This window comes from Giraffa tippelskirchi, chromosome 6, assembly GCF_054371585.1.
Source record: "Giraffa tippelskirchi isolate mGirTip1 chromosome 6, T2T-mGirTip1v1.2.pri, whole genome shotgun sequence".
Lineage (NCBI taxonomy): Eukaryota > Metazoa > Chordata > Mammalia > Artiodactyla > Giraffidae > Giraffa > Giraffa tippelskirchi.
The window spans coordinates 101,046,768-101,190,946 of NC_137280.1; the positions used below are offsets into that span (position 1 = coordinate 101,046,768).

The 144,179-nt window shown below is 38.5% G+C and overlaps 1 protein-coding gene across 1 annotated transcript; it reads right to left on the reverse strand.

Moving 5' to 3' along the window:
• Positions 1-2,460: 2,460 nt before the first annotated feature.
• SLC27A6 (solute carrier family 27 member 6) lies at positions 2,461-83,644 on the reverse strand. Its single transcript, XM_081501843.1, has 10 exons — positions 82,281-83,644; positions 71,659-71,862; positions 60,936-61,094; positions 59,500-59,624; positions 35,955-36,149; positions 17,449-17,539; positions 14,194-14,392; positions 13,099-13,196; positions 11,831-11,961; positions 2,461-3,037 (listed from the first exon to the last, which is right to left on the reverse strand). The coding sequence occupies exons 1-10, from the start codon at positions 82,804-82,806 to the stop codon at positions 2,861-2,863; spliced, it is 1,905 nt and encodes a 634-aa protein (XP_081357969.1). The 5' UTR covers positions 82,807-83,644; the 3' UTR covers positions 2,461-2,860.
• Positions 83,645-144,179: the final 60,535 nt, after the last annotated feature.

Below are 144,179 nucleotides of genomic sequence, written 5' to 3' on the forward strand. Positions count from 1 at the left end.
GCTTCAGGTGTCTGCCCTCTGCTGGATGAGGCTGTCTGAGAGGTTTGTGCAGGCTTCCTGGTGGGAGGGACTGGTTCCTGCCCCGTGGTGGGTGAAGTTGGGTCTTGTCCCACTGGTGGGCAGGGCTGTGTCAGGGAGCTTATTTACTGAGTAGCTGAGTGCTGATGAAGACTTTAAGCAGCCTGTTTGCTGATGGGTAGGGCTGCGTTCTCTCTCTATTGGTATTTAACCTGACGAGTCCCAACACGAGCCTGCTGTGCGGTGTTACATCTTGATAAGAAAATGGTGATCTTCAAAAGGATTCAAACCAATGAGTACTCTCCAGAATTATTGCTGCCACTGTCCTTGTCCCAGCAGTGAACTGCACCTCTCCCCATGCCACCCTCCAACCCGCACCTTCTCAGGAGACCCTCCAATACTAGCAGCTAGGTCTGGTCCAGTTTCTTACGAGGTCGCTGCTTTTTCCCCTGGGCTTTGGTGTGCATGAGACTTTGTATGCATCTTCCAAGAGTGTTTTGTCTCCCGCAGTCTGTGGAATTCCTGAGCTCCAACCGCACTGGCCACCAGAGCCAGATTCTCTGCGGGTCCTCCTCCCATTAACAGACTGCTCCCTGCCCCCCACCACCCCCAGTATAGGAAGCCTGATGTGGGGATCAGAACTTTTAATCTTGTGGGAAAACTTCTGTGTTATAATTATTTTCCAGTTTGTGGGTTGCTCATACGGCATGTATGGGATTTGATTTTATCATGATTACACCCCTCCTACCATTCTGTTGTGGCTTATTCTTTGTCTTTGGATGGAGGGCATCTTTTTTGGTAGATTCCACTTTTTTTGTTGATGGTTATTCAGCAGTTAGTTGTATTTTGGTGTTTCTACAAGAAGAGGTGAGCTCATGTTCTTCTACTCCACCATCTTGTCTCTCAATCTAGTCTCCAAAGATTTTAAGGGGGAAAAAAAAAAAAGATTTTAAGGAGCTATGAATTAGTAAAAAAAAAAAAAAGTTCATTCAAATTTATAGCATTTTAATCTACATAAAAAATACAAACATAAAAGCAAAACAGTTTTTTAATGGGAAAGATAAATAACAGTCAGATAACCAATACAAAAATTAAATAAAAATTTCATTTACTTAATAAATTTTTAATAAAGACAATAATCCATTTTCATTTACATAGTAAGAGCATGGATGCCCTTAGATTTATTTAACTTTCTATTTCTATTCATTTAAAATTTTTCTCTGAAAATTATGGATTTTTTCAAAGCTGACATTATTTTCTCTTTCATTTTTCTTCATTAGAAAGTGTGACCTTTTGTTTATATGCTACTTATGATTAATCTTCACATTTAAAAAATATTTTACCTTTATAATATACATTTTTCTAACAATGACAAAAAGGAACTATCTGCAACCTCTCTTCTAGCCAAAATAAATATTTTAGCATGGGAAGCAACAGGAGGCAAAGCCAACTTTCCTTCTGGTTGTACAGAGAATTAGGTTTATGGGCAAAGGAGTTGCCTGCTGGGCCTGCTCTTTTTTCTTCTTCTTTTTTAACTTCCAATTTTGTATTGGAGTTTAGCTGATTAACAATGTTGCGAGAGTTTCAGGTGGACAGCAAAGGGACTCAGCCATACATATACAAGTATTCATTCTCCCCCAACACTCCTCCCATACAAGCTGCCACATAACACTGAGCAGAGGTCCCTGTGCTATACAGTACTTTTAAGACCAGCTCCACCACCCACTCCTGAGGAAGTTAGCTTACTTTGATAAGAGAGTCTTTCACCTGCTTTTGGCTTCAGCAAAACACTGGAGCTTGGTGCTTCCAGATGGAGATAAGTACCACTGTGATTATTACACAATTCTTGTGATACATTTCCTGGTTAACTATTCAGAAAACCTGTTCACATTCAAAGCCTTTATGCATCTGATCTTGGTGTTAACACATGGGTCCTACTCTAGTCTATTATTTCCCTGTATTGTTAGTGGTTTCTATAGCTCTGTTGAGGGCTTACCTCGTAGCTCAGTCAGTAAAGAATTTGCCTGCAATGCAGGAGTCCGCCTGGATTGCAGGAGACCTGGGTTTCCGGAAGATCCCCTGGTGAAGGAAATGGCAACCCACTCCAGTATTCTTGCCTGGAAAATCCCATGGACTGAGGAGCCTGGTGGTCTCAGTTCATGGGGTCGCAAGATTCGGACATAACTTGGTGACTAAACCACCACCAGCATAGCTCTGTTGGATTTTAGCATCAATTTGATCCCATTTATATATCTTCCCAAAATTCCTAAATGCTTGGGGCTTACCAGTTTTCCTGCTTTATTGTTTCATATTTTTACATTTCTTCTAGCATCTTCATGTGAATTTAGGAAAAGGGATATAGGAGTGCATGCATTTAGTCAGTTACCTTCCTTTGAATGAAAATTTACAATTAAAAACATCAAAACAAAACCTCAAAACTCATATTAATAAGGATAGTTTTATTGAGTTGTAAGACAGGGCACATAAAAATCAAATATTTGAGTAAAATTCAACCCTTCACTCAAAACTAGAAATTTTAAATATTATTATGTCATTTTTAGCATGTGTCTAAATCGTTAACCACTTGTTATTTAAAAACTTTAAGGCAGACATTTACTTATGCACTGGATCCCCAAATAGGTAAAAAGAGTAATCAACTAAAGTTTGTTATCAATTGAGACAAATTAAAATTATTATTTAATTAAGGAAAATTTGTTTCATATTAAGGAAATACAGTACATGCTTAATTAATGTCAGTTCCCACTCCCCTTTTCATATTAAACAATCACTCTCCTCTCATTCCTCCTAAACAGTGTATGAAAATCCCATATATAAAAACATCTTAAAGTTTAATCTTCCCTAATATTATCTGATCATAAATTTCTTTGGTCAAGGGAATATATGATTTTTTAAAGTTATCCATGAAGTAAAGTGGTTCAGAAATTTTCAATGGACTAAATCCTTCTTCCACCAACTGAAACTTCTGTAGTTTGAATGTTCCTGTTGCTTCCATCTTTTCCTATAAAGCAATGACCTGGATTAATGGAATCATTTAACATTACCTATAATATACAAATAAAATATTCAACAATACAGACCATAATATTTAATTATAACATTTTTATATCCAGTAAGCATCTCTATATTTTTACTACAAATAATTTAACATTAAAAATTTTTAGATTTTTAAATTCCAAGTGCCCTTTAGAACACTTAAATCTTTACCTTGATTTTCCTGTAAACTTCATTCAATATATAAGAAATATGATTATAGTTAATAACTGATTACAAATATGTCTAAAACATATAGATTTATTTCTCCAGCCCAAAGTCTATACAATATCATGTACAAAGAATGCTACTAGACTGTAAGGGGATAAAAGTTACAAAAGACAGCAATCTATTCCACAAGGCAGAATACTGCAAGAACCAGAGAGGATAAGGAATGATCTAAAACTTGGGTTCCCAAACTATACACTGAGGTGCTTCATGGTACCTCAGTGAATTGCCAGGGTCTCCATGGGATATTTAAAAATTTCATGGTAAATCTAGTGACATCTGATGTCACATGAGAAAACTACTGGCTCAAGGTACTGAACAGTTCAGTTTCAATATTAGTTTGTGATACATTCTTTTCCATGATGTCATGTCTCTGGGAAACAGGGTTTTCAGTGGTTGCTACCATAAAAAGCAAGCATAACCAAAAATCAATGTGGCGTATGGGATTAGTCTGGTCCTGTTCAATACAATGTAACTCCAAAATTTGAGGAGCTGTGTAATACCTAACATAACATCTCCTTAACACGTGTGATTATTTAAATACGAAATAAAAGCATTTTCTTTCCACTTATATGCATTATCTTTACAAATAGTAACTAATTTATTAGACCTAAATATTTATTTTACTTTGTCTTAACTACTGAATAAATGAATGCTTAGATATTTGTTTTGACCCAAGTGAAGTCGCTCAGTCGTGTCTGACTCTTTGCGACCCTATAGACTGTAGCCCACCAGGCTCCTCCGTCCATGGGGTCTTCCAGGCAAGAATACTGGAGTGGGTTGCCATTTCCTTCTCCAGGGGATCTTCCCAACCCAGGGATCGAACTTGGCTCTTCCACATTGCAGACAGACCCCACAGGGAAGCAGTAGGTTTTGACCCAAGAGTGCCATGAAATAATTACTAAGACACTAAATATGCTATGGATCTAGAAAGCTTACGAATCTTTGCTTTAAGGAATTTAAAGGATCTGTGTGGTAGTTTGAGACATAAAGAAGCAACCTTGTTTTAAGTCAGATGACATGTAGGGTCCATATAACTCACAGGTTCTATGAGTAGTTTGGCCATTTTTATACATCCTTATGAGCTAATTCAACTAAATCTACTTCTCTTTGAACCTTCTCTAATCTCATCCCCTATCCCACACTGTCATCAGAGAATTAGATGTAACTGTGTAGAAGCATATATTATTTTTTCTCTTTTAGAAAAATAGAAGTTCACTACATAAAATTTGATGTTCTGCCTTTTTTAAAAAAATAACAAAAACATATACTAGGTATTTTTCTCCAGATTAGGTAATTTTCATAAAAACATCACAACTTAATGGTTTCATAAGAGTTCCTCTAATTATAATATGCTAATTAACCTTACACTCATTCTTGAACTTATAGAGAACAGAAAAAAAAATTTACTACTATGAAGAATAACATTTTATACATAACATTTGTGCATCTTTAGTTATGTCCTAAGAGTAAATTTTTGGAACTGAAATTACAAAATCAAAATATATGCAGATTCTAAGAGTGTGATCACACATTTACCAACTTGTTTTCTAGAGTGATGATGGCAATTTGTGCTTCCATGAGCAGACTGATAGGACTGGTTTAACTGCATCTTGGCCATATTGAGTAATATCACATTTAAAAATTTTGTGTAAATTTATTGGCAAAAAGAATCCCTTTAAAATATGTGCTAAACAATTTTTAATAAGATAGTCATCCTACAGATTTTGTCAGAACTAACTTATACCTTTCCATTACGTAGATCATATCATTTATTAATTTATTTATTAAATTATTTATTATTAAATAATTGTGCTGCCAACTATCATGCACTATGCACGACATTATAGCAAATACTGTAATAAACATAACACTCATGGATCATGTTTTTTAGGTGTTTAATGATTCCATGAATCAAGGCAAATTGGAAATGGTCAAACAGGAGATGGCAAGAGTGAACATCGACATTCTAGGAATCAGCGAACTAAGATGGACTGGAATGGATGAATTTTAACTCAGATGACCATTATATCTACTACCGTGGGCAGGAATCCTTTAGAAGAAATGGAGTAGCCATCATGGTCAACAAAAGAGTCCAAAATGCAATACTTGGATGAAATCTCAAAAATGACAGAATGAACTCTGTTTGTTTCCAAGGCAAACCATTCAATATCATGGTAATCCAAGTTATGCCCCGACCAGTAACACCAAAGAAGCTGAAGTTCAACGGTTCTATGAAGATCTATAAGACCTTTTAGAACTAACATCCAAAAAAGGTGTCCTTTTCATTATAGGAGACTGGAATGCAAAAGTAGGAAGTCAGGAAAAACCTGGCGTAACAGGCAAATTTGGCCTTGGAGTACAGAATGAAGCAGGGCAAGGCTAACAGATTTCTACCAAGAGATGGCACTGGTCATAGCAAACGCCCTCTCCCATCAACACAAGAGAAGACTCTACACGTGGACATCACTAGATGGTCAACACCGAAATCAGATTGATTATATTCTTTGGAGTCAAAGACGGAGAAGCTCTATACAGTCAGCAAAAACAAGACTGAGAGCGGATTGTGGCTCAGATCATGAACTCCTTATTGCCAAATTCAGACTGAAATTGAAGAAAGTAGGGAAAACCACTAGACCATTCACGTATGACCCAAATCAAATCCCTTATGATTATACAGTGGAAGTGACAAATAGATTTAAGGGACTAGATCTGATAGATCGAGTGCCTCATGAACTATGGACAGAATTCGTGACACTGTACAGGAGACAGGGATCAAGACCATCCCCATGGAAAAGAAATGCAAAAAAGCAAAATGGCTGTCTGAAGAGGGCTTACAAATAACTGGGAAAAGAAGAGAAGCAAAAAGCAAAGGAGAAAAGGAAAGATATTCCCATCTGAATGCAGAGTTCCAAAGAATAGCAAGGAGAGATAAGAAAGCCTTCCTCAGTGATCAGTGCAAAGAAATAGAGGAAAACAACAGATTGGGAAAGACTAGAGATCTCGTCAAGAAAATTAGAGATACCAAGGGAACATTTCATGCAAAGATGGGCTCGAAAAAGGACAGAAATGGTAGGGACCTAACAGAAGCAGAAGATATTAAGAAGAAGTGGCAAGAATACACAGAAGAACTGTCCAAAAAAGATCTTCATGACCCAGATAATCACAATGGTGTGACCACTCACCTAGAGCCAGACATCCTGGAATGTGAAGTCAAGTGGGCCCTAGAAAGCATCACTACGAACAAAGCTAGTGGAAGTGATGGAATTCCAGTTGAGCTATTTCAAATCCTGAAAGATGATGCAGTGAAAGTGCTGTACTCAATATGCCAGCAAATCTAGAAAACTCAGTAGTGGCCACAGGACTGGAAAAGGTCAGTTTTCATTCCAATCCCAAAGAAAGGTAATGCCAAAGTATGCTTGAACTACCGCACAATTGCACTCATCTCACACGCTAGTAAAGTAATGCTCAAAATTCTCCAAGCCAGGATACAGCAATACGTGAACCGTGAACTTCCAGATGTTCAAGCTGGTTTTAGAAAAGGCAGAGGAACCAGAGATCAAATTGCCAACATCCACTGGATCACCGAAAAAGCAAGAGAGTTCCAGAAAAACATCTATTTCTGCTTTATTGACTATGCCAAAGCCTTTGACTGTGTGGATCACAATAAAGTGTGGAAAATTCTGAAAGAGATGAGAATACCAGACCACCTGACCTGTCTCTTGAGAAACCTGTATGCAGTTCAGGAAGCAACAGATAGAACTGGACATGGAACAACAGACTGGTTCCAAATAGGAAAAGGAGTATGTCAAGGCTATATATTATCATCCTGCTTATTTAACTTATATGCATAGTACATCATGAGAAACGCTGGGCTGGAGGAAGCACAAGCTGGAATCAAGATTGCCAGGAGAAATATCAATAACCTCAGATATGCAGATGACACCACCCTTATGGCAAAAAGTGAAGAGGAACTAAAGAACCTCTTGATGAAAGTGAAAGAGGAGAGTGAAGAAGTTGGCTTAAAGTTCAACGTTCAGAAAAATAAGATTATGGCATCTGGTTCCATCACTTCATGGCAGATAGATGGGGAAACAGTGGAAACAGTGTCAGACTTTATTTTTCTGGGCTCCAAAATCAGTACAGATGGTGATTGCAGCCATGAAATTAAAAGACACTTACACCTTGGAAGGAGAGTTATGACCAACCTAGACAGCATATTTAAAAGCAGGGACATTACTTTGCCAACAAAGGTCCGTCTAGTTAAGGCTATGGTTTTTCCAGTAGTCATGTATGGATGTGAGAGTTGGACGGTGAAGAAAGCTGAGGGCCAAAAAATTGATGCTTTTGAACTGTGGTGCTGGAGAAGACCCTTGAGAGTCCCTTGGACTGCAAGGAGATCCAACCAGTCCATCCTAAAGGAGATCAGTCCAGGGTGTTCATTGGGAGGACTGATGTTGAAGCTGAAACTCCAATACTTAGGCCACCTTATGGGAAGAGTTGACTCGTTGGAAAAGACCCTGATGCTGGGAAGGATTAGGGGCAGGAGGAGAAGGGGATGACAGAGGATGAGATGGCTGGATGGCATCACCGACTCGATGGACACGGGTTTGGGTGGACTCCAATTGTTGGCGATCATAGGGATGCCTGGCATACTGAAATTCAGGAGGTTGCAAAGAGTCAGACATGACTGAGCGACTGAACTGAACTGAACTGAACTGAATGATTCTAAAATATCTTCTAAATTTGTACAAGACTGATTTAATCTTTGGAGGAGTCCTGTGCCCAAAATGTTTTTTCTGATTAATGATCATGAATTTTAAGTTGCCCTTCGAGGTACATGTTTAATATATTATTTGATCCATCAACTTTCTCCTCCATTAAAATATATTCTTCTGGGGCAAGATGGGAGGGACAGAAGAGAGCTGGGTGGGTTATAAAAGGGTAAAAAGAGGGAGCATTGTGGTAGTGGAATTGTTCACATCTTGACTATGGTAATTGATACAAGCCACTTCATGGCAGATAGATGGGGAAACAGTGAAAACAGTGGCTGACTTTATTTTTTGGGGCTCCCAAATCACTGCAGATGGTGACTGCAGCCATGAAATTAAAAGATGCTTACTCCTTGGAAGGAAAGTTATGACCAACCTAGATAGCACATTAAAAAGCAGAGACATTACTTTGCCAACAAAGGTCCGTCTAGTCAAGGCTATGGTTTTTCCAGTGGTCATGAATGGATGTGGGAGTTGGACTATAAAGAAAGCTGAGCACCAAAGAATTGAGGCTTTTGAACAGTGGTGTTGGAGAAGACTCTTGAGAGTCCCTTGGACTTCAAGGAGATCCAACCAGTCCATCCTAAAGGAGATCAGTCCTGGGTGTTCATTGGAAGGACTGAAGCTGAAGCTGAAACTCCAATACTTTGCCCACCTGATACGAAGAGCTGATTCATTGGAAAAGACCCTGATGCTGGGAAAGATTGAGGGCAGGAGGAGAAGGGGATGACAGAGGATGAGAAGATTGGATGGCATCACCGACTCGATGGACATGGGTTTGGGTAGACTCAGGGAGCTGGTGAGGGACAGGGAGGCCTGGCATGCCATGGTTCATGGGGTCACAAAGAGTCGGACACGACTGAGCCACTGAACTGATACAGGTTGTAAAAACGTATGGAACAATACACACATACACACAAATGAGTATAAGTAAAAACAGAGGAAATTTTAATGAGTGGACTGTATCATTGTCAATATTAAATAATCATTGTGAAAAATGGTACCATTTGAGGAAGCTAAGTAAAAGGCACAGATGCTTTTTCTGCATTGATTTTTACAAATGCATGTGAAGCTACAATTATTTCAAAAATTTCAATTAAAAATGTGTTAGTTGGTTTTCATAATTACCAAAGAATTCCATGGACTGTAAAGTCTATGGGGTTGCAGAGTCGGACATGACTGAGCGACTTGCACTTGGCACTACATTTCTCATTTCAGAGCATTGCTATAAAAATAATCTGAGATAATATATGTAAAAGCTCTTAAAATATGATGTAAATGGATATGTATTTGTGACAGTTTAGATGATGCATCTCATTGGCCAAGCAGTGGCTTGGCCACAGCGATTACTCAGCGAATATATAAAAAAGAATATTAAGTCAGCTGTTTCTCTGTTAGGGATCTAACAGTGATACGACACATATACCCAGAAAATTTCTACATGATTATGTTAAAATAAGAAATAGTTGAGCTATTTCAAATCCTAAAAGATGATGCTATGAAAGTGCTATACTCAATATGCCAGCAAATCTGGAAAACTCAGCAGTGGCCACAGGACTGGAAAAGGTCAGTTTCCATTCCAATCCCAAAGAAAGGGAATGCTGAAGAATGCTCAAACTACCGAACAGTTGCCTTCATTTCACATGCTAGCAAAGTAATGCTCAAAATTCTCCAGGCCAGGCTTCAACAGTACATGAACCATGAACTTCCAGATGTTCAAGCTGGATTTAGAAAAGGCAGAGAAACCAGAGATCAAATTGCCAACCTCTCCTGGATCATCAAAAAAGTGAGAGTTCCAGAAATACATCTACTTTTACATTACTGACTATGCCAAAGTCTTTGAATGTGTGGATCACAATAAACTGTGGAAAATTCTTAAAGAGATGGAAATACCTGACCACCTGACCCTCCTCCTGAGAAATCTGTATGCAGGTCAAGAAGCAACAGTTAGAACCAGACACGGAACAACAGACTGGTTCCAAATCGGGAAAGGAGTATGTCAAGGCTGTATATTGTCACGCTGCTTATTTAACTTATATACACAGTACATCATGTGAAATGCTGGGCTGGAAGAAGCACAAGCTGGAATCAAGATTGCCGGGAGAAATATCAATAACCTCAGATATGCAGATGATACCACCCTTATGGCAGAAAGTGAAGAAGAACTGAAGAGCCTCTTGATGAAAGTCAAAGAGGAGAACGAAAAAGTTGGCTTAAAACTCAACATTCAGAAAACTAATATCATGGCATCTGGTCCCATCACTTCATGGCAAATAGATGGGGAAACAATGGAAACTGTGACAGACTTTATTTTGGGGGGGCTCCAAAATCAGTGCAGATGGTGCTTGCAGCCACGAAGTTAAAAGATGCTTGCTCTTTGAGAGAAAAGCTCTGAACAACCTAGACAGCTTATTAAAAAGCTGAGACATTACTTTACCAACAAAGGTCCATCTAGTCAAAGCTATGGTTTTTCCAGTAGTCATGTATGGATGTGAGAGTTGGACTATAAAAAAAGCTAAGCGCAAAGAATTGATGCTTTTGAACTGTGGTTGTGGAGAAGACTCTTGAGAATCTCTGTAAGGAGATCCAACAAGTCCATCCTAAAGGAAACCAGTCCTGAATATTCATTGGGAGGACTGATGCTGAAGCTGAAACTCCAATACTTTGGCCACCTGATGCAAAGAACCGACTCATTGGAAAAGACCCTGATGCTGGGAAAGATTGAAGGTGGGAGGAGAGGGGGACGACAGAGGATGAGATGGTTGGATGGCATCACCGACTCAATGGACATGGTTTGAGTAGGCTCCGGGAGTTGGTGATGGACAGAGAAGCCTGTCATGCTGCAGTCCATGGGGTTGCAAAGAGTCGGATATGACTGCGTGACCAAACTGTTATTACGAGATGTTGAGGAGTAGTTTTGGGAAATCATTTTTGAGGCACAGTATTATATGAATAAATGAGCATGCAAAGTTACCTAGTAGCTGAGTAAATTTGCTTTCTTTTTACTGGACTTTTCTCCAGCAACCTAACAAGAGAGGGCCCACCTCGCAAAGGACTTCCCTATATCTCAGATGGTAAAGAATCTGCCTGCAATGCAGGAGACCTGGGTTTGATCACTGGGTCAGGAAGATTCCTTGGAGAAGGAAACGGCAACCCTCTCCAGTATTCTTGCCTGGAGAATCCCATGGACAGAGGAGCCTGGTAGGCTACAGTCCATGGGGTCACCAAGAGCAGGACACGAGTAAGCGGCTAACACACACATGCCTCTCAAAACAAATGAGTTCAGAATTCCCCCAAGATATAAAGTCGCTGAGGGAGACTGGACAGAATGAGGATAAAAATTAAAAGCAAAATTGCTTAAAGCCAATTGCCTTGAGGGTCTACGCACATTCTGCAGATGCTCTGTGGCGGCCTGGTGGGATCTAATTTTAGGTATACAGCATTAAATATCTTCACAAAGCACAAAGGCACATGTAAGATGTCGGTTTGTCTTGCCACCATCATGGGGACCATCATTTATCCAGACTGAAGAGGAGAAGGGCAACAAATAGGACAAGGGCAAAGACTCTAGCATTTTATTGTGCTCTTGCCTGTAATTAGGCTTCAAATATGGCATAGATTAGTATCCTAATGCTTTTCATTGTTCTCGAAATTTTCTAATAAAGACAAAATGAACATATTGTCCAAGTAGTAAGTATTATTTTGTAATTAAACTATCTTATAAATTCCTGGTCTTAAATTTTAGGGGTAGGTAAAGTTACCTGAATTCTTAAAAATTGTGGACAGGCATAAGCTGGTAAAAATGTAACAACTTGTTCATAAACTTTTTCCAAGTCTAAAGACTTGTTTGGTTTTAAAGTAATAGAAGCCATTCCTGCTTTTCCTTCATAACCTGAAAAAAAAGTTTGTAATAGAGTTAGTTTTACAAGCAGTAGGTGAATTTTTTAAAAACTCCTGTTCATTATACACTGTTACAAATGTAGACATTACATCTATTGCAGTAATAACAATGCAACAGTAGCATGAATGAGTGGGTCTTTCCTTGAGCTTACGATTTACCCTCTAGAAATGCTTTAGCAAAGAGAAAGTGCAGAATCTATGTTTAATTACCTACCCTACAAAAATTAAATACATGGAATAGAAAATACCATAAATCACCCATAATTTGCATGCCATTGCTATTAATATGAAATATTAACAGGAAACATTTTAAGGACAAATATATTTTAAAAAATGTCATGTTAAGTATCAATGAAAAAAATAAGAAACTAGAGACTGATATTTCCATGGCTAAATCCACAGATCACTTATTGCTTAACATCCCATCTTTTTTCCCAGGGGTTCAGAATCTCTTGTACCATTTCCCCAGGATCCAGAGACTGTCTATTAAACAGACGTTTTCTTTGCTGCCCTATCCAAACATCCCCACCATCACTATCCCTTGCACATGTAAACATCAGTTGGAAAATACTGTTGTTTGTTAAAAAAAAAACCCACAAAAACGTGGTGAAGGGGAATAGCTATAATGTGACTTCAAGTTGGTTACTTCTCTTTGCCATTTTCGCCAACATGAGACAATACTCATATACATATTTATAAAGATGAGGCCAACAGATTTTAAAATAATTTCTGAAAAAGATTCAACTTAACTACAAGTCAATGTTATTAAACATTTAAATTAGAACATGTTCCTGTTTAGTGGTACGTATAAACTCTAGTCATTTTTCTCATCATCAAGAGAAAAATAATAGGCCACTGAAAAGCTCTAACTATTTCTAGCACTAAATAACTTGTCCATAGTTTTCAGAAGATCTTAAAAATACACACATACATTAAAATGCGATTGGTACCATTCCCCAGGTGTGACCGTGAAGTTTGCTAGCTTGGGGTTACGACATCACTTTGCCAAGCCAAAACTAAGACATCTTAATATGTGAAAAATGAAATGTTCAATTAGTAAGATTGTTGCAAATGAAAGAAAAGTTTCATTTCATTCTAAGACTCCTTCCCAAACCTGAAATCTATTTACCTGGCACAATCACACCATAGACATTTGCTTCCTGTATGAAATCCAGCATTCCGATGATATCGCCAACCTCTGTGGTTGCTACATTTTCCCCTTTCCACCTAAACAAAAAACAAGTTCCAGTTAGTACACCTATATGTTAAGAAAGAAGTACCCAGTTTTAAGTTTTAGTGCCCTGTATTTGGTTCTGTGTAGGCATCTAATAACCAAAAATAATGGCAGTTTTCAAAATGATAGACATTTCTAAGGAAGAACTTTGTAAGTCAACAAAATCAGTGTCTGTTTTTCAGTTAAAATTACTTTATCTGTGTCTTATTGGTATAAATTGCTTACTGTAAAATGTTTTTTAAAGTGTCATAAAAATAACTACAAATCTCTCTGCTTTGTAATATATTGATAATAACAGTTAAGTACAAAGCATTCTCTATCTATAATGATAGAAAACCTGGAAAGAAAGCTATAGCTGTCTTTCAGTTTATTGAGCCTCTTTAATTTCTAGGGATTAAACTCTTTTGTTCTTTTAATGCATATGAATGAATATTTTTTAAAAATGATTTTACATAAGGTGCCCTTCTAACATGACACAAAGAAGGTGAGGAAAAAGGATGTTTCTGGACTGTCTATAGTCTGGTCCTCCACTGTTCTATAGTCATTGATTAGAAAGCAAAATAAATTCATAAGCCTAAAATAAAGAATTAAAAAACATATAAGAAAGGTAAATTTTGCTGTTTCTTTATTTTTGCCATGAGGTCAAGAATTAGACAGTATTTGACTAAATTGTTTTTCTGTTTTAACCCTACAATTTAAACTTCATATCAATCTGCCTGTATCATATTCTTTAAAAAAAAAAAAAAGAAGTCACTGATTTGATCTAAGTGACTCATTAAGATAATTATAAACATGACATCAAAACGTAACTTATGTTTGAATCTAGAAACAGATGGGCAGTGAATTTTTAAATGGGGAGACCTTACTGAGATAAAAGCACTCTGTGCCCCGAAGGTAGAGAGCAGCTGGTATATAATGTTTCCACAGAGCCTCCCTCAGAGCAGTGTTCACAATCTAAAAACAAGCTTTGCAACCAATGCTATTCCATACCTGAAAGTGTCTCCAATCCGGTCCCAAAAATAAAGGAAATTCTCCTGGTCTTGGACCATTAAATCTCCTGTGTTAAAGTAAACATCTCCCTTCTTAAAAACATCACAAAGCAATTTCTTTTCTGTCTGCTTCTTATTCCCAGCATAGCCAAAGAAGGGATTCTTTTCATTCACTTGAGAAATGAGAAGTCCAGGTTCCCCTGAGAGAGAGACATTTTCAGTGATTTGATTAAAACTATTATTACACACACTATGTGTGCACCTTGTTACATCTGACCAATACATCCAGTGTAGCTTAACCTTCTTTCCTCTGAACTTATTTTTATTACATTTGACATCAATTACTCTGGGTGCCTAAGTCTAGCACACCCTTTTACAGACTACCAAAGTATAAATAACTTTGGAAAAGCTAACAAAAAGGAAATTGAATGTAACAAAAGTAATTTTAAACTTATTTTACATCCTGAGTAGATACACTGATGGCTATGTTTTTGGATTACATAGATTCTAACACCAATAATGGCCATTATATAAATAACAACTAAAATGATAATTTTAAATAAGATTATGATGGTGGCAATATTTATTTATTGGGCACTTACTATGGAGCAAGCCCCATGAGAAATGCAACTGTCATTACTTTTTCAGAGAGATTCTTTGAAGTTGATCAATATATTCCCTTTTTCACAGGGAAGGTGCTAGGGCCCAAAAGAGTGAAGTATACTAGTAAAGTTCAACAGATAGAAAGGAAAGGGCCTAGAACTCAAATTCAAGTCTCTATGATCTTTCTGTATAATATTAGATTTGATTTAATTAATATGTTATTACAAGTTTAAGAAAATGTTTATTCCTTTAGAAATCCTCAACAGACGGGAGACAAGCCATGAATTTTTTTGGTTTTACTTCTATTTAGACACATTATCTAAAATAATTTTTAATCAGGTATATTCAAATTAATTAAGATATTGCTCAGCAGTCAGCAAGGTTAAAAACTATTTCTAATAGTAGAAGACAAAGGGGACCAGCAATAACTTCCCCAGAAGATTTCAAGGCCAATGACTTATTTTGGCCACTGTGAAGACAGTTAACATCTATGTGATGAGTCTGATGAGGCTATATTCCAGCAAACTCTAAAGTAGTTTCTGTTATTTTAACACTCTTTCCAACTCTTACTGCTCCCATTCCTTCTGGACATTGCAGGTCCCCAGGGCACACAAGCCATTTGCCAAAACTCACCTGCCCTGCTTCAGCACAGACCCCTCACTGTCTCTGTCATCACCAACACCATCATCATCATCATCACTGCCATTGTCACACTTTAGGAGCACTTTCTGGGCACCAGTCACTATTCTGAGCACTTTACACATGTATTCCATCTCAGTCTCATCAGAAACCTATTGAGTCAGGCCCTCTTATTATCTTAATTTTACAGGTGAAGAAACTGAGGGGAAAAAATAGCTCAGTTGGTAAAGAATCCGCCTGCAATGCAGGAGACCCCGGTTTGATTCCTGGGTTGGGAAGATCCACTGGGTAAGGGATAGGCTACCCACTCCAGTATCCTTGGGCTTCCCTGGTGGCTCAGCTGGTAAAGAATCCACCTGCAATACAGGAGACCTGAGTTCTATCCCTGGGTTGGGAAGATCCCCTGGAGAAGGGAAAGGCTACCCACTCCGGTATTCTGACCTGGAAATTCCACAGACTGTAAAGTCCATGCAGTCGCAAAGAGTCAGACACGACTGAGCAACTTTTACTTTCACTTTCATCTGACTCCAAAGGTTCTCCTACCTTGCTTATTCCATCAATCTACATTCCCTATATACATTTCAGAATTTTCTAAGCCTCTTATATTTTCCTTAAATTTTATATTCTTTTTCTTCTTCAGGACACAGGTGATAGTTCTTTACCTGACAAATTAATTATTGCAAATGCTTAAAAAGGTTAGAGTGTATTCTTATCTTTCCCTCTTAGGAATAATTTATGAAAGACACAATGATTTTGTTTTGGAGGGGCCACATTGTGTGGCATGTGGGATCTTGGTTCCCCAACTAGGGAGCGATCAAACCCATGCCTCACTGCAGTGAAAGCACAGAGAAAGAACACAATGCTTTAATGGGAAAAAAACTGAGCAATCCGCTTCGAGAATTGCAAAATTATAAAGGAGATATTTGGGGACAATCTGCTTCTGAAAAACCCTGAGATTGCATAAGCAGTTTGGGGATCCAAGTTCCAATATCACATATTATGATAAATAAAACACACTAGAAAAGTGGGGATAAACAAAGGTCTTTTCCATCTCCTTAGAAATGACTTTTCCCTTAGACACTGTCTACAGAGTTGAATTAGAAAAAAACATTTGATAAATGCTCTTAGGCTTGAAATTCAGAGGATTGCAGTGTTTGCTTTTTAATAGATAAGGCTCATCTTTTTGTCCAATTTTTCAGGTAGTGTGGGGCGGAGGGGAGGCGGGGAGCAGGTATATGAACTTCCTCTCCATATTTGAAGTCATCTTCTGAAATGCAGTTGAAACATTATGAGACACTAAAAGGTAACTTTGGCCTGATTTTCTCAGACTGGATCTCAAACCAATTTTAAGGGCCCATCTCTACATTTAATTTTCTTCCTTGATTATATCCAGCTGCTAGTTAATTGGGGCACTTGCTTTGATTAAAAATTTTCTAACCCAAAACTATTAAGAAAGACTAGCTTGGAGGAGGAGCTGGACAATGAAGAGAAAAGGAGGGAGGTAACAAGCTACATGCCAGGCCTTCCACGGGGCTCTGCAAACATCATCTCATTCAGCTGTCAACAGCAACCTAATGAAAAAATATTGTCACTGCTACCCTACATATAAAGAAAATGAGACTTTGATGGGTTAAGTGATTTCCCAAAGTTGGACAGTTTCTAAGTGTGAGAGCCCAGATTTAAATCCAAGTCTGCCTCACTTTCCTCTGTACATAGAATCATAACCTGCCATTCATTTTTATATCTTGATGACATAGGACATTAGACATATGCCACTGTAGGAGTGGTGGATTAAGAAAACTTTAAGCCCAACAGTGATCACTTGAAAATTTTTGTAATTACCATCTGAGTGACCCACATGGGGCCTCTATCTTTTAACAATTAAACCATTCTACTTGCACTAAAAATCCAAATACATACCAGAAATAACCACTCTTTCTTTTCTAAATTCAGTAACTAAAGAGAAATTCAGAAAATTTACCTGAAGAGGCATCTTCAAATACAATAATCTTACCTTTTTTCACATCACTGCACCAGCCCTGCTCATCTCTAATGGGTTCATCTTTCTGAAAATCATACTTTATCAAGTGAAAAGTGAAAAAAAGCTGCAAAAACAAAATTAAACAACAAAAAAAATTTAGTAATTTATTTGTGCAGTAACATCCACTGGTAGGAGATTTAAAGCTCAGTCAGTTGAAACACTGTTTGTTTCAATTGACTGAACTTTAAACCCTGATTCTGGGAAAGATTGAAAGCAGAAGAAAGAGATGACAGAGGATGAGATGGTTCAGTGGCATCACCGACTCAGTGGACATGAGTTTGAGCAAGCTCCAGGAGATAGTGAAAGACAGGGAAGCCTGGCGTGCTGCAGTCCATGGGGTGGCAAAGAGTAGGTCATTACTGAGCGACTGAACAAGAACAATTGAAATACAGAATTAGAATGTGGATTTACTAAAAACAAGTAAGCTTTCCTGGTAAAAAAATTAAATGAATATTCAAAATCAAAACTGAAGTTGTTAGCAACCAGCACTTCTGTACTGGCATTCACTTTCACTTCTTTTATGTTGCATATTACCTTGGAAAACTTTTACTAGTTTAATCTTGAATGAATACAAGGAAGCAATCCATGCACTAAATCACATACTTTGCTAACTACAGTTAAGAGGACCACTTTCTTGCCGTCTCTTTTTTGCAATCTTTTAAAACATCCTTTGAAATGGAAATTTTAATAGAACTAAAATGTAAACTGGGAAGATCCCTTGGAGAAGGAAATGGCAACTCACTCTAGTATTCTCGCCTGGGAAATCCCATGGACAGAGGAGCCTGGCAGGCTATAGTCCATAGGGTTGCAAAAAGAGCCGGACACAACTTAGTGACTAAACAACAACAAAATAGATACTATGTGAATACAAAGATTTTGCTGTATATTTTAACTTATCACCCTCTGAGAAGGGATTAGATGCCTTAAAAGTACTGTTTTTGTCACTTACCTAGACTTTTTCCCCAGTCTTTCACCTTAATGTCTTTAAACTAACCCTCAGCACTTCTGCACACTATTGTGTAAGATGGGAATTTTTTGGAACACACTTATCACACCAGGAAACAAGCTAGTTGGACATCTCTCCTTGACTCTCCATATTTCCTTCTCCTCTGCTCCTGTAACATTCATATTACCATATCATACAGATTCACAGAGCCTCAAAATCTTACCCTGGGAGAGAACTGCAGGTTGGTTCAATCCAACTCATTCATGTCATACATAAGAAAATTGAGGTTTTCCCAATCAATTAAAAAAGCAATCTTAGTAAGCTGAACCAGCACACAGTAAACTAAAACGACGGAAACAAAGTAAAAAAAAAAAAAAAAAAATTAGGAAGGACAAATAAAAGAGAGCAAGAGAGAAGGAGGAGGAGCATGAGGAAGAGGAAAGAAACAAACAAACACAGAACAAAGGAGAAAAGATGGATAAGATCAATGAGATAAATGTATTAATACTATTTGCTATCAAAGACTAAACACCACTATCTCTGGATAATCAACATGTGATCACAATCACAATTCAAATGAGCTAAGGAATTTCCATTAAATATAAATGAGAGCAACTAATAATAACTGAGTACTTACTGTTTTCCAGTCACCGTGCTGAGAGCTTTTAGTTTAATCATTAAACACACTATGAGGTAGAAGTTAATATTATCCTATTTTAAGATGGGGACCAATGAAAGGGACAGCAAAGCAAAATATATTGTTACTCTAGACATAAAGATTCTTGTTACAATGCAAGCTTGCATCTTATTGGTTTTCATCTTTAATTGGCATAACAAGAGACTGCTGCTAAGTCACTTCAGTCGTGTCCAACTCTGTGCGACCCCATAGACGGCAGCCCATCAGGCTCCGCTGTCCCTGGGATTCTCTAGGCAAGAATACTAGAGTGGGTTGCCATTTCCTTCTCCAGTGCATGAAAGGGAAAAGTGAAAGTGAAGTCGCTCAGTCGTGTCCGACTCTTAGCGACCCCATGGACTGTAGCCTACCAGGCTCCTCCGTCCATGGGATTTTCCAGGCAAGAGTACTGGAGTGGGGTGCCATTGCCTTCTCCGACAAGAGACTGGCCACTTCCTAATAACTGGTAAGAAGAAAGATTCCAGAAACTCCAGAACTGCATTTGTCATTTTGGCCAAACAAGAACAGAACTCTGTTTACTACCCATCTTTCTCTCTCCTGTTTTACCTGTTTTAGCATGCTTTATATCTTGAAAAATTTGCCCAGCAACTGGTAATATCAGCTTTAATTTTATTTCTTTGAGACTAATTTGGCAACCATATGCATGGGTAAGATTCATTCTGCATCAAATCACTGTCAGTGTACCCCTTATTGGATACAGGGGACTTGATGGTCAGAAATCAAGTAATTTTAAAATACAAATGAAATTTAAACATATCATAGCATCTTTTAGAAGTAGCCTGGATCAGAGTATTAAGTCTCAGCTATAAGGATTTCTATTTCTTTTTTCTTTACCTTCAAGAGGTCTCACAAGGTTACAAAAATGGTTGTGTTATAACAACACAAATAAAAAGTAGATGCCACATTTTAATATCTCCTGAATGTGTACATACAGGTGTAGGTATAGGAAGAGGTATGCATGTCTAGAACACAGCTGCAGGGGATCTCATTTGTAACTGTCTAGGCAAATGGGTCCCCAGAACTGTGTGGCTGTGCACACTGGCCCTTAGAGTTCCCATACCTGTATGCTTCTGCATATTCAAATTTGTAAATTCAGCAGTTGGAAAGGGAACACAAAAATTATTTCCTCTATTAATACATGAGTATACTTTGAATCCAGAGAAAGTGACTTGTCAAAGTCAAAAAGTCATGTAGTGGCAGAGTTAGAATTAAGTCCCTAGGTACAGTGATTCTAATTTGGGATGTTTGGCCTCAACATTATACCACATTGCCTAAACCTGTACATTACAAGCTCATTTATCCCACACACACAAATATAAGCTTCTCATCTGTTATAAATATATATTTATATATAGTAACATGTATATTATACAGAGTTGGACCATTATGAATACATATTTCTAGGTGCAACAGCACAGTTCTGATTGGTTCACAGAGCTTTATTTTAAAAAATAATCATTTGTGAGGGAGGGTCCCAAGACGGCAGAGGAATAGGATGGGGAGTTCACTTTTTCCCCCACAAATTCATCAAAAGATCATTTGAATGCTGAGCAACTTCCACAAAACAACTTCTGAATGCTGGCAGAGGACACCAGGTGCCCAGAAAGGCAGCTCATTCTCTTCGAAAGGAGGAAGGACAAAATATAAAGGACAAAAGAGAGACAAAAGAGTTAGGGACGGAGACCCGACCTGGGGAGGGAGTCGTGAAGGAGAAGTTTCCAAACAGTAGGCAACCCTCTCACAAGCGGGTCTGTGGGGAGTTTTGGAATCTCAGAGGGCAACATAACTGGGAGGGAAAAAAAGCCCACAGACTAGGTGCCTAACTGCAACTCCCAGCAGAGAAGTGGCCCAGACGCTTGCATCCACCACCAGCGAGCAGGGGCTGGACAAGGAGGCATGGGCTGCATAATCGGTGCTTAGGGTAAGGACTGGGCCTGGATGCCCTGCGGACAATCTGAGGGAGCTAATGTGAGACAGCAGCCCAAACTGTGGGACTGCCAGGGGTGGGGGGGGGGAAAGAGAGAGAGAGAACTTGACCTGAAAAAGGCTCTAACTCACAGCCTGGCCTGCTCACAAACAAAGGACTGAGCACCAAAGGACAGCAAGCCGGCTGCGTATAGGCCCCTCCCCACCACCAGAGGCAGAGAGGCAGGCGAGTGGCAGTCAGAGCCTGAAGGCAAGGGGCTGCTCCAATCTCAGCTCCAGAGACCAGAGACCAGCATCCTCCACCAAACTGTGAGCAGGCTCTCAGTTGCTAACCATGTCTTCCTGGGATCCTGTATGGTTGATATCTGCCAGGAGGGTCACAGCCTGAGATCAGCTCCCCAGAGGAGATACACGGCACACCTGAGATGATGCTCTCGCAGCACACCTGGGAAACCAAGCAGCCAGGACTGGGGAGGTGATTAAGATGCACGGCCTACCTGGGATAGTGTGCTCACTAAGCACCTGGTTGCCTGAGCTGCTCAGACTTGGGAAGGGCACAAAATGCACGCCCAACTGTTTGTGCCCTTGTGGAGTACCTGAGAACCTGAACCTCAGCAGCTTTGACCTGGGAAGTGCGTGAAATGCAGGGCCCGCTGTGGACAGTGCCCTGCAGAGCAACCTGGAGCCGGATCAGTGTAGACCTGGAAAGCATACGCCACTGTGAGCTGGGGCAAACCCAGTGTGGTCCATACACTGTGAGCACTCCCCACACACGCCAGTGATATTTGTTTGCAGTGTTCCTCCCTCCCCACAACACAGCTGAACAAGTGAGCCTAAATAAGTGACCACCCTTGCCCCCTCAGACACTGGAAACTAGGCACCAAAGAGATTTGCAAACAGAGGAAGCCAAAATAAACAAAGAAGAGGGAACCGCTCTGGAAGTGACAGGTGCAACAGATTAAAACCCTGCAGTTAACATTGACTAAGCATTGGAGGGGGCCTATAGACATTGAGAACAAGTACAAGCTGGAACAAGGAACTATCTGAAACTGAACTGACCCCACACTGCCCACAACAGCTCCAAAGAATTCCTAGATATATTTTTACTATTACCACTTTTTAAATTCTACTCCAGCTCAATTCCAGAAAAATAAATGACCTAATCAAAAAATGGGCCAAAGAACTAAACAGACAGCTCTCCAAAGAAGACAAACAGATGGCTAATGAACATATGAAAAGATGCTCAACATCACTCATTATCAGAGAAATGCAAATCAAAACCACAATGAGGTACCATCTCATGCTGGTCAGAATGGCTGCTATCCAAAAATCTACAAACAATAAATGCTGGAGAGGGTGTGGAGAAAAGGGAATCCTCTTACACTGTTGGTGGGAATACAAACTAGTACAGTCACTATGGAGAACAGTGTGGAGATTCCTTAAAAAACTGGAAATAGAACTGCCATATGACCCAGCAATCCCACTGCTGGCCATACACACCGAGGAAACCAGAATTAAAAGAGTCATGTGTACCCCAATGTTCATCACAGCACTGTTTATAATAGCCAGGACATGGAAGCAACCTAGATGTCCATCAGCAGATGAATGCATAAGAAAGCTGTGGTACATACACACAATGGAATATTACTCAGCCATTAAAAAGAATACATTTGAATCAGTTCTAATGAGGTGGATGAAACTGGAGCCTATTATACAGAGTGAAGTAAGCCAGAAAGAAAAACATCAATTCAGTATACTAACACATATATATGGAATTTAGAAAGATGGTAACGATAACCCTATATGTGAGACAAAAAAGAGACACAGATGTATAGAACAGTCTTTTGGACTCTGTGGGAGAAGGCAAGGGTGGGATGATCTGAGAGAATAGCATTGAAACATGTATATTATCATATGTGAAACAGATCGCCAGTTCAGGTTCAATGCATGAGACAGGCTGCTCAGGGCTGGTGCACTGGGATGACCCAGAGGGATGGGATGGGGAGGGAGATGGGAAGGGGCTTCAAGATGGGGAATACATGTAAACCCATGGCTGATTCATATCAATGTATGGCAAAAACCACTACAATATTGTAAAGTAATTAGCCTCCAACTAAAATAAATAAATTTAAAAAATAGAAAAAAAGATTAAGTTCTTTATTTCTTCTTTAATTTTCATTTTTATAACCTATTACCTTGCAAAAAAAGACCCTATTTTTAAAGCAAATTTCATATATATATATATTTTTATAATTTTTGTGATTGATTTTGTTTTGTATTTTTAATAGTGTATTCTTGTGAGTCTAAACTCTACTCTAGATTTTTAATCTTTGCTTTTTGGTATTTGTTATCAATTTTGTACCATTAGGAATCTAATCTTCAGTATCCATTTTCACTTAGGGGTGTGACTACTGGCTTGATTGCTCTCTCACCTTTTGACTCTCCCTTTTCTCCCCCAGATCACCTCTATCTCCTCCCTCCCCCTTCTCTTCTCTACTTAACTCTGTGAATCTCTCGGTGTTCTGGGCTGTGGAGAACACTTAGGAAACTGATTACTGGTTAGATTGGTCTCTCCCCTTTTGACTCCCCCCTCTTCTCCTCCTGGTCACCTCTATCTCCTTCCTTCCTCTTCTCTTCTCTATGTAATTCTGTGAATCTCTCTGGGTGTTCCAGACTGTGGAGAGCACACAGGGAATTGATTATTGGCTAGATTGCTCTCTTCCCTTTTGACTCCCCCTCTTCTCCTCCTGGTCCTCCGTGATTCTCTGGGTGTCCTTCACTGTGGAGAATAGAATTGTTTCACCATTAATCTAGATGTTTTATCATCTGTGTTGTATGGGTGGAGAAGTCTTGAGGCTACTGTAAAAATAAGACTGAAACCCAGAGGCAGGAGGCTTAACCTCAAAACTTGAGAACATCAGAGAACTCTTGATTCCAGGGAATATTAATAGACAAGAGCTCATCCAAAAGCCTCCATACCTACACTGAAACTAAGCTCCACCCAAGAGCCAACAAGTTCCAGAGCAAGACATACCATGCTAATTCTCCAGCAAAGCAGGAAAGACAGGCTTTCCCAAGCCATACCAAACCCAGACACCCAAAAACTCACTACTGGACACTTCATTGCACTCCAGAGAGAAGAAATCCAGCTCCACCCACCAGAACACAGATGCAAGCTCCCCTAACCAGGAAACCTTGACAAGTCACTAGTCCAACCCCACGCACAAGGAGCAGGCTCTACAATAAAGAGGAGCCACAAACTTCCAGCCTACACAAAGGGCACCCCAAACACAGCAATCTAAACAAAATTAAAAGGCAGAGAAATATTCAGCAGGTAAAGGAACATGATAAGTGCCCACCAAACCAAACAAAAGAAGAGGAGATAGGGAGTCTACCTGAAAAAGAATTCAGAATAATGATAGTAAAGATGATCCAAAATCTTGAAAACAAAATGGAGTTACAGATAAATAGATTAGAGACAAGGATTGAGAAGATGCAAGAAATGTTTAACAAGGACCTAGAAGAAATAACGAAGAGTCAATCAATAATGAATAATGCAATAACTGGGATCAAAAGCACTCTGGAGGGAACCAATAGTAGAATAACTGAGGCAGAAGATAGGATAAGTGAGGTGGAAGGTAGAATGGTGGAAATAAATGAAGCAGAGAGGAAAAAAGAATGAAAAGAAATAAGGACAACCTCAAAGACCTCTGGGACAACGTTAAACACCCCAACATTCAAACCATAGGAGTCCCAGAAGAAGAAGATTAAAAAGAAATGGCATGAGAAAATACTTGATTTGATAATAGTTGAAAACTTCCCTAAAATTTTTTTTTCGACTATTATCTCATCAAGTATTTTCTCTAAAATAGGGGCTTCGCTCAAAGATCAGTTGGTAAAGAATCCGCCTGCAATGCAGGAGACCCTGGTTCAATTCCTGGGTCAGGAAGATCCACTGGAGAAGGGATAGGCTACCCACTCCAGTATTCTTGGGCATCTCTTGTGGCTCAGCTGGTAAAGAATCTGCCTGCAATGCAGGAGACCTGGGTTTGATCCCTGGATTGGGAAGATCCCCTGGAGAAGGGAAAGGCTACCAACTCCAGTATTCTGGTCTGGAGAATTCCATGGACTATACAGTCCACGGGGTCATGAAGAGTTGGACACGACTGAGTGACTTTCACTTTCACATCATTTCACTTTCACTTTCCCTAAAATGAGGAAGGAAATAGCCACCCAAGTCCAAGAAACCCAGAGAGTCACAAACAGGATAAGCCCAAGGCAAAACACCCCAAGAAACATATTAATAAAACTAATGAAGATCAAACACAAAGAGCAAATATTAAAAGCAGCAAGGGAAAAGCAACAAACAGCACACAAACGGATCCCCATAAGGATAATAGCTGATCTTTCAACAGAAAGTCTTCAGGCCAGAAGGGAATGTCAGGACATACTTAAAGTGATGAAAGAGAAAAACCTACAACCCAGATTACTACACCCAGCAAGGATCTCATTCAAATATGAAGGAGAAATCAAAAGCTTTACAGACAAGCAAAAGCTGAGAAAATTCAGCACTACCAAACCAGCTCTTCAACAAATGCTAAAGGATCTTCTCTAAACAAGAAACACAGAAAAGGTTTATAAACTCAAACCCAAACAACAAAGTAAATGGCAATGGGATCATACTTATCAATAATTACATTAAATGTAAATGGGTTGAATGCCCCAACCAAAAGACAAAGACTGGCTGAATGGATACAAAAACAAGACCCCTATATATGCTGTCTACAAGAGACCCACCTCAAACCAAGGGACACATACAGACTGATAGTGAAGGGCTGGAAAAAGATATTTCATGCATATTTCATGCAAATGGAGACCAAAAGAAAATAGGAGTAGCAATACTCATATCAGATAAAATAGACTTTGAAATAAAGGCCATGAAAAGAGGCAAAGAAGGACACTACATAATGATCAAAGGATCAATCCAAGAAGAAAATATAACAATTATATATGCACCCAACATAGGAGCACCTCAATATGTAAGGCAAATGCTGACAAGTATGAAAGGGGAAATTAACAGTAACACAATAATAATGGGAGACTTTAATACACCACTCACACATATGAATAGATCAACCAAATAGAAAATTAGCAAGGAAACACAAACTTTAAATGATACAATGGACCAGTTAGACCTAATTGACATCTATAGGACATTTCACCCCAAAACAATGAATTTCACCTTTTTCTCAAGTGCACACAGAACATTCTCCAGGATAGATCACATCCTGGGCCATAAATCTAACCTTATTAAATTCAAAAAAATTGAAATCATTTCAATCATCTTTTCTGATCACAATGCAGTCAGATTACATGTCAGCTACAAGAAAAAACCATTAAAAATACAAACATATGGAGGCTAAATAACATGCTTCTGAATAATCAACAAATCATGGAAGAAATCAAAAAGGAAATCAAAATATGCATAGAAACAAATGAAAATGAAAACATAACAACCAAAACCTATGGAATTCAGTAAAAGCAGTGCTAAGGGGAAGGTTCATAGCATTACAAGCTTACCTCAAGAAACAACGGAAAAATCAAATAAATAACCTAACTTTACACCTAAAGCAACTAGAAAAAGAAGAAATGAAGAGCCCCAGGGTTAGTAGAAGGAGAAAAATCATAAAAATTAGGGCAGAAATAAATGAAAAAGAAACAAAGGAGACCATAACAAAAATCAACAAAACTAAAAGCTGGTTCTTTGAGAAGATAAATAAAATAGACAAACCATTAGCCAGACTCATCAAGAAAAAAAGTGAGAAGAATCAAATCAACAAAATTAGAGATGAAAATGGAGACATCACAACAGACAATGTAGAAATACAAAGGATCAGAAAAGACTACTATCAGCAACTATATGCCAATAAAATGGACAGCTTGGAAGAAATGGACAAATTCTTAGAAAAGTATAACCTTCCAAAACTGAACCAGGAAGAAATAGAAAATCTTAACAGACCCATCACAAGCACAGAAATAGAAACTGTAATCAAAAATCACCCAACAAACAAAAGCTCAGGACCAGATGGCTTCACAGGTGAATTCTATCAAAAACTTAGAGAAGAGCTAATACCTATGCTATTCAAATTCTTCCAGAAAATTGCAGAGGAAGGTAAACTCCCAAACTCATTCAATGAGGCCATCATCACTCGAATACCAAAACCAGACAAAGATGCCACAAGAAAAAGAAAACTACAGGTCAATATCACTGATGAACATAGATGCAAAAATTCTCAACAAAATTCTAGCAAACAGAATCCAACTACATATTACAAAAATCATACATCATGATCAATTGCGCTTTATCTCAGGGATTCAAGGATTCTTCAATATTCACAAATCAATGCGATACACTACATTAACAAATTGAAGGATAAAAACCATGTGATTATCTCAATAGATGCAGAGAAAGCCTTTGACAAAATTCAACACCCATTTATGATATTAAAAAACTCTCCAGAAAGTAGGCATAGAAGGAACATACTTCAACATAATAAAAGCCATATATGATAAACCCACAGCAAACATTATCCTCAATGGCAAAAATTTGAAAGCATTTCCCCTAAAATCAGGAACAAGACAAGGGTGCCCACTCTCACCACTACTATTCAACATAGTTTTGGAAGTCTTAGCCACAGCAATCAGAGAAGTAAAAGAAATAAAAAGGAATTCATATTGGAAAAGAAGAAGTAAAACTCTCACTGTTTGCAGATGACATGATCCTCTACATAGAAGACCCTAAAGACACCACCAGAAAATTACTAAAGCTAATCAATTACTATAGTAAATTTGCAGGATATAAAATTAATACACAGAAATCCCTTGCATTCCTATACACTAACAATGAGAAAACAGAAAGAGAAATTAATGAAACAATCCCATTCACCAATGCAATAAAAAGAATAAAATACTTAGGAATAAATCTACCTAAAAACCAAAAGACATATATATAAAACTATAAACCACTGATGAAAGAAATCAAAGATATCACAAATAGGTGGAGAAATATATCATGTTCATGGATCGGAAGAATCAATATAGTGAAAATGAGTATACTACCCAAAGCAATCGATAGATTCAATGCAATCCCTATCAAGCTATCAATGGCATTTTTCACAGAACTAGAATAAATAATTTCACAATTTGTATGGAAATACAAAAAAACCTAGAATAGCCAAAGCAGTCTTGAGAAAGAAGAATGGAACTGGAGGAATCAACCTGCCTGACTTCAGACTATACTACAAGGCTACAGTCATCAAGACAGTATGGTACTGGCACAAAGACAGAAATATACATCAGTGGAACAAAATAGAAAGCCCAGAGATAAATCCATGCACTTATAGACAGCTTATCTTGGACAAAGGAGGCAAAATTATACAATGGAGAAAAGACAATCTCTGTAACAAGTGGTGCTGGGAAAACTGGTCAACTGCCTGTAAAAGAATGAAACTAGAACACTTTCTAACACCATACACAGAAATAAACTCAAAATGGATTAAAGATCTAAACGTAAGATCAGAAACTATAAAACTCCTAGAGGAAAACATAGGCAAAACACTCTCCGACATAAATCACAGCAGGATCCTCTATGACCTACCTCCCAGAGTGATGGAAATAAAAGCAATAATAAACAAATGGGACCTAATTAAACTTAAAAGCTTTTGCACAATGAAGGAAACTATAAGCAAGGTGAAAAGACAGCCTTCAGAGTGGGAGAAAATAATAGTAAACGAAGCAACTGACAAAGAATTAATCTCAAAAATATACAAGCAGCTCATGCAGCTCAATACCAGAAAAATAAACGGCCCAATCAAAAATGGACCAAAGAACTAAACAGACATTTCTCCAAAGAAGACATACAGATGGCTAACAAACACATGAAAAGATGCTCAGCATCACTTATTATTAGAGAAATGCAAATCAAAACCACAGTGAGGTACCATCTTACACCGTTACCATCTCAGAATGGCTGCTTTCAAAGTCTACAAACAGTAAGTGCTGGAGAGGGTGTGGAGAAAAGGGAACCCTCTTACACTGTTGGCGGGAATGCAAACTAGTACAGCCATGATGGAGAATAGTGTGGAGATTCCTTAAAAAACTGAAAACAGAACTGCCATAAGACCCAGCAATCCCACTGCTGGGCATACACACTGAGGAAACTAGAATTGAAAGAAACTCATGTACCCCAATGTTCATCACAGCCCTGCTTACAATAGCTAGGACATGGAAGCAATCTAGATGTCCATCGGCAGATGAATGGATAAGAAAGTTGTGGTACATACACAATGGACTATTACTCAGCTATTAAAAAGAACACATTCGAATCAGTTCTAATGAGGTGGATGAAACGGAAGCCTATTATACAGAGTGAAGTAAGTCAGAAAGAAAAACACCAATACAGTATATTAACGCATATATATGGAATTTAGAAAGACAGCAACGATAACCCTATATGCGAGACAGCAAAAGAGACACAGATATAAAGAACAGACTTTTGGACTTGTGGGAGAAGGCAAGGGTGGGATGATTTGAGAAAACATCCCTGTAACATGTATATTACCATATGTGAAATAGATGACCAGTCCAAGTTCGATGCATGAAACAGGGCACTCAAAGCCAGTGCACTGAGAAAACCCAGAGGGATGGGATAATCTCTTAAGCCCTTGCAATATCATGATGGATAGTACTATTTTTAGATGGTTGGATGGCATCACCGACTCAATGGACATCGGTTTGGGTGGACTCCAGGAGTTGGTGATGGACAGGGAGGCCTGGCGTGCTGCGGTTCATGGGGTCTCAGAGTCGGACATGACTGAGCGACTGAAGTGAACTGAACTGAAGGGCCTTGGGCAGCCAGATAGAACTACACTGTTGAGAGCACGCCTCTGAACCAGGTCAATAATGTTACGTAGGACAGAGGTTTGTAGTCACACATCTTGGCCTCCTGAAGGATGAGAGATGGAGGCTGACCACAGAGGCAGCCAACTAGATTTAAACAATTGAGCACCCCCACTCCCCAAAAAAACTCTGGACATCAAGACTGGATAAGCTTCCTGACCTGGAAATACATGTAACTATTATATCAACTTTTGATGAGTTTTCTGTATCCTTAAAGTGAATTATCAAAAATTTTTAAAGGTAGTCTTAGGGACCCCCAATTGCAACTGAAGTCAGTTGTGAAGATGGTCCTGTGTGAATTTTTTTCTAACTTTACAGTTGGCTAAATTTCCTAGTCTCTAAAAGATGCTTGAAAGTGAAAGTGTTAGTTGCTCAGTCCTGTCTGACTCTGCAACCCTATGGACTGCAGCCCTCCAGGCTCCTTCCCCCGTGGGATTCTCCAGGCAAGAATACTGGAGTGGGTTGCCATGCCCTTCTCCAGGGGATCTTCCCAACCCAGGGATAGAACTTGGGTCTTCTGCATTGCAGGCAGATTCTTTACTGTCTGAGCCACCAGGGAAGCTCAAAAGATGTTTATTTTAAGACAATAAAAATGTTTATACAAATGTGAAGGAAAGAAGCCTTTTTACCAAATCTCATACCTCACTTTTTGTATCTATGGATTTACCACCATGAAAGATGAGATAATTAGCACTTACATCTTCTTCTTTCTTCCCACCCAATTCCCATTTTTGTTAGTTATAAATATTTCTATGTTGTCAGGATTTACATTTCCATTCCATCTACAAACATAATTCAGAGTTTTAAATCTTCTACATTTAAATGGATTCAATCAAAACTTTTAACAGAAGTTGGTTCCTTCATTTCTTTTTTTTTTTTTAAATAAATTTATTTATTTTAGTTGGGGGCTAATTACTTTACAATATTGTAGTAGTTTTTGCCATACATTGACATGAATCAGCTCTGGGTTTACATGTGTTCCCCTTCCTGGACCCCCCTCCCACCTCCCTCCCCATCCCATCCCTCTGGGTCATCCCATTGCCCCGGCCCTGAGCATTTGTCTCATGCATCGAACATGGAATGGTGTTCTGTTTCACATATGATAATATACATGTTTCAATGCTATTCTCCCAGAACGTCCCACCCTCACCTTCTCCCTCAGAGTCCATAAGACTGTTCTATGCATCTGTGTCTCTTATTCTGTCTCACATATAGGGTTATCGTTACCATCTTTCAAATTCCATATATATGCATTAGTATACTGTATTGGTGTTTTTCTTTCTGGCTTACTTCACTCTGTATTATGGGCTCCAGTTTCATTCATCTCAATAGAACCGATTCAAATGTACTTTTTTTAATGGCTGAGTAATATTCCATTGTGTATATGTACCACAGCTTCCTTATCCATTCGTGTGTTGATGGACATCTAGGTTGCTTCCATGTCCTGGCTATTGTAAACAGTGCTGCGATGAACATTGGGGTACACGTGTCTCTTTCAATTCTAGTTTCCTCCGTGTGTATGCCCAGCAGTGGGATTGCTGGGTCATATGGCAGTTCTATTCCCAGGTTTTAAGGAATCTCCACACCGTTCTCCATAGTGGCTGTACTAGTTTGCATTCCCACCAACAGTGTAAGAGGGTTCCCTTTTCTCCACACCCTCTGCAGCATTTACTGCTTGTAGACTTTTGGATAGCAGCCATTCTGGCTGGTGTGAAATGGTACCTCATTGTGGTTTTGATTTGCATTTCTCTAATAATAAGTGATGCTGAGCATCTTTTCATGTGTTTGTTAGCCATCTGTATGTCTTCTTTGGAGAAGTGTCTGTTTAGTTCTTTGGCCCATTTTTTGATTGGGTCATTTATTTTTCTGGAATTCAGCTGCAGGAGTTGCTTGTATATTTTTGAGATTAATTGTTTGTCTGTTGCTTCATTTGCTATTATTTTCTCCCATTCTGAGGGCTGTCTTTTCACCTTGCTTATAGTTTCCTTTGTTGTGCAAAAGCTTTTAATTTTAATTAGGTCCCATTTGTTTATTTTACCGTGTTCATGGATTGGAAGAATTAATATAGTGAAAATGAGTATACTACCCAAAGCAATCTATAGATTCAACGCAATCCCTATCAAGCTACCAATGGTATTTTTCACAGAACTAGAACAAATCATTTCACAATTTGTATGGAAATATAAGAAACCTCAAATAGCCAAAGCAGTCTTGAGAAAGAAGAATGGAACTGGAGGAATCAACCTGCCTGACTTCAGGCTCTACTACAAAGCCACAGTCATCAAGACAGTATGGTACTGGCACAAAGATAGAAATATAGATCAATGGATCAAAATAGAAAGCCCAGAGATAAACCCACGCACCTATGGACACCTTATCTTCGACAAAGGAGGCAAGAATATACAATAGAGAAAAGACAATCTCTGTAACAAGTGGTGCTGGGAAAACTGGTCAACCACTTGTAAAAGAATGAAACTAGAACACTTCCTAACACCATACACAAAAATAAACTCAAAATGGATTAAAGATCTAAATGTAAGACCAGAAACTATAAAACTCCTAGAGGCAAACATAGGCAAAACACTCTCCGACATAAATCACAGCAGGATCCTCCATGACCCACCTCCCAGAATATTGGTTTCTTCATTTCTAAAGACTGCTTTATCTTCATGTTCACCAGAATTTTTCATTCAGTGTATATAAAGCAGTAGTATATTCCTGTAAGTACATAGGAATTACATTCTCTGATTTTTTAAAAGTTTGAGGACGCCACTTTGTTGCATTTGAACTTCCAGGACAACTTTGTTAAACTAGCATTCTTAGCTGAAAACATTACTTTCCCTTTTGAGGGGAACTGGGTGTGATGTTTTTGTTTTGAACGATGCCTGAGCCATTTCCCATCTTGACCCTCTACTTTGTACATCTTTTGCTTTTTCTGCCTTAGCATCTGCTTCAAAAGTGAAGTTGCTCAGTCGTGTCCAACTCTTTGCAACCCCATGGACTGTAGCCTACCAGGTTCCTCCATCCATGGGATTTTCCAGGCAAGAATACTGGAGTGAGTTGCCATTTCCTTCTCCAGGAGATCTTCCCGACACAGGGATTGAACCCGGGTCTCCCGCATTGGAGGCAGATGCTTTACCGTCTGAGCCACCAGGGAAGTATATAGCATCTGCTTATGGTTCTTCAATTTATATTCAGTAATTTCACCAGAAAATATTTTCTGATAATCATTCTGTACCATATATTCCACCCCTGAAATATGTGCTCTTTTTGCTAAACATTCAAATCTTTATTTTCAGGAAGTTTTCTTATATTAGGTTTCAAGTAGTTTTTTTCACTTTTGAGTTTTTTTTTCTGTAGGAACACAAATTAAGCACATGTCAGATCACTGTCTATGTTTTCATCTTTTTCATTTATTTTATATTATTATTTGCTTATTCTTTATATTGTTTGTGTGACTCCTTAATTCCATCCATCTTGCTCCCTAGTAGTGTTTACAGTCTTATTTATTTTTAAGTCCTTCAATGTGATGTTTAGCTCTGTAACATTTTCATTTTTCCCTTATATTTTTCTCCTTTGGGTTCAGCGTGGCTACCTTTCAACTGCTTTTGTTGATTTATGCCTTTCCTGCACTTTCCTTTGGGCTCTTATTTTTAAACAGAATATTATTATAAGTTTTTGATCCATGGGAAATTATTTTTCTGGCTATTTGGGGGGACTTATTTTGATATTCATCCATATTTTTTTTTAGCAGTTTTTTATTTAGATTCATTTTCTTCCTTCTTTGTTTTATTTCTTTCGATTTCATGTTTTTTCCTTCCCAGTTGTAATTACTGGGCATAGAAAAGGAGAAGGCAGTCTACAACTTTTACGCGGATGTCTCTCAACTGAGCTGTCACCAAATTTTTTATATTATTTGCTTTGGAGGCATTTATGGGACACACCTCCCTTCATGCATTTAAACAAATAGGAAACACAGCACACAAGAAGAAGATTTGGGTCACAGGAACTTTGTGCTGCTGCCTCATCTTTTTCTTTTGGTTATAACATCCTACCTCTGTTTAGAGGCTGACTCCTTTCTGAGAGAGTAACTGTAAGCCTCCAATAGGTTTAAACTTTTGAGAGACACACTTATCAAATTTCCTCACATAATTATGAAACAATTATCGGTCTAATTTTTGTCTGATTGCCTGCTATGTAACGAAACAACATGAAAATGAAATGATAAAAGACTAGAATTCATATGACATTAGGTACTTTTTTTTCTTCCATTTCCAAACTGAAAAAAAAAAATCAGAAGTTTTTCCAAATAAACTGGAGACAGTCATAACTTTCTGTATTATGGACATTATAACAGTCTGACAGAGAATTTAATATATTAGAAAATTACAATGAAGTCAAGTTTCATTGTATTCCTACTACATAACTACTTAGGAATGACTCAGCTTCACCAAAAATGTTTAATATTAATAGCAAACTTTTAATGGAACCAGTGCAATCCACTGAGAAAACTAACCATAAAGAATGCAGTACTTGATAATATCAGCACTTATTATTCCACCAATTATTTTTGTTCACAATTCACATGAATTTCTAAAATGTCAACAAGACCTTCATAATCCCTAAGAACATATATATAAAAACAGTTTGTACCTTCTTTAAGTTTCAAATATCAGAGCAATTAACACCAGGTTTGACTCTATTTCTTTATTTTTAAAAATTATACTTTTATCTCTTTTGATACTCACTAAATGCTTCTTTTCTACTTCTTTAAATTATGCTGTTTACCATTTCCTTCCTTTTATTTTCTTTGAGTTTGTTTTAGCAGTTTTTAAAAATTAAATTATAGAAATGGATATTTAGCTCACTAATTTTCAGTTAGTCTTCTCTGAGTACACAAGTCTTGCAATGTAACATTTTCATTATCATTCCTCTTAAAGTATTTTCTATTTTTATTTTTCTATTATAATTTTTTCTTCGAATCATAGATATTTAGAGACGCTTCATTTTCAAATATTTAGGAAAAGATCTAGCTGTTATTTTAAATATTTCTATCTTAGTTAAGCTGTTATCAGAGAACATAATCCATATATATTCAATCCCATGAAATTTGCTGGAATTCACTAAGTGGTCCTGTAATCTTTGTGAATGTTTTGTAAATGGTTAAAAATAATGGATATTCAGCAGTTTTTAAATGCAGTGTCCTATATATGTTCATCAGTGCAAGTAGTTTCTTTATTGTTTTATACATTATATCTTCAAAAAAAAAATTTTTCATGTTCTATCAAAGAGATAAAATATTCTACTGTGATTCTGAATTTGCTTATTTCCCCTTGAAGATTTGCTTATTTCAAATTTTCACTTTTATTCTTTAAAAATATTATTCTTGAATATAAATTCTATTTGATAATTATTTTCTCCAAGCAAGTTGAAGGTATCTGTCCGTTATATTTTGTCTTCCATGGTTGCTATTGAGAAATCAGCTGTATTTTACTCCTAAGAAGGTAATTTCTTGGCTACTTTTAAAATGTTAGTAATATCTTGGCATAGTTTTTAAGGAAACTATATATTAGAAACCTACATATAATTTTTGAGTAATATAAAAATGAATGACAGTAGAAATTGTGGATGGAAAACACAGAAAATGAAAAGAATCAAATTAATATATATCAGGACCTATGCTTGCTGTTTATACATTTTATCATTAAATTTGAAAGCTGAACAAAAGAACTAACTATCATTATCCCCATATTACAGAGGGAAAAGATGGGAGATAGGCAAGATTTTCATAATCTATGGCACCACAGTCTACCTAGAGGCCACTATGTTATTTATAGGAGTTCTTAATTTTTTTAAAAAAAGTGATAATATTTACTATAAGTTATAGTATAAAGTCTAGAAGAGAGATTAGCAGATCTTAATATATCTCTTTTTTAAAGAAAATATTGTACTTACTTTGTGGAAGAAATTCGCTCTCCCGACTGATCCAATTTTCCCAGTGTGATTCATGAAGCTAATGTTTCCTTCAGTAGCTCCATAAAACTCACACATCTTAATATTTCCAAATCTGCTTAAGAATTCTCTCCATACATCACTGCGTGCTCCATTTCCAATTGCCAAACGCACCCGATGATCCTTTTCTCCTTCCCTCTGTTAGAAGAAAATATTGTCCTCTCAATTTATTAATTCCAATTCCCAATTCTTTCTTTCATTGCTATTACTTAAATGGCAACCATCCAGAAGTAAGTTGTATACGGAAAGGAGTAAAAAAATTCATGTAAGTCCGTGGCATAACTGTGTCCAGTAGCTAATGAGCTAACACTGGTCCAGAGTAATAAAGCTTTTATTTTCCTATATCTGGGAAAATCTCCTCCTAAATTTGAGATGCTGAAGTCTTATTTTCCCTGATAAATATTTTCTTCCTTACCAGAATGGAGGTTCCTCAAAAATTTAAAGACAGAACTACCATGTGATCCAATATAATGCACCCCATGAAGATGGGAAAAAAAATGGAAACAGTGACAGACTTTATTTTCTTGGGTTTCAAAATCACTGCGGACAGTGACTGCAGCCATGAAATTAAAAGATGCTTGCTCCTTGGAAGAAAAGCTGTGACAAACCTGGATAGCGTTTTAAAAAGCAGAGACAAACCCACTTTGCTGACAAAGGTCTATATATTCAAAGCTATGGTTTTTCCAGTAGTCATGTACAGATGTGAGAGGTGGAACATAAAGAAGGCTGAGCATCGAAGAATTGATGCTTTTGAACTGTGGTGCTGAAGAAGACTCTTGAGAGTCCCTTGGACAGGAAGGAGATCAAACCAGTCAGTCCTAAAGGAAATCAACTCTGAACATTCATTGGAAAGACTGATTCTGAATCTGAAGCTCCAATACTTTGGCCACCTGATAAGAAGAGCCAACTCATTGGAAAAGACACTGATGCTGGGAAAGATTGAAGGCAAGAGGACAAGGGGGAGACAGAGGATGAGATGGTTGGATGGCATCACTGACTCAACGGACACAATTCGAGGAGAGAGTGAAGGACAAGAAAGCCTGGCATGCTGCAGTCCACAGGGCTGCAAAGAGTCAGACATGAATGAGCTACTGAACAGCAATAACAAATATTCACTGTGGCATTATTTACAAAAGCCAAGACATGGAAGACCCTAATGCCCATCAACAGATGGATGAAGAAAATGTGATATAGATACACGTGAATATTATTCCATCAAAGAGAAGAATGAAATCTTACCAACATAGATGGACTTTCAGGGCATTATGCTAAGTGAAATCAGTCAGACAAAGAAAGATAAATACTGCATGACCTCACATATATGTGGCATCTGACAAAAAAACAAACAAACAGCAGCAAAAACAAAAACCCAAAACCCTAAACAGAAAACATATTGGTGGTTGCCAGGGGCAGGGTAAGGAGTGGGCAAAAATGGGTTTAGGGGGTCAAAATGTACAAATCTCTAGTCATAAAATAAGCAAGTCCTGGGGATGCACAACACAGCATGGTGACTATAATTAACAATACTGAATTGCATATTTGAAAGTTGCTAAGAGAGTAGAAAGTGAAGTCGCTCAGTCGTGTCCGACTCGTTGCGATCCCATGGACTGCAGCCTACCAGGTTCCTCCGTCCATGGGATTTTCCAAGCAAGCATTCTGGAGTGGGATCTCCTTCTCCAGGAGATCTTCCTGACCCAGGGATTGAACCCGGATATCCTGCATTGTAGGCAGACACTTTACCATGTGAGCCACCAGAGTTGACTGTCTTAAACAACCAGGGATTTAGGACAAGGACCCACCATGCAGTAGAAAATCCAAACATAACTTCTAGCTGGTCCTTAGTATCATCAGTTCCACATTCCTAGATTCAACAACAGCAGATCATGTAATACTGTGATATTTACTACTGAAAAAAATCTGTGAATAAGTGGACCTTTGCAGTTCAAATCCATGCTATTCAAGGGTCACTGTAAATCTTAAAAGTTCTTATCACAAGGAAAAGAAAATTTGAAACTATGAATGGTTTTGAATATTAATTAGACTTACATTGGTGATCAATTTGCAATACATACAATAGACTGAATCATTATATTGCATACCTAAAACTAATCAGTTCAGTTCAGTCACTCAGTCGTGTCTGACTCTTTGCAACCCCATGAAATGCAGCACGCCAGGCCTCTCTGTCCATCACCAAATGCCGGAGTCTACCCAAACCCATGTCCATCGAGTCAGTGATGTCATCCAACCATCTCATCCTCTGTCGTCTCCTTCTCCTCCTGCCCCCAATCCTACCCAGCATCAGGGTCTTTTCCAGTGAGTCAACTCTTCGCATGAGGTGGCCAAAGTATTGGAGTTTCAGCTTCAACATCAGTCCTTCCAATGAACACCCAGGATTGATCTCCTCTAGGATGGATTGACTGGATCTCCTTGCAGTCCAAGGGACTCTCAAGAGTCTTCTCCAACACCACAGTTCAAAAGCATCAAATCTGCGCTGCTCAGCTTTCTTCACCGTCCAACTCTCACATCCATACATGACCACTGGAAAAACCATAGCGTTGACTAGACGGACCTTTGTTGGCAAAGTAATGTCTCTGCTTTTTAATATGCTATCTAGGTTGGTCATAACCTGCCTTCCAAGGAGTAAGCGTCTTTTAATTTCATGGTTGCAGTCACCATCTGCAGTGATTTTGGACCCCAGAAAAATAAAGTCAGCCACTGTTTCCACTGTTCCCCATTTATTTGCCATGAAGTGATGGGACCAGATGCCATTATCTTAGTTTTCTGAATGTTGAGCTTTAAGCCAACTTTTTCACCCTCCTCTTTCACTTTCATCAAGAGGCTCTTTAGTTCTTCTTCACTTTCTGCCATAAGGGTGGTGTCATCTGCATATCTGAGGTTATTGATATTTCTCCCGGCAATCTTGATTCCAGCTTGTGTTTCTTCCAGCCCAGTGTTTCTCATGATGTACTGTACATATAAGTTAAGTAAGCATGGTGACAATATACAGCCTTGACGTACTCCTTTCCCTATTTGGCACCAGTCTGTTGTTCCATGTCCAGTTCTAACTGTTGCTTCCTGACCTGCATACAGGTTTCTCAAGAGGCAGGTCAGGTGGTCTGTTATTCTCTTCTCTTTCAGAATTTTCCACAGTATACCTCAATTAAGAAGTTACAGTAAGGATATAATATCAGCTTAGTCATGGTAAAACCATGATTCCCTCTGATGTACCATCATCCTTACAAAAGTAATATAAAATAACAAGAAATAATAATAAGTCAGCAATAATAATAAGATAGAGAACACTGTCCCTGACACAATTAAAAATGGCCTGATGAACATTCTTTATCTCAGTTCCTTCTCAGTCTTAAAGGAGATTTTAATCTATTAACTTTAAAGAACACAGAGAATGGGAAAGGTAATTTCTCAACCTGAGAAGTGAAGAGATAAGGGGCATGTGACTAAGCAGAGTGGATAATTTTGAACTCTAAGCCTGCATTTGGGAACACAATACACACTCCAGAGTGTGTCAACAAAGCATCAAAACAAAAAAACAAAAGAACATGAGGAAGGCAGAAATCTTGGTTGCAAACTTGTTTAGGAAGCAGCTGCACTCCTAGACACCCTAATACAGACAATGTATATGGGAGTCTGCCCTCTGCACATTGGTCAAATACTTGAGACTTCCTCTCTGGAGAAGCCCAACCGGACACCATTTCAGGTGTAGGAATCTATTGAAAACAGTAGATTCAATGCAAGCCTGAATATTAAGTGGTGAGATCTAAGAGCCAAACTAATCTGCAGAGGTAGAAATCAGAATATTGTTTACATTTAGTAGGACAATGACTGATTTTTGGTGATACCTAGGGGAATATCTTCAAGAAGAAAGTGAATAAAAATGATAAAAAATACTTGAAGTGTAATTAAATCATGTTCAGAAATTTCAGCTATAATGGAAAGTTTTGAGATGAATTAGTAACAGGCATTTAGAAAACAAAATTTTAAAAGTCAATTAGTATCAGGAATAAAAAGCTTAAAATTATTATTATATTTTAATTACATTGTGTGTTAGCTATGAATAAACTACATATGACCTTTTAAAATGAAAACAACTAATCATCAATATATTTTTAAACAAAATATTTTAAAACATTAATATAATTAGATTGGTGCCACATAGGGAGAAGAAAAATCTGTGTGCATGAGTGACTATGTGAGTAGGAAGGGCAGCAGATGACAGCTAAAACTGAAAAATCCAGAAATAGTAACACACATGTTTTATTAAGAAATATAGAAGTAGGGGCTTCCCTGGTGGCTCAGTGGTAAAGAATCCTCCTGCCAATGCAGGGAACATGGGCTAGATCCCTGATTCAGAAAGATCCCACATGCCACAGAGCAACTGAGCCCCTGTGCTACAGTTATTGAGCCTGTGCTCTAGCGCCTGGGAGCCGCAACTACTGAGCCCATGTGCTGCAACTGCTGAAGTCTGGGTGCCCTAGAGCCCATGTTCCACAAGAGAAGCCGCTGCAATGAGAACCCATGTACCACAACTAGAGTGTAGCCCCTGCTCGCCACAACTAGAGAAAAGCCTGTGCAGCAATGGAGACCCAGCACAGCCAAAAATAAATACATTAATAAAATTATTTTTTTAAAAAAGAAATATGGAAGTAAATAATAATCAAAACATCTTAAAATAATTAAATATATTTACCTCTAGAGATCATGTATTGACAGCATTGGGTACCGTTTCTCTTGAGAGTACTATCTGATTTTTTTTAAAATTGTAAAAGTACTAGTTTAGTAAAATAAAAATCTAATTAAAAAAATAAAATAAGAGCCAAGGGTTGTGGATACATCAGAATCTGACTTGCTGACTTCCTTAGGCCTTTAAACTCTTAAGGCAAACTCTTAAGGTAAATATTCCACTGATAGAGAAACAAAACAAAATGAATAAATAAAAACGTCACTCAATCACAGTAGCTTCTTCCAAGACAGAGGATTCTTCTCTACCACTAAATACAACTAGGAGCAATTCTGTCCTGATTCCTCCTCCCATGGGCATGTCCAATACTGCCCACCTGGCATGGAACCAGCTCAGGGATTTTTCACTGCCATCTTCGTATATAAAATAGTAGTCCTGCAAATCTTAGGATTTATTCTGCTTTAACAGAGAACGATCTTTCGTACGGCATGACTCCTGGATGATTTTCAGGTAAGAGACGAGTTTTAGCAAGTATCATTAATTATAAAATGAACTGGCACACTCTGGAAAACCAGTAAGAAGGTTGTTTGCAAACTCAATTACATAGATTTTAACCTGTGTGGTCTATAGCTATATAAGCTTACTATTAATAAATAAGAACATTCATTCAGAGTCATTCAATGATATAGAAAATAAAATCACTAAAACTAGGAAAAGGCTTTTGTCTAGAAATATTAAATTCATGTATTTAACTCTTCAGATATGTATTTATTTAAAGTGTTTAAATATTTATTCTATTTTTTTTTCCTTTAAAAGAAAACCCAGAAGATCATGCTTTGAGGGGTATGAAGAAAGGTCAACAGATTCATTATTTAGTGTTGTGGGAAAAAAGAGAATGAATATTTCTTCTGTTGTTGGTATGCATATACTCCTAAGAGTAAAATATAAATGGCATAATTAATATAAGGTATATAAATTACAGTTATTTTACAGTTTATTGAGATACAATCTAAAGTTTCGATGACATTATTCAGATTTTTGTTTATCTGATTAAAATCATGAGCAGGGAAATATATAAATGAAAATAATATGATTCTTTTATTTATAATAATGATATAAAAATATATGAAGCTCTGGAGCAAGACCAAACTATATAATTATATTTAGCATACACCCACACAAAATCACATATATACACATACATGGAGAGGTGAGGGGAGAAGGGAAACAGAAGCTTTTAAAAGACTAGTTTACACAGGAGTGGAAACTTTACTTGAAAGATATATAATACCCAGGGAGATGTTATTATAAATGCCATCAAGATGTTATCAAGGGTAACCTGGGGCTAAATCCAGCCTACTTCCTCTTTTAGTCAATAAAGTTTTATTAGGACAGAATCATACCCATTTATTTGAATTGTCTACCCTGCTTTTGCAATACAGATGCAGAACTAAGTAGTTGTGCCAGATAGCATAATCCACAAATCCTAAAATAATTACTAATCCGGTGCTTTACGGAAAAAGCTTATTGACCTCTGCCCTAAATTATACACAAAGTGAGAAAAGCAACAACTTAATATTAACACATAGCAAACACCACCTGGTAAACTGGACAACACACTGGTGCTACAAATTAGTTCATTAAGTTTTTCATCCAGATTCATTTTATGTTTTCTTCCTAAAAGAAGGGCTTTATCTTATTGGAAATAAAGGGGAGTTGGTTTTATTTGTAAAGCAGGTGAAGAGTTTCTTATGTATACAAGCACATTGGTTGGTGGGCAAAAAGATGAGCCTTAAAAAAAAATCCTACCCACCTAGTGATGTTGGGAAGCTCTCTTGGTGACCCTGCAAGATGACTGGAAGCCAAGGGAAGGTATCAAGCAGAGCCTGAGGTAATAACAACAGTAAGCTGGCACCACTGGCATGATAGACTGAGAGTTTTGCAAGAGATAGCAGCTGAAATGGTCCAAATAAAAGATGGTAAGAGGAGGAACCCATTATAGGGTCAGAGAAACGGTAAAGGAGGCTCAGCAGAAAGACAAATGTGCGGAAAAAAAAATTATCAAGATTGGTAAAGGGAGACTTCAAGCATACCCTGGTATATATGAAAATTGAGATTCTTGAGAGTCTCTTGTACTGCAAGGAGATCAAATCAGTCAATCCTAAAAGAAATCAGCCCTGAATATTCACTGGAAGGACTGATGCTGAAGCAGAAGCTCCAATACTTTGGCCACCTGATGCTAAGAACTGACTTGTTGGAAAAGACCCTGATGCTGGGAAAGATTGAAGGCAAGAGGAGAAGGGGATGACAGAGGATGAGATGGTTGGATGGCATCATCAACTCGATGGACATGAGTTTGAGCAAGCTCTGGGAGTTGGTGATGGACAGGGAAGCCTGGCGTGCTGCAGTCCATAAGGGTCGCAAAGGGTCGGACACAACTGAGCGACTGAACTGAACTGATATGGAAATTGAGAGCAGGGTCTGAGGTTGTGAATTACACTTAATCTCACATGTGTCCTTTTTGAAGATGATTTGTGAAATCAGTGGTAAATCATCTAAAATTCAACCAAATCGTCCTAATGCATGTGTGCCAAGTCACTTCAGTTGTGTCTGACTCTTTTTTGCAACCCCATGACTGTAGCCCGCCAGGCTCCTCTGTCCATGGGATTCTCCAGGCAAGAATACAGGAATGGGTTACCATGCCCTCCTCCAAGGGATCTTCCCGACCCAGGGACTGAACTCTTGTCTTTCACGTCTCCTGCATTGGCAGGCAGGTTCTTTACCACTAGCGTCACCTGGGAAGTCTCAATCTTCCTAATGCCCATCTATAATTTAAAGAAGTTCCTCTCTGTCTGAAAGTCTCTTAAAGACTTCTTTTAGGAAAAATTCCGATTGCTTTCATTTCTTCCTGAGTTATGAGGTTACTACCTAAATGTCACTGGATATCTAGGCTGTGTTGGGAACAGTATGAGGAGAGCTTGCATAAATATAAGCACAATTAAATGAACAAATGAACACATAGCACCTACATAGGCACATACACAAAAGAAAGACATAGAATGGCAGAGTCAAAGAGACAGATGGAAAGAGGAAAGGCAGAGAGTCAAAGAGAGAGAGAGAATATGAAAAAAAAAGAAACGGAGTGAAATAGAGCAACACAGAAACATAGACACAGTGACATATGCAGAGGCAGATAGAGACCCATCTGCATGTGAGAGAAACACAGAGACACTCAGTGAGTTGAAGATACACACACACGCGCGCGTGCATGCAGGGATATAAAATGAGACACAGTCACATAGCACAGAGATCCAGAACACAAACAGAGTGAGAGATAGTGACAAAGACGCATGCACACAGAGGGATGTTTTCTCTCTCACACATACACATGCATACACACACAAAGCCAAAAAAAAAAAAGATATAAACTAGACACGGATATACTGGAGACAGAGAGAAGCACACACACAGAGATGCACAGCTGCACACACAGGCATCAGTGTGGAGGCACACAGAACGAGACACATGCAAATAAAGAGACTTAACGATCAGAAACCAAGACAGAGAGAGTCCAAGAAAGAGGGCAAAGCAGAAATCTGGACAGTGTGGGATGGGAACGAAAGACAAGCCTGCAGTCATGTCAGAAGAAGCAAGGGAGTATGTCTGTACCCCGTGACCAGGTTATTATGTTATCTCCTTTTAATCACCATGACAACTCTATGAAATAAGAAGCATTATCCCCATTTTGCACGTTGGGATAATGAAGTTCAGGTTCAAAGTCAAACATCAAATAAACAGAGATAGAATGTGAACTCATCAAAGCCTGAGTGCTCTGTGGGCAGAGAGGGAAGGAAGGAAGGAGGAATGGACAGCAGGAAAGAAAGAAGGGGAGCAGGGAGAAAACCAGCTCAAAACCCCTCAACAGCTCCTGCTCTATTTTCCCAAGCCTTTCCCCTTGATTTTAGTAATAGAAAACAATTGAAACCTGGGTGTCTGGGCTTCCCTGGTGGCTTAGTGGTAAAGAACCTGCCTGCCAATGCAGGAGACACGAGTTTGATCCCTGATCTGCGAAGATCCCACATGACGTGGAGAAAATATGCCTGTGTGCCACAACTATGGAGACTGTGCTCTAGAGCCTGGGAGCCCAAACTGCTGAAGCCTGCAACAGCCTGTGCTCTGCAACAAGAGAAGCCACTGCAATGAGAAGCCCTCATACCACAGCTAGAGACGAGACCTCACTCTCCACAACTAGAGAAAAGCCCTTGCAGCAACAAGACCAAGCACAGCCAAAAATAAATAAATACATAAAACTATTTAGTAGCAATAAAAAAAGGAAAATTCTAATTTAACAGTAAGGGCTCATGGGTTTTACACACTGGTGCACACACAGAGTAAACCACTTCATTATATACATAACAGACACATTTTATTGTCAACCCTTTAAAATCCCATTTGAAATTTGAGAGAACTTGCTCAATGGATCAGAGCTTTCAATGCCGACATTCCAGGGTCACAGTTTCCAGTAGACAGTTTCTCTCTGGCTTGCAGTGCCACGCATCACAATGATGTGCCCATAGCAGTGGAGGAGTCAAAGTAATTTGTACCAAGGCTCTTGTTTCTTCAAAATATCATCTGGGAGCTGTTTTCCAGGAGTGTCTGTTGAGCTTCTGTATTTGAGGGAGTGGCTGAACTGCAGTTACCTCCTACCCAGTCACAGATTTAGTCCTGTGCTGGAATAAGCGGGTCTCTAACAATGCCTCTTAGAAACAAAGCCTCCTTCTTCCAAACCATGTGTTCAGTCCTACTCAGTGAATCTACAACACACCCAGGCTGAATAGTCTCTTTGTATCCCTGTGAAAAGTGAAACTCTGGAGGCTCTGTTTTCATATAGGTAATTTTGTGTATCAACCCTGATTTCTCAGGAAACAAAGACTGTTGATAGATGGAGAGACCCCCACCCCCCCAAAAAAAACCCAACTCACAGCGAAAACAAAGGGGCAGATCTTTCTGCCTTTTAGCCCTGGACAAGCAGTGACTTAAGGCACAAAACAAAAGTATGGTGTAATTCGTAAAGGATCATCAAAAACATACAACATGTGTTAGGGATTACGATTCTTCCATCTTGATTCTATTTAACAGAAGACCTTTTTTCTCTAAAACCCACTGTAATCACAAATGTACAAGTATCACACCCCACGCATCCCTGTAATAAGAATGACTATAACATTCCAACAGTTTGCTTCTTTCATGCACACTCTACTACTACACACTGGAAAAATACAGACAGCAAGCCCTGTGGGTGTCACAGAACAGGGACAAAGAAACTTAAATTCAAACAGGGTATGAGAGAATTCTGTTATCAAGAAAACAGGCACAAAAGAGCAGATTTTACATTAAGCAGGAAAGGAATGGTGGAGGGGAGAGGCCAGAGGACTCTTTCAAGAAAGGACCTAAGAGGATTTGAAAGCAGAGTCCCCTATTGCTAAGACAGTATAGGCTCAGCTGCCCCTAAAAGTCATGGTCAAGCTGCCTTTCCAGTTTGGGTATGAGCACGTCATGATTTCAGAGATAACAGTCATCAGTTCAACAAACCAATCTAAGTCATAAATAACAGTAAGAAAAGACCTCTGTGACTGCAAGTGTTACCACAAAAAGCTGAAACACATTATTGTTCTGTCCCTAAGTCCTACTCTTTGCGACTCCATGGACTGCAGCATGCCAGGCTTCCCTGTCCTTCACTATCTCCTGGAGTTTGCTTAAACTCATGTCCATGGAGTTGGTGATGCCATCCAATTATCTCATCCTCTGTCACCCCCTTCTCCTTCTGCCCCTTGATCTTTCCCAGCATCAGAGTCTTTTCCAATAAATTAGCTCTTTGCATCAAGGGAGCTTCAGCTTTAGCATCAGTCCTTCCAGTCACACCATGACACCTCATGGGCTTATTCCCACTCATTTTCTAGAAAATAATAAGTAATCAAGATTACCATTTGTAGACCACTCCACACAGGTGCTTTCTATCCTGGCAGCACTGGGAGAACTGAAAATGGGAGGAAAGCAATGCTTCAGACCAGCGGCACTGCAAAGTGGCCTTGTAGAGAAAGACCAGCTCCAGGAGTTGACAAGTCTCACCTATAACCCAAATGACTGGGTTCACTCACCTAAAAGGGAGGATGATCTTCCCTGGAGATCCAGAAAAAGTTCACCTGAGCCACAACTGCCATGAGTCCCTAGCGAATGTTCTGAAAAATGCAGGATAATTTCTGCTGAGCGCTGAGTGCAGCAATGGCCTCAGGCTCTTTAGGCAATAATGCCGACTTTGATTTTTCTGAACTCTCCCTGGACTCTGTCCTCCCCAGGAACCCTGACTTTCTCATTGCAATTGAGCTTCCCTTTCAGGCCTGGGCTAGCCAAAGACTGTGCTGATCATGGACACTTGTGTGTCCCAGCAACTGGTCTTCTCATATTTGTTACTTTATTTTTAAAAATAATACAACAAATTTTTATTGAGCACTAAGATGTCAGGCACCATTTTGAGTACTGAGGATATAACTATAGGTAAAAATGATAAACCTCCTGTTTTCCTGGAACTTATATAATAGGGTGGGGAGACAACCACCATTAAATGATAACAAATAAAAATTATCTATGAAATATATAATGGGGTGATAAGCTTTATGAGGAAAATAAGGCAGTGAAAGAGAACTAGGAGACTGTAGTGAAGAGCCTGACTCCATTCTCTATGTTTGACTGTGGAGAGCTTTCAAACCACCCCCATCCCCCTTCCTCTTCTGCCCTATATCTGGGCAAACTATTGAGAATGGCCAGGGCTCCTTCCTTTGGCAGCAACAGGAAGTTCAAAGCACATGAGCAACCCTACGTGCACAAGGTCCCTCACCCTAGTGCCAGCCTCTTAGCACAATAAAAGCTGAACTGGTCTCTTTTCTCTGCTGTCTCAGGCCAGTTTTTGACCCGCATGGGCCCCTGTCCTCCTCTCCCCAGAAAGTCACATTATGTGAGTAATAAATCCATTCACATTCTCTTAGCGCATGTGTGACATCATCAGTCTCAACACTAGAACCCGATTTTGGGTGTGGGGTCCATGTGAGTTGGGGAGGTGACTGTACCAGACATAAATATGGGTTGTGGCCAGAGAAGCCCTCTCTGAGCAGGAGGAGGCGGGGATCTGAGTAGCCAGGGAGTGAGACATGCAAATATCTAGGGGAACATTCAATGGGAGGAACTGAGAGTCCTGGTGCATTGAAGAAAAAGCTAGGAGGCCATTGAGGCTGGGGTAGATGAAACAAGCAGAGTGTATGTCGGGGTGGGAGTGGGGGGATCCTAACAGGGCGAGCAGATCCCACAGAGCTGTATGGCCCCATGCTAAGGGGATCTGGATTTTCCTCCAGGTAAACTATTAGAGGGATTTGAATAGTGAAGTAACATAATCTGATTTACATTTTAACAGAATCATTCCAACTGCTACGTAAGAATTGAAGTTAGAAGGGCAAAATGGAGCTCAGAAGAGGCCATTTCTGGGATTTGGGCAGAGAAGTTGTGCCAATGCAGATGAGAGCAGCAGGGCAGTAAGACAAGGTTTGAGTCTGGATATATTTAAACGTTGAAACTGCAGGATGTGCTCATGGAGGTGTGAGAAAAAGAGAAGCTGCAAGGAAGATTAATGACAGGGCTGCAGATACACATTTGAGAGTTAAGTTGTAGATGATATTTGCAACTGGGAACATGTCCAGAGAGAGAGAAGGGAAAGGCTTGACTGAGAGTTCTGGACATGCTAACATTTAGAGGTCAGGAAGACTGAGGAAGATCCCAGCAATAGAGCCAATTTAAAACTATAAACTGGCATTCCTGAACTTGGTTTATATGAGTCTAATATAGAGATAGGGGCTGATAGATGCATTGCGAACCTGTCAGGCTGGAGACTAGAACAACTTTGGCACATTTGTCACAATAACGAAAACATCTCATGAGGCCTCTTTGGAGAAGGCTGTCTCCTCTTCCAGGAGACCCATCATTATGGCCCATCTGTCTCCATTTGTACTTCAATACCTCTCTCATTAATTCTTATGTCAGCTTTGGATGTAATTGTTGTTATATTCATCCTGTAGATGAAAAAACTTGTGTGGAGGCTGCTCAGAGAAGCCGAACAATTCGTCCATGATCACAGAGCTTATAAGATAGGGAAGACAGGCTTGAATGGGAAGCTCCCCAATTCCAAGGTGCAAAGAAATTAAATGATTTGCCTGATGCCACATGATGAATTAATGGAAAAGATGGACTTAGAACTCTCTTTTTTATTTAAATTCATTGTCTTTCTTTCATTGGGAACAAAATCATCTGCTGGAAAATTCAGGCTGCTAATAATTTGCTAAAGAATCTTGTATTTTCTGGTAAGCCTTACTAGAAAGGCGGAGATCCACCATTTCTGACCTTGACTTCATATGTCCATAGCATGGACATTAGAAACAGACTATTAAAGGAAGAGGCAATGTGGAAAATAGCAAATAAATAGTAAAATAAATAATCTTGAATACAAATTTTAAAATGTTAAATCAATATGGAAGATAGGAAAACCTGACTAATACACCATGTTTATAGTAACAGCAGGATATAACGCAAGAGGAAACAGGTATAATATTTTCAGGGTTTCTGATTTTGTATTTTTATTTCTAATGTTTTTGTGTGACAAGTGCAATATAAACCTGTTAACATTTTAACATTAGTAAAGCTTTATTTTAAAATAATCATGATCTAAATTGATTTTTGCAATCAATGTTGCATAGCTTTTATTAGTCAAAGGCCAAATATTTTTTAACACTACAAAATTACTCTAATTTTACAATGACATTCATGGAAAACATTACCACATTCTGCTTAAAAAGAATATCCTTCCATTTGTGTTTGGCTTATCACTTCACATTTTTTCACATATATCTCATAACTGGATGATTAGAATCAATGGCCAAATTAGGAGAGGTAGGTACTGTTATCTATTTTATATTGGGTTAGCCAAAAAGTTCATTCAGGTTTTTCCATCAGATATTACAGAAAAACATGAATTAACTTTTGACTACACTAAAGCCTTTGACTGTGTGGATCACAACAAACTGTGGGAAAGTCTTAAAGAGATGGGGATACCAGACGACCTTACTTGCCTCCTGCAAAACCTGTATGCAGGTCAAGAAGCAACACTTAGAAACCGGACATGGAACAACAGACTAACTGCAAATTGGGAAAGCAGTAAGTCAAGGCTGTATATTGCCATCCTGCTTATTTAACTTATATGCAGAGTACATCATGTAATGGCGGGTTGGATGAAGCACAAGCTGGAATCAAGATTGCGGGAGAAATATCAATAATCTCAGATATGCAGATGACACCACCCTTATGGCAGAAAGTGAAGAAGGACTAAAGAGCCTCTTGATGAAAGTGAAAGAGGAGAGTGAAAAAACTGGCTTAAAACCCAACATTCAAAAAACGAAAATCATGGCATCTGGTCCCATCACTTCATGGTAAATAGGTGCGGAAACAATGGAAAGAGTGACAGACTTTACTTTCTTGGGTTCCAAAATCACTGCACATGGTGACTGAAGCCATGAAATTAAAAGACACTTGCCTGTTGGAAAAAGAGCTATGACAAACCTAGACAGCATATTAAAATGCAGAGATATTACTTTGTCAACAAAGGTCTGTTGGCAAAAGTCAAAGCTGTGGTTTTTTTCAAGTAGTCATGTATGGATGTGGACCATAAAGAAGGCTGAGCAGTGAAAAATTGATGCGTTTGAATTGTGGTGCTGGAGAAGTCTCTTAGGAGTCCCTTGGACAGCAAGGAGATCAACATAGTCAATCCCAAAGGATATCAACCCTGAATATTCATTGGAAGGACTGATGCTGAAGCTGAAGCTCCAATACTTTGGCCACCTGGTGAGAAGAGCTGACTCACTGGAAAAAACCCTGATGCTGGGAAAGATTGAAGGCAGGAAGAGAAGGGGACAAAAGAGGATGAGATGGTTGGATGGCATCACTGACTCAATGGACATGAGTCTGAGAAAACTCAGGGAGATTGTGAAGGACAGGGAAGCCTGGTGTGCTGCAGTCCATGGGGTCGCAAAGAGTCAGACATTACTGAGCGACTGAACAACAACAACAAATATAAAGACAGGACCTGTGGCTCCAAGAGAAGAGACCAGTAGAGAGTCACACAATAAGAGCTTGAACTGAGCCTGTGTCTTTTGATTCCACAGCCAACACACTACCTGATGGCTTTCCATATAAAGCAAATTTGTGGGGAAATCTAGTAAAAAAGGATATATGTATTCTAGCAGAAATGATAGCAGGAAAGGTATAAGCAGATAGACAGAAAAAGATATGTATACTTTATATGTACCACTACCCATGAACTATGAATCATTAAATATTAAAAATGCATTTATAAAAAGCCCTTAATATATATACAGTTCTAAAACTTTCCAAAAGATTAATTCCCTTCTAATTCTACCAACACTTAGGTTGCTAATAACTATTTTTTAAATATTAGTCCCTCATATTTCTATATTTGTAGTTTCTCAACAGAAAAGAAAGTTTGGGTTCCTTGCCAACTTTTCTAAAGCTTTCATATTTAGTATGAGAATAGTAAACACATCTCTGGTTTATTAAAGAAAAACTGGGTTTTAAAAGAGAGCTGATTTTCTCAACCGTGTAAAAATATGTTTCAACTATCTGAGGAAAAGAAAAAATTTAAAAAGTAGTAAATATTTTTAAACAACTAGGTCTTGGAGATAAAATCAATTATTCTGAGTGCTGTCAAGAAGACAATGGCAATGAAACTAAATCAGAACATCTTGATAACAACTAAAATTCACATTAATTTTAAAGTGTCATTCTTTGGAAGTTACTACATGGGATAGGAAAAGTCTCCAAAGCTTAATGCTTTTAGAAACTACATCTTTCACAAGATGTGAAATGGGGAAAACCTAATGGTAAAACACTTGAAGTCATACAGAGACTAAGAAAATGAAAACACGATAAAAGAACAAATGCTTTAAAAATATTCATTTTTCAATTGGAAAAGAATAAATGGTAATACCCTGAATCAGGGACAAGGTAATGCCAATGAAAGCCTGTAACTGTTTTCAGACCCATTAAAAACATAACTGGTAAAACAAATATACAAGTTCAAGAGATTTAGGTTAAGTCAGCATCATTTAGTCACTGAGTGGTAAAGAATCTGCCCTCTAATGCATGAGAGGGAGGTTCGAACCCTGGGTTGGGAATATCCCCTGGAGAAGAAAATGGCAACCCACCTATATATTCTTGCCTGGAGAACCCCTTGGGCAGAGAAGCCTGGCGTACTATAGTCCATAGGGTTGCAAAAAAAGTAGGAAAGGACTTTGGGACTAAACAAGAAGAACTGGAATTTTATTCTCTAGTACTATTGAATTGTCTTTATCCTTACATCTTATCCAAATATGACAAAGTGAAAGTATTAGTTGCTCAGTCGTGTTTGACTCTTTGCGACACTATGGACTGTAGCATGCCAGGCTTCTCTGTCCATGGAAAGAAACCTCTTAAAGCTTGAAAGAAATGATGGATTCTCTTTGGAGAAAGTAAAGCAGGTTCCCTTTCATAATGAAGTCTTAAAAAATCTCACATCATCAATGTCAACATTTTCATTTTGTTACCTTCAAAAACCACAGCAAACACTTAGGGGTTCACTGCAGGACTGTCTAAACATTACTAATGAAAGTTTAGTATAATCCATATGGAATTGAATGAAGAATATTTAATATTTAATGCAAAATATTCAATAAATATTTATCAAATATTCAGGTGTTTAAAATGTCTCTCTTCATGATGAGAGTTGAGCATAAACTATTTTGTCAAAGTTTTAATATTGTCAAAGTTTAATATTCAACATTAATATTCACTATAATATTCAGAATCATATTTTCTAGTTCCCAATAAATTTCTTAAATTTTAAGAAAATAATATAAAGGAAACAGGATATAATTAATAGAAAATATATATACAAATGTACATATACCAGAGAATATAAGCTATGCTTTGCTACTGCTGCTGCTGCTGCTAAGTCGCTTCAGTCGTGTCCTGACTCTGTGCGACCCCATAGATGGCAGCCCACCAGGCTCCTCCGTTCCTGGGATTCTCCAGGCAAGAACACTGGAGTGGGTTGCCATTTCCTTCTCCAATGCATGAAAGTGAAAAGTGGAAGTGAAGTCACTCAGTTGTGTCCGACTCTTTGCGACCTCATGGACTGCAGCCCACCAGGCTCCTCCATCCATGGGATTTTCTAGGCAAGAGTACTGGAGTGGGGTGCCATTGCCTTCTCCGAAGCTATGCTTTGAGAATGTCAAAATGTGGGTGTTCCACATTGAGAGCTAAGACAAACTATATAGTGTAAATGATAAACTACAATGTTAACTTGAAGAAGAGCCATCATACATATGCATTATAACATAGGGCTTTGTTAATTAGGCCCCATTCCCTGTCCATTTTGGGCTCCAGATTCTTTCATTCAACTGCCTATTTTACTACTTAAACTGGATATCTAACACACCAAACTTAACATGTCCAAAAGATACTTCATTTTCACTTCTCCAATCTCAGTTTTCCTTATCTCGACAAATAGTTCACAATTTGCCTAGACATTTGAACTGCAATCCTGGGACTGACTCTTCCTTGATTCTATCCATTTCTTCACTCTTCTCTCCCTATTCCTGAACTAATAGGAATCTTATTATCTTGTTATCTTTCCTTCAAAATTGATTCCCAAATTGGTATATTTTCCAGTTTACCTTCATCTTTTCGCAAATACCCTGAAGGGTACAAAATCCAGATTTCACCTCCAGGATCTACTGAGCCTCGTAAGATCTGGTCCATGGACGGCCCAGCCACAGTTCCCATCTCATCAAATACTCAGTGGTGTGTCCTCTGTGGGCTACATTGTTTTCAGTTTATTCCATCATGACTGCAGTCCCCTAGCTTTGCCATGGCGGTATCCCCCTCACACCATCATGATGATTCCTCAGCTCACAGGTTACCATGTCAGTGAAGCCTTCCCTGACTGCTCAATATAATCAGCAATGCCTCACTCCTACCACTCATTGGTCTCCATCACCTCAAAAGGTTTCATTTCCTCGTAATATTAATCATTATCTGTAATCACTTTTGTAATACTGGAGTGGGTTGCCATTTCCTCCTCCAAGGGGTCTTCCTGACCCAGGGATTGAACCTAAGTGTCTCCTGTGTCTCTTGCATTGGCAGGCAGATTCTTTACACTGTGCCACCTGAGAAGCCCTAATATTAAGAAAATACAGAGCTAGATCTAATGATAAAATGTGTGATGGCCTTTAGTAATGTAGAAAATATGTAAGATTGGAAGATGGGGAAAGAGCTGGTTTTCTAGTCTCAGGGGAAGAGGCTAATTCCCCTAACACTCCATGACTAAGAGGAGCGAGTACCTCAGCTAATTTTTTTAGATTTTCTTTAAGGACAGTGCTGCTGCCAGCAGTTTGAGGCACATCCAAATGTTTATGCTGAAGGAAATTTTGTAACTGAAGTTTTTAAAAAGAGAAAAATGATGGAGTTGAGTCGGGGCAGGGGGGTTGGATAAGTGCTTCCAGCTAGGGACAGCCAACTCTAGGAGGTTTTTATACAACTACATACAAACACTCAACTCAGACTGTGGCTTCTGCCTTCAGTAAATGTCCAGAATATATTACTTACCCTGAGATTGACAACAACTCTAGATATAGAGAATATGTGGTTTTGCTTTCTTTTAAATATTTCTATTAAATATCTATGGGGCTTCAAACCATGTCTCATGAGACATGCAATTTACTTTCTTTGAGGGTGTGTGGACTGTGTCACTTGTTAACTCTATGGCCCTACTTGAACCCACTGCTATGTTGGCTGCACAGCACACACTGCCACTTCCTTTCAGGGGAAGTTCATTGAAAGGAATGAACACTGGACAGCAAGAGAACAAGATCCCCTTGAAGGGATAAGATGTCATAACAAAATGACTTTCTTCTCTTCCCAATCTTTACAGCCAAGAACTGTTTGTACTCTTTCTGTGAGAAATCAACAAAGAAGATTAGGTAATACAATGTATCTCTGTTCAAAAAAAAATCATTACGTTTTCCTTTTGGCAAATACGTTTATTTCCCTCTCTCCTCATCAACTTGTCTTTAGGTAAGTGCTTAGAGATTATTTCACAAACACGTCTTTCCTCAAAGAACTTTAAGAATTAAAATAATTAACTAAAAGCAACCAGGAGTTCTGCTTTCAATTCAGTTCTCTCAAATTTTCTGCAGCTACAGTATTTCCCCCAAATCAGTGCAGTACAAGTTTAGAGAAGAGAAAAGAATATTTCACCTCACTTAAAAACGTCAAAAGAAAACACCTTGAAAAAAGGCTTATAGCAAATACAACAAACTGTTAATTCCTTTATTATATGAAACAGGAGCTCAAATGAGTAAGATAAAACATAGACGGTTCTGAAGGACAACCTGAAAATCAAATCAGTGTCCTAGAAAGAATCTGATAAAACTTCCACTGGACTTGAATGTTCAAAGGATGTTAAATTCTGAATCCAGAGCCATAAAGTGTTCTAACTACTGAAAAAAACAAAAACAAAAACATGTGCCAAAGAGATAAATAAGTAAAAGAGGTATTTAAAAGGGAAATACAGTTAAAAAAACTTCCCCATCTTGCCAGTAATCTTAACAAATAAATTAAAAATATGTTAGCTTCTAGGAAATAAAATTAGAACTTTTTTCCTCATGTGTTTTTAAAAGAAACAACATTCTTTGTTCAAACAATATTACTGCAAAGCCCAAGCAAGTTGTGTTTCAGCCACTACATCTGAAAGAGTGAGCCAGGGAGATGGGTCTTTTCTCCCTGTTCTCCATCTTACAAGGGACTTTTGAAGAAACTCACAAAGCATAACTTATTTTAAGTGCTACCCACATAAATAAAATGTAAGTGTTACTAACAACAACAATGACAAAAACAACTAGTGTCTAGTTTTCCATGAAGGACACTAGAAGACCATTATTTTTAATACCACTCAGTATCAATAAGAGACTGTGCACTAGGCATACTACCAACTGTCAATGAGATTCTAAATCACATCTACCACTCTGAACAGCAATCGGGAAACATGCCATAAAAATCACCAACATGTCCATGCTCTTTGACTACCTTCACTTCTGAGGCCCTACATTGACTATATTCCATGAAGATACTAAATACAGCATCATTTAAGATGGTAAAACTTACAGAAAAAAATTAATGAGCATATCCAACCATTTAATAAAGACTTACAGAGCAAATGATCTTGCAAAAGTTCATGTTGCTAATAAAGGATGAGAGGAAATAGTAATGGCTGGGGCCAAGGTCTAGAGAGGCCATGAAGAAGTTTGTTAGGTAGTGCTTATGATGTCCTGCACTGAAAAAGCCTTTCATTTTACTGGAGGGCATTAATTCCTCAAATAGTTCAGGTATCACATCGTCAATAAATACAATAAAATCTGTAAGAAGAAATAAATCAGTCTGTAGCACTATAATTATTCTCCTGGGAATCTTCAGGTAAGACCACAATTTTGAAATTGGCAAACTCTCCTAGAGAAGAATAAAAGTTAAAAAGCTGAAACACTTTTATGAGACTCCTTGTCTAAGCTATTAATGTGGGAAATCCATAGGGATTTGAGGCACTCTTGACCAAACAAAAGGGTAGGATGGCCTCTCCTAAAAGGAGGCAGGTCAGGAGTCAGATGGGAGGTCTCACGATGGTAAACTCCAAGCTTAAATTGACAAGCATTTTGTAAATAAGATTCTCCAGTTTCAGATTCTTCTCTGTGTTATCTCTCCTGTGTAATTCCGTATCTTTAACACAGTCTTATTTAAATGTCTTAACTGGACATGGAACAACAGACTGGTGCCAAATAGGAAAAGGAGTATGTCAAGGCTGTATATTGTCACCCTGCTTATTTAACTTATATGCAGAGTACATCATGAGAAACGCTGGGCTGGAAGAAGCACAAGCTGGAATCAAGATTGCCGGAAGAAATATCAATAACCTCAGATATGCAGATGACACCACCCTTATGGCAGAAAGTGAAGGAGAATTAAAAGAGCCTCTTGATGAAAGTGAAAGAGGAGAGTGAAAAAGTTGGCTTAAAGCTCAACATTCAGAAAACTAAGATCATGGCATCTGGTCCCATCACTTCATGGCAAATAGATGGGGAAACAGTGGAAACAGTGTCAGACTTTATTTTTTGGGGCTCCAGAATCACTGCTGATCGTGATTGCAGCCATGAAATTAAAAGACACTTACTCCTTGGAAGGAAGGTTATGGCCAACCTAGATAGCATATTAAAAAGCAGAGACATTACTTTGCCAATAAAAGTCCGTCTAGTCAAGGCTATGGTTTTTCCAGTGGTCATGTATGGATGTGAGAGTTGGACGGTGAAGAAAGCTGAGCGGTGCAGAATTGATGCTTTTGAACTGTGGTGTTGGAGAAGACTCTTGAGTGTCCCTTGGACTGCAAGGAGATCCAATCAATCCATCCTAAAGGAGATCAGTCCTGGGTGTTCATTGGAAGGACTGATGTTGAAGCTGAAACTCCAATACTTTGGCCACCTCATGCGAAGAGTTGACTCATTGAAAAAGACCCTAACGCTGGGTAGGATTGGGGGCAGGAAGAGAAGGGGATGACAGAGGATGAGATGGTTGGATGGCATCGCTGACTCGATGGACATGGGTTTGGGTAGACTCCGGGAGTTGGCGATGGACAGAGAGGCCTGGCGTGCTGAGATTCAAGAGGTCACAAAGAGTCAGACACGATTGAGCGACTGAACTGAACTGAACTGAACTGAACTGATGAAAGTGAAAGAGGAGAGTGAAAAAGTTGGCTTAAAGCTCAACATTCAGAAAACTAAGATCATGGCTTCTGGTCCCATCACTTCGTGGGAAATAGATGGGGAAACAGTGGCTGACTTTATTTTTGGGGGCTCCAAAATCACTGCAGATGGTGACTGCAGCCAGGAAATTAAAAGACACTTACTCCTTGGAAGGAAAGTTATGACCAACCTAGACAGCATATTAAAAAGCAGAGACATTACTTTGCCAACAAAGGTCCATCTAGTCAAGGATATGGTTTTTCCAGTAGTCATGTATGGATATGAGAGTTGGACTGTGAAGAAAGCTGAGTGCCAAAGAATTGATGCTTTTGAACTGTGGTGTTGGAGAAGACTCTTAAGAGTCCCTTGGACTGCAAGGAGATCCAAGCAGTCCACCCTAAAGGGGATCAGTCCTGGGTGTTCATTGGAAGGATGGATGTTGAACCTGAAACTCTAATACTTTGGCTACCTCATGCGAAGAATTGACTCACTGGAAAAGACCCTGATGCTGGGAAGGATTGGGGGCGGGAGGAGAAGGTGACTACAGAGGATGAGATGGCTGGATGACATCACTGACTCGATGGACATGGGTTTGGGTAAACTCCGGGAGTTGGTGATGGACAAGGAGGCCTGGTGTGCTGCACTTCATGGGGTCGCAATGAGTCGGACACGACTGAGCGACTGAACTGAACTGAACTGAACTGAGTCAAGCCTCAGCTGTGCTGTGCATAAAGAAGGATTGCTGCTGCTGCTCCTGTTAAGTCGCTTCAGTCGTGTCCGACTCTGTGCGACCCCATAGGCAGCAGCCCACCAGGCTCCGCCGTCCCTGGGATTCTCCAGGCAAGAATACTGGATTACATGTCCATATTTTAGCTGCCAGAGAAGGCATTCCAATACACCATCCATGCCTTAAGCCAGAGTGAAGATGGGAAAAGGTAATGAGTGAGAGATGTCTTAGAAAACGTGTTTCTCTCAAAGGTCAAGGGCAGGTCATCAGTCAGGCTCTGCTGCTCCACCTTGCATAGGGAGGCATCCTCTATTAGCACCTTTCAGGGGGCTGGTATAATTTGATTACAGACAGAGTCCCTTCTTTGTAGCCTCAAGTATGTTTAGACCATCAGATAGTTGAAAAATAAGCATCTTGAAATACAAATGAGACCAGGAAAAGGACGATAACTTCTGAGGGCAAAAGAGCAAACCAACTAATATAAAGACAGCCTTCAGGCTTATGCAACTGTCCCTACCTGTCTGTTTTCAGAAGGGGTGATTTATCAAAAGGTCGTGAAAATGACCATCTTAGCGGGAAGATAAGTGCAAAGTGCAAAGCAACATTTCTTTTTAAGTTTACAGCAAAACCAGACAAAAAAAATATTCTAATGTAATCACTTGTTCAAAAGAAAAAAACAATAGAAAAATAAGTATAATCAATGTCATTAGTTTTTGTGTTTTTTTTAAAAGACCAACATTTTAAAAGATGATCTAATTCAACCCTTGGAATAAGTGCTCTCTGTAAACAGAAAATAATTTCATAATCAGATGCATGCTATGTTTACAGAAATTTTTTTTGTTGTTTACAGAAATTTTAATCAGTATAAGCACGAAGTGGACCAGATTGTGAGTTTCTCTTCCCTTGCCTCAATAAAAAGCACACTAGTACATTCCTAAATAGCTCTTCTTTTATTTTCTTTGATTGTTTCCTATTTATTTTATTTTGGGGTTTTGCATATACCCTTGTAAGTCAGTTAAACTATGTTTTGGGAAAAAAATGGCGTATAAGCAAACAGAAATTATTATCTCTCAATACTTTTTCCTTCTGAAATTACTTTTTCTCTCTGGCAAAGATTACTCTTACCTTAGGTTGTTTGCAAAGGTAGCGACAAAGTTCTCCAATGTACTGAAACACAGTCACATTATACTTTCTGCAGTCATTCCAAAACTGGCTTGCTGAGAATTTCTTCCTTAACACACAAGTGGCACCTATAAGAAAAGGCATAAAAAGGCACAAGGGAAAAAAATGCAAGGGCAGAATTAACATAAAACACAAATAATGTTGCTCTGTCCAGAAGAGTTTTGTTCACTTTCAAGGCTTTTATAATCTATCAGCGGCCATTTATATCAAGCTCCTTTGAAAACATTAATCTTACAGTCCAATAAGTCTTTTAAAAATATTCATCCTATAATTCTATATTTTGACTGCAGATATGCTTCTTACAATACATGGGATGAAAGAAGCAGTCAAAATAAATAGAACAGTTGTAAGTAGTAGAGAATGAATATGGATAAGGGTCATCCTTCTTCACAGAGACCAAGAATATTCACTTACTTTTGACCTTGAATATATATATAGTATTTATTTAAAAAAATTTTAAAGCAGCCTCAACATATTTTGAGGTTGAGTTAGCAAGGCAGAATTAGTAAGAAAGCACCAACAAAAAGGTTCATTGATGACTGCAAAACCTAATTTTAACAACCTAATTTTAATAAAAATTTTAAGTCATGTTCCAATTTTAAGAATATGTTCCAAGGAAAATGCTAATGTCCTGACCTTCATCTTTATTTACTGTGGAAATTTATCACATTCTAAACATACCATTCTACAAAATTACTTTATAGTATTTTAGATATAGATATATAAATCATGGTGAGTGATCTCTGAATATTATTTCTGAGCGAGCTAGTAATAGACACATAATCTCAGCATGATTATCAATGGAATCTACTGAGTTGTCAGTTTCACCAAATGACTTCTTGGGTATCTGGGGTACAATGTTTGCAAAGATAGCCTCATTAACTCCTCCTCCGCACTTACCTTTACAATGTGGATCTGACACCCTTTCTTTCAAGAAGTGGGGTCTATTTCCCCACTCGTCAAACCTTGATTCTGAGCTGGCTTGTGACTTGCTTTGATCAGTAAAGTGCAGATAAAATGATCCATGTGACATTCAAAGCTAAGACTTAAGAGATACTAGGCTTCTGATTAGGAAAGCTCCTACCTCCACTTAAGGAGGCAGGGCTTGGCCACTAAACAGTGAGTGATCCCACGGAGAAGGAAGTCCTGTCAACAGCCATTCCAACCACAAGGCCAAATTCCCAGGGCACTGCTCTTTCCACTTCAGGCATACACTGAAGTGGGTGATGAAACTGTGTCCTTTTAGGAAACGTTTTATAATAGTATTACATGCACACAATTACTCTGAATTCTACCGATAGCATTTCAAGCTTTAATGAAGACAAGTTCTAATTATTAGACATTGTGAAAACTTATTCAAGCAGACAATAAAAGCGTACCTAATTCAATACATCCACCAATTCCCAGAAGAGATGCTGCACTATGATACAGAGGAAGAGTTATATAAATGATGTCATCAGAAGTACAACCAAAAGCCCATAATCCAGCAGAACTCTTTATAGCTGGCAGATGACAAATCACAGCTGCTTTTGGTAGACCTGGAAGAAAAGGAAAAAAAAAATGTAACAGAAAAGATACTGTGTTGGTATCAATTACAAGAGCAACTGAGATAAAAATACATCAAAATAGTCTATATGCTTGGTAAAAGGGGCCATGCAAATGCCAGATATGACTTTAATTAATCTCTGGAATCTTGGATCTACCTAGAAGATTAAAACTATAAAATTATACAAAAGTTTGGAATAGGAAGCTTCAGAGAGCCATATTTGCTAAAAAAAAATGCCCCAAATACACAGTTTTTTTCTCTGGTTCGACCTATTTACTGAATAAAACTAAAGTTGTCATGGGATTTTTAGTGAGAGCAGCACATGTGACTGCAAACCTCAGTCTACAGTGACTTCTGGACATTCTTCCAGAGTGAGCTCCATGTCTGCCTTGTTGCTGCACCTGCTTCGACATTTTCTGACAGGCTTTGTGCTTCAGTTTCATCAACTGGAAGAGACTTGATCTCATACACAAAATTGGCATGGTCTTGCCTACAATCCTAACTAAAATTCATTTATCCAGTTTTTTCAAAAGAAATTTCTGTGGCTCTTTCTGATAGCTAGGCATCACACAACCTGAAAGAGTTTATTGTCCTCCACGTGGATAGAGAACTGCTCCAAAATTTCTTGTCAGGGCCATTATAAAGATTTTGAGCGAGACTGGCATCCTTGATTCTTGATACTGCAATTGCTTTTCTCATCTTCATCCAGAGAATCAAACATTTATGCATTTTCTGCCTCTGAGAAGTTCCCACCTGCTGTTCTTCAGTTACCATATTCCCTACTTTGCATATTGTTCCTGATCTCATGGCAACCCAGCTTTAAAAATAATCTTTCAGTTGGAGGTGTGTCAAAAAGTGAAGGATGCTTTATCTAGTTATTTTTCACCTGTGTGCTTATGTCACTCCTGTAAAGTACTTTAGTAACAAACAAATTACTTATTTGTTCCTAATTTGGTTTTTGTTCCTAATTTGGTTAGTTTTAAGTGAATAATGATGTCATTAACTTATTATAAAAGTTATTCTAAATTATTTAAGATACTCAGACTTTTTGATAAAGGAGACAACAGATAGGAGCTTATTCAACAATGCAAGTGATCAAAGGTTCATGCAGCTTAAAGTTTTTTTTTTTTTAATAAATTTATTTATTTTAGTTGGGGGCTAATTACTTTACAATATTGTAGTGGTTTTTGCTATACACTGACATGAATCAGCCATGGGTTTACATGTGTTCCCCATCCTGAACCCCCTTCCCATCTCCCTCCCCAACCTATCCCTCTGGGTCATCCCATTGCCCCGGCCCTGAGCATTTGTCTCATGCATCGAACCTAGAATGGTGTTCTGTTTCACATATGATAATATACATGTTTCAATGCTATTCTCTCAGAACGTCCCACCCTCACCTTCTCCCTCAGAGTCCATAACACTGTTCTATGCATCTGTGTCTCTTATTCTGTCTCGCGTATAGGGTTATTGTTACCGTCTTTCAAATTCCATATATATGCATTAGTATACCGTATTGGTGTTTTTCTTTCTGGCTTACTCCACTCTGTATAATGGGCTCCAGTTTCATCCATCTCAATAGAACTGTCAAATGTATTCTTTTTAATGGCTGAGTAATATTCCATTGTGTATATGTACCACAGCTTCCTTATCCATTCATCTGCTGATGGACATCTAGGTTGCTTCCATGTCCTGGCTATTGTAAACAGTGCTGCAATGAACATTGGGGTACACGTGTCTCTTTCAATTCTGGTTTCCTCGGTGTGTATGCCCAGCAGTGGGATTGCTGGGTCATATGGCAGTTCTATTCCCAGTTTTTTAAGGAATCTCCACACTGTTCTCCATAGTGGCTGTACTAGTTTGCATTCCCACCAACAGTGTAAGAGGGTTCCCTTTTCTCCACACCCTCTCCAGCATTTATTGCTTGTAGACTTTTGGATAGCAGCCATTCTGACTGGTGTGAAATGATACCTCATTGTGGTTTTGATTTGCATTTCTCTAATAATGAGTGATGTTGATCATCTTTTCATGTGTTTGTTAGCCATCCGTATGTCTTCTTTGGAGAAATGTCTGTTTAGTTCTTTGGCCCATTTTTTGATTGGGTCGTTTATTTTTCTGGAATTCAGCTGCAGGAGTTGCTTATATATTTTTGAGATTAATTGTTTGTCTGTTGCTTCGTTTGCTATTATTTTCTCCCATTCTGAAGGCTGTCTTTTCACCCTGCTTATAGTTTCCTTTGTTGTGCAAAAGCTTTTAATTTTAATTAGGTCCCATTTGTTTATTTTTGCTTTTATTTCCAATATTCTGGGAGGTGGGTCATGGAGGATCCTGCTGTGATTTATGTCGGAGAGTGTTTTGCCTATGTTTTCCTCTAGGAGTTTTATAGTTTCTGGTCTTACGTTTAGATCTTTAATCCATTTTGAGTTTATTTTTGTGTATGGTGTTAGAAAGTGTTCTAGTGTCATTCTTTTACAAGTGGTTGACCAGTTTTCCCAGCACCACTTGTTAAAGAGGTTGTCTTTTCTTCATTGTATATTCTTGCCTCCTTTGTTGAAGATAAGGTGTCCATAGGTGCTTGGATTTATCTCTGGGCTTTCTATTTTGTTCCATTGATCTATATTTCTATCTTTGTGCCAGTACCATACTGTCTTGATGACTGTGGCTTTGTAGTAGAGCCTGAAGTCAGGCAGGTTGATTCTTTCAGTTCCATTCTTCTTTCTCAAGATTGCTTTGGCTATTCGAGGTTTCTTATATTTCCATACAAATTGTGAAATGATTTGTTCTAGTTTTGTGAAAAATACTGTTGGTAGCTTGATAGGGATTGCATTGAATCTATAGATTGCTTTGGGTAGTATACTCATTTTCACTATATTAATTCTTCCAATCCATGAACACGGTATATTTCTCCATCTGTTTGTGTCCTCTTTGATTTCTTTCCTCAGTGTTTTATAGTTTTCTATATATAAGTCTTTTGTTTCTTTAGGTAGATATACAGATAGGAAAAGAAGAAGTAAAACTCTCACTGTTTGCAGATGACATGATCCTCTACATAGAAAACCCTAAAGATTCTACCAGAAAATTACTAGAGCTAATCAATGAATATAGTAAAGTTGCAGGATATAAAATCAACACACAGCTTAAAGTTTTAAAGAAAGAAAGAAGAATCAACAGAATAAATGAAGCTTGTTAAAACTGCAACTTACAGTCTCTCTTGGAAGAGTTGGTTCATTACCATACTAAAGCCTTTGAGGGGCACAACTGTACAGAAATGTTACTGTTTTTTTCAATGGTGTTTCTCAAACTCCTGTGGTCATAAAGCACCTCTTCAAGTTTAATTCTTTTTTCTTTGTAGACATGAAGGGATATGTGTGGCATAAGCTTGGAAAAATGCTACCTTAGGTGGTCTCTGAAATCCTCTGCTTTTCTAATCTTCTGTGGACCCCTGTCATTAAAACTCTCCACACATCCACAGATATGGGGAGACCACTGTGATGAGGTCCAGGCATAAAGGTGGGAGTGAGGCTCTGTCCAGTGAATTGGTGATTAGCAGGAAGAAGGAAGAAGAGATGCTATTAATAGAAAACCAATTTATGGGTAGGGATGAAAAAATCTGGGGAATTTGGGGATGATTTTGGAAAAGGGAAAGAATCCCTAAGATTAAGCAGGCAAGACAAAAGGAAATAAACTTAATGGTGATTGCAACTGGTCCCAGTGCAGCCTGAAAGGCAGTTCCATCTTTTTTCTCCTTTCACTGCTTGCAGGAGTGGCTGACCACAAGGCTGCTGTTTCCAGGGTTAACAAGCCTTTCCTGGAGATCTTGAGGCACCTAACCAAATTCAACGAGCCACCTCAGAAGTAGATATTGGCAGACTGAACACATACATAGGCCCTCAAGGCAAAAAAGAATGGAATTGGAGGTGACAGCAACACGATTTTAGAAAGGCAGGTGGACAACTGACACAGCAGACCCAAGAAGGTGAGCCTTGAAGAAAGTTGATTTGCTCCCATAAAATCCCAGCAAGGCTCAGAAACTTAGAGACTAGGTACCTCCCAGAGTGGAGTATCAGTATGGAACTATAAAGAGGGAGCTACGTGGGAGTTCTGTTTAAGAAGCAATTCCACCAGTCATAAATAAGGGAAGCCTCTCTTGTTCATCAAGATCTCACAGAATCTCCCAGGTCAAAGACACATGAATGGTATAAAAATTGACCTCAGTCCTTGCCTTATTCAGAGACCATTCTAAGTTTGTCCCTAGGTCAATGGTTATAATATTTTGGTGAGCTTCACAGTAGTAAAATGATTAGGAAAGGGTTGATGTCATCCAAAGGGCTGCCATATAACCTGCTTGAAAGGGCCTGTGAGCAGACTCTGCTCCCATCATTTTTAACTTTTCTAAGTCTCACATTCTTTACATTACTCCCGAACTTACATCAACACTTACTTCATTATCAACATTATAAGATTTTTTTGTTTGAGAAAATCTGTTTGATTTTTATGATAATAGGCAACACTAATATAAATTCTCATGATCATTACAACTACTATCACTTAATCCGGCTCTGGGTTTCGAGCTGCAAAACATCAGTTTAGAGAGAGAGTTCAAGGAAGAGAGAGAGAGAGAGAGAGAGAGAGAGAGAGAGAGAGGCTTTTAATAAAAAACATCAATTCAATCTTTAATGAGGCTCAGTGTGAGACAGGCTGGGATCTGGGGCCTGTTATCCTTTACTTGGGCTGCCTGCACCTCAAGTGACAGAATAGAGGAAACTGTAAGGGGCTAAAAATAACTGCATGCATGTACAGTTGAGGCAATTATGAAAAAACATTCAAAACTGGCACAAATCAACTGCCATTTCTGAGATGCCAGGAGCAAAAGGAGGTTACTGTACATGATGCCTGTAAACAGCACCTCCAAGGGGGTGGGCAGACCACTTAAGCCATCTCTCCAGCCCCACCAACCAATCCACCCCTACCCTCACCCCATTTTAGGAACCAGCCTGCCCTCTCTAGTTAGGGAGCAGCAAGAGCGCTTCTTACTTGTTTTCACTTCTCTGTGCTGTGGCATGAGTCCCAGTCAAGACTTGCCTGAATTCCTCATCTGATCTCTTTCCATTTTCTATTGATTAAAGAGTCCAAGGAACCTAGTCTGTAGCAAATGTGATTTTGCTACATTTTTTGACAGTTTTATATTTATAAAGCATGACATCTACTGTATGCCCAATTCTGTATGTTGCTTTGCTCTCTATAAGACCCCAAGTTGCTCAGAACTTTAAGCTAAAGAGAGGTGATATTTGTGTAACTTTTCCTGTATAGGATCATTCACAATCCAAATTTGAAAGAATGTCAATAAATGCTTTTGACATTTTAAAATGTAAAAAATAAAATGAAATTACAGCACTAGATTGCTTCCCTCACACTGGTAAAGATCTGATATGTATTCTTTGGAAAAAGATGAGCCTCTGGAAACATCAGGAAGAAGAGAGACTGAACATATTGAGGGAATAAGAGAAAGTGGGCTTCCTCCTCCAGCTCCCTTTTTATAGTTTACTAGTTTTCCCTTCAAGATTCTGGTCTGAGGAATCTAAAGTACCTAGAAGTAAAACTGATAGTCATGAATCTGCCAACAAAATGTCCTGGACACTGAAACTAACCAGCTCACAATCCCGCTCAGTCACACAGAGCTTCTAGTTAGGATTTTGTTTGCTTTGGCGTGTGTGTTTTGGTGGCTACACTTTAAACACGAGCAGCCAAAGGTCAACAGATATTTGAGGAAATCCTCTGGGGTAAAGCACAGAGGCCACTGTAAAATAAAAGGTAAAAGGATGTTAGAGAAAATAGGGACAAGGTAGAGAGGAGAAGTTTTTAAAAAAATATTAATATTCTGAGATGTATGAGACAATGAAGTATCAATAATACAAAAATAACATGCTACAAAATGAGAAATATTCAGAGAACATGGGGCTAAATATAAATCTCTCAAAAAGTAAACCAAAAGGTTAGAGAAGGAATATAGGATAGAAAAGATTAGAAAATTAATAACAGTTCAAGGAGGCCAAGCTTTAAAAAGTTAGAGAGGCAAAGATGAACGAATAAGCAAACGAACAAAATAATAGAAGGAGAGAATGGACAGAAAAAAATAGAAATAAAGAGAATATGAAGACATCTTTAAAAAACATTTCGAGTACCTAGAATTGCAAGACATGAGTTTCTAGATTTAAAAGGCTGACAAATTTATCAGCAAAATGGATAAGTAAGACTAGTCTCAGTACAAATAATCTTGAAATCATAGAATACTGCAGGTCCTCCCCCTTGCCCCCCCATCCCCCCGCCAAAAGAAAGAAAAACAACACCAGGTTGATGTAAAGGATGTGAAAACAGAAAAAAAAGACTTCTCAATATATATACTGGAAGGCAGAAGGTAAAAAGCAATGCCTTCAAACCCATGCACCAGTATCATTTCTTACCTAGAATTCTATACAAGTGTAAGGGGAGAAAAAAAAGACATTCAGGCATGTGAGAACTTCAACTTACCTACTAACAAGCAGCTGCTAAAAAAAGTGCAGTGATAAAATGAAAATTAAACAAAGGAAAAAAACTTAGAATCTAAGAATCAGGGGATTGGAAAGAAGGTCTGAATGGAATTCTCAGGGTGATGGTGAGAAATGAACCCAGAACATGTCGAGATTGAAATCATAGGGAGGAAAGCTTTGGGAAAGATGTGATCAAGAATTGACATATATACGCTAATATGTATGAAACAGAATACTAATGAGAACCTGCTGTATAGCCCAGGGAGCTCTACTCCATGCTCTCTGGTGACCTAAATGGGAAGGACATCCAGAAATGAGGGAATATATGTATACATCTAGCTGATTCACTTCACTGTGTAGCAGAAACTAACACAACAATGTAAAGCAACTACGTTGTTATTGTTGTTCGGTTGCTCAGTTGTGTCGGACTCTTTGCAGCCCCATGGACTGCAGCATGCCAGGCCTCCCTGTCCATCAACATCTCCCAAAGTTTGCCCAAGTTCATGTACATTGCATGGGTGATGCCATCCAGTCATCTTATCCTCTGATCCTTCTTCTCCTTCTGCCCTCATTCTTTCCCAGCATCAGGGATTTTTCCAATGAGTTGGCTGTTTGCATCAGAAGACCAAAATACTGGAGTTTCAGCATCAGCATCCGTCCTTCCAATGAATATTCAGCGTCGATTTCCCTTAAGACTGACTGGTTCGATCTCCTTTCTGTCCAAGAGATTCTCAGGAGTCTTCTCCAGCACCACAGTTCTAAGGCATCAATTCTCTGGCATTTTGCCTTAGCTCTCACAACCGTACATGACCAATGGGAAGACCACAGCCTTGACTATACGAACCTTTGTCAGCAGAGTAATGTCTGCTTCGACACATTGTCTAGGTTTGTCACAGCTTTCCTGCCAAGGAGCAAGTTTCTTTTAATTTCATGGCTGCAGTCACCATTCTCAGTGATTTTATAGCCCAAGAAGAGGAAATCTGTCACTACCTCCACCTTTTCCCCTTCCATTGGGCATGAAGTAAAGGGACCGGATGCCAAGATCTTAGTTTTTTATTATTTAGTTTTAATTCGCTTTTTCACTCTCCTCCTTCACCCTCATCAATAGGCTCTTTAGTTCCCATTCACTAAAGAGCTAAAGAGGAACTAAAACAACTATACCCCAATCAAAACAAAATAGAACAACAACAACAAAAAGAACATAGGCTTGACAAAATACAGCCAAGCTTTTCAATGTCTAAAGGTGAGCTACTCTTTGATAGAAGGATGGGTACAAACTGGTCATAGATGTAGAGAAAACTAAGCAAGCAAACGAAAAAACAAATGATCAATTCCAGATTGGGGAGAGTTTACATGAAAGAAAATAAATATAATTTTATTATACTATAGAAGGCAGCTAGAAATAGTTATGATACTGATAACTATCAAACTATCAATACTAAGTTATGATACTGATAACTAATCAAACCAATATTTATGATGAAACAATATAATGAGTGATGTCAGAGAGAGAAAGTATCTGCACCAGAGGAAAAAATCTGAGTTGGAGGGTGAGAGTGGTAAAGAAAGAAGATAAAATTTTCATCTTTCATTGTGGACAAGCAGTACCTACTTTGGGGGGGGCACCTATTAAGTACCCAATAAAATTCTCAAGCTATTTAGATATATGGAGATGATTACAGAAAGATCTGTGCTGGCGAAGACTCTTGAGAGTCCCTTGGACAGCAAGGAGATCATACCAGTCAATCCTAAAGGAAATCAAATCCAAATATTCATTGCAAGGACTGATGCTGAAGCTGAAGCTCCAACACTTTGGTCACCTGATGCAAAGAATTAACTCACTGGAAAAGACTCTGATGCTGGGAAAGATTGAAGGCAGGATGAGAAGGGGTGACAGGATGAGATGGTTGGATGGCATCACTGACTCAATGGACATGAGTTTGAGCAAACTGTGGAAGATGGTAAAGGACAGGGAAGCCTGGTGTGCTGCAGTCCATGGGGTTGCAGAGTCGGATACGACTTAGCGACTGAACAACAACAACAAGAAAAATACTGAATGCAATTGGTTTGGGAATAGGTAAGCAGGGTACTTTTCTCTAATATTTCTAAACTATTAGCATTTTCATCTCTATACTGTATAACTTTAATATGAATAAACATCAAATAAAAAAATTAATAGTGCTTTTGCTTTCAGCCTGTTGTGCAAATGTATCAAACACTGGTTTTAATCTTCAAGAACAGGAGCTGTTAATAGTCTGCTCTACACTATCTTCTTTGGGGTGAGGAGGGTTGCGGGGAGAGGAGAGTGGTAAAGACTGTTTTGAAGACCAGAGTCACTTTTTATAAGAAAACAGCTTAAAGACAAATTGTCAAGTATCTTCTGTTGGAAGTTTTCAAAGATATAATTTCCAAAATTTTATTGTCTCTTTCAAAGTCAAGTCAGGTCATCTTTATGCTGACAACTTGATACATATTAGCATTTCCCAGTTCATTCATCAGAGCTGTTTAAACAGAGTAACAACAACAAAAAAAAGCACAACATATCTTCAGTATAAAAGAGATTATTGTTAGCCTCCAAATAGAAAAAAGGAAAGAACAAAGTAAGAAAACTTTACTTATGCAATAGTAGTTTTGCTTACAATACTACCTGTGCATAAGAAATAAGTACCAATACTTTTGAAGTGAAGTGAAAGTCGCTCAGTCATGTCCGACTCTTTGCAACCGCATGGACTGTACCCTGCTTTTAGCACACCTCAATACAAACTCCCAGTCATCTTCAAATTAATTACAAAAGCTTATTCAAACTACCATAAATACCATTCAATTTTTCTCAGAATCAATTAAGTTTAACATTTCTTTTCAATTCCCAGGTAGTTTCATTATTCTTTGTGTGTGTGTGTTGTTTATCTGATAAAAGGAAAGTTAGTTTCTTGATTCTTATTTGTAACCTCCTCCAAACATGCAAAGACCTCAAGGTTTCCTGTTTCTCACATGTTTCAGTCAACCTAAGGAAAATCAGGAGAGCTTACTACAGGTATTTAAATGGCAGCTCTATACTTGGATTGTGTTTAGGAATTACCATTTTATACAAGAATATAGAAACTTGTTTTAAAGTAGACTAAATGGATTTTTTAACTCCGAAGGATGATTACAAACTATTTAAACATCTTTTCATTTATATATCAGGCATCTAAGGAAAGCTAGCAAAGATCCTGCCAAAGAAGCAGTCCAAATTTGACACTCTGAGTAACTGGGCTGGATCAAGTCTTCAGATATTCCAGTGCCATTTGTATTACCAAACTTGAAAATCTTTCCACTTACAATGGCCAAGTGAACATGGTGACTTGCCAAGTTAAAGGTAAAGCAATTACATTTTCCATCCAAGTTTGAGAGTTCAGAGATCTAAAGAAACCCAGGTCTTCTTGGATACATGCTTTCTCAGATTTTTGGTAGCTATGAAACTGAGCCCCACTAAAACCAAATTCTTTTACCAACTCTCTATCCAAAGCTTTGTTCCCTTTCTAGTCCCCTCTGACCTCAATCCCCAGGGAACTGAACAGTAATCAACCAGAGTCAGATGACTAAAATTGCTGTTGCTGATGCAGAGTTAAAGCACTAAAGTGGTTATCATAGATATTGTTAACAGGTTGTTTCTCCAGGGCAAGATGAGCTCACAGACCCTCAAGCCATGGACCACCTGGCAGAGAGCTGTAAACCAGAGACATCCTGACTCCCCACACTGTCACAGAACTGTCACAAGATGATGACTAACCCTAGCTTCTTTATTCTTCTCCTTTAAGAAACCCCCAACTCAAAGGTCAAGTTGAAGTGGATCTGAGGCTTGGTGGGCTGCAATAAATCCTTCTTTTTCTGCAAACTCCTGCTATCAGAGTTTGGCTTTCTGTACCTTGGGTACTCAAGTCCTTTGCTCAGTTACAGCTACACACGGCAAAGATTTGTCCAAACCAGCTGCTTTTCAAATATAATATGTTGTGTTCTTTTTAAGTTTCAAGAACAGATGGATCATACCTGTTGTTCCAGAAGTAAAAATATAAAGATAAGGAGTCTTGGTGTTTGAGATAGCGTGGTGGCTGCGTGGCACCCGACTGTCAGATGCTTTGCTCAGTTTTCCTTTGAGTGAAGTTATGCCTTGTGGAACAGAGTCTTTCATTGCCCAAACGCTGATACCTTCTGGAAGGCTTGGAAGGATGTCTTCTATAGTTTCCAGAAAATCTAAAAACCAAAGGATTAGGAATAAGTAAATAAGACATAAATCTCAAACCACTCACCTTGTGCGTTCTTTTGCCTGTTGGAACAGGGATAAAATGTAAATACAATGCCAACTTCCTTTTCACATTGGATAAGTAACATCCTAGCCATTTTATGATTCTGTTTCAACATGACCAACTTAAAGGAAAATCTAGTTATTACCTGATTTCATCAATGCAAAAAACCCAATTCAAACTGAAATTTGGAGATCCCATTATCCAGGCTGTGTTTTTTTTCCCCTCAATTTTTAAATAAAACTCTGTTTCTGTAATTTGCCTTAAATTTAAATTCTGGACACCACCCTGAACACTCTTTCTGAAATACAACTCAGTATCTCGTTATTCTACAAAGCCATCTATCTGTCACTGCTCAGTTCCACTGTAATGCAACAATCCAGGAGAAACATCTGACTGCTCCGAAAGTACAAGATTCCAAGATTATGGATTCACAAGAGTCTGCCTTAGATGACATTTCGGAGTGAAAAGTTAAAGGAGGAGATTTAGAGATGCTCTTTCCTCTGGATCAGAATTATTACAGGTAAAAGGTCTTTGAAAGCAAAAGAAGGAAAAGAATGCTTTCCAGAAAAGGTGGGAGGATTCACAGTGCACAGTAGCAGTGGGATCCAGGCCTCATTAGAACCAGCATCAAGCAAAAAAAGAAGTCAGAAGAGTAGAAAACTGCAAATGCGGGTGTCTTCAGGCCGGAAGGGCTTAGGGGTCTTCACAATATCAAGGGTCTGGGTTGAAATCCAGGCTTGAGGAAAGCAAAGGGATACTCGTCTCAGGAACCATCTACTGTACAGATAACCAAAGAGTGATTGTGTAGGGGAGAGAGACTGTGCTGAGGTACTCTGGGAGACTGAACGAGACCTTCTTCATCTGATCTTCAGTGTAGGAGAAACTGTCATCTCTCCAGGAGGACAACACATAGAAAAGGAGGGAGATGGAAGGCGGGTGCAAATCCTTGAGGAGGAAATATTTAGTGTGAGGGTACCTGGCACTCTACGAGACACAAAAGAAGCAGAGCATCATCATTCCTGGATGATGTACAAGCGAGTGAGGCACCATTTATTTTTCCCCAGAGCAGACAGACAAGCAGTTCTTCATATTCTTTAAATTCTTTTAAAATATAATGCTCCCTTCCTTTAACATGGATCCTTAACTGTGTCCACTCTCATGTTCTACATGGGTGCTGCAGTTTTATTTTCATAGTCCTACAACACACCATACTTTATGAGATAAAAGGGATTTCTGAGTGCTATATTATTTATCTTAAAATCTATGTTAACATCCACAGGGACATTAAGCAGTGGCCTTTTGGAGTTCATGTGAGGAATGCCTAAGATCACCAGCAGCCACCAGAAGTTATGAAGAGGATAGGGAAGATTTTTTTTCTTAGACCCTTCAGAGGGGACATGGGCCTTCAGACACTTTGATTGTGTACTTTTAGTCCCCATATCTGAAAGGGAATGAATTTTTGTATTTTAAGCTTACCCAGTTTGTGTTATTTTATTACAGCAGCCCTGGGAAGCTAATTCAACCAAGGTTACAAGTTGGTAAATAGAACTGTCAGTCTAACCTAAGTCTAACTAACTCCAAAATCTATATATTACTTCATAAATGAAGCCAATGATAAAAAATACAACTAAATGTACAATATACCCTAGTCAGAATAGTAAAGTCCACATAATTATGCACCTGTCCATCTAACTACTTTTTTAAAATAATTCTTAAACAAGAATTAAAAAATAATCACTAGATATATTCTATTTTAAAATTAAATTCAGGGTGCTGCATTAAACATCTTTCTGGAAATGTAAAGCAGTGTCTGGCTCTTTCAAAAAGCCATCTGTCAGCCCTGACTTAGTTCTACTATAAATACAAAACATTTGAAAAAAAAACTCATGGTTTACTTCCTCAAAATCTATAATCCGGATTGATTACAAAGAAGCAGCAAGAGAAATACGTCAAATTGGACTAGGAAATTCACAAGAAAACTAAGGAAACACAGAAAAAAATGGTAAGGAGTTGATATGTTAGGACTGGGGAGGCAAATTGGCGACTGAAATTTTTTGAGTTAATTTTTATTTTTTTAACAAATCCAAATAAAATAAGATGTCAGATTCCAGAGAAAAATCTTTTTCTACTGAGCATACACAGCATATTGCTGTATACAGATTGCTTTGGTAAGAAGTGAAAAAATAAGAAATGCTGGGGGAAGGATGAGTTATAAATAAATGAAAAAGCAAGACAAGCAAATTATCTGGACATAGTATTTTCTCTTAATTTTTAGCACTAGATTTTGCTTAAATGATTCTTTCTGGCATTTTGAATGTACAAGTACATGTCTGAACTGACCCATTTCATTCCCTTAACTTCAAATCTGTCACCTGGAACTGTAAATTAACAAAACAAATTTTATATGTTCTTAATAATATGCGTGTCTAAATTGGCAAAATAGGTCCCAAGAAAGTTACAATATGATTAACTGTGTTTCAAAATCTTTGTTGGAACTGTAGAGTCTAAAAAAATCATAGTATTTACTAAGAGTGATGACCTTTACAAGAAAAAGGAAGTGAGTGGATTCCTAGGAATAAGAGGAGATACAATTTAATCTCCTTCATACATTATAATGAAATTGACTTAGCTGAGACATTTAGAATTAAGAAACAGAATTTTATCTAAACAAGTTATTACTTTAATAGTGGTAGGAAATATGGATGAGGAGAGTGAAAATTGAGATAGAAATTTGAAAAATCTTGTAAGGGATAAAGGATCATTATTTACTTGTCACTGTCAGGCTTTCTTATAAAATGGCAAGTTTTAGTGTCACTTTGAAAGTAAATTTTAAATATTTATTCCTGCCAAAAAAATAGCTTTTGTTTAACTACTTCATGAAGACTTGGCTGTGTTTCATGAAGATTTACTCTTAGTGAAGTGTCCTACCACTGAAAGCCACAGAACTGTATGCACCTCAAAAGAATAACGGCTGTCCTACTCTACCTTTACATCAGCTGTGCCTGGCACACAACCATAGGTGCTGGATAAGGAACGCAACTCATGGGATCCACTGTAGGTGCAGGTATTAACAGTAAATTACCATAAGAAATTAAGACAGATGAAAATTCTATGAGATTTAACAAAGTCTACATTACAGGAGAAGACTGAATCTCTCTTTTCAAAGCAATAGATTCTTCCAAGAAATACACACTGTTTCTCGCATGCACTGGTTTAGGTGGGGTTGCAAGCATAAAAAGAGGTAAATTATGATCTCTGCTTATAAACATTTAGCACTGTTTGTACAAATTAATTTCTTGTTTCCATACCATTGCTATGTTTCATTCACATTTCTGAGACTATGAAATCAATGAGTAAAAATGTAATATATCCCTTGAATATACCATTAGTGTGAATTATGTTATTCATTCTGCATTAAAAACTTTTTTTTTAATTGAGGTATAGTTCATTTACATTGCTGTGTTAGTTTCTGGTGTACAGTAAATGATTCACTCATACATACATATATATTATTTTTCATTATAGTGTATTATAAGATATTGAATGTAGTTTCCTGTGCTATGCAGCAGGACTTTGCTGATTAACTGCTTTATATATAGTACTGTCCTAATATATCTCTTCCCTCCTTTCCCCTTTGGTAACCATAAGTTTGTTTTCTATGTCTCTGAGTTTGTTTCTGTTTTGTAAATAAGTCCATTTGAATCTATTTGAATCACTTTTTAGATTCCACATATGAGTGATACCATATGATATTTGTGTTTCTCTGCCTGACTTACAAACATTATTTTTAAATTATCTTGTGCTGTGCTCAGTCGCTCAGTTGTGTCCGACTCTTTGCGACCCCGTGGACTGTAGCCCACCAGGCTCCTCTGTCCATGGGATTTTCCAGGCAAGAATACTGGAGTGGGTTGCCGTTTTCAACTCCATAAATTACTTTATTCTACATAAAACAAACTGATATTTTCAAAGGTAATTGCTCATAGCTCTTAAAACCCTGGCAAACATTTAACTTTAAACTTTTATGCATTACTAAAACTAATATTAAATTCAACCACACAGGGTTAACGTGAGGTTTTCATACTGCAAAGCAATATTTACACAGAAACCAAAGTGAAATTGTAGATCTCATCACATGCTCTTTACTACCAATCTGCTGCTTAACAGCAGCTCAATGGCTTTCTCACAGAACACCTGGGCAGGTCATGGTGCCTAAGAAAACTGATGCTTAAGTAAGCAATGTCCTAAAGCAATATATATCATGATGTAGATAACAGTAGTTCTTATGAGCCCAGACACTAACCTCATCATCAACGATGTGTCAGTTATTTTTACAAATAATAGCTTACTGATAATAATAGCCCTAGGAAGTGCACAAGTATTTCATTCATGATAACATATTCTTCCCTGAAGCAATTTTATTAACTGCTCTGAATGGGTACACACAAGTTTGTAAATGGGATTCTGGGTTTCATTTTCAGCTGTCCCCACATCTTTTAGGGCATAGACAGTATATTTATTATAGGCAAAATTGTGCAACAAAGTAAAATGTAGAATACTTCATTTGTTGTTATTTAAACACATCCTGTTTCCAATAAATAATTATTACTCAGATGTGTGTTTTTCCAGTTCAGCCTTGCCACTTCTCTGAGGAGGCACAGTCCCTCTTTAAATTGTTTTTGCTCCTGTCAGTATTCAAGTTTCATTCCCTTTTAGCAAACACGTGTTCAACATAAACTGTATATGAGAACCCTAGGGTCAGTATCCTCATGATCAGTGAAGAAAATAATCATCCTTAGAATACTACCTTTTCCAACTAGTAAATCATGAACAATCAAAATTAGTTATATATATATATATTTTTTTTTTTTTTCAGAATGGAGGTAATCCTTGACCTAGCTGAGTCTAAAATGGGAAAAAAAAAAGGCAAAACAGCCATTCATTCTACTCTACATAAAAGTATAGAAATGCCTTGAAAATGAAAATAGATATGTTGAGGCTAGCATAGTACATGGATAAAATAATACAGGTTCACATGAGCCACATCTCATCTATCTGACTACATCTTACTTTCTATAAAACTTAAAGGGTTTTTATTTTTTTCTCTAACTATTCCTCTTGGTCTTTGAAAAGCAGATGTCTTTACGGTTGAAAGTCATCTGGAGAATTACAATGGTTTGATTGTTAACTGGAACATTTGCCCCTGCACAGTGTGAATGCAACAGATCATGAAAACGGACAGGGCAATGCTGCACGCATTATTTTAAGTTTAGAGAACCGACATAAGATTGTACTTCTTGTGAAAAGAAACAAAACCCTTCCCAGAAGGTTGAGACACAACATACTACTGAATCTGAAGTAAAAAGGTCCAGGGTAATATTAATATATACTTTTCAGTTATTTACTTATAATTATAATGATTTAATATGTGATACACTGAGACAGGACGGAGTGCAAAATACATGCATGCATGAATGCATGCATGCTCAGTCGCTTCAGTTGTGTCCGACTCTTTGCAACCCCATGGACCGTAGCCCACCAGGCTCCTCTGTCCATGAGATTTTCCTGGCAAGAATACTGGAGTGGGTTGCCGTGCCCTTCTCCAGGGGATCTTCCCAACCCAGGGATCAAACCCGTCTCCTGCATCTCCTACAATGCAGGCAGATTCTTTACTGCTGAGCCCAGAAAATACAAAAATGCAAGTAAATCTGAAATTTTGTGGATACTGAGTCTAGAAACTAAAGACTACAAAGTTTAAAATGCTTTGACTTTCAGGGAGTCATGGTTCTAACATTTAGCAACACTGATATAAAACAACATAACCAGTAACTCATTGATATATCTACTGCCAAAATCAGCGACCAGAAGAACAGCACAGGGACAATTCCTGGGCAAAAACAGGCAAGTAAGTCAAGAGTTACTGAATGCGCATAGGTCATTCGACCACCTATTCAATCATCCAGGCAGTAAATACTTATTGATCATATCTTTTACACTAAGTTCTAAGAATTTAGCAGCAAACAGAACAAACTTCCTCAGCTCAAAGAGCTTACATCTGAGGTTTTGGCCAATTCTTCCAAGTTGCACAAGTACCTCTACGTGATCTGGCAAACACATCTTTACCATTCCACTAAGTCACTGAGAGAGCCACGGCACACAGTGCCAGAGGCAAGAGGATTGGTGGGAAAAATATTGAAACCAAGTAGATGACCAGATGGAGGATGACAGAGAGAGACGGGAAAGCAGCAGGGCAGAGGGAGGAGTCTGGAGAGAAGGGAAGAGAAAGGGAAAAGATGGAGATGAGGAACTGGGCAGGAGCAGAAATGAGGACAAAGACAAAGGTGTGCTCAACATCAGAAAACCCAGGCTCCCATTCCCACGCTGCCTCTCCTAAATGCACCAGCTTGAGAAAAGTACCTGCCCACTCCAATCCATGCTTCCCTCCTCTTTAGAACCAGACTATGGCTGTGGTGAAGATGACATAAGGCAATGTGTCTAAAAACACTTTATTACTTACATAGTGCTTTAAAAATGGAAGACGTTTATTTACTATTGCTAAATATGTCAAAGGATATAATTATATAAACTTTTAAATACTACATACAAATATCTCAACATTTTATGTTTGTTCCGAGTAAAGAGAAAAGCATATATAGGCAGATGATAATCTTGGCCACAGGCACTGTTAGCAAAATCAGAGTTGAAATATTGGGGGGAAAGGACTAGGTTTCATCTAAGACGATTTAATATTCAATAAGTGCTGAAATTTTACAGAGAAAGTTGGGATGCCACTTGACACATCTTCTAAATCAAACTACACAAATACAGTAACACTTCTTTGCAACTATTTTTGAGTCTTCAGACTGAGAAAAAAGAATAATAGTTTTATAAGCATTTACATTTTCTTCTAGTGGTAGGTGCATGAAAAACCTGATGTCTTAATATTGGCAACTTTTTATTTTACTATATTTACATAACTGGAATGCAATTTTTTCATGGTTATAGCAAAAGAGAATTAACAGCCCCAGAAACCACTGGGCTATAATGTATAATACAGCAGAGTCTTAGACCAGAGACCAGGTTTTGAGTCTGTGCTGCACCTACTAAGCTGTGTCACCCTAGACCCTCGGTGAACTTCTTTCCCTCTCACTTTCTAAAATATAGCTGTGCACCTGCCTTTCAAAAAGTACTGGGTGTACGTTTTACATAGTCAGCCTTGAGTAAATGGCAACATTGATATCTTTGTTAGCACCAACTAGAGCAAGAATAACGTTTATTCCTATTCTGGAGACAGAACTATCAGGCAACTGTCATGACTGTAATGTCATCTATCACCATGGACCACCATGGACATTATCTGGCCTGCCTATAAAACTTGTTTGACACTGGTTTTATATAACTTATGAATTTTTCTAAAACATAGCAGTGTTAAAGGTCCTGGGCCAAACAGATGACTTACTAGTCTTTTTTGCAGCTAATACCAAATTATGTCTTAGCATCAAAATTCAAGTGAAGTCCCTTAGTAAAAGCCTCCAATGACTTCACAATGATAATAGCAATTATTTCGATTCACCAAGGATTTACTTTGTATGCACTAGTGACTCCGCTAGTCACTTTACCAAAACTCTGCCATTTAACCCTCAGAATTACACTGTGAAGGAGACGGTATTATCACCAGTTCACAGCAAAGCAAAGTATCACTCAAAGCAGCTGAAGACATTGTTTTTCAATCACACAATTAAGAAGTGGCAGATCAGAAGTGAGACCTGGGGCTGTCCAGCTTATATCTAAACCACTATCTGGTCTTTCCACTTCAATACACTCTTGCTAGAGATATAAGGATTTAATAATACATCTCCATTAGAAACATCCAATGGGAATTTAAGAGCTCTGAAATGTAAAGTTCTAAAAACTATATGTATATATTGTTCATGGATTAGACTCAAGATGCCAAGAATACAGTTTTCAGGGTAAGAGCTTCAAATACAGAAAAGTGATTGTGATGGAAGCCATGCTGTCTTACAAAACAAAACAAAACTAGTAGTTAATTAAAAGGGAACCATCCCATCTTTGAAAGAAACATATGCTATTTATATATTTTGGAGGTGTGCTATAAAGAACTGTTACTAGGATTTAAGGTTGAATTCTCCAGGTACCTACTTACTGAGCAAAGTAATTAAACATGTTTGGCTTAAAATTCCAGCATCCCAATGTGGCTTTCATATACAAAACTTGTCTGGTAATGGTAAAAACAAAAACAAGGAAACAATGCAATTAGTTATTGGCAAGCAAAGCAAAAGCTGGCACAAGTAAAACTGCAAAATTAATTGGTCCTAATTGGGCAACAGCTCAGTCAACACCAAAGTTTGAAAAATCTATTTTGAGAGTTAAACAGCCCTACACACTTCAGGAGGAGTCCCTCAGGAGACAGGATATGGGATGTTTCTCAGGTTGACCTCAGCATCATGGCCACAGAAATCTTTTCAGAGATATTGTGGCCCTTCTAGTTTGCTCTTCTAAAGAGAATTTATGACTTTACTAATTTCTTTGCACAATTTAAGGTTTAGATTTGCTCCAGAAACTGCAATCTAAATTAGAATGAGCAGCTAAAATGTCAGAATATATCCAAAGATGAACTGCGATAGTTTTCTCTGCTGTATTCATATTATCACTGCCCATGGCACAAGAGGTAAACATTGTTTCACCATGTTATGGAACCTCTGCGTGACTCCTTTATTCTACTTATTGCTACAGTTCAAAGAAATGTTATCATACTAGCTAACCTCTTTCCAAAGTGAAAAGTTGAATTTCAATCTTGGAGGATATGACTGTTGAATAAAAAAAAACACACAAGAGAGGCTTTCTGGTTTCCCCACTCCTGTAATTTAAGATAAAATCAGTCCTTAAGAGTAATAAGACACATTTGGGAGTCTGGAATTGACATGTACACACTGCTATATTTAAAATAAAATGCCTTTCCATTAAAAATATGATCATAAATTAAAAAGAACAAACATTTTGCTTCTCCATCTAGTCACAAATCGAGCTGGAAGGACAAATGAAACAAGCAAAAATGAAAGCCTTGAATAACTAACCGTTTTTTGTTTTTTTTTTACTATATATTGGCTAACTCATTTTCATGTGATATACAATTATTATATGATAAAGGGTAAACAGAAAGTATTATACTTTATAAATCACTGGTATATAACCCCCCATTTTTCTCAGTGAATCTAAAGATTCTATACGACTATAGCCCACCAGGCTCTTCTGTCTGGGGATTCTCTAGGAAAGAATACTGCAGTGAGTTGCCACGCCCTCCTGCAGGGGATCTTCTTGACCAAGGGATCGAAACTGCGTCTCTTATGTCTCCTGCACTTGCAGGCAAGTTCTTTATCACTAGTGTCATCTGAGAAGTCCATATGAGGTGTCAGAATGTATCTATTAACCTAAAATACTTAAATATTTTCACTAAGGTATTTGCCATGATCCTCTACCTTCCTACCCTCATGAAAGAAACATATGCATAAACCACTTAGATTATACCAAATACGTTATCAATTTTCATACTTCGCTTCCCCTGTAATGCAACTTATCATCCTAGGTTCTTCATTAGTCAGGCACTCAACCAAAAACTTTTCTTCATAGTTCACTGTCAGTATACATATCCAAAGCCTAAATCCAAGGGGAGGGGAAGAAGGTCAGCACTTACTGAAAGAAAAATAAAATGATGCACCAGTGGGGTAAGGAGATGGGGGAGAAAGAGACTGAGAGTCTGCCAAGAGCTTGCCACTGGCTGGGAGGTGGGAGTCCAACTTTGCCAGGCAAATCCTAGCTTGCAGGCAGTGCAGAATAAGAGCAGACATGAAGACAAGAATTCATGCACTTCTAATTAAACATGTTTTTTTCTGCAAAGGCAGTCAACCTTGATAGTGCTACTATTAGAGGCAGCAGGTATTCAACAATGAAACAGGATCATCTTCCTTCACATCAGATAATTTTGTCAGATCTGACAAAATTTAGAACTTACCAATCTCTCTCTGTGTTCTTGTACTCACTGAAGGTATCAAGAACACTAAAACGTTCCCCTTAGACACATCCTGTCCCTTCACTAAAATAATAAGATTTCAGAAAAGTCTGAGATTTCAGTAAAGCTCTTCAGAAGCTGTCCTGATAATTAGTCATCTACAACAGTGATTGAGGTGAGGGAAGGGGAAATTAAACCACCTGTACTCTTAACATCCACACTTCATCACATACCCAGGATACTAGCTGCTAATTGGTTCTAACAAAAATATGAGGGGGGTGGGGGTGGGATAGGAGGCAGGGCTGCCATTCTGCTCAAGCAGATCATATCCCATACTCTACCTGCACCCACCACGAGGGCCCTGGGCTCACAACTGCGGATGCAATGCAGGAGGGAGACGGATCGAATGTTGGAGTTGAGGAAGGCCACCACGCAGCCCAGCTTGGCCAGGCCAAACCACACGTGAATGAAATCCGGCTCATTGCTCATCAGCAAAGCCACAGTATTGCCCCTTTTCAGCGGGGAATGGTTCAGGAAGACGTGGGCCACTTTATTACTTCTCCTGTCCACATCCTCATAGGTGTAGATGTCTCCCTCGTAGATGATGAAAGGTTTCTGGGGCTGCTTCTTGGCGTGGATTAGGAATTTATCCAGGACAGTGACTAGCTCCCCTTTCTTCCTGTGCTTCTCTGTCCAAAGTCCACAGCGAAGCACCTTCAGCAGGTACCAGAGGTCAGTCCAGAAGTAAGGGTACAGGAGTTTCTGCAAGAAGCTCAGGAAGACCATTCCAGCCCCTAGTCCTGTTAGCCACCGCAGGAACGTGGGGGCTGCAAGACCAGAAGGCAGCCCAGATCCCGGTTCTGCCATTGCTCTCTCCCGGGGGAACCTCTCTGCGGAGACCACCAGTCGGCAGTGTGCAGGGCTAGCACCTGCAGTTCGCCCCAACCTTTATGGGAGGGAGAAGAACTCTTGCGAAACAGAGTTAAAAGTCTTCTTCACAGAAGTTGCTCCAAAGAATGCTGGGGATAAGGCCTAGGACACTTGCGGATGAGCAGTAGAGCGTGAGATAAGCTCGGGGGCCTCGGGGTGGATAGAGGAATCCAGCACAGCACACAATGACTTCTGAATCCCGACGGCGGCCCGCGCCCTGCGGAGTTCTGAGGCACCTACCAGTTCTCTTCGGGCTGGTTGGATCAATCCCCGGTGCCTTTAAAGCTGCTGAGCATACCCCCACCAGCCTCGGGGGCAGGTGCTCTCCGGTGCCTGCAAGTTGGAGGCTGAATTCGAGCCGAGAGAAGCTGGGGTGGCAAAGACTGAGATACGCAGCGGCTTCCCGCCTCGATCCTGCAGAAGCGCGCTGGGTGTCGGGGCCACGCCTCCGTCCAGGGTGTCCCCAGGCCTCGTGGGATCCCGGGCCCGGAGCGCCGCCCCGGCTGTGCCCCGCGCAGCAGCCCAGCGCCCCCTGGACTCCCCTCGGGCAAGATGGGTCCCCGCGCTGCTCCCAGGTGACCGCCGCGCCCGCTGGAAAAGCTGCCTCCTACGCGGATCGCAGCTCCCCTTCTAGGTTCTTGAGCTGGGGTATCTCTCCTCCGAGCCCCGGCGGAGGTATCGTCCGCCTCCCGCCCGCCTCCAGGCGCCGGGCCAACCCTGCTCCGACCGCGGTCGCTGGAGCAGCGTCCTCGGCCCGTCCTCCACTGGCGAGTGTGCAGCGACCCGAGTCCCAGGTCAATAAAGGAGGCCCGTCCTCCACTGGCGAGTGTGCAGCGACCCGAGTCCCAGGAGGGAAAGCTGCATGGCAAAGGGCAGCCAGGCTCCTGGAACCGGGTTGGGGAGTTCATTCATTCCATAAATGGTCAATAAAGGAAATTAAACTAGAGGCTACAGAGGCGAGAGGAAGAATTAAAGAAAAGAAAAACTAAAGCTGCCAGCAGAGGGGCGGGGGGTGGGGGGCGAGAGGGGGCGGCGGGGGCGGGAGGATAGGAAGGGAACGGGAAACAGGCGACGAAAAAGATATTTATGAATTGGACAGATGCAGGAATATGTGAACTCTTTGTTCATAAAACATCACAAAGTGAGTTTGCTGTTATACAAAAACTAGTTTTGAAAACTTATATTAGTAGGTTGGTATTGACAGTTATACTAAAGTTCAATCCTTAGAGTGCCTTGATAGTGCCTTTTAGAAAATTTTCCAAAAGTACTGTTTGAGGTGAGAGCTTAAGTCCATATTCACAACCACATTTTTTAAAAAGGATAAAATTATCTTTTTCCAGTGAGATCATTTAAAAAATGATCAGAACATCAAACTAAAGATTCTAAAAGGGGGGAGGGCAAAGTGGAGCGGCAACAGGTAATTAAAAATAACAATACATTTTATACAATGGTGAAATTTTACTGAAGATAAACTGAGGGGTACTTAATTACATATTTTTTCCCTTACAGATACACCATTCCAGCTCTCTGCCTTTAAGAAGTGTGTATAAATGGTTAATTGCACATATTGAAATAGTTAAGCATTGCCTCACTTTGTCAGCTTTTCACTTCTTCAGTCATGTTCTCCAGCTGGGTTCTAGATAACCTCAGATTTCCTAATAAAGAAAAAACTATAACTCCAAGGCAGACTTTGGTTTATTAATCTGAAAATGATTACTTTGAAGTCACAGTGAAAAGCTTAAAAGAATGAGAGGCTCTTAGAACTCTTTTGTGTAGATCAAGAAAATCCTTTCTAAATTTATTCAGAAACACTGCTCTTTTCAATTCAGAAACACCTTTCCATTTAAAGAAAAGTATTAGTATCCGTTAGTTTACAACTTGAAAAGCATCTTTGACATTCTATGCTTTTCTTCCCTAGCTCTAGTTTGAATCAGACACCTCCTAGAAAACTATAGTTGAAACAGAGACTAGAATATGTATCAGTTGGTCTCAGACTTTTGAATTCCAATACAAGTAAAATCTGTCCTTCTCTAGTGGGAAATGAGTAAAGAGACATAGGTGTGCCGTATTTTTAATATGTAAAATTAAAAACATTAAGCTTGCATTAAAACAATTATCATCTACTGTCACCATTGTTTCATAAACGGAAGAATTTCAGCATTAAAAAGAAGAAAAGGAATACTGTTATAATAAAAGACAGTCTTTGAGAATAAATCAAATTAACTTCATGAAAAACTCATGTGTTACCCTGATTTTTCATATTATGGATCTCCTAACATGATCACAGGGCATGGAACAAAGTTTTTAGTAACTACTGATATATGTGAGTTGAGAAAATACTTGGCACCATAAATGTAAGACAGTTTGATTTATTAGGAAAACTTAAAACATCTGTTGCCAAAATTTATATTGGCCAAAGCCAATTCCATGCCTGAAATCTCACCACAAAAAAAGGAATCAGTGATCATCTTGGGACAGCTAGAAGTATCGTGTGTATTTCTACATCAGCCCGTGCATGTTTTCATTTTTTCCAGGGATGTTGATTCACTTTCATATAGTGTCAAAGACAGCTAAGTAAAAATAGATATAATCATTAATTATAAATGTTAATTATTACAAAATGGGGGAAAGACAGTAACAGTAATTATAAGTAAGCTTATCATTTAATCGGAGAAGGCAATGGCACCCCACTCCAGTACTCTTGCCTGGAAAATCCCATGGACGGAGGAGCCTGGTAGGCTACAGTCCATGGGGTCGCTAAGAGTCGGACACGACTGAGCGACTTCACTTTCACTTTTCCCTTTCATGCACTGGAGAAGGAAATGGCAACCCACTCCAGTATTCTTGCCTGGAGAATCCCAGGGACGGGGGAGCCTGGTGGGCTGCCGTCTATGGGGTCGCACAGAGTCGGACACAACTGAAGCGACTTAGCATAGCATAGCATATCATTTAATTTAAAAAAAGAGAAATAAACACACACACATAGTGTAGACTTTCCTGTTAACATTACTTTTGATCAAGGACAATGCAATATTTCTCAGGTTCCCCTTCAGGAAATATTTTTAAAAAATTATTTTTTAATATAATTTGAAAATAATTATTGTGACTATATACAAACCAATGTATAAGAAAAATTCTGCTTTATTTTCAGTCTAAATATGCTCTACTCTACACCTCTCTCTTTTCTGATTTGAGTTTCCTCTCTAATCCACTCCTACCCACCTCTGTAGCCTTAGTTATGTTAAGGATGAATTGTTTAGTGAGTAGATCAAAATAAAACTGAACAAAGCTTCATACGATGAGCCATGGCTCATCTTGACACCCATAGGGTTTTACTAATGTTAAGTTAAAAATTTTGACTTTGTGCAGATCAATTACTTGTCCATGTTTTCTGATGAAATTGTACAGCAGCCACGTTTTAGAATATGGGAGGTCTAGGGGAATAGGCAGAGGTTTAGAAAGGCATCAGATGATGCTATTTTGGCACCAAAATACCCCAGCAGGTATTTGCACTGTGCCAAGAAGCATTGAGTTCCTACACTGCAGCTGGCACATGGGGAAAGGGTGGGGATGGAGTGGAATGTGTGAGGAAGAAAGATGGTGAAAGGACGGTGAGAAATGCTGAATATAAGACTTATTCCCTTTAAAATTCTGTTAAAGAACAGACTTTTGCTCAGGTTTTAATTAGTGTTTTACTCTCTGATCAGAGTTTTTTTTTTTTTTTTTAATGGGAAGCTTGCAATCTATTTGTTTGTATTAATGAACAATTATTGCCCACAATATTATTCCTTACAAGGATACATGAAGTGAACTCAACATTAAAGATGATGAGGCTTGTTGTTAGAGAGTTGGGAGGCATTAACTGTATCACATGTCTTAGACACACTAAACACTTCCTGAAGTATAAAATTTTTATAGCAGGAAACAAGTGATTCGATAATAATAGTCTGGGGAACAATTCCCAAATAAAGTAAATATTTAATTATCAATTTCTGCTACAGACTACAAACTATGCCAAGAAACTCTTGACAGTCAGAATTCTGCCAGGAAGACATTTTACACTCATATTTTATTCATGGTTTTTAAAAACAGTTTGCATATGTCCAGATATATGGACATATATATGTTCTGTTTATGATAACTTCCTCAGTGTTGGTGAAATACACTATTCAGAAAAGATAAAACACTTATATAGTATTTTATCACTGATTCTGAGTCCTCAGTGTAGCCTGATTTTTATTTTAATATAAACCACCTTTATTAAGGCAGGTCATTTGATCATTAGTGAGATAAATCAAAGTAACTCTTGGGCAACTTTTATTAGGAACTAACAATGTTCTGAATAGTGCAGTGAGTTATTCAAGGGCCCCAATTTTTTGCATGTCTGATAAAGTCTAAGATTTACTCTGGTAGGTGAGGGAGGGGCGAGTGGGACTTCTGAGGTTCAGAGTGTAGATCTAATTTCTTGACATATCTGCAAATTTATAACATTTAAAATTTAAAACAATTTCCCCAATGGCTTAATTATAGTAATGATTTCTCCCTGGGTAGCTGTGTTGTCCAGAGCTGGCATGACTCCACAGACTTCAGGCAGTGCCTCCCATGAGAAAAGCAAGGCAGCCACTCCAGCTGTTGCCCATCCCCAGCCACAAAGAGGAGGAGAGAGGGGACCAGGGAAGTTACCTCAGTGGGTGTTTTTTTGTTTAGGTTTCACTTTTTAGCTTTTTATTAAATGAAAACTTTCAAATATACATCAAGATAGAAAAAGAAAAATAACGCAAAAAAAAAAAAAAAATTGTTTCCAAACCAAACCTGGTTTGGCTCGCCCAACACGCAGCAAAGCCAATCTAAGGACACCTGGTTGTGGTGAAAGAAAATTTCAGTATGTATTGCAGGGAGCCAAGCAAGAAGAACATGCTCAAAGGACCCAAACTCCCTGATGACTTTAAGGGAAGGGTTTTTAATGTCAACCTTAGGGGGGTAAGGTTGTAGGGTATCTGGTCAGCTCATGGGCTTTCCTCTGATTGTTGGCAGTGAGGTAACAGGGTGATATTTGGGGAATTTTAATTAACCTTCTTGTTTCAGTCAGTCTGGCGTCTACTGCTTGTGGTCAGTATGGTAGTTCCCATCCTCTATTTGGGGGGCAAGGCATTAGTTTTGGCAGAAACTCAAATATATGTATCAGATTGTTATACATATCCCTCCAGGAGGAAATAGGACTCTTATTGTTGAACTATTTTTTAAGCTAACATCATTTTTCTGGTTTAAGTGCTTTTCCTTTGTTTCTGCACTCCCTCAACTTTCTAATTTGTAATTACTTGAGTCTACTCCTCATAACTTGGGGAAGGCCTCTTCTACAAACAAGAAACGGAGGAATATGGAGGGGCTTTTGTACCCAGGAAGGCCCTGCAGAGTCCTACTTTTCAGTCTTCCCTTTTCTTTGCTACTCCTCAATCCTGAGAGGAACAGGGGGCAGAGCAAAAAGTAGAATAAAGTTTTTGATTGAGACATTAATCACAAACTCAGCAGGGGAGCTCAGTTTAGGGGGACTTGATTTCACAAGGCTGCCTGCCTGTCCCCCGCCTCCATAATCATCACCTGGGTTTCATAATTGTTAACATTCTGCCGATTTTGTTTCAACTGTTTTTTTCTTTTCCTGAAATATTTAAATTACAGATGACATAGACTATTTCTACCATAAATACTTCTGGGCGCCTGCATATCTGATAAAAGGATGTTTCCCTACCTAATTGCTGTACCATAATTACATGAGATAAAATTAACAATTCTTTAGTGCCATCTAATACTTAGTCCATATTTAATTCCTTCCAAAATGTCTTTTAGAGTTAGTTGGTCTAAACTAGAATCAACTCAAGCTCCAAGTTCTCTTTTAATCTGAATAGACCTCATCATAACCCCTGTATCTTTGCCCAAGACATTTCCTAGTTAAAGACAACAGGCCAGTGGTCTCGCAGAGTGTCCTAACTTCTGCACTGGTATGATGCTTCCCCATATCTCCTTTAACATGTTCTTTGTCCCCTGTATTTAAAATAAGCTGACAACTAGATTTAAGGACCTGATGGGATTCAGGTTAAACATTTTTGGCTGAGACTGTCTATATAGCGTCACCTATAACATAACATGTTATAACAATAATGTTAGGTGATGCTATATACTTTATGTTGTAGTTCATCAAGATAAACATAATATCTAGTTGTCCTGAAATAGCACATCACTACTGATGACAAAAGGTATCTGTATACACTGTATACACTTATCTCCACCTTGCTTCCTTCACCTAATAATCCCTGTGGTTATAAGCTATTATTATTTAGAAATCCTTGTGTGCTTGCATATACTCCACTGTGTGCTATTATCATAACCTGCTCAACTCACCGTCTACTGATAGACTTGTTTTTTAATCTTTTGCCATTACAAATATTGTTACAGTTTATGAATCTGTGTACATAGTATATACTTTTGCCAGTGTAACTTTGGGATAGCTTCCTAGAAATGAGATTGCTGAGTGAAAGTGTAAACATATCTGTGATTTTTCCAGATATTGCCAATTTCCAAACCAGCTGTATCATTGGCATGCTCACCATCAATGTATGAAAGTATTTAGGAAGTGCCAAAGCAGTTACTAATGACTTTCATTGAACTGGAAATATCAGAGACTGTATATAATGTTTTCATATTATACAAGTTAGTTCACATATGTACAAGTTAGTTCATATTATACATTGAAAAGCTTTTGGTTCTGTTTTATAACACTATTATCAAAGTGTTTCATGCCTATCAAATATAAATTTTTATTTTATTTTACATAAAACTATTTAATTCAAAATTCATATATTTTATGATTTTGATGATATTAAATTTTCAGCCTATATCATACAGTAAATTAGAACAGTACATTTGAAACAAAAGCTAAATTAAATTAACAGATCTTTCCAGAGTTGAGAAATATGGCAGTAACGTGGCCTCTAAATACAGACCACACACTTCAAAAAGATACTCTTCTCCAAATTATTATAAGAATGTGTGTTCTTATTTGCTATAAGAGGTACATTCAGATTTTGGCTCATTTAATAGTTGATATCCATGAATTGCATAATGTAGTATCAAATGAGAACCTAAAGATTACAGACAAGGAAATTCTGATGCATGCCAAGAGGAAAAACTTATCGACTCTAAAATTAGCTTTTGAACTCTTAGAAAGATTACAAAAGGCCTAATATGGACCTTTCTCAATGTGGAAATTTCACAAATAGAATACAAATTTAATAATGTATTTTACTGTCAATGAAAGACACTCAATAACAGATGTAGAAAGCCTGCTCCTTCATCATAGTTGTGAATTTCCAACAAGCAGTCAATGCCAGTTTCTGTGGCTCTGTTTCAACAAAATGAGAACCAGAATAAAAACAGTGACTGACACCCTTGTTTAAAGATCAGAATACAAAAGACACGACATCGAGCAATGATATGCTGATAAAACTTCTGGCTAGGGGATTTACACTGAGGAGGTTAGAAGCACAGTTAGCCCTGGCTGCTGTCATTTGGTCACCTAATTTGTCAAAACTTAAGCACAGGAATTCCTTGTGCAACTCAGGACTATCTTTGACAAGGCTGGAGAGAATGTGTCTTCTCTAGTAGCTCAGCTGGTAAAGAATCCACCTGTGATGCGAGAGACCTGGGTTCAGTCCCTGGGTTGGAAAGATCCCGTGGAGAAGGGAACAGCTACCCAACCCAGTATTCTGGCCTGGAGAATTCCTTGGATCGTAGTCCATGGGATTGCAAAGAGTCAGACATGACTGAGAGACTTTCACTCACTCACTCAGAGAGAATGTTAATTAAGTCACTTTTCACCAGGGAAGTGTATGAATGTGGCTCTACCTGTGTCCTAGTATAGTACTGGTAGATCATCAGCAATATTAAGTGTACAATCAGGGCTTCAGGGTCACCTGGTGATACCTACCTGACATTGTTAGCTAGACTAGATGAACTAAATAGTTTTCTTACCTGCTCTTCACCCCGAAGCACACTGGGAGCTGGTCTCAGTGGTCTTTCACATAGGTCTTCATGCTCATATTAGCAAAGATTGCCCAGTTCAACCCCCTGATATGAATAATCCTCAGATGGTCCCTAGTGGCTCAAATGGTAAAGAATCTGTCGGCAGTTTGGGAAACCTAGGCTCGATCCCTGGGTCAGGAAGATCCCTTGGAAAAGGGAATGACTACTCACTCCAGTATTCTTGCCTGGAGAATCTCAGGGAGAGAGTAGCCTGGCCAGCTACAGTCCATGGGATTGCAAAGAGTAGGACACAAACAAGCGACTAACTTTCACTTTTTTTTTCAGATTGTCACACTCAGATCTTTATGTCCTCTGGCTTCTAAGATCACATGATAAGATTCTAACTCATATTCTTCTCTTGGTGAATCCTTTCCAAAAATTTCATGTACTTGAATAGTTCTATTTAGTACCCACTCCCATGCCAGTAAGAAATAAACTGTAAACTGAGGGGTATTTCACTGGTGTATCACCTAGTGTATTACTTACTTTTGGGGGACAAAGTTAACATATTATAATTCTCTCCAGGTATTTAATAAGTACATATTCTTCATTGTGACATTTTTATCCTTCTCACTGTCATTATGGTTATTCTCACAGCAGGCCAAGATTTAGAGAAGTTACATGACAAATAAAAGGGTTCAAAGTTGGTAGATTAGAGATAGAAAACTATAGTCAATAAGGCCTACAGGCCCCATGTCAATACATATTGAGGAGTCTTGGTAGGCATAAACTATAGCTCTCACAGCTCCATAATCATTCTACCTCTCTCTCTCTCTTTAGTCACCAAGTCATATCTGATTCTTGCAACCCCATGAACTGTAGCCCACCAGGATCCTCTGTCCATGGGATTCTCCAGGCAAGAATACTAGAGTGGGTTGCCATTTCCTTCTCCAGGGCATTCTACCTGGACCTTCCATTAAATAAAGAAGATATTCCTTGGGTGATGCTCAGGGACCAAGCTAACATCCCAGGAAACCTTCTGCCTTCTTTTCCCTTTTCCAAGACCTGAACCCTGGCCTCCATCATTCTCTCCCATCACTACCCCACAGATTCCTAACTGGTTGCCTCTCTCCTTCACCAGCCTCAGTACTAAGACTAAAGTATTAGGATATATGATGTGATAATCCTGTGTTCACATGACCACAGTGGTCACTTGTATAATACATAGGCAAAGAACTGAATCACTTTGCTGTACACCTGAAACTAACAAAACATTATAAAGCAACTCTAAGCAGTACTTTCCTGGTGGTTCAGTGGTAAAGAATCTGCCTGCCAATGCAGGAGACATGAGTTCAATCTATGATCCAGGAAGACCCCTCATGCCACACAGCAACTAAGCCCATGCACCACAACTATTGAGCCCATGTACCATAACTACTGAAGCCTGTGCACCCTGGAGCACACGCTCCACAAGAGAATCCACTGCCATGAGAAGCCTGCACACGGGAACTATAGAGTAGCCTCTACTCACCGCAATGCAGCAAGGAAGACTCAGCACAGCCAAAATTAAATAAATAATTCAACTATACTGTAATATGAAACAGAAATTTTTAAAATAAGACCATTACCCTATCAATAACTTGGCTCTGCTTCGGTGAGCAGACAGGAGTTGGATTGAGATTTGGTGTGAAAAGTGTTGCTACACAGTCCAACTTGCCAGTCCAAACAATACATGAGTGAAATCAACAGCAAAGCAACATGTCTCTCTTATTAAGAGCTACCTAGAGCCAGACATCCTGGAATGTGAAGTCAAGTGGGCCTTAGAAAGCATCAGTACGAACAAAGCTAGTGGAGGTGATGGAATTCCAGTTGAGCTATTTCAAATCCTCAAAGGTGATGCTGTGAAAGTGCTGCACTGGATATGCCAGCAAATTTGGAAAACTCAGCAGTGGCCACAGGACTGGAAGAGGTCAGTCTTCATTCCAATCCCAAAGAAAGGCAATGCCAAAGAATGCTCAAACTACTGCACAATTGCACTCATCTCACACGCTAGTAAAGTAATGCTCAAAATTCTCCAAGCCAGGCTTCAGCAATACGTGAACCATGAACTTCCAGATGTTCAAGCTGGTTTTAGAAAAGGCAGAGGAACCAGAGATCAAATTGCCAATATCCGCTGGATCATAGAAAAAGGAAGAGAGTTCCAGAAAAACATCGATTTCTGCTTTATTGACTATGCCAAAGCCTTTGACTGTGTGGATCACAATAAACTGTGGAAAATTCTGAAAGAGATGGGAATACCAGACCATCTGACCTGTCTCTTGAGAAACCTGTATGCAGATCAGGAAGCAACAGTTAGAACCGGACGTGGAACAACAGACTGGTTCCAAATAGGAAAAGGAGTACGTCAAGGCTGTATATTGTCACCCTGCTTATTTAACTTATATGCAGAGTACATCATGAGAAATGCTGGGCTGGAAGAAACACAAGCTGGAATCAAGATTGCCAGGAGAAATATCAATAACCACAGATATGCAGATGACACCACCCTTATGGCAGAAAGTGAAGAAGAACTAAAGAGCCTCTTGATGAAGGTGAAAGAGGAGAGTGAAAAAGTTGGCTTAAAGCTCAACATTCAGAAAACTAAGATCATGGCATCTGGTCCCATCACTTCATGGCAAATAGATGGGGAAACAGTGGAAACAGTGTCAGACTTTATTTTTTGGGGCTCCAAAATCACTGCAGATGGTGATTGCAGCCATGAAATTAAAAGACGCTTACTCCTTGGAAGGAAGGTTATGGCCAACCTAGATAGCATATTTAAAAGCAGAGACATTACTTTGCCAACAAAAGTACATCTAGTCAAGGCTATGGTTTTTCCAGTGGTCATGTATGGATGTGAGAGTTGGACGGTGAAGAAAGCTGAGCGCCGAAGAATTGATGCTTTTGAACTGTGGTGTTGGAGAAGACTCTTGAGTGTCCCTTGGACTGCAAGGAGATCCAATCAATCCATCCTAAAAGAGATCAATCCTGGGTGTTCATTGGAAGGTGTGATGTTGAAGCTGAAACTCCAATACTTTGGCCACCTCATGCGAAGGGTTGACTCATTGGAAAAGACCCTAATGCTGGGTAGGATTGGGGGCGGGAGGAGAAGGGGATGACAGAGGATGAGATGGTTGGATGGCATCACCGACTCGATGCACATGGGTTTGGGTAAACTCCAGGAGTTGGTGATGGATAGGGAGGCCTGGAGTGCTGCAATCCATGGGGTCGCAAAGAGCTGCACATGACTGAGCGACTGAACTGAACTGAGTGCAGTGAGACTTGGTAACCTGAGTGCTCCTGTGTTGACATCCTGATAAGTGTGACTTCTTTCTCATATAGGATAAAAGATTTGTGTGGAAATGTCTTCACTTGCTGAACAAAATGGTCCACCAATGTCAAGTGTTCCTTATTAATTCTCTTTGAGTTTATCCTTTTTTATAAATGCATCTTCCTCAAGAAGCACCATTAGAGTTTGGGATTAACATATATATATATAACAATATATAAATCAGGTAAACACAATACAGTATACTAATGCATATATATGGAATTTGAAAGATGGTAACGATAACCCTATATGCGAGACAGAATAAGAGACACAGATGCATAGAACAATTTTATGGACTCTGAGGGAGAAGGTGAGGGTGGGACGTTCTGGGAGAATAGCATTGAAACATGTATATTATCATATGTGAAACAGAACACCATTCCATGTTCGATGCATGAGACAAAGGCTCAGGGCCGGGGCAATGGGATGACCCAGAGGGATGGGATGGGGAGGGAGGTGGGTGGGGGGTTCAGGAAGGGGAACACATGTAAACTCATGGCTGATTCATGTCAATGTATGGCAAAAACTATTACAATATTGTAAAGTAATTAGCCCCCAACTAAAATAAATAAATTTATTAAAAAAAAAAAATCAGGTAAACAACAAGGACCTACTGCATAGCACAGGTAGCTATACTCAATATCTTATAATAACTATAAGTGAAAAGAATCTTAAAAAGAATATATACACACACATATATATATCTGAATCACTTTGCTATACACTTGAAACTAACATAGCATTGTACATTAACTATACTTCAGTTTTTAAAAGAAGAAAAAGAGCCATCTTCCCCCAGTATATGGTAAAATGCATTTGAGTAAAGCAAACAATTTTGCTGCCACAGGTAAACTTGCTGGTACTCATAAATTACCACTATGGTGGATAAAATAATGTTTAATTAAATTACTTTATAATGATATGGAGAAGGCAATGGCACCCTATGCCAATACTTTTGCCTGGAAAATCCCATGGACGGAGGAGCCTGGTAGGCTGCCGTCCATGGGGTCGCGAAGAGTTGGACACAACTAAGCAACTTCACTTTCACTTTTCACTTTCATGCACTGGAGAAGGAAATGGCAACCCACTCCAGTGTTCTTGCCTGGAGAATCCCAGGGATGGTGGAGCCTGGTGGGCTGCTGTCTATGGAGTTGCAGAGTCGGAAACGACTGAAGCGACTTAGCAGCAGCAGACACTGGAAGTCCATCAGTGAGGAACAGTGATCCTTGAGTTACAGGGAGAAAATGAGGTGAATCCAACACAGGACGAGAAGAAAGAGCTAGGTGGAATCTTGCAGTCACTCTGAGCTGGAGATGGAACTCAATCCTGGGGGAACCAACATGTTTAGAGGTTGCAAGACATAGTATCATGGAGGAAAGAGCTACCCAGAGTAACTTTAAATCTATAGAGGGTATTGTTTAAAATTTCAACTGAGTTCAGATCAGTGAATGTATATAAATAAAGTATCAAGACCAGGAAAGAGCTAAAAAGCTCTGGAGAAGGCTTTTTGTAGAAAGCTCACTTAGGGCCAGGAATACTTCCTATTCCAACAATCTAGAGTGGAAAACCTCACTATTCACAGGGCATTTGGTAGAGTAGTCAGAAGTGTTTTATCTCAGTAGTGGGGCAGTCTTAGCAATACACTGTTCATTGCTTTAATTCTGCCTAACAAAGTTTAAGAACAAGTTTCAAACTATCTGTGTTCCTACCTGTATCCCAGAAAATAGATCAATATTTAAAGAAATACTCCCAGAAAAATAGATCACACTTAAAAAAACACAAAAGTATTCAGAGCTAAGTAAATTAAATTCACACTGCCAAGCATCCAGCCAAAAACTACCAGGTATGAAAAGAAAAAGGAAAATATGACCCATTTTAAGGAGATATATCCATCCATTGAATTTGATGCAGAAGTTATATATGTGATAAAATTAAGGGAGAGTTAAACAATAAGTGTAACTGTATTCCATATGTTCAAGAAACTAAAAGGCTGATTATGTTAAGTAGAAACATAGAATATATAAATATTATAAATGTTATATTAATATCAAAGTATATTCAAGAGGAAAGAATACTATCAACGTCATTTATATGATAAAAGTATCAATGCATCAAAAGGACATAACTGCTCAATGTTTATCCACTTACTAACAATAGTTTTTAAATATATGAAGCTAAAATTGATAGAATCACAAGAGATATAGATAAATGCACAAATATAAAGATTTCAACACCTCCCTCTTCAATAAACTGTATAACAATTAGTCAAACGATCAGTCAAACGATCAGCTGTAGAAGATGTGAACAACACTGTCAATCAACTTGACCTAATTTACATTAATAAAACACTCCATCTACCAGTAGTAGAGGATACATTACTTTCAAATGCCCTTGGAACACTTTTAGATCATAATCTGGGCCATAAATCAAGTCTTAGTAATTTGAAATGATTCAAATCATAGACAGTATGCTCTCTGACCACAATAAAATTAAACTTCAAATCAATAAGAAAAAAGGTATCTGGAAAATCTGCAAGTATTTAGAAACTAAACAATAATTTTATAAATAGTCCAGGAATCAAAGAATAAAAAAAAGGTAAGAAAGTATTTTGAGTATAAGGAAATTAAAAACATAACTTTTTTTGGGGGGGGGATGCTGTTTTTCTTTTAATGCAGGACTTCTCAGAACATTTAATATGTTATTAATTATAATTAATAATAACAATATGTAATTTTGATGGTATCTGAAATGCATTTGACCACAGAAATTTTGTTCAAGAGCATCTCCAGTGAGCAGGGCTCTGAGAAATATGCCTTGGCAAACACTGACACCACATTCAGCAGACAAAAGTCAGACTGTACTAACTTTCTGTCAGCAGTGACCCTAGTCTAATTCACCACAGATAGGTATCATGCTGTGATATGGTTAGATTTCACTGTGCATCAGAATCAGCTTAGAATGTTTGTCAAAATTCAGATTCCTAGATGGCACTCTGATTCAGCAAATCTGACCCGAGTTCTAGGAACCTACATGTTAACCAGCATCAAGTGAGGTTTCTGATGTAGGTGTCTAGAGTTGATACTTTTTTTTTTCTTTTTTAACTTTACAACATTGTATTTGTTCTGCCATACCTTGACATGAATCCGCCACCGTTACACATGCTTTCCCCCTCCAAAACCCCCCTTCCACCTCCCCCCATCCCACCCCTCCAGGCCATCCCGGTGCACCAGCCCCGAGCACCCTGTATCATACATCAAACCTGGACTGGCGATTCACCTCACACATGATAATTTACATGCTTCCATGCCATTCTCCCAACATTTAAAAATTTGTGAGGTGCAGTACACAGAAGAAAACCAAGGCCCTTGAGTTCCATCTTAAAAAACTACTAAAGAAGATCAAATTAAACTTCAAATAAGCAGAATTAAGAAAATAATGAACATCAGATAGTAATTCAATGAAATAAAAAGCAGAAAATAAAATAAACTAAATATTGGTTTTTTGAGGAGGTCAATAAAATTAATAAATCTCTAGACAACTTATAAGCAAAAGAGATGGAAGACATGGATTACTATTATCAACAATAGGAGAAATGACATCAATACATATTCTACAGATATTGAGAAGTATAATAGTTACTGCAGTACATCATTTTATATAAGGGCCTTGAGCACCTGCAAATTTGCTATCCATAACCTTCCTGGAACCAATCCCCCATGGATACTGAGGTACAATTATACCACAAAGTTATATTTCTGGAGGTCTGAAGTCTAAAATGGGTTTCATTATGCTAAAATTAATATGCAGGCAGGACTATATTCTTTCTGGAGGCTTTAGGGTAGAATCTTTTCCCTTCACTTTTATAGGTTCTGGAGGTCACTGAATTCCTTGGGTCATGGTCCCTTCTTCCATCTCTGATTCTGACTCATTCATCCCTCTTTCACTTATAAGCTTATGAGGACCACTGTGATTACACTGAGCTCATCTGAATAATCTGGGATAATCTCCTGGATATCAAGATCCTGAACTAAATCACATCTGCAAAATCCCTTTACCACTGGTGGGCCATTAGTCTGCTTTCCACAATAGGTAATCCTATGAACAACTTCATACCAACAAATCATACAATTTACATGGACTGGGCAAATTCTTTAAAAAAAAACTAAGGCATAATGAATAAAAAATAGATAATCTAAGTAAACCTGGATTGCTAAAAACACTGAATATGTAGTTATGAAACTTCTCACGAGGAAACATCCAGGACAAAGTCACTTTACTGAAATATTCTGTCAAATATTTAAGAATAATAAAATACCAGCTCTACTGATACATAAACTCTTCTAGAAAACTGAAAACAAAATATTTCCTAACTCATTTCATGAGGAAGGTATTATCTTGATACCAAAACTATACAAAGACACTACAAGGAAAGAAAGGTAGAGTCCAGTATTGTTCATGAACAAAGGTGAAAAAATTCCTTCAAAACATTAGCAAATCAAATACAGCAATACATAAAAAGGATAATGTATCATGAGTAAGTGAGGTTTATCCTAGGAATGCAATACTGGTTTTTACATAAGAAAATCAATGAAAGTAGATTAAAAAAGAAATACCATAAGATTATCTCAGTACATGCAGAAAATCGAACATCCCTCCTGAAAAAAAAACTGCACTGAATTAGATATACATGATATACATAGATATACAGAGAATTTCCTCAACTTGATGAAAGGTATCAATCCAAAATCTACAGTTAACATCATACTTAATCGTGAAAGACTAAATGTTATCTTCCTAATACTTTCAGGAATGAAACAAGTATGTCCTCTCACCACTTCTATTGAGCATTGTACTGGGGAGCTTTGCTAGCACAATAAGATAAAACCAAAGAAACAATAAAGGCATCCAAATTGAAAAAGAAGAAATAAATCTGTATTTATTCATTGATGACATGATAATCTATATGAAAAACCCAGTGGAATACACAAAAAAGTCAATGTAACTAATAAATGAGTTTAGCAACAGTTTCAGGATACATGATTAACAAGTAGAAATCAATTTTACTTCTTTGTACCAGCAATGAAGAATCAGACATTGAAAAAGTTTATAAATACTGTATATAGCTATATCAAGATTATGAATTACTTATATAAATCTGACAAAAGCTGGGGCATACCTGTGCAACAAAACTTCCAACATAATGTTGGCAGATGTTAAAAGGAGACTGAATAAATGGAGAGATATATTGTGTTACTAGTTTGGAAGATCAATGATGTTAAGATGGATGTCAAGTTTCTCTAAGTTGATCTTATAAATCCAATGCATTCTGAATAAAAATTCCACAGAATTTATTTGTAGAAATTGAAAAACCGATTCTAAAATTCAGACGGAAATGCAAAAAAATATAGAAAAGCCAAAATCACTTGAAAAAGAAAATTAATGTTTGAGGACAAATGATATCATATTTTAAGATTGCAGCTAGAATAATGAAAATTTTGAAAAAAGTCTGTACAAATACATAGAGAACAGTATAGAGATTACAAAAATAAAACCATTCATTCATAGACAACTGGTTTCCAACAAGGTTGCAGAAGACATTTAGTGTAGAAAGAAGTCTTTTTAACAAATGTTGCTGAGATATCCGAAAATGAAGTTAATCCATACCCCATACTCTATAAATTATTAACTCAAAATTGATCATAAATGAAAATATAAAACCTAAAATTCTTATTCATCGAGTAGAAATTTGTGAAACCTTAGGCAAAAGAACTTTAAAGAGGATATAAACAGCATGAACCATAAAAGAAAAAAATAAGTAAGACTTCATCAGAATAAAGAATTTCTATTCTTTGAAAGACACTCATGAAAACTGGGGTGGGGGTGGGAGCAAACAAACTGAAGAACCAGGAGAAAATGTTTACAAATCACATATTGATAAAGACCTTTTATCCAGAATATTTATGAAAAGAACTCTCAAACCTCTACAAGGAAACAACAACAACAAAAATACAATACAAAGTAGACAAATGATTTGGATAGACACTTCACCAAGGAAGTTGTATGATGTCAAATTAGCACTTGATAAGTAGAGCATTATTACTCACTAGGGATATAAACTTAAAATCACAAGGAGGTATCACTGCATGGATATTAGAATGTCTAAAATGAAAAAGTTTTAGCTTACTAAGTGTTTTTTAGGCTGTGGAGCAACTAAAATTCTCATTCACTGTCAATGAGAATAAAAGTTGTCCAAGCCCTGTGAAAAACATTTTGGGAGTTTCTTCTAAAGTTAGATAGATACTCATCCTATGACTCAGCCATTCTACCCCCAGCTATTTATTTAAGAAAACAGAAAGAATATGTCTAGGCAAATATTTATACAATAATGTTCATAGTAGCTTTAGTTGTAATGACCAAAAACTGGGGAAAAAACTCAAATGTTCTTTAAAATGTGGATGGATAAACAAGTTGTGACATAGTCATTCAAGGCAATACTATTTATCAATATAAAGAAATAAGTCACTTCCACTTGGAGCAAAATAGTTTAATACAAAATAAATTATGCTGAATGAAAGAAGCCAGACCAAACCAAAAGTGCACATTATATGATTCCTTTTACATAGAATTCTAGAAAATGCAAACTAATGTATAACGACAGAAAGCACTGTCAGGATGTACTCGGAGACAGGAGTGGGGCAGGGGTGGTGGGGAGTGGCAGGAAGGAGGGATTTCAAAGGAGAACACTTTGCAGGTTCATAGATATGTTCATTATCTTGACTGTGGTGATGACGTCACAGGCATAAACATATATCAAGATGTTTTAAGTTGTACATTTTGAATTTTTACTATTTCTATATTATCATATTTTATACTTCAATAAAGTTGTTTAAACAAACAAGATGTTCTTAAGAAACTCACTGAGTCACCTAAGAACATCTAAATTTGACTAATAATAATATTTCTTATTATTGGATATTACAGTGAAATAATATACATACGTACATACATATACATGTATACATACATATATTACTTTACATATAGACACATAAACTAATTCAGAATTATTTGCCTTGCTGAGATGTTAAAACAAATAAAAGAACCCACATATTACTGTGAATGCCTTAGCAGTAGATACTTCTGTATATGCATTTCTACTGTTGATGAATCTCTGTTTTTAGTCTATTTAACAAGCATTTGGAAAAGGTCAGTTTTCATTCCAATCCCAAAGAACAGCAATGCCAAAAAATGTTCAAATTACCGCACAATTGCACTCATCTCACACGCTAGCGAAGTAATGCTCAAAATTCTCCAAGCCAGGCTTCAACAGTACATGAACCATGAACTTCAAGATGTTCAAGCTGGATTTAGAAAAGGCAGAGGAACCAGAGATCAAACTGCCAACATCCGTTGGATCATCAAAAAAGCAAGAGAGTTGCAGACAAACATCTATTTCTGCTTTATTGATTACGCCAAAGCCTTTGACTGTGTGGATCACAACAAACTGTGGAAAATTCTTCAAGAGACGGGAATACCAGACCACCTGACCTGCCTCCTGAGAAATCTGTATGCAGGTCAAGAAGCAACAGTTAGAACTGGACATGGAACAACAGACTGGTTCCAAATTGGGAAAGGAGTATGTCAAGGCTGTATATTGTCACCCTGCTTATTTAACTTATATGCAGAGTACATCATGGGAAATGCTGGGCTGGATGAAGCACAAGCTGGAATCAAGATTGCCAGGAGAAATATCAATAACCTCAGATATGCAGATGACACCACCCTTATGGAAGAAAGTGAAGAGGAACTAAAGAGTCTCTTGATAAAAGTGAAAGAGGAGAGTGAAAAAGTTGACTTAAAACTCAACATTCAGAAAATGAAGGTCATGGCATCCAGTCCCATCACTTTATGCAAATAGATACAGAAACAATGGAAACCGTGACAGATTTTATTTTTGGGGGGCTCCAAAATCACTGCTGATGGTGACTGCAACATGAAATTAAAAGATGCTTGCTCCCTGGAAGAAAAGCTATGATCAACCTAGACAGCATATTAAAAAGCAGAGACATTACCTTGCCAACAAAGGTCCATCTAGTCAAGGCTATGGTTTTTCCAGTAGTCATGTATGGATGTGAGAGTTGTACCATAAAGAAAGCTGAGCACCGAAGAATTCATGCTTTTGAACTGTGGTGTTGGAGAAGACTCTTGAGAGTTCCTTGGACAGCAAGGAGATCCAACCAGTCAATCCTAAAGGAAATCAGTCCTGAATATTCATTGAAAGGACTGACGCCGAAGCTGAAATTCCAACACTTTGGCCAACTTATGAAAAGAACTGACTCATTGGAAAAGACCCTGATCCTGGGAAAGATTGAAGGCAGGAGGAGAAGGGGACGACAGGGGATGAGATTGTTGGGTGGCATCATCAAGTCGATGGACATGAGTTTGAGCAAGCTCTGGGAGCTGGTGTTGGACAGGGAAGCCCGGCGTGCTGCACCCTGGGGTCACAAAGAGTCAGACATGACTAAGCGACTGAACTGAACTGAAGATGCTTTAAGAAAAAAAAAAAACTTCATTCATATTTGTTAATCCCTTCCTCAATCTAATGCCATTGTTGATGTTCAGTCATGTATGATTCTCTGCGACCCCATGGACTGCAACATGCCAGGCTTCCCTGTCCTTCACTATCTCCCAGAGTTGAATCTCCAGTAATTTGTACATTTACTCCACCCTTCTCCCAATCTACTGCAAGGAAATAAAGCAAGCACTGTGCCTGGGAAGAAAAGTGTTAGACTATTTGGAAAGTTTCCATCTTGCTACTGATGTTCCTGCCTCCTACATCTTCTGCTCCACCATCTGCATTTGACCCTGTGTTAACCCTCCTCTTTTATATTGAAGGTATATTAACCCTTAAATTCTGTTTGCAGCTTAATGCCACCCAGCTCCTGCAATAGGGTCTGCCCCTTCCCTGCCTCTAGTGGCAAATAGGGCTGGAATTAATTGTCTTACCCACATTTCTAGTATTTGTCTGATGGCCTCTGGAGGATACAAGGGCAAGCCTGAGGTATTGGTAGTAATAGACAGAGATACAAAAAACAAAGCAAAAACCTTGAAACATTAAAGAAATTCTCAATAGTTCAGCAAATTATCTTTTAGTAAATTAGATATTGGTGAATGTATTAATAGGTTATAGAATATTGAGTTCCCTGTGCTATATAGCGGGTCTTTGTTGATTATCTGTTTTATATATAGTAGTGTGTATATATTAATCCCAAAGTTGTAATTTAACCTTTCTCCCACCTTTCCTCTTTGGTAATTATAAGTTTTTCTTCTTAGTCTGTGATTCTATTTCTGTTTTGTAAATAAGTTCAATTGTATCATATTTTTAGATTCCACATAGTAATATCACATGATTTTTGTCAGATGGACAATATCTTTGTCCATCTGACTGACTTTACTCAGTATGGCAGTCTCTAAATTTATCCATATTGCTGCAAATGGTATTATTTCATTCTTTATATGGATGAGTAATACTCCATTGTATATATGTACCACATCTTTATCCATTCTTCTGTTGATGGACATTTAGTTTGTTTCCATGGTTTGGTTATTGTGAACAGTGTTGCTATGAAGATTGCAGTGCCTGAATCTTTGTTCATTATGGTTTTCTCTGGACATATGCCCAGGAGTGGGATTGCTGGATCATACGGTAGCTCAATTTTTAGTTTTCTAAGAAACCTCCATACTGTTTTCCATACCAGCTGTACCAGTTTACATTCCCACTGACAGTATAATAGTCTTATTTTATTTAAACTGATGGTCAGAGTCAGACACGACTGAAGTGACTGAGCATGCACTTAGCACGATTGTCAGCCTATTAGCTTTTATTTCCATAGAAATATGTTAAATATGCCATTCACTTATTTAATAGATATACATTTAGTACCTACTGTATAGTAGATTTTGATATATTCTGGGGATACAACATGAAATATCACAGCCCCCTATCTGAGGAAAGAGATCTTCCCAACCAAGGGAGGGATCAAACCTGGGTCTCCTGCATTGCAGGTAGATTCTTTATTATCTGAGCCACCAGGAAAGCCCAATAAAGTATAATAAATGTAACGTATAAAGTATATTAATAAGGTATATTGATGGGGCAAAAGGAAACATTTCTTGAACTGCTTGGGAAAGCCAGAGAAATCTTTTTAAAGGAAGTAATACTTGAAATGAGCTTTTCTGAACTTTCTCACATCAGAGTAGGGGTACTCTAGTCACAGGCAAACCACCTGCGTGTCACCTGGTCTTCCTGTTACACATCCAGGTTACTTAGTCTCTTTGTGTTTTACATTAGCCACCTAGCATCATAATTACTATGGGCAATAAATGAGATAAAGAAGAGTACTGTTTTGCACACAGTAAGTTTCTAGTAGATATGATCCATTCTTGCTCTCTTTGCATTACTAGATGATTATTTAATCTTATCAGGTATTACTACAACACCATCTAGCTCAGGACTCACAGCAGAGGAAAAGCAAACCCAGAGAAGCTGTTTAGCCACAGACATACAGGTAATTAATCTCCAGAAATAATTCCCAAAGTTAATTTAAACTCTTCTAGAAACAGAATTTATTTTCATTTTTATTGACTCTAAATAGGTTTAGATTCTGAGCTTACCATTCCTAATGAAGGCAACACTCAAAAACATGATTTTTAAATAGTCATATAGTTTCCATAAACCCTTAATTATTTTTTATCAGTTGGATCAAAGACTAAAACTATAAAACTATTTGTTCTTGCTTAAAATGTTTTAGGTACTTTCCTTCTCATTTTGATTATATGACTATTTGTGAAGATACATTTATTTGTCAGTTTCTGGAAGCTACCTTTAGCATTGTTTCATGAGCAAGAATTATTTTTCCAACACATTAATACTTTATTGGATAAACTAAAGATCTAAAGATCTCGTTCTTCACATCTCAGAACTGCATCAAGTGTAGGCAGCACAGCTTTAATTATACTCAAGTCTGAAATGACAGGTAATACCCTTTGATCATTTAGTCATCCTGTTCAAAAATCTCTACTGCACAAAAGTCTATATGAACAAAATCTCTGCCTTATATCTATAACTCATTATCACAATGCAGGTGAAGAAAAGTCCTCAGAAAAGAAAAATTTCCAAGGAAATAAATAAAATATGTCTAAGTATATGTTTTTAATGAAAATTCATGAGATCAATGCCAGTAAAATTAGCTTTCCAAATTTTTAATATTAAAATTGATATTTAGACATTAAAAGAATATTTATATTCATTATACTTATATGTTCACTACCAAAGTAAATTGGTCTAAGTTTAAATGAAATTTTTTGTTACATCCTCCTTTTTGGTTGTGGTTTTTGTGAATCTATTGGTATTTCAAGTTTGTTTCCTTAGATATTTCATAAGCACTTATTTGCTCACAAAAATGTATTTGTGCTCAGTCATCTTAGGAGGAGGCATAAAGAGTCTTCACATTTACACATGCATGTTAATCCAGTGCAGATTTGGTAGTCTGGTGATATCTGGAGTGTGAATTAAAGTTGTCAACATATCTGTACTAGAGTTGTACACAAAACATTTAGTCTGAAATCTCTTGTGCAGTAAGGATGGCCCAAGTGCCAAAACATAATGTTTCAAATAAGAGCAGCACTGGAATTTAATGAGTGTTTGCCCCAACCAACCTGCATCTTTGTAATACCTGGGTACTCCTTGTTTCAGTCCTATTGACTAGAAACTGTACAGAAATTGAGTACCATCTGGAAGAACCAACCAGAGAATTTATACTGTTAATCTAGCTCTTGATTGGGAAGCACTTAACTGGATATCACAGACTGTCAATAAAATAAAATAATTTTAATTATTTAAGTATTTATATTATTTAATAAGAATAATTATCATTTATACTCAGATGAGTGCTCATGGGTAGTAGATATGTATTTTAGCTTCCTGTATAGTTCTCTACTCTTATATATCCGGGACTGGCCTCTTGCATGTGAAAGTCTATCTCTGGAAGTCACCACGATGGCTTGCTTTTATTCCCCAGTGCTGCAACTAGAGTTCCTTTCTTTTCTTTGCCTATGACTTTGAATCTTGGTCTTTTAGTAACCCCATAGTTTTTCTCAATAAGAAGGAAAATAATGAGGAAGCTAATTGGAAAGGAAAAGTGGAAAACTCCAAGATGCATTCTTCCTCAACATAATGTCTCATCAGCAAGCCACATTCTCAATCTCCCAGTTAAACTTTCATCTCAGAGCCCAACCTTATCCTTCCTAGATTTCTAGTGCAGATTTTGCTGAGAATTGCCAAGACAGAATTTTTTTTTTTTTTTTGCATAAAGTAGAGCTAAAATCCCCAATGTAATTAAACCTTAGGGAAATTATTGCAACTGATTGCAAACAAGAGAAATCAACTTACACTGTGCAGATTTAAACAGGAGAAGAATTTTCAGTACAGCGGAGAATAAGACATGGCAAGGCAAGAATTGAAGGAGCCTGGGCATGACTGTGGCTAAAATTCACCACAAAACACCATGTGGATGCAGACACTGCTGTTCTTCCAGGCTGGTACTGGATGCAGCATCTCACACACAGGTCTATCCAGCTTTAGATAGTGTACACTGTCGTACCATGGTGTCTGTGGCCAAGAGTAATTCAGGCTGCCAGATGAACTCACGCTCCAGACCAAGGAGGCGGTTGTACTTATTCCTCATTTCTAGTGGGCAGAGAAAGAGAGTGTTTGGGTAGGGGAAAGGGATTATTTTGCAGTAGGAGAAAGCCCTGCCTCCTCAGGTATAAAGAGGTGGAGAATTTTCCAAAAGTAGGAATGAGCTTCAACACCTAAGAGTCAAACCAGCAGAGTCACATTTTTAGGAATTTTGTGAATTTTCCCTTGTTAGTTTAAACTTTAAAAAAAAATATTATTAAAATATATATTTTTTAAAACCTTAAAATGAGTTCTTCAAACAATGGGATGTAACCTATAAGTCAGTCATGAAGTCAGTTTAGTGAGCTGTGACTAACATTTTTTTAATACACTAGAATGGAACAGAAATTCTCATTGAGCATGTCACATAGTATGTTGAGCTTTGCTCCACAGAACATTTTTTTCAGTTATGTATACATGTAGTGAGAGTGAAAGTCACTCCGTCGTGTCTGACTCTTTGCGACCCCATGGACTATACTGTCCGTGGAATTCTCCAGGCCAGATTACTGGAGCGGGTAGCCTTTCCCTTCTCCAGGGGATCTTCCCAACCCAGGGATCGAACCCAGGTCTCCCACATTGAAGGTGGATTCTTTACCAGCTGAGCCACAAGAATATATCTATTTAATTATGATGTAAAATGCTTCTATTACTGTGGGTCTTGGTTTAAAAATAAAATGAAAACCTCTGCTCCAAAGAAAAATTTCCACAGATGTGGAGACTAGAGAATAACTTCAGTTTTCCAGGGCAGTGGCCTGAGGGAGGAGATAAACTATGGGAAGGAGGGACAGGTCAGTGTAGTAGAACTGGGAATCAGTGGGCCATTCTCAGAAATGTCCTTAGAGGGCCTTATGAGAAATGTACTTAGAAGCTGATAAAGGAAAAAAGGACCTCAGAGGACTATTCTCACTCTCCACTGTCCTTCACCCAAGCCTCAGATGTCTGGAACTCTTTGCTGTGCTGTGCTTAGTCGCTCAGTGGTGTCCGACTCTTTGCGACCCTATGGACTGTAGCCTGCCAGGCTCCTCTGTGCATGGAGATTCTCCAGGCAAGAATACTGCAGTGGGTTGCCTCCAGGGGACCTTCCCAACCCAGGGACCGAACCCAGGTCTCCTGCATTGCAGGCAGATTCTTTACCATCTGAGCCACCAGGGAAGCCCCTGAACTCTTTATCCAGGTCCTAATAATCATTCTGTGATTGAACAATGGTTCAAAAGATTTACAGCGGTGGGATGTGGTCCCTGTCATCCCAAGTTGGAATTCATTTTGCATATCCCCTGAGAGGGCTTGGAGTACAATGCTGGAGTTTACAGTGTTATTACTGCTATATTTGAGCACAGTATGAGTCAGATAGGCTACAAGCATAATATTATTTTATAGGAAATAAGTTTGATTTTTAAAGAACTGACTCAACTTTCTGATCATATGATAAACTCCTCTAATAGTTGTAAGTAGCAGTTCAGTTCAGTTCAGTCGCTCAGTCGTGTCTGACTCTTTGCGACCCCATGAATTGCAGCACGCCAGGCCTCTCTGTCCATCACCAACTCCCGGAGTCTACCCAAAACCCATGTCCATCGAGTCAGTGATGCCATCCAACCATCTCATCCTCTGTCATCCCCTTCTCCTCCTGCCCCCAATCCCACCCAGCATCAGGGTCTTTTCCAATGAGTCAACTCTTTGCATGAGGTGGCCAAAGTATTGGAGTTTCAGCTTCAATATCAGTCCTTCCAGTGAACGCCCAAGATTGATCTCCTTTAGGATGGATTGATCCTAGGGGCTGGTAAAAAATCATGTGGATAGTGGAGGAAGTATCTCAGTTTAAACACAGGAACAGGCAGTAGAAACCATGCAGAAATTGCTTTGTTATTTTTTTTCATAGCGTAAAAATTCTTTTTCAAAAGGTCTATAAAGTATAAGCTTATAATTTGACATTTTCACAAATTATAGTAATGCTAGACAGTTTTAATGTTGCCATATTCTGTCATTGTTTGTTTTCTGGTCTCCCTAAAACTGGGAGTTATCATTAGCTTGAACAAATTAAGAGCCAGACTACTTTTTTCTTTTTATGGGGGGGCTAGTATCTCATGATACCATCATGTTGATCTTGTGTACTATGCCAAACCATCTATTCTTGGCAATGAAGGATGCACTGAATTGCATAATCCATCTGCTGATTAAACACTGTTCTGTAATTTACCTTGTTTTGGTGTGCTGTGATCCACAGGAACTGCAAAGAGAATTCATCCATGAGAATATAAAACACCAGACTGTAAACTGCTAGAGAGTAAGAAATGTAAGAGCTAAAGATAGTGCATTTTTAAAAAATGAGATATAATTGATGTACAGCATTGTGCTAGTTTTAGTTATACTACATAAATGATTTGATATATATATTTGCATAATATATAGCAAAGTGATCAGCACAGTATGTCTAGTTACCATCCATCACCACACATGGGAACAATTTTTTCTCTCGTGATAATAAGGACTTTTAGGATTTACTCTCTTAGCAACTTTCACCTCTGCAATTCAGTAATATTACCTATAGTCACCCTGCTGTTCAGTGTATCTCAAAACTTATTTATAACTGAAAGTTTGTACTTTTTGACCACCCTTGCTCATTTTACCCCATTCCCACCCCCACCTCTGGCAATCACTGAACTGTTCTTTGTATTTTTAATTATGTGGTCTTTGTTTTTCTTTGTTTGATTCACATGTAAGTGAAATTATACAATATTTCTCTTCTCTGACTTATTTTAGTAGTATAATGCCTTTGAGATTCATTTATATTGTTGCAAATGGAAAGCTTTCATTCTTTTTATGGCTGAATAATATTCCATTGTGTGTATATATACCACATTTTCTTTATCCATTCATCCATCAACCGGCACTTAGGTTGTTTCCAGGCCTTGGTTATTGTAAGTAATGTTGCAGTTAACATGGGGCTGCAGATATTTGAGTTCTTGTTTTTGTTTCCTTCAAATAGAAACCCAGAAGGAGAATCGCTGGATCTTAGGGTCATTCTGCTTTTAATTTTTTGAGTAACCACCATTCTGTTTTCCAGTGGCTGCACCAATGTACACTCCCACCAACAGGGCACTAGGGTTCCCAGCCAATACTTGTTGTTTCTTGTCTTTCTGATAATATCCATTCTAACAAGAGTTAGAAACCAAAGTGAAAGTGAAATATCACTTTGTTTTAATTTGCGTTTTATAGATGATTAGTAATGTTGGTCACCTTTTCATGTACTTGTAGGCTATGTGTTTGTCTTCTTTGGAAAAAATGTCTAATGAGACCCTCTGCCCATTTTTAAGTTGGATTGCTTGCTTTTTGCTATTGAGTTACATCAGCTCTTTATAGATATTTTTTTGGATGTTAACTCATTATCAAATAAATGTTTTGGATATATTTTCTTCCATTCCATAAGCTGCTTTTTCATTTTGTTGATAGTTTTCCTTGCTGTGTAGAAAGAAGCTTTTTACTTTGATATAGTTCCACTAGTTTAGTTTTGCTTTTGTTGCTTTCTCTTTTTATGAATCCAAAAAATCATTGCCTTGACCAATGTCCAAAAGCTTACCACTTTTCTTCAAAGAATTTTATGGTTTCAGGTTTTATGGACAAGTCTTCAATCCATTTTGAGTAGGCCAGGTGGAGTCCAGTTTCATTTTGCATGTGACTGTCCAGTATTCCAACTCCCACATCCATACATGACCACTGGAAAAACCATAGCTTTGACTAGACAGACCTTTGTTGTCAAAGTAACGTCTCTGCTTTTTAATATGCTGTTTAGGTTGGTCATAACTTTTCTTCCAAGGAGCAAGTGTCTTTTAATTTCATGGCTGCAGTAACCATCTGCAGTGACTTTGGAGTCCAAAAAAATAAAGTCTCTGTTTCCATTGTTTCCCAATCTATTTGCCATGAAGTGATGGGACCAGATGCCATGATCTTAGTTTTCTGAATGTTGAATTTTAAGCCAACTTTTTCACTCTTCTCTTTCACCTTCTTCAAGAGGCTCTTTAGTTCTTCTTGGCTTTCTGCCATAAGGGTGGTGTCATCTGCATATCAGAGGTTATTGATATTTCTCCTGGCAATCTTGATTCCAGCTTGTGCTTCATACAGCCCAGCATTTCCCATGATGTACCCTGCATATAAGTTAAATAAGCAGGGTGACAATATACAGCCTTGACGTACTCCTTTTCCTATTTGGAACCAGGCTGTTGTTCCATGTCCAATTCTAACTGTTGCTTCCCGACCTGCATACAGATTTCTCAAGAGGCAGGTCAGGTGGTCTGGTATTCCCATCTCTTGAAGAATTTTCTAGTTTGTTGTGATCCACACAGTCAAAGGCTTTGGCATAGTCAATAAAGCAGAAGCAGATGTTTGTCTGGAACACTCTTGTTTTTTCAATGATCCAATGGATATTGGATATAAAGAAAGCTGAGCACCAAAGAATTGATGCTTTTGAACTGTGGTGTTGGAGAAGACTCTTGAGAGTCCTTTGGACTGCAAGGAGATCCAATCAGTCCATCCTAAAGGAAATCAGTCCTGAGTGTTCATTGGAAGGACTGATGCTGAAGCTGACACTCCAACACTTTGGCCACCTGATGCAAAGAACTGACTCATTTGAAAAGACCCTGATGCTGAGAAGGATTGAAGGCAGGAGGAGGGGGGGACGACAGAGGATAAGATTGTTGGATAGCATCACTGACTCAATGGACATGAGTCTGAGTAAACTCCAGGAGTTGGTGATGGACAGGGAGGCCTGGTGAGCTGCAGTCCATGGAGTTGCAAAGAGTTGGACACGACTGAGTGACTGAACTGAACTGAACTGTCCAGTATTCCTGATACCATTTATTGAAAAGACTGACCCGTCCCCCTTGTACACTCTTGGCTCCCTTGTCATAAAATTAATTGACCATTTATGCATGGGTTTATATTTGGGCTCTCTGTTTTGTTCCATTGTTCTAGGTGTCTATTTTTATGCCAATGCTATATTGCAGTGCAGGGGAGATGGAACTGAAATAAAGAATGTATGTAGAGCTTGTCAATTACTTTGATGTAGAAGCAGAGGCAAGACTCAAAAAGGTGTATGCTAAGCCTGGAGGTCTAGGAATACATACATTAACATGTCATTTTGTTAAAGTTAACAATATGGTAAATGTACTAAAATGTCCTTCTTCATAATGGGCACAGTTTATCTTACTAGAAGGAAATAGAGTTCCTGAATAGTATCTTTCATTTAATAATGAAAGAATCTAAAAAGAATTGGATATATGCATAATTGACTCACTTTGGATATATGCATAATTGATTCACTTTGCTGTATACCTGAAACTAACACAACATTGTAGATCAACTATACCTTGACAAAAATTTTTAAAAATTAAAAAAAACCAAAAAACAAATCAATCATAGACTTACTTATATATAGACCATATTGTAAACAATGGATTAATATAAAATGCCCAAAATGCTGTAAGTTCTAAATTAAGCATGAGATTTTGGTTCAGTTCTTTATAAATTATGATTCTTTTATTTTTCTCTCTTGTCTTGAATGCTAAGGCAGTTATTCTGCCTTATTAATAACGAAGTTATTAGCTTTGTTAACATGCTTACAATTTTTGTCTCTTGAAACAGAAACTATATTACCGGGTCGTTATTTAGCCTACATTTTTTTCTGTTCTTTTAGCAATTCATTTCCAATAGTTATGGTAGCCAAACGGTGGTTTGTTTATGTTATGTACCTTTTAAGAAAATCTGTAAAGTTTCACTCCTTTATATTAAATGGATGTATATTTCTTAATCTCAGAGAGAGGAGAAAACAGAACTCTAGTGGAATTATTGAACATTTCCTGTAGAGATCTCTATAATACTTCCAGGAACTGAGGAAGATCTTTAGATTGGTAGCGGTGGTGGTGGTGGTTTAGTTGCTAAGTCATGTCTGACTCTTGCGACTCCATGGACTGTATAGCCCGCCAGACTCCTCTGTCCATGGGATTCTCCAGGCAAGAATACTGGAGTAGATTGCTGTTTCCTTCTCCAGGGGATCTTCCCAACCCAGGGATCAAACCCAGGTCTTCTGCGTTGCAGGCAGATTCTTTACCAACTGAGCCACAAAGGAAGCCCTTTAGAGTGGGGAGAGAGAAGCAAATACTCTATGAAGGCCTGACCCTGTCATTTCTCCAGAAAAAGAGCAACTTAATCATAATTTTCACCTTACTCTCCAAATGTCTTCTTGAAATTGCTGGATAATTTGGTAACTCTTTGGTAACATTTTAAGGAAATTCCAGACTGTTCTCCAAAATATTTTTCAAATTTCATATTCTCACCATCAGTGTGCAAAGGTTTAAATTTCTTCACCTCCTCACTAATGTTTGTTATTATTCTCTTTGATTACTTACCATCCTAATAGTTGTGAAGTGGTATCTCCTTGTGCTTTTGATTTGCATTCCCATGATAAGTAATTATGCTGAACACGTGCTATTGGTATCTATACATCTTTTTTGAAGAAATATCCATTTAGATCTTTCATCCATCTATTTTTGTATATATATAGAAATATTGTGGCTTTAGTTATTTATTTTTCCAGTCTTATTGGGGTACAATTGACAGATGAAAGTGTATGTTTTTACTGCACAATAAGATGATTTGATAAATGTATACATTGTGAAAAGACTACCATAATCAAGTTAATTTTATAGCTCTTTTTAAAACAAGGCTTTTACTGACTTGACTTTATGTTTCCTAGGATCATGTTTTATTTTTTTCTTTCTGCTTCTACTTTGAGCATTTGAATAATCTTCCTGTATTTTATATAGGCTAACTCAATTTATTTGGAGTCAAAGTTGAGTATAAAGAAAGAAATAATTGAGCCAAGGACGGTACTGACCTAGTTTACAAGTTGCTTGGAGAGAACAGAGAATATTTTGACCTTCCTCATGGTCACATCACAAATATTTCTCACTTCCCCACTTTTAAATCACTTACAGTTTCATGAAAACAAAGCAATTGAAAATCTAATTGAAAATGTCACTTTTAGGCTGTGAATACTTCTTTTTAAGTCCACAAAAGTAATGGTAAGTCTAAGGATTTTAGAAAATATTCTTATTAAAGATAAGTGCACTAATTTCATTGAAGATACATCCCCATGAGTTCTTTTTAATAAACTAAGTTAATGAACACAGATAAGGTTTTTTTAATTTACATTTTACTAGTCAAGCAGTAGACAGAATTAACCATAATATAAGACCCAAGAGTTAGAGGATGGTCAGAATCCATACTTTAAAAAAAACAACTGTCTATGCTAGAGACATTTCACGTAGATAGATCCAGAAGACATCGGTGTGTGCTTTGACTGAAAGGGAAAGTGTTAGTTGCTTAGTCGTGTCCGACTCTTTGTGACCCCAAGGACTGTAGCCCGCCACGCTCCCCTGCCTGTGGAATTCTCCAGGCAAGAATACCAGAGTGGGCAGCCATTCCCTTCTCAAGGAGATCTTCCCAACCCAGTGATCAAACCGGGGTCTCCTGCATTACAGGCAGATTCTTTACCGTTTGAACCACCAGGAGAGCCCTACGCATTGACTGATGACACAAAACCTAAACGTGCACAGCCAGAGTTGTAGATGTTTGCCTGGTTGAGTCAGATGAGAGCAATTTGATGATTTCAGCAATAGCTTCTTATTTGAAATTATTATTTTTAAAAACAATTTATCTCTGTTTAGATCCATTTTTCACTCAGCAGCCATATTAGTATCTTTAAAATACCAATTCTAGGTCATTCTTTTCCTAAAAAACCCTCAGCTATCTTGTAAGACAGAACTCAGATCTCCCATCCTGCTTATAACATGCTTTCTAACTACTCTTTTCCCCTCAACTATTCACCTGTCTTCTATGAATACTTAATACTGCTTTGTGCCTCAAAACTGTGCCCTTCCAACTCTGTCTTATCTTGTGCTGTTCATGCTGCTTGCCCCTTAAACTCTCAGCTCTGTAGCTCAAGCCCAATTTCTTTTTAAAATATCTCAATATCTTTGGCACTCATGTATCTGAATTCCTGTAGCACTTAATTTTTCATCTGCTTATTTTAGCACCTAATTATATACTTCTGCACCTCGTTGATTATTATTTTAAACTTTAATCAGGTTTCTCTAATTAGGTATTTAAATAATAATTACTCCTGTATATGAGACCTTACTGTTTTCCAGCTAACAATTATGTTTTGCTCCTAGTGGACCCTTTTCGTCTGTTGAATGAATGAGCATTGAGAGAGCTCCAGTACAGTGATCTAGCAAAACTGAAAGTGATGGGAGGTCTCTTGGTTACATAAGTCCAAAAAATACATACTATCTTATCTGCGACCACATCAGGAAATGTCTACCAGCAGGAAATGTCTTGGACAAGAAACATCTTCAGGACCTCAATAAAGATTTTGACAAGACTATTTTTTTCCTAGTCTGTATTGTTTTTAGTATGTCTTACTCTGACATTGTGGAATATGTAACTAAGCCTGGTACTGTCTCACTTTGACTCTCTGGAAAAAATAAGACTGTTTCAAGATGTGCCTCAAAGACTGTTCCTAATTTTTCAAAAAATACACATTACACTTCTAAGTAAGGTTAGATGGTCTGTTTGTCACTGGATTATTTCAGTTCAGTTCAGTTCAGTCACTCAGTCGTGTCCGACTCTCTGCGACCCCATGAATTGCAGCATGCCAGGCCTCTCTGTCCATCACCAACTCCCGGAGTCTACCCAAACCCATGTTCATCGAGTCGATGATGCCATCCAACCATCTCATCCTCTGTCGTCCCCTTCTCCTCCCGCCCCCAATCCTACCCATCATTAGGGTCTTTTCCAATGAGTCAACCCTTCGCATGAGGTGGCCAAAGTATTGGAGCTTCAGCTTCAACATCAGACCTTCCAATGATTATTTAGTCATCATCATTGAAATATATTTTAAAAATTTATAATCAGAGCCTATTTTACAAGTTACATGAGACAAGATAAATCTTACATTACCACCATAACTTGTTTTGGATTCCAGGTGACATGCACTGTATTCACTAAATTTAGCTCCGAATTGAGTTGCCCTTAAAACAAATCTACCTTTAAAGGATGATCTGACAATATTGATAAGATTTTTAAAACCTGGTTCAGACATTGAAGGCAATTACAAGGAAATGTTCTTCCCCACAAAGGCAAATTGTAAGTTTTTGACTCCCAGGATGTAATAGGAAAGAACCTTTATATTCTATTACGAGTTAATCAACCCATTCCAGTATTCTTGCCTGGGAAATCCCATGGACAGTGGAGCCTGGCAGGCTGCAGTGCATGGGGGTCACAAGAGTCAGACACGACTTAGCAACTAAACCACCACCACCACAAGTTAATGACCAAAGGGACATTGCCTATAAGCTTAATTTACGTATAATAACCCATCTCTGGAAACCTTGCTTTCTGGGTAATGAACATTAGCTAAAATACCTTTGTTTAGGTCATAGGAAACATTCTGACCAGACCCACTTTTGAATGACTACAGGGAGGAAGAAATTAACACATCCCCTCCAGAGGCTGACCAGAAACAAAAGATGTTTGATTTAACTTCCTTCCCTTTGCATAAAAGAAGCCTGAATTCTAACTCAGGCAATGTAGTTCTGGGCAAAACTAGTCCATCATCTTCTCAGTCTGCTGGCTTTCTGAATAAAGTTACTATTTCTTGCCTTAACAGCTTCTCTCTTGATTTATTGGCCTATCATGTGGCATGAAGTATGAGCTTGGACTCAGTAACAAAGTGAAACTTCTTTGAAGATAAATAAAAAAGAAATATTCCATTATACTTATAAATTCTGGTGTGTTTGTTAATATAGTGTTATGCTCTAGCTATATACTATGAATGTTTTTATATGGTCCCTTTCAGTTAAAATGTTTACTGAACATCTTTCATCATCCAGCCACCTTGCTGGAGATAGAAATAAAAATGAAACAAAATAAAATATCTCAAATGGAAACAGTGACAGACTTTATTTTCCTGGGCTCCAAAATACTGCAGATGGTGACTGCAGCCATGAAATTAAGAGACACTTGCTTCTTGGAAGAAAAGCTATGATAAAACTAGACAGCATATTAAAAAGCAGAGATATGGCTTGGCTGACAGAGGTCTGTATAGTCAAAGTTATGGTTTTTCCAGTAGTCATGTATGGATGTAAGAGTTGGACCATAAAGAAGGCTGAGCGCTGAAGAATTGATGCTTTCGAACTGTGGTGCTGGAGAAGACTCTTGAGAGTCCCTTGGACATCAAAGAGATCAAACCAATCAATCCTAAAAGAGATCGACCCTGAATATTCATTGGAAGGACTGATGCTGAAGCTGAAGTTCCAATACTTTGGCTGATGTGAAGAGCCAATTCACTGGAAAAGATCCCAATGCTGGGAAAGACTGAAGGCAGGAGAAGGTGGCGACAGAGGATGAGATGGTTGGATGGCATCACTGACTCAATGGATGTGAATTTGAGCCAACTACAGGAGATAGTGAAGTACAGGGAAGCCTGGTGTGCTACATACAGACCATGATGTTGTAAAGAGAGTCAGACAAAACTTACAGACTGAACAACAAGAGGATCATATCTAATGAGGAAAATGTGTACATATGTGATTAGTTATAACAAAGCATCATGACTGTAGCTGGGCAATTCAAATGTTTGTTTGTGGTTGCTCTCGGCAGATAAGATAGGGAAGTGGAGGACCGTCAGCCTTTTCCATGATCACAAATGCTCTGTTAAAACACAAGTGACAGTTTCCCTTTATAGAGCTCATGCTCTAGTAGAAAAAGGAAGTCAATGGGCAAAACTAACAGAAAGTACACCATGTTAGGTAATAGTAGCCTGAATTATAGAAAAATGAAGCAGGAAATGGGGATAGTAGTTATTGGAGGACATAAAATGTAGTAACGGTGATCAGAGAGGTCTCTGTGAAAATGTAAAAGTTGAGCGTCAGCTGGAAGGAGGTGAGGGTATAGTCATGGCAGGTATATAGAGAAAGGGTGGTCCAGGCAGGTCTAAACAGCCTGCTGAAGAAGTCTGGTTGGCATGTTTAAGGAATGGCAAAGAACCTGTTATGTGAACGAAGAGGCACCTTGTGTAAACAAGGAGAGTGAGCGGTGGGGGTGGTGAGGAGAACTGACATGAGATGAGATCACAGGAGTAAGCAGCAAGTGCCTATGTCAGAGGGCATTCCTGACTGGTATTGCTGGTTTAACCATTCTTGAGTGAGACGGGAAGCCACTGGTGTTTGGGAGCAGGAGAGCAAGGTTATCACACGATTTAACAAAGTCACCTTGGATGTTGGGTTAAAAACAAACTGATGGGACAGAGAAGAATCAGGAGACCAGTTAGGAAGCTACTGCACTCATCTATTCCAGGAAGGGGAGTACCTTGGACCTGGCTGACCGTTGTGAAGATGGAAAAAAGTGGTCAGAGTTTGGATCTCTTAAGGCAACGAAGCTAGAAGTGTATACAGACAAATTAGAAGTTAGGATGTGGGAGAAAGGAGGCAAGAACAAACCCATGGGTTTTGACCTGTATCACCAGAAAGACAGAACTCCCAGGAGTTCAGTGTTTAGATTTGAGGAGCCCAGGAGACCATCAAATAGAGACGTGGAATGGACACTGAGGTCTGGATTGAAAAAAGGGTATCCAGGCTGGAGATACAAACTGTGAAGTCATCACATGTTTGAAGACTCATATCTTTGTTTACATGTGAGTAAAAATGGTTTTATCATCTGTATTGATTAAATAGAAATCCGAGACCCACAAAGTTTGAAAAAAAAAAACAAGTGCCTCATCAGTGGAACAGAACAGAAATAAAACTTCTACCTTTGTAGCTTAGATTAGGACTCTCCTTTACAATACCTGGCCTACTTAGATACATCTTTGCTGTGCTTAGTCATGTCTGACTCTTTGCAACCCATGGCCTGTAGCCCACCAGGCTCCTCTGTCCATGGGGATTCTCCAGGCAAGAATACTGCAGTGGGTTGCCACGCCCTCCTCCAGGGTATCTTCCCAACCCAGGGATCGAACCCAGGTCTCCTGCATTGCAAGTGGATTCTTTACCAACTGAGCTACCAGGGAAGCCCCTTAAATACACCTACTATCTTACTATACTTATTTGTTCCCTTCTTCATGGCAGCCCCTTCAGCACCTATTTCTTGACATGTGTTCCATATGCAGGAACTATTCCAGGGGCTGCAGACACAACAATGAACAAAGCTGACAAAATCTGTCTGTGTGAAGCTTATATCTCATTACATGGGAACACAAATAAGAAACTACACAAGTAGACTGAATGATGATAAATAAAGATTTTAACAACAAATCAGGGTAAGGGGAGAAGGTGTATTATAGGAGGAAGGAAGTTTATTGTGTCATTATTTTCTACAGGATAGTCATGGAAAACCTCATTGAACTAAACTAAGCAGAGACCAGTGGAAATTATAGAGCCATGTGGAATCAGGGGGAGCGTTTCAGAGGAAACAGCAGTTTGAGATGTTTCCCTCCCTAAGTCAGTTAAGTCAGAAGAGAGGCCAAATAAGATTCATGATTCAGGATATTGTCGTCTACCACTGCACTTAAAGTAAACAGGTTTTTTACCAGGTAGCTTAATTTATAAAACAAGTTTAGCTCCTGCATGATGGAGGAAAAAATACACATTGCTCTAGAACTTAAGAACATGAACAAAATATAAAATAAGCAATGATGTAAACTGGTTACATTATACAAGGTGGAATTCACCTTTGAATCCTTCTTTACATGTCCCCCAAACAAAGGATACATTAACTATACATTAATACAAATATTCCCTGGAGGAGGGAATGGCAACCCACTCCAGTGTTCTTGCCTGGGAAATCCCATGGACAGAGGAGCCTGATGGGCTACAGTCCATGGGGTCGCAAGAGTCAGACATGACTTAGTGACTGACCACGCAATACAAATATATTAAAGTCAATAAGCATCCTTGCATGTGCTGCCATCTTGTGGCCACATAGAAGTGTGTTTCTAAATGACTACATTTATGCTACTACTTTGCAAGAAAAAGAAATGCGAAAAGGCAAAATGGTTGTCTGAGGAGTCCTTACAAAAAGCTATGAAAAGAAGAGAAGTGAAGTCACTCAGTCGTGTCTGACTCTTTGTGACCCCATAACTGTAGCCTACCAGGCTCCTCTGTCCATGGGATTTTCCAGGCAAGAGTACAGGAGTGGTTTGCCATTCCCTTCTCCAAAAGAAGAAAAGTGAAAGACAAAGGAGAAAAGGAAAGATATACCCATTTGAATGCAGAGTTCCAAAGAATAGCAAGGAGAGATAAGAAAGCCTTCCTCAGTGATCAATGCAAAGAAATAGAGGAAAACAGTAGAATGAGAAACACTAGAAATCTCTTCAAGAAAATTAGAGATACTAAGGGAATATTTCATGCAAAGATGGGTTCAATAAAGGACAGAAATGGTATGGACCTAACAGAAGCAGAAGATATTAAGAAGAGGTGGCAAGAATACACAGAAGAATTGTACAAAAAAGATCTTCATGACCCAGATGATCACAATGGTAAAGATCACTCACCTAGAGCCAAACATCCTGGAATGCAAAGTCAAGTGGGCCTTAGGAAGCATCACTACGAACAAAGCTAGTGGAGGTGATGGAATTCCAGTTGAGCTATTTCAAATACTAAAAGATGATGCTGTGAAAGTGCTGCACTCAATATGCCAGCAAATCTGGAAAACTCAGCAGTGGCCACAGGACTGGAAAAGGTCAGTTTTCATTCCAATCCCAAAGAAAGGCAATGCCAAAGAATGCTCAAACTAAGATACAATTGCACTCATCTCACACGCTAGGAAAATAATGCTCAAAATTCTCCAAGCCAGGTTTCAACAGTACGTGAACCATAAACTTCCAGATGCTCACGCTAGATTTAGAAAAGGCAAAGGAACCAGAGATCAAATTGCCAAAATCCATTGGATCATTGAAAAAGCAAGAGAGTTCCAGAAAAGCATCTACTTCTGCTTTATTGACTATGTCAAAGCCTTTGACTGTGTGGATCACAACAAACTGTGGAAAATTCTTCAAGAGATGGGAATATCAGACCACCTGACCTGCCTCCTGAGAAATCTGTATGCAGGTCAAGAAGCAACAGTTAGAACTGGACATGGAACAACAGACTGGTTCCAAATAGGAAAAGGAGCATGTCAAGGCTGTATATTGTCACCCTGCTCATTTAACTTATATGAATAGTATATCATGAGAAATGCTGGACTGGATGAAGCACAAGCTGGAATCAGGATTGTTGGAAGAAATATCGATAACCTCAGATATGAAGATGACACCACCCTTATGGCAGAAAGTGAGGAAGGACTAAAAAGCCTCTTGATGAAAGTGAAAGACGAGAGTGAAAAAGTTGGCTTAAAGCTCGATGTTCAGAAAACTAAGATCATGGCATCTGGTCCCATCACTTCATGACAAACAGATGGGGAAACAGTGGCTGACTTTATTTTTGGGGGGCTCTAAAATCACTGCAGATGGTGACTGCAGCTATGAAATTAAAAGACCCTTACTCCTTGGAAGAAAAGTTATGACCAACCTAGACAGCATATTAAACAGCAGAGACATTACTTTGCCAACAAAGTTCCATCTAGTCAAAGCTATGGTTTTTCCAGGAGTCATGGATGGATGTGAGTTTTGGACTGTAAAGAAAGCTGAGTGCTGAAGAATTGATGCTTTTGCACTGTGGTGTTGGAAAAGACTCTTGAGAGTTCCTTGGACTGCAAGGAGATCCAACCAGTCCATCCTAGAGGAGATCAGTCCTAAGTGTTCACTGGAAGGACTGATGCTGAAGCTGAAACTCTAATACTTTGGCAACCTGATGCAAAGAACTGACTCATTGGAAAAGATCCTGATGTTGGGAAGGATTGAGGGTGGGAAGAGAAGGGGACAACAGAGGATGAGATGGTTGGATGCATCACTGACTCAATAGACATGAGTTTGAGTAAACTCCAGGAATTGGTGATGGACAGGGAGGCCTGGTGTGCTGCAGTCCATGGGGTCGCAAAGAATCAGACACAACTGAGCAACTGAACTGACTGTCTGAACTGATGCTACTTCTAGATCACTTAGTTGACCAAATATGTGTCCTAGAAAAGTATGCTTTATCACTGATCTTTGAAATTAAAGATCTTTGGATAAAATTAACATTGAATAAAACAATTGAAAAAGTAAAATTAAAAAAAAAAAACTGAGACTATCAATTTTCCTTAAAAATAATTAATTGCATTGTAAAATCACTTCACCACACATAAAATTTCTTCTCAATACACAATACATATTTTTAAGATTAATTTCACTATTCTATAATCCCAAGTCAACCTCTTTCTAATCTTAAACAGATCTTGTCATACACTCTGATGAACTGCTTTCCAAGTAATATATACGAGGGTAATATTCATCCTTCCCCCATGTCCTTGGCTTTCATACTTTTAGCTGTAAGTCACTTGAACAGTTCAGTTGTCATAGTATTATGAGCATCATGCTTGAAGGAATAGGATTCCTGCAGGGAAGCTGCCTAAGAAGAGAACTGTCATGGAGAGTAACTCTCTGTCTCCAATTAAAGAACATGGACCATCACCAGTGTTACTCTAATCTCATTTACCTTAGGCCATGCTTGTTTGAGAGATAACCGGATGGTAACATCGGGTCACAGGTTTGACTGTTGCCTGCTTACAGTGCTGGTTCGTATAATATGTCTGATCCCATATCAGTCACTTTTACCTTAATAAGGATTGTTGCCTGGTGAGTCTCATAGACCTGGCTCACTTCCCCTCAGTTCAGTTCAGTTGCTCAGTCGTGTCTGACTCTTTGCGACCCCATGGACTGCAGCACACCAGGCCTCCCTGTCCATCACCAACTCCCGAAATTTACTCAAACTCACGTCCATTGAGTTGGTGATGCCATCCAACCATCTCATCATCTGTTGTCCCCTTATCCTCCTGCCCTCAATCTTTCTCAGGATTAGGGTCTTTTCCAATGAGTCAGCTCTTCACATCAGGTGGCCAAAGTATTGGAGTTTCAGCTTCAACATCAGTCTTCCCAATGAACACCCAGGACTGATCTCCTTTAGGATGGACTGGTTGGATCTCCTTGCAGTCCAAGGGACTCTCAAGAGTCTTCTCTAACACCACAGTTCAAAAGCATCAATTCTTTGGCGCTCAGCTTTCTTTACAGTACAACTCTCACATCCATACAAAGCTACTGGAAAAACCATAGTTTTGACTAGACAGACCTTTGTTGGCAAAGGAATGTTTCTGCTTTTTAATATGCTGTCTAGGTTGGTCATAACCTTCCTTCGAAGGAGTAAGCGTCTTTTAATTTCATGGCTGCAGTCACCATCTGCAGTGATTTGGGAGCCCAGAAAAATAAAGTCAGCCACTGTTTCCACTGTTTCCCCATCTATCTTCCATGAAGTGATGGGACCAGATGCCATGATCTTAGTTTTCTGAATGTTGAGCTTTAAGTCAACTTTTTCACTCTCCTCTTTCACTTTCATCAAGAGGCTCTTTAGTTCTTCTTCACTTTCTGCCATAAGGGTGGAGTCATCTTCATATCTGAGGTTATTGGTATTTCTCCCGGCAATCTTGATTCCAGCTTGTGCTTCATCCAGTCCAGCGTTTCCCGTGATGTACTCTGCATATAAGTTAAATGAGCAGGGTGACAATATACAGCCTTGACGTACTCCTTTTCCTATTTGGAACCAGTCTGTTTTTCCATGTCCACTTCAAACTGTTGCTTCCTGACCTGCATACAGATTTTTCAAGAAGCAGGTCAGATGGTCTGGTATTCCCATTTCTTTCGGAATTTTCCACAGTTTATTGTGATTCTCACAGTCACTTCCCCTACTCAGTTCAGTTCAGTCACTCAGTTGTGTCCGACTCTTTGTGACCCCATGAACTGCAGCATGCCAGGCCTCTCTGTCCATCACCAACTCCCGGAGTCTACCTAAACCCATGACCATCGAGTCAGTGATGCCATCCAACCATCTCATCCTCTGTCGTCCCCTTCTCCTCCTGCCCCCAATCCTACCCAGCATTAGGATCTTTTCCAATGAGTCAACTCTTCGCACGAGGTGGCCAAAGTATTGGAGTTTCAGCTTCAACATCAGACCTTCCAATGAACACCCAGGATTGATCTCTTTTAGGATGGATTGATTGGATCTCCTTGCAGTCCAAGGGACTCTCAAGAGTCTTCTCTAACACCACAGTTCAAAAGCATCAATTCTGCGGCACTCAGCTTTCTTCATTGTCCAACTCTCACATCCATACATGACCACTGGAAAAACCACAGCCTTGACTAGATGGACTTTTGTTGGCAAAGTAATGTCTCTGCTTTTAAATATGCTATCTAGGTTGGCCATAACCTTCCTTCCAAGGAGTAAGCTTCTTTTAATTTCATGGCTGCAATCACCATCAGCAGTGATTTTGGAGCCCCCAAAAATAAAGTCTGACACTGTTTCTACTGTTTCCCCATCTATTTTCCACATGCCATGATCGTAGTTTTCTGAACATCAAGCTTTAAGCCAACTTTTTCACTCTCCTCTTTCACTTTCATCAAGAGGCTCTTTAGTTCTTCTGCACTTTCTGCCATAAGGGTGGTGTCATCTGCATATCTGAGGTTATTGATATTTCTCCCAGCAATCTTGATTCCAGCTTATGTTTCTTCCAGCCCAGCATTTCTCATGACATATTCTGCATGTAAGTTAAATAAGCAGGGTGACAATATACAGCCTTGACATACTCCTTTTCCTATTTGGAACCAGTCTGTTGTTCCATGTCCAGTTCTAACTGTTGCTTCCTGACCTGCATACAGGTTTCTCAAGAGACAGGTCAGATGGTCTGGTATTCCCATCTCTTTCAGAATTTTCCACAGTTTATTGTGATCTGCACAGTCAAAGGCTTTGGCATAGTTAATAAAGCAGAAATAGATGTTTTTCTGGAACTCTCTTGCTTTTTCGATGATCCAGCGGATGTTGGCAATTTGATCTCTCATTCCTCTGCCTTTTCTAAAACCAGCTTGAACATTTGGAAGTTCACGGTTCACATATTGCTGAAGCCTGGCTTGGAGAATTTTGAGCATTACTTTACTAGCGTGTGAGATGAGTGCAATTGTGCAGTAGTTTGAGCATTCTTTGGCATTGCCTTTCTTTGGGATTGGAATGAAAAGTGACCTTTTCCAGTCCTGTGGCCACTGCTGAGTTTTCCAAATGTGCTGGCATATTGAGTGCAGCACTTTCACAGCATCATCTTTCAGTATTTGAAATAGCTCAACTGGAATTCCATCACTGCCACTAGCTTTGTTCGTAGTGATGCTTTCTAGGGCCCACTTGACTTCACATTCCAGGATATCTGGCTCTAGGTGAGTGATCACACCATCGTAATTATCTGGGTCATGAAGATCTTTTTTGTACAGTTCTTCTGTGTATTCTTGCCACCCCTTCTTAATATCTTCTGCTTCTGTTAGGTCCATACCATTTCTGTCCTTTATCGAGCCTATCTTTGCATGAAATGTTCCTTCGGTATCTCTAATTTTCTTGAAGAGATCTCTAGTCTTTCCCCATCTGTTGTTTTCCTCTATTTCTTTGCATTGTGTATTTTTATTGGGGTATAATTGACATAAAACACTACATTAGTTTCAGGTATACAATATAATGATTTGATACTTGTATATATTGTGAAATGACCACAATAAGTCTAGTAAACATCCACCATATTCAGTTATAGATTTTTTTCTTGTGGTGAGAATTTTAAGATTTACTCTCTGAGCAACTTTCAAATATGCAATACAATATTATTTATTAATTACTGTCCTCATACTGCACATTACGCCTCCAACACTTATTTTACACATGTAAGTTTTTATCTTTTCCCCCCTTTGACCCATTCCCCTCACCCCTGCCTGTTCTCTATGTATCTGTGAGGGTTTGGGTTTTTTTTGAGTCAGTGTATAAGTGATATCATATGGTATTTGCTTGCTCTTCTCTGTGGAATTTGTTCATTTATTTGACAGAGTTTTTACACTGTCAAAATGTGTGGTATTTACATTTGGCTCTAAAGCAGTAATTCCTAATTCCTACAGTTTTATCCTTGATTTCACATTTAAATGCATTAGACATTTACAGCAGAGATGGTCAGTGGCCTTCCAACATTGCTCATTGTCTATAACAGAAAACTCGATCTTCCCCTGCACATTTGGTTGCCCAGAACAAAAATCTCTATTTCCCAAACAAGATAGGGCTATTAGACTGAGTTCTAGATCATGATAAGGAAGCATTAAGTGCTGAGTGACTGTCTCCAGGAATCTTTTCTGAAAGACAGCTAGTGTTTTATACATTAGTTTTTCAAAAAAGAATTCAAGAACAATGTATGTTGGGGGACTCCAGACACATTCTATAAGATGAAAAATACATTGTACAAAATTTCAAGGGCACAACACATCAGTTGAGATTTTAGGAGTCCAGTAGTATGGAGTGTACCAAGACATTTCCTCTAAAATAAAAGAAAAATGATCACTTCTCAATGCCTGGCCCTCTTGTTGAAGGACCATTCAAGCTCTAAATTCCCCACTGGATTGCCTTAGACCCCTGTTTCAATTTCCCTGTTTGCCCAGTCCTGATTTTTCCACTTGCTTATAGGTGACAAGAGAGGGGCATCATCCCACTCCCCCTTAATTAAATTTCTGCACACATACTTCTTTTTCTTAGTGCTTTTCCAGGGAACCTAGTCTAAGATATCTTCCAGTATCTACCCCATCTCCATTCAGACCTATCTGATTTACACATTCTTCTGAACTACACAGGGTCTGATGTTAAGTGTATTTAATGCTGAAATCAACCCATCTCTTACCATTTAGGTGGAGTACATATACACATATACATATACATGTACATATACAATATACAATACACAACATGATCCTATACATACATGTGCAGATTTTTTAAATACTGAACAAATGCGACAAAATGTATACAGAATTATCTATAGATTGTAGTTGACTTTTATTGTTCTTTTTTACTGAATTTTTCCTAAAAACAAAATTCATTATTTTTATAACAGTTTTTGATGGCAAAGTGGTAAAGAATCCACCCGCCAGTGCAGGAGACACAAGAGATGTGGGTTTGATCCCTGGGTTGAAAAGATCCCCTGGAGAAGGAAATGGCAATCCACTCCAGTATTCTTGCCTGGGAAATCCCATGGACAGTGGAGTCTGGTGTGCTGTAGTCCACAGGGTTGCAGAGTTGGACACAACTGAGGGACTGAGCACCACACACACAAAAACCCCACAAACCTGTCCCATCTAATACTAATGATAACAATAACTACCAAACAGGAATACCAAATATACAAAATAAATCAGATGGAATTTGTCATACAAATCCCACTTGTAGTGACTGATAAGCACATAAGTTATCCCAAGTCTAATCTCTTTTTCTGCATTTCAGGTTGAGTAGAGATACACTTTGCAGCTTGAATAGGAATATTTCAATATCCAAAAAGAATAAACAAACAAGGAGCGATTTCTACAATCTCTATTAGGTGATGCTTCTGCTGTAATCTGCTTTGAGTCAAGGAAAGGATGAACATAATAAATGTGTGCAGTGAGACCCACATTATAGCACATATTCATATCTTTGTTTAGATTAATCAACATGGAATTATGTTTGAGGATTTATTGAGGAGGGGGTTTCTGATGGCATTGCTATTATTAGAAATTTCAGAATGAATAGTTACTTTTTGCTGACTTCTGAGAACCTGGCTTGTAAACTTAAGCCTCCTGAGGTATAATTCATGTGGCTGTCTTTTCTTTTTCCTTTGTAGTCTCAGTCTATGTGGTTTCTCTAATTTTTGTTGCACTCCTTGAGGGGGGAAACTCATAATTCTTTACAGAGTTAGAGCTTATGCTTCTTTAGAAAGGATTCATTGCTTTCTCTGGATCTGCTGGCTACAGGGTTAGACCAGTTCTTTGTCAGTATAGATAACAGTGGCTTTTTTCACCACTCATTTTTAGGGCCTATCTTTTTTTTTCATATAACCATAATCATAAGTCAAAGTAACAGTTGAAATGTCCATAGTTTGCTCTGTGTGTGTGTGTGTGTGTGTGTGTGTGTGTGTGTGTGTGTGTGTATGTGAGAGAGAGAGAGAGAGACTCCTATATGACCTCTATAGGACTTCCTGGGTCTGGCACACAAGTGGGTCAATCTCTTGAGATAATACTTTTGTACATTCAGATCTGTTAGTTCACTTGTATTAATGCCACACTTTACAAATGACATAATTTTCTTTCTTTCAAAGGCTTTAAGGATAAACAAAATGTTTTAAAATAAAACCATTACCTACACCTAATGGGCTTTCCTTGTGGCTCAGCTGGTAAAGAATTCACCTGCAAAGAGGGACACCTGGCTTCGATTCCTGGGTTGGGAAGATCTCCTGGAGAAGGGAAGGGCTACCCACTCCAGTATTCTGGCCTGGAGAATTCCATGGACTGTGTAGTCCACGGGGTCGCAAAGAGTTGGACACGACTGAGCGACTTTCACTTTCATTAAGAGTAAGAGTAAAAGTAAAAGAGGCCTAACATTGTGTGGTTACTTATTAAATTGTGTTACCATAACTAAATGTCTTGGAATATTAAGAATGAAGATTATACAATGTTAAATGGACTTGATAGTTATGTATTAATGTTACATAATTTCAATAAACATTTTTCTTTCAATGATAAGTAAGCCTGCATGTACTCTTGAATGGGCACCACGAATCAACTTCCCTATGAATTCACATCCCTTTATTTATGGTGCTTGTTTGAGAATGATTACCTTCTGATATATTCTTGGCTCTTTAAGGGGTGGAATTTTGGGTTCATGTTTTTATTCCATAGCAGTTTACATAGTGCCAGGGTCTTGTGCATAGATGGTGCTAGTAGTTACTCATCTGACTAATTGATAGGCAAGAGATTAATATTATCATGAGACTGACTATATAAATTTGAGTTGCCAGATTTGAGTAAGGACAGTTGATAGTATTTGGTTTAACAGCAAGTGAATGGCTGTGTACAGACATTCTGGTGTTACCCTGAGCCCACTTTGACCATATGTAGCTTATTAAAGATGGCCACAGTTCTAATGAGGTGGATGAAACTGGAGCCTATTATACAGAGTGAAGTAAGCCAGAAAGAAAAACACCAATATAGTATACTAACACATATATATGGTATTTAGTTAATCAGTAAAGATAACCCTGTATGCGAGACCTCAAAAGAGACACAGATAAATAGAACAGTATTATGGACTCTATGGGAGAGGGCAAGGGCGGGATGATATGGGAGAATGGCACTGAAGCATGTAAATTATCATATGTGAAACGAATTGCCAGTCCAGGTTCGATGCATGATACAGGGTGCTCAGGGCTGGTGCACCGGGATGACCCGGAGGGATGGGATGGGGAGGGAGGTGGGAGGGGGGTTCTGCAAGGGAAACACATGTACACCCATGGTGGATTCATGTCAGTGTATGGCAAAACAAATACAATATTGTAAAGTTAAAAAATAGATAAATAAACTAATTAAAAAAAAAGTAAAGATGGCCACAAGCTCTTTGATGCTTCTTCCATTTTAACTTGGTACGGTATTCCTTCCCTTTGAATCCAAGCTAACCTTTGACTTCTGTGGCTAATGAGTATTGAAGAAATGACAATGTGTTAGTTCCAAGTCTCACCTGAAGATGATTGACAATTTTCAGTGTCTCAGTTTGAAGGATAAATTATGTGGTCACTTTGCTTATTTCCAATCTGAATTATTTTATTTTTCATCTTTTATATTGAAATATTATTGATTTACAATGCTGTGTTAATTTCAGATGTACAACAAAATGATTCAGTTATACATATATATATATATATATATATATATGTATTCCACTTCTTTTCTCTTATATGTTACTAGAAAGTATTGAGCATAGTTTCCTGCTATAAGTAGGTCCTTGTTGGTTATCTATTTTATACATAATAGTTTGTATATGGTAATCTTAAACTCCTAACTTATCTCTCCCTCCCCTTTGGTACCCGTAAGTTTGCTTTCTATGTTTGTGGGTCTATTTCTGTTTTGTATATGAGTACATTTGTAACACATTTTTTTTTTTTAGATTCCACATACAAAGTGATATCATATCACTTCATCTGGCTTGTCTTCATCTGGCTTACTTCAGTTAGTATGATAATTTCTAGGTCTAGCTGTGTTAACTGTCAGTTCAGTTCAGTCGCTGAGTCGTGTCTGACTCTTTGCAACTCCATAGACTGCAGCAAGCCAGTCTGGTGTGAGTGATGTTATGAGTGACCACACTATCATGGTTATCTTTGTCATGAAGACATTTTTTGTATAGTTCTTTTGTGTATTCTTGCCATCTCTTGTTAATATCTTCTTTTTCTGATAAGTCCATACCATATCTGTCCTTTATTGTGCCCATCTTTGCATGAAATATTCCCTTGGTATCTCTAACCGGTGTATCTTTCCTTTTCTGCTTTGCGTTTTGCTTCTCTTTTCTCAGCTATTTGTAATGCCTCCTCAGACAACCATTTTGCCTTTTTGCATTTCTTTTCTTGAGGATGGTCTTCATCACTGCCTCCTGTACAATGTTATGAACTTCCATCCATAGTTCTTCAGGTACTCTGTCTATCAGATCTAATCTCTTGAATTTATTTGTCACTTCTACTGTATAATTGTAAGGGATTGGATTTAGGTCATACCTGAATCGTCTAGAGGTTTTCCCTACTTTCTTCAATTTAAGTCTGAATTTAGCAATAAGGAGGGTGACAATATACAGCCTTTATTCACTCCTTTCCCAATTTGGAACATTTTGTGTTACTGTAAATGACGTTATTTTATTCTTTTTATGGCTGAGTAATATTCCATTGTATATTCATACGACACCTTATCTATTTCTCTGTCGATGGACATTCATGTTACTTCCATTGGAGATAATGCTGCAATGAACACTGGGGTGCATGCATCTTTGCAAATTACGGTTTTCTCTGGATATATGCCCAGGAGTGGGATATGATAGCTCTATTTTTAGTTTTTTAAGAAACCTCCATACTGTTCTTCATAGTGGCTGTCCCAGCTTATACTCCCACCACCAGGGTAGGAGGGTTCCTTCTCCACACAGGCTCCAGGATTTATTGTTTGTAGGCATTTTGATGATGACCAGTCTAACCAGACTGGGTGACAGCTCATCGTAGTTTTGATTTGCATTTCTCTAATATTTAGCAATGCTGAATTATTATTTCTAGTCCCTTCTTCACTTTGCTCACATTACAGTCATATGCCATCATTATTAGATTTTTTCTTCTCGCAATGCAGAAAAAGTCACTTCCTTATACTCTTTCCCAATCTAGCACTCTTCATTTTTTGTTTCTACTGCTTTCTATTCCCTGAATATGTTTTTCACCCTCTCTAATGTCTTGACATTGCTGATGTGCTTTTCTGACATCTTGAATTCTTCCTTTCCAAAGCAAGCTGTGGCAATCTTTTCCATTTTTTAAATATCTAGCTGAAAGACCCATCTCCTCCCAGATTCTCTAAGCCACAATTAATCTCACTGTCTTTTCTCTTCTTGAAGAGATTTACCTGGACATCTGCTGGAGCACATCAGATTTGCTTTTCATAATAATTAACTGCAGGGTCAGTTTTCTTCCTTTATATCATAATGTCTTCATACAACATATTTTCTTCTTGATCTCTATTTTTTGCCATTCATCATCAACTTACTGTGGTAGAGTGGATTAAACGGAATGGTATTCTATAAAGTTTGTTCAACTAATTGCTATTTTTATGCAAATATTTTTTATTTATCTCTCTCCACAAATGTAATCTTAACCAATTTTACTGTTTTAATGCATTAAATGTTCATACCCATTTTATGATGTCCCTTAACTTAGCTTTCTCACCTGAGTTCCTCACTACTAGTGTTCAAAAACAGTTTTCAGGGGTTTTTTTCCCCTCACAAATGGATACATTTTCCTTTAGCCTTACTCATCTAGTTATGCTGCAAAATCTAGTCTTCAATATTATAATTCTAAGGCCACTTTGACAAATATGTGACCATTTTTTCTCAGTTTTTAACCTCCAATATTTCTCTTCATAAAGAAGTACACATGATTTCTTCAGATAGTGATAGCAAGGGAAAAAAACACAAACAATAGTTGACACAGATAAGAATGATAAAGCATGGGGAAGCTGGAGAGGTAGCAGTATTCAGAATACACAAATATAACCATCTTCAGTCAAATGCTTTTAATTATGAGTCACTGGATAAAGACATGAAAATCTGTTTAGTCAAAAAGATAGAACTGCTTGTAATACAAACAATGGAACATTGCTTGGACTTATTTGTTTATGAAGTGCTTTTTTGTATACTTAAATATTGACAACACATTTTAAGAATAAAACTGTTGTCCATCTCTTACAGCCCTCTGGTAGGCCCCAGTGATTTTCAAATCAGCTAAGAGGACTTGTTGCCCTGCTGTCAAGTCCCAGGGCTGGAATACCCAACATGTTGCTTAAACCCCTTCCTCTCCTGGGAGGATACCCAAGCCTGCTACATCCCCCTCCTCTTCTGGGTCACCCACTAGAGGTGCAAACAACCACTCCTTCCCTTCTACCAGACTCTATGTGGTTCTTTATTTACAGCCTTGGTTGTAGAAGAGCTATTCTTCTAGTCTTTGGGTAATTCTCAGAGAGAGTTTCTATATGTATTTGTAGTTTTGAAAAAACTCTCATGGGGGCAGGTGAGCTCAGAGTCTTCCTATTCCATCATCTTCAACCCTCCCCCTCTCACCATCCATTAGTTTGGGTTTTAATTATTATTCATTTCAAATCTAGAATTTCAATTTTGTTCTGTCTAATCTGCTATGTTATTTGTCATCTTGAACAGTGGTAATTATTTTGAGACATAATTTGCATACTATAAAATTCACGATCTTAAAGTACACAATTCAGTATTTTTGTATAGCCACAAGATTGTGCAATCATCACCACTATCATCTTCAAAAGAAACTCCAAATCATAAACAGTACCCTCATTATTTTTCCACTCAATTCCTGTCAACCCTAATTTACATTCTCTTTTTATAGATTTGTTTATTCCACATGTTTTATAGAATGCAGTCATACAATATGCAGCCTTTTATGTATTGTTTCTCTCAGTTAACTTAATATTTTCAAGGTTCATCCATATTATAGTACGCATAAGTGCTTCATTACACTTCATGACTGAACAATATTTCATTGTATGGGTGTGCCACATTTTGCTTATCCATTCATCAGTTGATGGAAATTTGGACGGTTTCTACTTTTTGGCTATTTGAATTAGGCTGTCTTTTGAGACAGTATATAATTGGATTCTGTTTTTATACAAATTCTTCCAGTATCTGGCCTTTAGTTGAAGAATTTGGCCCACTTGCATTTAATGTACTTACTTATAAGGTAGGCACTATGTCTGCCATTTTTATATTATATATATTTTCTATATATCTGGAATGATTTTCCCTCAGGTATTCACAAAGTTCACTTCCTCAACTCTTTATGATCTTTTTAAAAATATCAGCTTCTCAGTAATGTCTTTCCTGGCTGGCTGGCCTGTTCAAAATTAGTGCATTTCTGACACATATAATTTTCCTAACTCCATTTCCTGTTTGATGTTTTCTCTCCAATATTTATCATTATCTAAAATACTATATATTCAGTGTATTCAGTTTGCTTAACGTATGTATTGTGTTATATCATGCTCGTGCTTAGCTGCTCAGTCGTGTCTGACTCTCCAACCCCATGGACTGTAGCCCACCAGGCTTCTCTGTCCATGGGATTTTTCAGGCAAGAATACTGGAGTGGGTTGTCATTTCCTCCTCCAGGGTGTTTTCCTGACCTAGGGATTGAACCTGTGTCTCCTGCATCAGCAGACAGATTCTTTACTCCTGAGTCATCAGGGAAGCCTGGTTTGGGAAGATCCACGGTGGTGTATCAAAACAACTTAGTTCATTACTTCATAAGCTCTGTGAGGACAGTTTTTTCCCCCCTATTTTAGTTTTGCTGTATCTCTAGCATCTAGAAGAGTCTTGTCCATATAGATGTCCAATAAATATTTTGTTGAATGAATGGTCAAAACAACTGGTCATTTTTTTCTATGAATCTGTTAGTGGAAGCTGGTTATTTTCTTTTTAGCCAAAAACACTATGAAAATTTCAGAAAGTGAATTTTAAATAATGCATTTAGAGTAAATTAAAAGAGAAGTCACTCATAATATTTATTATACTGTTAGTCACTCAATTGTGTCTGATCCTTTGCAATCCCATGGACTGTAGCCCATCAGGCTCCTCTGTCCATGGAATTCTCCAGGTAAGAATACTGGAGTGGTAGCCATTCCCTTCTCCAGGGGATCTTATCAACCCAGAAATCGAACCTGAGTCTCCTGCATTGCAGGCAGATTCTATATCTAGCATCTGAGCCACCAGGGAAGCCCACTGGAAAATGAGTCATGATCATATATGCAGTCATCACTCAACCCCTCCTCTTCTTCAACTACCTGCTGACTCTGGACTTCGCTCCATGAAAACTGTGAAGTCTGTCAATTTTTTAAATGTGTTCTTCTACGCCTCTTTTCAGCCACCATTGCCCCTACTCTCATTCTTTTCTCATATCAGGATACCTTGTGATTCTCTAGGTAGTCAGTTTCATCTCCTCCATCTCCCATCTTGTGCTTCCTTCACCTTATTCTCCCTGCTGTTGCATGTGAAGGATATTATTAGGTGATTTGTAAATATCAGAAATTGTTACCCTTCCCAAGGAAAAAAACTCTACTGGTGGACTTTCATTTATATAAAGTAGACTAGCAGATGATAATTTTGGCAGCAAGCAATATTACACGTGTCTCTTATCCAAACAGAATAGGTATCCTCTAGCAACCAAAGACAACCCAGATCTTTTCCCAGTGGTACTGTTCTCAGCTAGTATTAAAAAAATAAAAGTGCAATATATAAGGAAATGTAACCTTTTAAAACTATTCAAATGTTTTAAAAGAAAGAACCACACCCTTAAAACTAAACATTAAGTGCTTGCTATAGCTCTTCTCCATGCCTTTGGAAACTTCCCAACTATTTTCATATGTGCTTAGTGGTAGTCCTCCACCCCCATGATTGATGTGGTTTGAATCCTGTAGTTCGCTCGTCATCTGAAGTTACTTCCCCAAATGGTCTGTTTCCTCTCAAACTTCAGACATTTTAAGTCACACTATGACAGCAGCCAAGGCAGTTCTTATGAAGATCAAATTAACTTACCATTAAGGATATATATAAAAAAAAATCTGGACCCCAGACAGCATTCTTAGACGTTCCTGGATGTGGCTGAAGATCTAAAACATGTTCTAACTATAGTCACTATGAAAAACAAATTCTATTTATTTACAATTAAAGGAGACTTATTTTTAAATGTCCATATTTCTTATTTAAAATCATTTATGGTTCACTGTGATTACATGCACCAAACAAAGAGAAGATATGAAGAAATTACCCCTGCCCCTGTTTAACAGAAAAATTACTCCCCCTGTTTATCTTTGATGATCTATATAGTTCAGGAAAACTTGTTTTGGCCTGAACTGCTTGAACAATGCCTCAGCTGTGGACACTCCTTGATAGAGTGGGACGAGTGCCTTGTTGGCAGCAAGTTTCTGCTGTTCTCATCAAACGCTTCAGCTAAAATTTAGAGATAAAGGGCCTATTCTGTACAAAAGAGACCAAAAAAAGAAAGAAATATTCACAAAATCTATGCCTGATAAAGATGAAACAGACATTTGTAGAAATGTCAGTTACATTGACCTCTGCCTCCACCTAGCACCCACCTTGACTGCTCCTTCTAACCACAGCCCCCTCTTTGCAGGAAAGGGGAATATCAGCTCCCTGTTTAAATCAGACACCAGGACATAAATCAGTTCAGTTCAGTCGCTCAGTTTTGTCCGACTCTTTGCAACCCCATGGACTGCAGCACACCAGGCCTCCCTGTCCATCACCAACTCCCAGAGTTTACTCAAACTCATGTCCATTGAGTCGGTGATGCCATCCAACCATCTCATCCTCTTCATCCCCTTCTCCTCCCACCTTCAACCTTTCCCAGCCTCAGGGTCTTTTCCAATGAGTCAGTTCTTTGCATCAGGTGGCCGAAGTTGGAGTTTCAGCTTCAACATCAGTCCTTCCAATGAATATTCAGGACTAATTTCCTTTAAGGGACTCTCAAGAGTCCTCTCCAATACCACAATTCAAAAGGATCAATACTTTGGTGCTCAGCTTTCTTTATAGTCCAACTCACACATCTATACATGATTACTAGAAAAACCATAGCCTTGACTAGACAGACCTTTGTTGGCAAAGTAATGTCTCTGCTTTTTAATATGCTCTCCAGGTTGGTCATAACTTTTCTCCCAAGGAGTAAGTGTCTTTTAATTTCATGGCCACAGTCACCATCTGCAGTGATTTTGGAGCCCCCCAAAATAAAGTCTGATACTGTTTCCACTGTTTCCCCATCTATTTGCCATGAAGTGATGGGACCAGATGCCATGATCTTAGTTTTCTGAATGTTGAGTTTTAAGCCAACTTTTTCACTCTCCTCTTTCACTTTCATCAAGAGGCTCTTTAGTCCTTCTTCACTTTCTGCCATAAGGCTGATGTCATCTGCATCTCTGAGGTTGTTGATATTTCTCCCGGCAATCTTGATTCCAGGACATAAATGCTTGACTCCAATTTTTGAGCATTCACAAGATACCATGTTCTGTTATCTCTACCTCATGCTATCTCAAGAACTGCTTCATTTCTCGTCATCCCAACTGGCACTACTTCACTTCACTGCCAGCTTGTGCTAGCTTAGGGGGGAACCTCTAACTGATTTCTTCAGCCACATCTCTTCATAGCTGGAGTTTTCTGAATTCTCCCTCTCACACTCGATCCTTCAGAAGTGCTAATATACTGACAGGTCCCAGTAGAAAATCATGCTCACTTTAACCCTCTGGACATTGCATGTTCTGCTTCTTTTGTTTGGACACCTCTCCTGCCCTAACTAGTTTTTGTCTTTATTTTTCCTTCAGAGCTGAGCTCAGTAATTAGCCTTCCTCATGCTTTCCACCATCACAAGTCTCATGGGTGCCCCTCCTCTGTGTCCTTTCATCCAAAAGAAAACTTAAGACAAAATTAAACTGATGTTTTAACTAGCACAATGTAGTTTTTTTACAAAAAAAATATATTTTCCATCAGACTTCATGAATTACTGAAAAATAATGTGCATTTCCTTTTTGACCACACTCTTGCATCCCAGAAGGTAGGGGTGCTGAGATTAACTCAAAGGAGTGAAGATGCTAAAGCCACAGCACTTTACTAGGGCAATTCAGAGGGTACATCCTTATGGCCTGACTGATACCAGATTCTTGAAGCCACTAGATATATAGCTTGTTCATAAACAGAACAGGTCTCTATAATCTGGCATCCTTTCCTTCTCAATTTTATAATGCTCGAGAGAATGTGATGATTAAACTCATTAGTGTTGAAGCATTTACTTCTCTTTGTACATACCAATCCCTACTGTTGTTTTCCTCCCAATCAGAAAGCCTCAGAACTGTATTATGTTCTATAATTACAACATAGATTCAATATACATGGCTCACTACAGAACACTTTTTCCTTTATGTGTTTTTCTGTCATTTCCTAAAATTACAGTCATTTAAAAATTTTGTAGATGAAAGCAGAGACAAATAAGTTTAATAAATTTGAATTATCTTACCAAAAGGAAAAGTAATTTGCTTTGCAAATCCCCTACATGAGCAGGGTATAAATAAGGTCTAAAAGTAGTCAAAGTTGACTCTCACACCATCAAGGCACTGCTCATGCTGTGTTGTCTTCTAATCTTAGTGACTCTAAGGGTCCTTCCAGTTTCTCTGCTTCACCTTAGGGAGGTATACTAGGTCACTCAGATTCATGTGAAAGATTAATCCAGCTTTAAATAGGGTCCTTATTCTATTTGCATCTGGAAGAGGGGCTTAACTAGAAGTAATAAGTCTTAGGAGAAGTAAATTTGGGGAAGGGGAGACACTGAGACCCTCAAACCTTAATTTCTACATGTAAGGCATGCTCTATCCCAGAGGAGTAGAAGAGTTAGTTTAGAAACTATCCTCTCTACTATTCAGTTCAGTTCAGTTCAGTTCAGTAGTTCAGTTGTGTCCGACTCTTTGTGACCCCATGAATTGCAGCACGCCAGGCCTCCCTGTCCATCACCAACTCCTGGAGTTTACCCAAACTCATGCCCATCGAGTCGGTAATGCCATCCAGCCGTCTCATCCTCTGTCATCCCCTTCTCCTCCTGCCCCCAATCCTTCCCAGCATCAGAGTCTTTTCCAATAAGTCAACTCTTTGCATGAGGTGGCCAAAGTATTGGAGTTTCAGCTTCAACATCAGTCCTTCCAATGAACACCCAGGACTGATCTCCTCTAGGATGGACTGGTTGGATCTCCTTGCAGTCCAAGGGGCTCTCAAGAGTCTTCTCCAACACCACGGTGCAAAAGCATCAATTCTTTGGCTCTCAGCTTTCTTCACAGTCCAACTCTCACATCCATACATGACCACTGGAAAAACCATAGCCTTGACTAGATGGACCTTTGTTGGCAAAATAATATCTCTGCTTTTTAATATGCCATCTAGGTTGGTCATAACCTTCTTTCCAAGGAGTAAGTGTCTTTTAATTTCATGGCTGCAATCACCATCTGCAGTGATTTTGGAGCCCAAAAAAATAAAGTCTGACACTGTTTGCACTGTTTCCCCATCTATTTGCCATGAAGTGATGGGACCAGATGCCATGATCTTAGTTTTCTGAATGTTGAGCTTTGAGCCAACTTTTTTACTCTCCTCTTTCATTTTCATCAAGAGGCTTTTTAGTTCTTCTTCATTTTCTGCCATAAGGGTGGTGTCATCTGCATATCTGAGGCTGTTGATATTTCTCCCAGCAATCTTGATTCCAGCTTGTGTTTCTTCCAGCCCAGCGTTTCTCATGATGTACTATGCATATAAGTTAAATAAGCAGCGTGACAATATACAGCCTTGATGTACTCCTTTTCCTATTTGGAACCAGTCTGTTGTTTCATGTCCAGTTCTAACTGTTGCTTCCTGACCTGCATATAGGTTTCTCAAGAGACAGGTCAGATGGTCTGGTATTTCCATCTCTTTCAGAATTTTCCACAGTTTATAGTGATCCACAGAGTCAAAGGCTTTGGCATAGTCAATAAAGCAGAAATAGATGTTTTTCTGGAACTCTCTTGCTTTTTTCGAAGATACAGTGGATGTTGGCAATTTGATCTTTGGTTCCTCTGCCTTTTCTAAAACCAGCTTGAACATCTGGAAGTTCATGATTCACATATTGCTGAAGCCTGGCTTGGAGAATTTTGAGCATTATTTACTAGCACGTGAGATGAGTGCAATTGTGCAGTAGTTTGAGCATTCTTTGGCATTGCCTTTCTTTGGGATTGGAATGAAAACTGACCTTTTCCAGTCCTGTGGCCACTGCTGAGTTTTCCAAATGTGCTGGCATATTGAGTGCAGCACTTTCACAGCATCATCTTTCAGGATTTGAAATAGCTCAACTGGAATTCCATCATCTCCACTCACTTTGTTCGTACTGATGCTTTCTAAGGCCCACTTGACTTCACATTCCAGGATGTCTGGCACTAGGTGAGTGATCACACCATCATGATTATCTGGGTCGTGAAGATCTTTTTTGTACAGTTCTTCTGTGTATTCTTGTCACCTCTTCTTAATATCTTCTGCTTCTGTTAGGTCCATACCATTTCTGTCCTTTATTGAGCCCATCTTTGCATGAAATGTTCCCTTAGTATCTCTAATTTTCTTGACGAGATCTCTAGTCTTTCCCATTCTGTTGTTTTCCTCTATTTCTTTGCATTGATTGCTCAGGAAGGCTTTCTTATCTCTCCTTGCTATTCTTTGGAACTCTGCATTCAGATGGGAATATCTTTCCTTTTCTCCTTTGCTTTTCGCTTCTCTTCTTTTCACAGCTATTTGTAAGGCCTCCTCAGACAGCCATTTTGCTTTTTTGCATTTCTTTTCCATGGGGATGGTCTTAATCCCTGTCTCTTGTACAATGTCACGAACCTCCATCCATAGTTCATCAGGCACTCTGTCTACCAGATCTAGTCCCTTAAATCTATTTCTCACTTCCACTGTATAATCATAAGGGATTTGATTTAGGTCATACTTGAATGGTCTAGTGATTTTCCCTACTTACTTCAATTTAAGTCTGAATTTGGCAATAAGGAGTTCTGATCTGAACATGAATTAATATTCTATTAGTCAAATATTTAAGTCAATAAAGTTGATACTTAAGATAGTATTTAATTATTAAATCATCACTGATTAATACATCTTTGATTATAAAGTTAGTTTATTGTTTTATAGAACCTCAAGATTCACATTAAAGGAGAATTCTTGTTGATGTGAACTAGATACATTTTTATTACCTAACTCAAAAATTAAAACAGCTGATTATTCAATAATTCTTCTACAGACATGGATTTTTTTTCCCTTCTAACAGCTCCTGGAGACCAGTGATGTCATTTTGTGTTTGTGTGCCCCCACTCTCAGACCAGACAATATTTTGGATGTGTAGATGAATGTTTTTCATTAAGTTTTCAATAAATATTTCTTTTGTTCCTCCCTGTCCTCTCCTGGTATTCTCATTTTGCAAATATCGATGTGCTTAGTGGTATCCCACATCTCTCTGAGGTTCTGTTCATTTTCCTTCATTTCTATTTCTCTCTGTTCTTCAGGTTGCATAATGTCCAAAAATTATATTCAAGTTCATTAATTCTTCAGCCTGACAGTTAAAATGTACTGTTGAAACCTCTAGTGAATTTTTTATTTCAACTGTTTTACTTTTCAGTAAAAACTATAATTTCCATTTGGTCCTTTCAAATGATATCTTTACCAAAAAATTTTTTTAAATCTATTGAAAAAGTCATTAATTTTAACAACCTCTTTATATTTTCTATTTGAGAAGACACTGTCAACACTTCTTCCTTTATATCTTTAAGCATGGTTTCCTTTGTTTCTTTGAACATATTTATAATGGCTTCTTTAAGGTCTTTGTTAAATCTGGTATCTGATTATTCTCACAGGCAGTTTTTGTTGTCTGCTATTTTCTCTCACGTGTAGGTTTTCCTTTCTTTGTATGTCTTGCAATCTTTTTTCCCCTTTTGGAACTAGACATTTTAGGTACTATATTAATAGCAAAACTAGGTACTGGTTCTCTGGCCCTTCACACCAGGGTTTGCTGTTGATCTTCTGCTTGCTTATGTGTTTAGAGACTGGCTTGATGAGTTTAACAAAGTCTGTTTTCTCCCTGCACTGTGAAACTTCTAATGTTGCTGCTAGATGGAGCAGCCTGTGGAGCATGGAGTATGCACAGTCACTCTGGGATGACAGTGATTTTGGCAGAGATCTCTTTGTCTCTTTCCCTGAACACAACCAGCTGTTAAGCCTCATTGATTGCCAGCTGACTGTTCTATTGCTTTAAATAATGCTCTGGGGCATAAATTACTCCACAGACTGAGCTAATTAAAATCAGGATGTGTTGTTAGTGATAGTTTTTGAGGTCAGTGTTCCAGATTTGTTCTGACCCTGGAAAGACTTCTCTTAATTGTCCCTTTTACTGGTTTTCTCTGGTAAGCTAACTGGATGGTGCTTTAGCTTTTATCTCTAATGGACTCTATAAATCTGCTCAATTGTTTTTTACTACAATCTCCATTGTTTTTGAGAGTGCCCTTAGGCTTGAACTTCCCCAAACTCTGTTGCAAATAAAGTGAGTTCCTTTAGAAAGGGCTACAATTGCTCTTTTTTTGACCTACCTTTATTCTTGAGCAAAATCTCTGGTTTCCTCTGAAGCTCAAAGTAGAAAAAGTAACACACTACTTTCTCTTGGCAACACCCCTGCTTCAGGATCTGGGACATTTGGAAGGGAGGTAGAGGCTGAGGACAGTAGGCTCCAATCTCAGTTTGACACCTGTGACATGGAACCTCTGTCTGTGAACAGGCCAAGTGTGATGGGCTCCAGTATTTACTGTATCCAAGGTCGAGGTCCTGTCCCAAGAGAGAATGCTAGATGGAAGAAGAGAATCCCCAACTCTAGGCAATATTTAGCCAGACCTTAGCCTTTACCACATATAGTTGGGGGCAGGATGAGAAATGCTGACATCTTTCCCTTCTGGGAAGATACCATAGTCTCTGATTGGGAGCTGGGGGAAGAGAAAACCTTGTGTCCTTGGCTGCACCCATCAGAAGTGCAGTTTCAATTATGCTGAGCTGAATGGGGTGGGAGGGGGGTGGAGGGAGCCGGTGGTGGTTCAAATAACATACATTTTTGCTGTTTTTACCACATTTTAAGAAGGGTTTCTTGAGTGTTTCTTTATTTTTTGTATGCCTTTAGGACTATTTCAAGAAACTTAAAATTATTTGGGTTTTTAAAAATAACTTCCACCAGTTTTGCTGGGGAGTGGGTCCATGGAGCCCCTCATATTGCCAGGTAGTGTATTCATTATTAGTGAATGAACATATCTGGACCAGATGTTTGAACTCAAAATCATCATCAAATCAGACTCCTCTCAAGAGATCCTCTGGTAAGTCAAGGATCTATAGCCCTTATTCTGAAAGGTAGATGCCAAGATACTACATCAAAAATTTTCATGAGGTAAAGAGAATTTGGTCCTTTCAAATGGGTTGCAACAAGCTGACAGGAATGGATACCATGAGAAAATGAAAACAAGGGGGTAATTATTAGAGAAAATAGGAAAGTCAGAGAGATTAAGACAAGCTATGTCTAAAGGACCATGTAGCTGTGTTTGTAACCAGAAAGGGCTAACTTTGACCCCATACTGGATCTATTTTTGTGACTTTAATCCTTGTTTTTTGCTGCTTTTGTTATTAGACTATATGTAATGGTCTGCCTCATGGAACCCTTCCCCCCTCTGCCTGACTGTTAAACTAAAGTGCCTTCCTTCATAACTCTGTTCACCTGTAGACAGAGAAAGAAAGAAATGAACACATCCCACTGCCTGAGGCTTGATATTCTAAGAGATACTTGCAAGAATGTTTACTTTGTTTCCTCATCTCCCCTATCTCTGCAGGAAGAAAGTAATGAACATATCCCACTGCCTGAGGCTTGATATTCTAAGAGATACTTGCAAGAATTTTTACTTTGTTTCCTCACCTCCCTATCTCTGATCCATAAAAGAACCTGGCCTCCAGGCCCCAAGAAGATGGTTATTTTGAGATGTTAGTCTGCCATCTTCTTGATCAGCTGATTTTCTGAATAAAGTCTAAGTCTTGCCTCAACACCTTATCTCCCAGACTTATTGGACTATCATGCAGAGAGCAGAATGAGCTTGGACATGTTGATAAGAGTTCTGTTTCTTGTGAGGTCAGATATTACTTTGCTTCTCATCTTTGAAGTCTTGAGATCCCTGTTATCCTATTAGATTCATATAATACAACTACCTTAGCAGTCAAATAAGACTAAAGAGAACAAGAATTCTCTAGTAATGAAGCCTGAAGTTTTATTTTCTCTGCTCTCTTGCTTATTTGTCTCAGCAATACATTGGCATATAATAAAAACCCAAAGGTCCTAAGAGTAATATAATTAGGGAATCCCTATTTTGGGAAAATTGCAGTTCAAAGAGCCTAGAAATTTTTCTGATACAAAATACCTAGAAATACTGGATGCTGGATAAAATGCATGTCAAATATACTTTTTTTCCCATTATGGATATATATATATATATATATATATATCATAGACTTTATTATTTTAATCACTTTGGAGTGTAGAGTTTATTGGCATTAATTACAGTCACATTACTGTGGAACTATCACCACCGTCCATCTTCAGAAATCTGTATCTTCCAAAACTGAAACTCCATAGTCATTAAATAACTCCTTGATCTTTCTGCGCTGCCCTCCTCTACCCTGGCAACAATCATTCTACTTTCTGTCTCCAAAGATTTGACTACTCTAGATACCTCATGCCACT

What these genes read in the sequence shown, in the direction of transcription:
- SLC27A6 (XM_081501843.1), bottom strand. Translation starts at nt 82,806, where the DNA reads ATGGCAGAACCGGGATCTGGGCTGCCTTCTGGTCTTGCAGCCCCCACG. An exon ending in ACCTTTGCAAACAACCTAAG is followed by an intron (nt 36,150 to 59,499) that starts GTAAGAGTAATC and finishes TTCTTCTAACAG; the next exon opens with AGGGAAGGAGAAAAGGATCA. An exon ending in CACAATTTTTAAGAATTCAG is followed by an intron (nt 3,038 to 11,830) that starts GTAACTTTACCT and finishes ATTGCTTTATAG; the next exon opens with GAAAAGATGGAAGCAACAGG.